General features: G+C 38.7%; 2 protein-coding genes across 3 annotated transcripts; both read right to left on the minus strand.

The window, feature by feature from the left end:
• Nucleotides 1–34146: 34146 nt before the first annotated feature.
• On the minus strand, nt 34147–89093 carry RBM46 (RNA binding motif protein 46). Of its 2 annotated transcripts, none has more exons than XM_049905721.1 (6): nt 88964–89093; nt 61908–62069; nt 60517–60984; nt 58863–59645; nt 36152–36211; nt 34147–34366 (listed from the first exon to the last, which is right to left on the minus strand). In XM_049905721.1, the coding sequence occupies exons 2-5, from the start codon at nt 62056–62058 to the stop codon at nt 36156–36158; spliced, it is 1458 nt and encodes a 485-aa protein (XP_049761678.1). In that variant the 5' UTR covers nt 62059–62069; nt 88964–89093; the 3' UTR covers nt 34147–34366; nt 36152–36155. The 2 variants fall into 2 exon arrangements, with proteins under 2 accessions (XP_049761678.1, XP_049761677.1); XM_049905720.1 differs by lacking the exon at nt 88964–89093 and adding an exon at nt 88434–88545.
• Nucleotides 89094–131223: 42130 nt separating this feature from the next.
• Nucleotides 131224–140189, minus strand: LRAT (lecithin retinol acyltransferase). Its single transcript, XM_049906074.1, has 2 exons — nt 139656–140189; nt 131224–131376 (listed from the first exon to the last, which is right to left on the minus strand). Exons 1-2 carry the CDS (start codon nt 140187–140189, stop codon nt 131224–131226), a joined length of 687 nt encoding a protein of 228 aa, XP_049762031.1.
• Nucleotides 140190–144179: the final 3990 nt, after the last annotated feature.

Raw genomic sequence — 144179 nt, forward strand, 5'->3', positions numbered from 1 at the left:
CTTCGTCATTTTTGGTAATGTTTTGTATTCTGTTTATGCCATGTATTAGGGCTGCTAGGGTTGTCCCTATTTTTTCTGCGACGATCTTTATCGTTTTAGTCTTTATGTTTAGGTCTTTGATCCACTTGGAGTTAGTTTTTGTGCATGGTGTGAGGTATGGGTCCTGTTTCATTTTTTTGCAAATGGATATCCAGTTACGCCAGCACCATTTGTTAAAAAGACTATCGTTTCCCCAATTAACTGACACTGGGCCTTTGTCAAATATCAGCTGCTCATACGTGGATGGATTTATATCTGGGTTCTCAATTCTGTTCCATTGGTCTATGTGCCTGTTGTTGTACCAGTACCAGGCTGTTTTGACTACTGTGGCTGTATAATAGCTTCTGAAATCAGGTAGAGTGAGGCCTCCCACTTTCTTCTTTTTCAGTAATGCTTGCTTATCCGAGGCTTCTTTCCCTTCCATATGAAACTGGTGATTTGTTTCTCTATCACCTTAAAAAATGACATTGGAATTTGGATCGGAAGTGCGTTATATGTATAGATGGCTTTTGGTAGAATAGACATTTTTACTATGTTAAGTCTTCCTATCCATGAGCAAGGTATGTTTTTCCACTTAAGTATACCCTTTTTAATTTCTTGTAGTAGAGCTTTGTAGTTTTCTTTGTATAGGTCTTTTACATCCTTGGTAAGATTTATTCCTAAGTATTTTATCTTCTTGGGGGCTACTGTGAATGGTATTGATTTGGTGATTTCCTCTTCGATGTTCTTTTTGTTGATGTAGAGGAATCCAAGTGATTTTTGTATGTTTATTTTATAACCTGAGACTCTGCCAAACTCTTCTATTAGTTTCAGTAGTTTTCTGGAGGATTCCTTAGGGTTTTCTGTGTATAAGATCATGTCATCTGCAAATAGAGATAATTTTAGTTCCTCCTTGCCAACCAGGATGCCTTTTATTTCTTTGTCTAGCCTAATTGCCCTGGCTAGGACTTCTAGCACGATGTTGAATAAGAGCAGTGATAAAGGGCATCCTTGTCTGGTTCCTGTTCTCAAGGGAAATGCTTTCAGCTTCTCTCCATTTAGAGTGATATTGGCTGTTCGCTTTGCATAGATGCCCTTTATTATGTTGAGGAATTTTCCTTCAATTCCTATTTTGCTAAGAGTTTTTATCATAAATGGGTGTTGGACTTTGTCAAATGCCTTTTCTGCATCAATTGATAAGATCATGTGGTTTTTGTCTTTTATTTTATTTATGTGATGGATTACATTAATGGTTTTTCTGATATTAAACCAGCCTTGCATACCTGGTATAAATCCCACTTGATCGTGGTGAATTATTTTTTTGATATGTTGTTGTATTCTATTGGCTAGAATTTTGTTGAGGATTTTTGCATCTATGTTCATGAGGGATATAGGCCTGTAATTTTCTTTTTTTGTAATGTCTTTACCTGGTTTTGGTATCAGGGAGATGGTGGCTTCATAGAATGAGTTGGGTAGTATTCCGTCCTTTTCTATGCTTTGAAATACCTTCAGTAGTAGTGGGGTTAACTCTTCTCTGAAACTTTGGTAGAACTCTGCAGTGAAGCCGTCCGGGCCAGGGCTTTTTTTGTTGCGAGTTTTTTGATTACCGTTTCAATCTCTTTTTTTGTTATGGGTCTATTTAGTTGTTCTACTTCTGATTGTGTTAGTTTATGTAGGTAGTGTTTTTCTAGGAATTCATCCATTTCTTCTAGGTTTGCAAATTTGTTAGAGTACAATTTTTCGTAATAATTTGATATGATTCTCTTAATTTCAGTTGGTTCTGTTGTGATGTGGTCCTTCTCGTTTCTTATTCGGGTTATTTGTTTCCTTTCCTGTATTTCTTTAGTCAGTCTAGCTAATGGTTTATCAATTTTGTTAATTTTTTCAAAGAACCAGCTTTTGGCTTTGTTAATTCTTTCAATTGTTTTTCTGTTCTCTAATTCATTTAGTTCAGCTCTAATTTTTATTATTTGTTTTCTTCTGGTGCCTGATGGATTCTTTTGTTGCTCACTTTGTATTTGTTCAAGTTGTAGGGACAGTTCTCTGATTTTGGCTCTTTCTTCTTTTTGTATGTGTGCATTTATCAATATAAATTGGCCTCTGAGCACTGCTTTTGCTGTGTCCCAGAGGTTTTGATAGGAAGTATTTTCATTCTCGTTGCATTCTATGAATTTCCTTATTCCCTCCTGAATGTCTTCTATAACCCAGTCTTTTTTCAGGAGGGTATTGTTCAGTTTCCAAGTATTTGATTTCTTTTCCCTAGTTCTTCTGTTATTGATTTCTAGTTTCATTGCCTTGTGGTCTGAGAAGATGCTTGGTAATATTTCGATGTTTTGGACTCTGCAAAGGTTTGTTTTATGACCTAATATGTGTTCTATTCTAGAGAATGTTCCATGTGCGCTAGAAAAAAAACTATACTTTGAAGCAGTTGGGTGGAGAGTTCTGTATAAGTCAATGAGGTCAAGTTGGTTGACTGTTGTAATTAGGACTTCCGTGTCTCTATTGAGCTTCTTACTGGATGTCCTGTCCTTCTCCGAAAGTGGTGTGTTGAAGTCTCCTACTATAACTGTGGAGGTGTTTATCTCACTTTTCAATTCTGTTAAAATTTGATTTATGTATCTTGCAGCCCTGTCATTGGGTGCATAAATATTTAATATGGTTATGTCTTCCTGATCAATTGTCCGTTTTATCATTATGTAGTGTCCTTCTTTATCCTTTGTGGTGGATTTAAGTCTAAAGTCTATTTTGTCAGAAATTAATATTGCTACTCCTCTTCTTTTTTGCTTATTGTTTGCTTGATATATCTTTTTCCATCCTTTGAGTTTTAGTTTGTTTGTGTCTCTAAGTCTAAGGTGTGTCTTTTGTAGGCAGCATATTGACGGATCGTGTTTCTTTATCCAGTCCGAAACTCTCTGCTCTCTTTATTGGTGTATTTAGTCCATTTACATTCAGCGTAATTATAGATAAATAAGTGTTTAGTGTTGTCATTTTGATGCCTTTTTATGTGTGTTGTTGACTATTTCATTTTTCCACATACTTTTTTGTGCTGAGACGTTTTTCTTAGTAAATTGTGAGATCCTCATTTTCGTAGTGTTTGACTTTATGTTTGTTGAGTCGTTACGTTTTTCTTGGCTTTTATCTTGAGTTATGGAGTTGTTATACCTTTTTGTGGTTACCTTATTATTTACCCCTATTTTTCTAAGTAAAAACCTAACTTGTACTGTTCTACATCGCCTTGTATCACTCTCCATATGGCATTTCTATGCCTCCTGTGTTTAGTCCCTCTTTTTGATTATTGTGATCTTTTACATATTGACTTCCATGATTCCCTGTTAGGAGTATTGTTTTTTTTTAATTAATCTTAATTTGTTTTTGTGATTTCCTTATTTGACTTGATATCAGGATGTTCTGTTTTGTGACCTTGTGTTGTGCTGGTATCTGATATTATTGGTTTTCTGACCAAACAATATCCTTTAGTATTTCTTGTAGCTTTGGTTTGGTTTTTGCAAATTCTCTAAACTTGTGTTTATCTGTAAATATCTTAATTTCGCCTTCATATTTCAGAGAGAGTTTTGCTGGATATATGATCCTTGGCTGGCAGTTTTTCTCCTTCAGTGCTCTGTACATGTCGTCCCATTCCCTTCTTGCCTGCATGGTTTCTGCTGAGTAGTCTGAACTTATTCTTATTGATTCTCCCTTGAAGGAAACCTTTCTTTTCTCCCTGGCTGCTTTTAAAATTTTCACTTTATCTTTGGTTTTGGCGAGTTTGATGATAATATGTCTTGGTGTTTTTCTTTTTGGATCAATCTTAAATGGGGTTCGATGAGCATCTTGGATAGATATCCTTTCGTCTTTCATGATGTCAGGGAAGTTTTCTGTCAGGAGTTCTTCAACTATTTTCTCTGTGTTTTCTGTCCTCCCTCCCTGTCCTGGGACTCCAATCACACGCAAGTTATCCTTCTGGATAGAGTCCCACATGATTCTTAGGGTTTCTTCATTTTTTTTAATTCTTTTATCTGATTTTTTTTTCAGCTATGTTGGTGTTAATTCCCTGGTCCTCCAGATGTTCCAGTCTGCATTCTAATTGCTCGAGTCTGCTCCTCTGACTTCCTATTGCGTTGTCTAATTCTGTAATTTTATTGTTAATCTTTTGGATTTCTACGTGCTGTCTCTCTATGGATTCTTGCAACTTATTAATTTTTCCACTATGTTCTTGAATAACCTTTTTGAGTTCTTCAACAGTTTTATCAGTGTGTTCCTTGGCTTTTTCTGCAGTTTGCCTCATTTCGTTTCTGATGTCTTGAAGCATTCTGTAAATTAGTTTTTTATATTCTGTATCTGATAATTCCAGGATTGTATCTTCATTTGGGAAAGATTTTGATTCTTTTGTTTGGGGGGTTGTAGAAGCTGTCATGGTCTGCTTCTTTATGTGGTTTGATATGGACTGCTGTCTCCGAGCCATCACTGGGAAACTAGTTTTTCCAGAAAATCCGCTAAAAAAAAATGCAGTCAGAGCCCTATCAGAATTGCCTTTGGATTATAATCAGCACCTTGTTCCCTGTAAGGATGAAAGTCTGAGATTTGGATCATATATGCTTGGCTGTAGCTGGTTCTGTGTTTTTAGTCCCATTAGGGGTGGATTTTTGGTCCCTGGGTTTTTTTTTTTGTTGTCGTTCCTTTTCTCAGGCCGAAAGAGTGGGTTAGGAAAAGACCAAAAGAAAAAAAAAAAAAAGGAGGAAAAGCAAAGCCGCCACGGAGCCGGAGCCGTTCTCCCTCTGGCTCAGGCAATTCCAATGTTAATGAAGCCGCCTGGGAACAGTGGGGGAGGGATCAGAGAGATAGGAGAGTAGCACCTCAGAATATAGCCAGAGTTGCTTGTCTTGCTTGGAATGACTATTATATCTGAGATTCACGCGGGGCGTGTCGCCTGTGTGTGCTGGCTGTGTGGAGATTGCCCCCGGGGGTCTGGCCCTCTGAAGCCACCCGCTGCCAGTCCAAATCCTAGCGTCAAGGTTCCCCTGCTGGGACGCTTTACTCCCGGCTCCAAACTCAGTTGCTGCATCCCGGGGACTTCTTGTCCCGCCAGCCGCGTTGCTGCGCCACCCCTGAAGACTGGATGGGCCCCCTCCAGGGGTTAGTTCAGGGGAGTGGAGCAGCTCTCCGTGCTTGTGCCGTGCCAGTGCCCAGTCAAAATCCAGGCGGCACGATTCCCCGGCTGGGATGCTGCTCTCCCAGCTCCAAGACCAGTCACTGTCTCCCGGGGACTTCTCCTACCGGCTGCGTCGCCGCACCACCTCCGCGAACCGGTCGGGCCCCCCCCAGGGTGAGTTCGGGGGTAGGGCTGGGCCCCTTGTTTGCACCGTCAGCTCTCCTGGGCTGTGCCCTAAATCGGGCGCCAAAGGTTACCTGACTGGGACGCTGGCTCCAGGCTCCGAAAACAATCGCTGCTTCCCCGTATTTGTTCGTTTTCCGTCTCTAAATCTGTGTTTGATGTTCAGGGTTCGTAGATTGTTATGTACTTGATCGATTCACTTGTTTTTCTGAGTCTTTGTTGCAAGAGGGATCCGAGGTAGTGTCTACCTAGTCCGCCATCTTGGCCCCGCCTCCTCCTTCAATTTTTTAAATAAGTCACCCCATTGCCTTCTTGCCTGCATGGCTTCTGCCGAGTAGTCCGAGCTTATTCTTATTGACTCTCCTTTGTAGGTGACTTTTTGTTTACCCCTAGCTGCTCTTAAAATTCTCTCTTTATCTTTTGTTTTGGCAAGTTTGATTATAATATATCTTGGTGACTTTCTTTTAACATCTACCTTATGTGGAGTTCGATGGGCATCTTGGATAGATATCTTCTCATCTTTCACGATATCAGAGAAGTTTTCTGCCCACAAATTTTCAACAATTCTCTCTGTATTTTCTGTTATCCCTCCCTGTTCTGGTACTCCAATCACTTGTAGGTTATTTCTCTTGATAGAGTCCCACATGGTTCTTAAGGTTTCTTCATTTTTTTAAATTCTTTTATCTGATTTTTCTTCAGATATATTACTGTCATTTGATTTATCTTCAATCTCATCAATTCTGCCTTCCACTTGCTCAATTCTGCTCTTCTGACTTTCTATTGAGTTGTCTAATGCTGTAATTTTATTGTTAATCTTCTGAATTTCTGATTGCTGTCTATGGATTTTTCCAGATTATTAAGGTTTTCATTATGTTCCTTAATAATCTTTTTAATTTCTTCAATTGCTTCATCTGTGTGTTCCTTGGCTTGTTCTGTGCAGTGCCTCATTTCCTTCCAGATGTCTTGAAGGGTTCTATTAATCTTTTTTATTCTGCATCCAGTAATTCCAGAAATGCACTCTCATCTAGAAGATCCCTTTATTCTTTGTTTTGAGAGCTTGTTGAGGTAATAGTGGTCTGTTTCTTTATGTGGCTTGATATCGACTGTTGTTTCCGAGCCATCTATAAGGTATTGTATTAGTTTATTTTATGTTTGCTTACTGTATTGTAGCTTCTTGCTTTGTTTTGTTTTGATATGCCCAAATCTGTTGCTTGAGTGACCTAGCTTGATTATTTTCGCCTTTGGAGCTCTGACGTCCTGTCGCCAGATGGCTAGAGCTGTTATCAGGTAAATCAGTCTAGGAGTCCATTCACTTTTCTTGTATGAATTCAGCTCAGGTGTCCAGGTAGCTGATCATCAAGTGTGTGGTACAAGCTCTGTCCTACAGTCTTAGAGGGGCAGGGGTGATTGGTGTAGGTACCAGTATCTGGTTGCAGCAGGGGGTCACACTCTGAACAAGGCATGGGGCTGAGAATCATCCCCCACGTGTCTCTGAGGAAAGCATTCCCTGATCCCTAGAGCATACAGGTGGGTGTGTTCTGCAGACGGACCATGGGCACCCAATGTTTTTGGTTGCAAGGACTGGGAGATACCAGTCATCCTTGGACTCGTCATGGGTGGCTGGGTGACCTGACTGGAGCTGCCAGTCCTTACGCCCCTGATGTGGACCCTGATTAATAGTCAAACAATGTCAAACATCAAACACCCAACTCTCCGCCGCACAGCTGAAATGGTTGTAGTCTGACAATAAGGGCCTATTCTCCTGAAATAGGCCCACACAGGTCCATGTAGTGGGGAAAGTTACTCAAAGTCCACAGACCATTTATGCCTGGACAGGAGCCACCTCTGTCCTGACCTCCCCCAATTAGTCGATCTGGCAAGTTATCTTTTCCCCCATTTGAAAATTTTTTCTTTTTCCAAGGCCGGGAGGATGGCTTAGGCACTCACCAAGGCCTATCTCAGGCCCAGGGAATTCAGCCACTGAAGCCGGCTTGGGGGTGGGTGGGGGGTGCATGGTAAAATATACACAAGTGCTTAGCTTTTGCCAAGAGTGCTGTTCTTCTCAGGCTCCGGAGGTGTGAGTAGGCTGTGTGGCTGGCTGCTTTTCCGTGAGGAAACCGTGGCTGAACGCTAGTACCTGCCTGCCGCCACCACTCTGGGAATTGTGCCTGAGGGCTCCCTGCGATTTAGGTCCAGTAACTTCTCTCTGCTCTTGAACCATCTCTCCCCCCCCCCCCCCCGCTTCTCAGTTCATTTTCTAAGCTTGCCTTTGATGCTCAGGGCTCCTAGCTTGTCATAAATATACTCATTTCACTTGTTTTTTCAGATCTTTGTTGTAAGAGGGCTAGCCGGAAGCATCTATCTATTCTCCCATCTTGGCTCCATCCTCCATTTCATTTTTTGATGACTTCCAATTTTCCTAAATTCATACTTTGCACATTCTACTTAATGGATGTTTGCAGCTGTTTCTTCTCATTTTGAGTTGTGCCACATCTGCAAATGAAAGCCCCAAAAGCTTTACTCTATCCATGTCATTAAGTTTGACTCTACTTTGAGGAGGCGCATCTTCCCTAGTCATATTCTGAGTATCTTCCAACCTGAGGGTCTCGTCTTACAGCACAATGTCAGACAATGTTCTGATGCTATTCATAAGATGTTCATTGGCCACTTTTCTCAGAAATAGTTTGCCAGATCCTTCTTCCAAGTCTTTCCTAGTCTTGAAGTTTCACTGAAACCTGACCACCATGGGTAACCCTGCCAGTATTTGAAATACCGGTGGCATAGCTTCCAGCATCACAGCAACTCGTAAGCTACAACAGTACGACAGACTGACAGATCAGTTAATACCTAACATGTATCAAGGCATTCAATTCTCACACAAGAACTGTGAGGTAGATATTACTAATGTTCCCATTTTACCGATAAGGGAAAAAAAAAGGTTGAGAGGTTAAGTACGTATGTTTAATTAATACATATTCAAGTATACCATCCTTAATTAGTAGATTATTTTTCTTTACAGTTACTGTCCTGATCCTATTTTGCTTTTTCATGGTCTTACATTCCCTTTACCTCATTTCTTCATCTGATTGAAATGTATTCTATTGGGATGAATTGTATGTACCAATAAGGGCAACCTTAAATCTTGTTTTAGATCTAAGTAAGGTGTAGAATAGTTAATCACTCAGTTTATATCTTTATGTGATGTAAAGTCCTTAATGACTAATTTATGTGTAATTTCCAGAACAATTTCATTTAAATGTTTTTAGTTACATAGGGTCACTATGAGTTGGAACTGACTTGATAGCACCTAACGATACAAGTTACTATAAAAATATTGTAATAATTCTTAGTTTGTTGGTTGTTAATCCAGTTAGAATGGAAGTGTCCTCCTCTTAAAAATACACAGTATAATCCAGCATACACAATAATCAGTGCATCATATTTTTCCTCTTTAAAACTATTGCAAAATAGTTTGTTAGAAATCTTCAGTGTTTATGGCGCTACTTTGCACAAATGCAACAATGTATAAAGTCACATGTTTTATAAATCTCAACTATCAATCATAAAAAAAATAATAATCAACCATGCTAAAAAATAGACTTGTTTCTGACAGCTCCATAAAACTTATATTAAACTGTTGTCATATGAATAGACAAAGTTTTGCTGGCAAAAACGTAGGAAAAAAATGTGCTACAGGTATGTGTCAGGTAGTTCATTAATAAAAATATAATTAATGCTATTTTTCTGGATTTTGTTATGATCATAGTATTTGTTCTTTTTTTAATTTGTAATTTGTTATGGTTTCTTTCCTCGTTCTAAATAAATATTCTCTTTCTTTCTTAATTTTATATTCTTTATTTCTTCTAGAGTGCCCTGAAAATTATATAAACTTTATTCGCTACCATATAACCTGGATCCTCCCCTGACTCTACTTTTTGATCATCTAGCATTATTGTTATGAAGATAAAATGAAACAGTATATTTTAAAGAACCTTGAAAAGTAAAAAGCTCTATAGTACTGAAAAGTGTTGATATTTCATTACCTTATGACTCATTTCCACTTAAAGCTTCCACATGTGGTAGAGACTTTCATAAATTGGTTTTTCATTTGCAGCTCAAAATGGAATGTGTTTTTGTGTGTGTGTGTATTATATTCAGTTATGAAGCATTACTACTGAGTTATGTGGCATCCCAGAAAAAGAATAGGAGGTAAGTTCTGTGCACTGAAAAGGTTTAGGAATTCCCGAAGATCTTCTTCAGATGCACATTTATTCCTTTGTTGAACATGTACCATAAGCCAAACAATATCTTATGTAATGAGTCAGAAACAGATCCTACCTTGTGATGGTTAAGACTGTGTGTCACCTTAGCTGGACCATGATTCTCAGTGTTTTGGCAGTTGTATAATGTTGTGATCACTTCCATGTTGAGATTTGCTACATGATCACCCCCATGATAGGATCTGTCATGAATGGTACTGGTAGAGGCAGGGCCTGTAGTGGCTCACCGCCCCCTCAGCCTTCAACTCTCTACCCTCTACCACCTAGCTCTTCCATCTCTCCTTGCCAGGACTTTTGCTTGTTCTGAATCCTGCAGCTGGCTCCTGTTCATCTGACTTCTGGTTCTTTGGACTTGAGCTAGCAACTTACCTGCAGTCTTGCCTGCTGATCCTGGGATTCACCAATCTTCACAGCCTGTAAGCAGTAGCCTTGCTCTCTGGCCTGCCAATCTTGCGTTCACCATCCCTGTGGCTACATGAATCAGGAGAAGCCTCTTTTCTGACCCACAGACTTGGGACATTACAGCCTCTACAACCTTGTGAGCCATTTCCTTGATATAAATCTCTCTCTCTATATATATATATATACATTTACACACTTTACTGGTTTGCTTCTCTAGAGAACCCAGCCTAAGACACTACCTTTAAGATAGTTTCAGTGATGGAATTAATCCTTTGGAATAAACGTGATTTTTGAAAATTTCAGAAGTCATTTGGAAGTAATGGGAAAGATGCGTTGAGTAAACTTGGATACTCATGTTTGAGGCTATAAATAAAAAATGACTAAGATGAGATTATTTTGTCTCGTATGGCCCATACAGCAGTTCTGAATGCAACTTTCAAAATATTTGTTTGTAATAATCACTTATGGATTTATTGTCATATTGTGTGTTCAGTATGATTTGGAGACTTGCTTATGCACATACTTTCAGTAAAGAGAAATCCAATGGAGTTATATTTTCACAAGTTACATTTTTTTAAAAGTCAGAAATTCACCAAGGCATATTTTGTTTAAACAACAAACCATAAAATCAATTTTTGAAATTGTGAACCCACAAACAGGCTGGTGAGAGCACTACTTTCAGTGAGGCAGAGCATCAGCTTGTATGGACAAAATCATTAATTAACACTACATAATTAAAGCTTCATTCATGTCAATGAAAAATGGTAACTGGTTTGCAATTTCAGTCCAACTGTCAGGATTTCTTCTGCTTTCTTGAAGTTAAAATTCTACTTATGAAGATGTATAAATGAAACACATGTTATTAATAAAATGTCTAATCAATGAAATTTTTTATTTACCTGTCTTACTGGAACCCAATAAAAACCCAATAGCATTACTAAATTTAAATGTAAATTGAACCTCCTTGAATATCTATTCCTTTTGCTTAGATTGACTTTAGTTTTACTTATTATGGAAGTCAGCCAAGTTTAATTCCTCCATTGCTGTTCCTGGATTGAATTCACGGGCTTCTGTCCCATCAGCTCAAAGAAGAACAAGTCTCAGTACTGTATGTTCTAAAACAATCTTTACAGGCATATATATGTATATATAAAATATTATATATACATATACACATACATACACACACATACATGTACACATATAAAATCAGGCCTCCCTTTTCTTGTGCACAAAGATACATTCTGAACAAAGAGCCTATTCCTATAACTTAGAGTATCTAGGACTAATCATTTTCCTTTATAATAGGATCCCTAGTGGTGCAGTGCTTAAAGCACTCAGCTGCTAACCAAAAGGTCAACAGGTGAACCTACCAGTGTTTCACAGGAGAAAGATGTGGCAGTCTGCTTCGATAAAGATTTACAGCCTTGGAAGCCCTATGCGGTCGTTATGAGTCGGAATCAGCTCAGTGCAGTGCATTTTGGTTTCATTGCATATTTACTAGGAAAGTTGTGTGGATACATTATTCATTATAACTAGCTATTTTTTTCAAAATTTATTTGCATTCTACATCATTCCACAAAAATTGAGAAGACTTACTAAAAAGGAATTACAATCCAATAGATGAACATAGAAATAGAAAAGCCAAGACCAGGAGGAAAAAGCAAACTTGCAGAACCTAATAACTGACCTTGCAAACTGTGTAGAATCACCACAGCAAGGACTGTACAAAGCACTAGGAGGAACCCGGGGACTTGAGTCTGTATTCAAGTCCACGTACTCTAATTAAACCAAATTCTTCAGACTGGGATTGAGTTGATTTTCAATTAAATTAATTAACATTCCTTGAGCACTTTCTAGACGTTAGGAGCTGTGCTCAGCAATGGAAGAGTCAGAACTTTGTAAGATGATGTCTACCTGCCATTTAGTGGTCAAAACAGGCATGTTCACAGCTGAGTCCATCAAAGCAGAACAAAGCAGAACGGGTTAAATAATACAACCAGATGTATAAATAGTGAACTGGGGGTAAAATCAATTCCAACTTGGAATCAGGAAGGACTTTTGAAAAAGGTAATATCTGAGCTAAGCCTTAAAGATAGAATTTTGACAGGCAGACAAGGAAGGACAGTGGCATTCCAAGCTGAGGAAACAGCCCAACCCATGTTGTTGCCCACTGTGCAGTGGAGTAACAACTCTTCCTCCATACTTTCTGTATTTATTCCCAACTCCAAGGCTCTTCCCCTGTCCGGTTCCTACCTCCCCCATAAATCCTTCATCTCTTCTAGCCTACTTCTTGAGCCATGCAACCTCTGGTTCATTATGTCTAACTTTTGTTTTGATAACTAAAAATACAGACTGTATGCTCATTTTTAACATAGGTTTCACTGGGGCCACAAAGCCACCTGACAAAGACGGCAGGGACCTTGTCTATTTTCTTTCTCTCTCTTTTTTTTTTATCCCCATCTATGATGCATTAACACATGCTTTAAATTTAAATGTTCCTTAATAAATGCCCCAGTTTTCCCACCTTTCACATCATTTTCCACGCTACAACCCCTCCTTTTTTCCCCACTGCTCTTAAATTAAAACCCATACTGCTCTACCTGGCTTATAAAGCTGTGCGTAATCTTCCCTTGCTTAGCTCTCCAGCTTTATACCTCACTGTCTCTGCCCTGGCCATAGAGTTCCTCCAATCATCTTTTATTTCAAGGCCCTTTCTCAGTCTTTCATTATCATCTTTTAGAGCATCAATCAAGCTTACCTACAGACATCAAATTTCATTGTCCTGAAAGTTCCTATTTCCTTCCTACTTTTCAAATACCTGATAAATTGCAGCGGCTAGTATATTCCCTTTCACCAGCATACCATCCTACTTCATCACTAGTGGAAGTTTTAGGAACTGGACCACCAACTGGAACCAGAAGCTATCTGTACTCTACTGTCAGAGATGGGGTTTTCATTGTCAGCCATATGGAAACTTAGCTCCAAAACTCCATCTTATCATTTGCTTTCTCTGAAAACGCTTGGTATCAACTGTTGCAGGTAGGATTTTATAGAAAGCAGACTTTGAGATGAAGTTTAGTATTGAGCATATTTATAAGGACTGCCCTTGGGATCAATACCTATGAAAGAGAAGGAAAGGAAGCAGGATTGGGCATAGGTCAATTTGTGACACAGGCCTGATATTCTCAGCCAACCCCACGGGAAGCCTCAATGCTAAAATGGCCCTCGATATTATCCTTCATTGGGTAGAAATGGTTGTGCCTTCATACTCCTGCCTTGATCAGTTATTTGATCTCGGTCCTTGCTTTATTCAGTTATTTTCTCAACTGTCACTTTCCCCCTGTATAAAATGGCTCTTTAATTTTTCCCTTATCCTTCTTTTCTTCATAACACTTACCTAATGGTATCTTCTGTTATTATTTCTCACCACAACTAAACTATAAGTTCCACAAAGGCAGTGACTTTTGTCATTTACCCTATATCTAGAACAGTCTAGAACAGTGCCAACCACATAGTATCACTCTACAAAAATATATTGAATCAAGTAATTAATAAAATCCGGTCCTCAGAGGTAAAGAACGAATCAGACACCAAAAGAAAAGCTTAGATGAGGGACCATGAGAGAGAGAGACAGTACCTTGAGTTTGAATGGGTTTCTTTATTGCTGCTTAAAATCCTGCATGAGGCCAAGCTGTATTACCTGCCCTTGGATTCTGCAAGATGCATATACTCATATCCTTTCAAGGATATGAGTAACCCCTTTTTATTTAAGATGGTTTTCATGAATTTAAGTATTTTGCAACCAAAGTGACCCTGTCAAAGACAACTGGGAAAATAGGAGGCCAGACTGTGATAACGGAGTTTAGATTTTGTTCAGTAGAATAGGGTGGCCCATGGAAGTCTTGGGCAAGGATGGGCTTTGGGAAGATTATTAGCAGCATTCACTAATCCAGCATTCATTCAACTAATACTTTCTGAGAAATTTCAATCCATTTTGCTAAATGCTGTGTATAATTGGGTCCGTGTCCTCAAGAAAATAGGCAATGAACAAATATACACTCCAATAATATATAATTACAAACTTTGCCAATGGGAGAAAGACTTCAATTAGGACCTGTGCTTGAAGGCTATAGAGCTGGGAAGAAGTAACCTTAGTTCAGGCTGTAGGGAATAGCAGAGGCAGGCAAACAGGATGGAAATAAGGCAAGATACATTTTGGAAGTAAAATGGCAAGTTTTTGTGACCAGCTTTGTGACTAATGGGAGTAAGATCATAATCTCAAACCTCAGTGACCTGAAAAACCAGGAAAATTCCATGGCAATATAGAAGTCTGGAAGAAGAGATAGGAAAAGTGATTAGTTTGGTTATGGATATTTTGAATTTCAGATACACACAGGACATCTGGGGGGAGATGATAGAAGAAAAGCTCTAAATAATAATAATAATAATAATCTATTGCCGTGGAGTCAATTCTGACTCATAGTGACCCTGAAGGACAGAGTAGAACTCCCATAGGGTTTCCAAGGAGCGGCTGGTAGATTTGAACTGCCGACCTTTTGGTTAGCAGCCTGAGCTCTTAACCACTGAGCCACCAGGGCTCCAAATAAATATTATTATTAAATAATAATAATCGAATAAAAACAAACCTTTAGTAACACACTTAGGTTTGGGGAGGAAGAAAAGGCCCTTGTCAATTCACTTAATCGCACTGTAGCTCAGCTTCACTGAACTGCTACCATTACAGGACTTGGAGGAGGGTTAAAGAAACTGGTAAGTCAGATACAAGTAAAGCTTTCTAAGAAATACCATCAAATGATGCAGCAAGGTCACAGAAAATGAGGGTCGAGCAAGAGCACCTAGATGCTGCCATTAGGTGGTTGTGGATGAACTGAAACATCAGGGAGAGATTAATTTTTCTCTTGTTGAATTCAAGGTCAAGAATATAACATTATTTACTTTGTATCCCTACTACACAGCCATGTCTTGCACATGAGAGGTACTCAATGCCTTCTGATGGATAGGATGCATGAAGGAATGGTAATCTCCGTTCTATCCCTTTGTGAACATCTCACTTATTCCATTCACCGTTACCTCTGCCCTGGTAGATTTTCCTAGCTCTGCAGATACACAAACTATAGTAGGTGGTCAGTTATGCTTGTAGAAGATGTGGGCTATCCAAGAACTGTATATGCAATAAGTAGCGTACAATGGTTAACTAAAATTTACTTAAGAATATACATATTCCTCTAAAATAATTTATATTAAAAAAATATGAGGGTGATTTCTTTGCCCCAGAAAAACAGAATAGGAATCAAACAGGCACAAGTACAACTTTAATCTTTAAAAAGCACTTATGACTGTTAGTAAGTCAGACTTGTGGGTATTACAAGCTTTAATATGTTTTTTCCTCATAAACTGGGGGCTGTTTCCCCTGCAGGAAAGCTCAGGTTATCTCACATGCAGTTACAGAAAGATCCTTCTGGAGCAGCTATTATTCTTGCAGGGGAACAGGGCTTCTGAGAGAAGGCAGTTTGGAGGAAGTGGCCACTGTGGTGAAGTCTTTTGCAATAAATTCTGGAAAGTCTAGGCAAAGAAGACATGTTTCCCATACACCTCAAACAAAAAGAAGCATGAAGCATGAAATCCACTTCTTCTGATCTGCCCTTAGAATAGCCACGGGTTCTGATTATATACACTTAGACTTACAGTGGGTAGTAGCTAAGGGATTGTTTGAGAAGGTGGACTAGCTTGTGGCTCTGTTCCCTGTAATGTTCTAATAATTAGAGGCTCATTTTATGCTCAGGGTTATTTTCCCACCTGGGAATGTACATGTTTATCCATTCAATTTTTAAAATTTTTATTTGTTCATCGGAGTTTTAATGGATCATGCAAAGTAAGGATCTGATGGTAACTTCCAAATTGTTAAGTGTTTTCCTAGATATATGACATTTCACCTGCTTTGCCCTACATAGGTTTCAATCTTACAGCTCACTTCTCCACAAAGATAAAAATTTCAGATACTCAGTGATTGATGAAAGTACCCAGCAACTTAGTAAAGATGGCTGCCCCGTTCCAAAGGCTGCAAGGGACATACTTACTTATCCCTGGTCAGGTAGGGTTTAGTGCGGGAAACAGAAACCATTCTAGATATTTCAAGCAGGGAAGGATTTAATGCAGGGAATTGGGTACTTAAAATATTTCTAGGCAGAAACAGAAATCAGGGGCCCACCAGTGGACAGTTTAGATTTCAAGATTACACCCCCTCACTTGTACTTCAGAGATCAGGAAGCCACTCTTACAAACATGTCATCCCAACTGCCTCACACCCACAAAGCTGGTGACTAGACACTAGAAATTGTCATCTGCTACTGAACACACATCTATCCAACTTTTCTAACCAACAAGCACAGCAGCAGGATGGCCTTTACGTCACCTCCAATTCCAAATCTCATGTGAGTGCATTTTATTTGCAGAATCTAAAGCAAATCCACAGCCATAGCTGAAAAGGAGTCTGGAAACTGTAGATCCTACAATAAAACCCCAAACCAAGCCCATTTCCTTCGAGTCAATTCCGACTCATAGTGCCGTATAGGAAAGAGTAGAACTGCCCCCTAGGGCTTCCTAGGCTATAATCTTCATGGAAACAGACTGCCACATCTTTCTTCCATGGAGCCTCTCATGGGTCAGAAATGCCTACCTTTCAGTTTGTAGTTGAGCACTTAACCATTGAACCACCAAGACTCCTTTAAAACAACCCTATCTGTTGGATAGTATGAACCTAGAATGATACCCGAAAAGACCTAGGCGCTGTGCTATGCACCACTTCTTAAGAACTGTGACTACTTACGGAGGCAGGATGCTTACAACTATTGAGGAACTACATGACTCCAACAATACAGGAGAAAATACAAAGAAGGGACAGGAATGATGCTAAATTCCAATATATCATACCCAGCATATCACCTAACCTTACAAGCCAGAAAAGTAACATTTCCCCCTGGATTCCTCTCTTCTTCCACTTTTACACTCAATCATTTCCCAACTCTACAGAACTGGGTTTTTTTCTTTTAAATTCATCCTCTTCCCTCTGGTGCAAGCATCACAATATAGTTCAGACTCTTATCATCTGTCACCTGTATCACTGGAATGGCTTCCTAACGGGGCTTCCTTCCTGGAGGCCACACTCATCACCGATTCACCTTCTTGACTGCCACTAATGTGACTTCGTGACATGCAAATATTATTACTTTTCCCTGTTAAAGGTTGTTATCTTATTTTCCATGAACCACAGAACGAAGCACAAGCTCACACATTGGAATGGCGCATGAGGCCCCCACGGCCTGATCTCACCTGCCCCTCTAGGCTTACGTCTGATTCCCTCTGCATTCTCACACCTCTTCAAATGCCACAATTTATGCTCCATCAGCTACAAACGTCTTACAATCCTCTATACATGTTATCCTGTCACACAATGCCATCTTTACAAATATTGTCTTTCTGCCTGGAATACCATATCCTGTTTCTCTGTTTAGGGAACTATTTTCCCCAGTTCACATATTATTCAGAATTATTTGCAAGATACCCAAGATAATCACTCTGTGCTACTTCAGTGATTGTAGTGGGGAATTTACAAGGCCAGGAGGCAGGTACGCAATGGAACTACCACAAGATAGAATGGGCACTCAGTTCAACAGTCAAAGATTCTTCAATGGATGACGACTTTGTTTGCATTCCTCTCTCCAATGCTCCCTGAATGTCGCTCTTTAATCATCACTTATTGTTGAAGTGCATTCTAAAGAGCCCTAGTGTAATGGGCATATAGTTTCCTAATCGGAGCTGAGGTTCTTTGCCTTAACATTTGTGCTACACAGAAATTTCATGTAATCCTGGTATTCACCTTATTTATTTATTGAAGACTAGATCTTGGGGAGGAAACCCTGGTGGCATAGTAGTTAGGAGCTACGGCTGCTAACCAAGCGGTCACCAGTTGGAATCCACCACCTGCTCCTTGGAGACTATATGAGGCAGTTCTACTCTGTCCTATAAGGTTGCTATGAGTTGGAATCGACTTGACAGCAACGAGTCTGGTTTTTTGGGTTTTTTTTGGTCGGATATTGGGGAAGATGCTTATGATTCTTGGCAATGTCTCTCTGGTATCAAGAAATCTAGAAGCTTTAACTTAGAAAGGAACTCTCATATTGGTTGGGCAGTACTACCTAGTCATATAAGCCCCAAGAAGGATGAAATAATATATATTATCACTGTGTATCCAACATAAATTACAATTCCAGGCATAAAAAAAAAGTAGGCATAAAATATGTGCTGAATGAGTGAATAAATAAATATAGAGGGTCTACAGATGGAGAGACCAGACCCTGGAGGACATCATTCTTCATAGAGGGTCAGTGAAAAAGAGGAAGACTCTCAACGAGACGGACCGACACAGTGACTGCAACAATGGGCTCAAGCATAATGATTGTGAGGATGGTGCAGGACCAGTAGTGTTTCATTCTGTTGTACATAGGATTGCTATGAGTCAGAACCAACTCGATGGCACCTAACAACAACACAGACTGAATAGATAAGAACCCAAGGATGAAATCGTTCATTTTAGGGTCAAAAGGTGACTTGTAGCTTGCAGCTCCTGTGTTTCCCGAGAATGACTGCTATTGTTTATTTTGCAATGTCAGTATCAAGATATGAAAGGGGATTGTGTAGAATGTTAAAAATGGAGAAAAGTTTGCCTTATATAAACATTTTTTAAGAACATTATGTGGTCTGAGACACTTTATCACCTATACCTATGACATATTAGGCAAAAGAAGAACCAGGAAAATTTCTAAGATTCTGGACTCAGACTAATCTCTGTGTTTACTACATGATCCCAGGGTTCCAGTTCTAGTAATTTCTATCCAAATGTGTTAATTTTTTGGTCACAGTATGCTGAATTCTATTTGTTTCTATGTTTATTGCCTCTTCTGTATTGTGACTTTCGTTAGGTTAGGAACCATATTTATGTGTCTTTCCAGGTTCTAGCACAAAGAATGTGTTCATTAAATGCCTACTGGATTGAATGTAAACAATTCTCTCTTTGGGTCATTAGCCCTGGTGATGATCCTCTTCTCAGCAAGCTGTGAGACCTCTAGATTACAGAAATAATAAAGCAGAAGTCTTTCATTTGATTTTAACCTGTTAGAAGCCTTTATCAGCTGAGGAGCTTGACACAACCGGGACTTTACTTAGTAAGCTTGGGTCTTGGTACAATTCTCTCCAACCTTATGTCTTGGCTAAGCAGAAGCTGGAACTGAGATGCTTATTATAGAAAGTGAAATAGTAGATATGAATCACTGGCTCCAAGGGCTGAGAAATCTTCTAGGGAGAAAAAAATACTCAAACTCTGTCCATCTCTAGAGTTCAGATGTATATAAAATGTAAGATGAGCCAAGGTTGTCCCAACAGAGGTTTCAGGAAAGATAGAGTAAAACCTGATAATTCACCATAAGAAAATAAAGAATCTGGCAATTCTTTCCTATTTGTAATTAATAATTTGGAGGAAGGCATTTTGAGATTATGAAACTGTCCTGTTATTCATCAAACTTTTACCCACTAGTTTTAGCATCACTGATGATTCTTGTCTGAATCAATTTTTGCTATTGAAGCATGAGAAATGGTGATTTTCCAACTTGTCCATTTCTTCCACATTAGTTGGCATTTTATTGTAAGGAAAAGCTTTTCCTTACCTGCCCTTCATTTATTATTTTTTAAATTTATCAGTACGGACACAAAGATGCTATTTTAGTCAATAAATTATACTCCATCTTTATATTTTATTTGATGCTGAAATTGCCCCAGAATTGGCCAAAGGAAGCCCTTGAAGCTGGCACTTGTGTCCTTTTGACACGTCTCCATCATTTCTGAGCACTTCTTAACCCTCTAAAACAAAAGATGTCTTTATCTAACCCGGAGTTGGCATCAATTATTTCTCCAAGAAGCCCTGGTTCATTTTTCATTTTTCAATGGCATTTAGAAATCAGTATCTGGTGCTAGGTATGCTTCTTGCTGGAAGGGTATCGTTGTTTCAAGGTGCTTTCAGCAGACACAGCTGGGAGCTCTCATTTTTTTTTTTTCTTAAACATCTCCACATGGTCGCTATACACCTATCTATCACACAAAAAAAGTTCATACTGATACTTCTAAATAAAATCAAGCACCACAGGATTCTTCCTAGCCTTCCACCATTCCATGTTAGTACTCTCTTCTCCAGTAGTGAGAAGTCTGGCTCCCACCACACTCAATATGTTTACTCATTTGTTCACTCCTATAAAACACAGAAAGTAGGTTCAGAGTCGCAAATCCACACCCCTGTGTAAAACAATCCTAAGAGTTCAATTCTGTTCATTTGTTTTACAGTTCTTGTCTTTACACTCAGGTTTTTTAAAGAGTCAAAGACCAGGATTCAAAAGTTACTTTACTTAATCATGGATTGAATTGTGTCCCCCCAAAATATGTGTTAACTTGGTTATGCCATAATTCCCAGTATTGTGTGATTGTCCACCATTTTGTCATCTGATGTGATTTTCCTATGTTGTAAATCCTGTCCCTACGATGTTAATGAGGTAGGAATAGAGGCAGATACGTTAACGAGGCAGGACTCAAACTACAGGATTAGGTTGTGTTTCAAACCAATCTCTTTCGAGATATAAAAGGGAGAAGTGAGCAGGGAGACATGGGGACCTCATACCACCAAGAAACAAGAGCCAGGAGAATAGCACACCCTTTGGATCCAGGGTCCCTGTGCTGAGAAGCTCCTCGACTGGGGAAGATTGATGACAAGGACCTTTCCCCAGAGCCAACAGGGGAAGAAAGCCTTCTGCTGATGCTGGCATTCTGAATTCAGACTTCTAGCCTGTGAGAGAATAAATTTCTTTTTTTGTTGAAGCCATTCACCTGTGGTATTTCTGTTGTAGCAGCACTAGATAACTAAGACACTTGGGTTTGCTCTTTTTGTTTTTCAAAGTGGCTAAATTTATTTGAAATAGGTTCATTTTTTCTATTTGTATTCTACTTTTGGGATCGCCGCCCCAAAGTGATTCCAAAATTCAAAACCACACATGAAGGATAATTCTAGGAATTTGTCGCTACCTCTTCCTCGTCCCTCCCACCCCATTCCCACCCATCTACTGCATGTAGCCAATCTCATTGGTTTCTGGTTTATCCTTTGTGTATCTTGTCTATTTCTCCTTTTGTTCTACAAAAGGTAGCATGCATATACTCTTTTACACTTGTTTTCCACTTAATACATTCCCGAAGTCACTCGTATCAGTTCATGGTATTTTCCCTTATTCTCTTTTACAGCTGCATAATACTTCATGGGGAAACCCTGGTGGCGTAGTGGTTAAGTGCTACGGCTGCTAACCAAAAGGTCGGCAGTTCAAATCCAGCAGGCTCTCCTTGGAAACTCTATGGGGCAGTTCTACTCTGTCCTATAGGGTCACTATGAGTCGGAATCGACTCAACGGCAGCGGGTTTGGTTTTTGGTTAATACTTCATGGTGTGGACAAAGCAGTTTATTTAACCAATTTCCCATGTATGAACATTTAGGTTTTTTGGAATGTTTTGCAATTACAAATTACGCTGCAATGATAACGTTGTACGTATGTAGTTGAACTTTATTTTCATTTACCATTCCTTTATTTTTTGCCTTTATGCATCACTTTTAGGTCTGTCTCCTGTATACAGAATTGAGTCTTGCTCTGTGAGTCAATTTCAGATAACCCCATTCACATTTATAATTGTCATTTTAGGACATAATTACTGTGTGTAGTTATGTTTCATTGTATTTTTTCTGTACAGAAGTTTTGTTCTTTTTTTAAAATTTAGGTTTGTATTTTTGCTCTAGTGGTCATATTTTTACCTGTATGTTTTATAAAGCTGCTAGTCCCTGATTTCTTATTTAACACTTTAGAGCCTGGTTTGTCAGTTTTTACTGGTGACCTCCGGCTGATATCTATTGACTACAAAACAAAGAGCTTATTCCACCATCCTCTTTCCCTCCCTCTCTCCTCCCATTTTTAGTTTAATTTCTATTTGTAACTACATATAACATTTATGTATTCTATTTCCACGCTTAGTCCCACTTTTCAGCCTCAGATCTACAATATATTAAATGCTCACTGTTTTAGGCTGGGTTCTCTAGAGAAGCAAAACCAGTAAAGCATACAAATATATATAGAGAGATTTATATCAAGGAAAAGGCTCATGCGGTTGTAGAGGCTGGAAAGTCCCAAGTCCGTGGGTCAGGCTTCTCTTGATGCACACAGCCACAGGGGCTGGCAAACCCAAGATCAGCAGGTCAGAGAGCAGGGCTCTTGTTCACAGACTATGAAGATCAATGAATCCCAAGATCAGCACCCAAGACCGCAGGGAAGCTGCTACCTCAAGTCCCAAGAACCGGAGATCAGATGAACAAGAGCCAGCTGCAGGATTCAGAACAAGCAAAAGCCCCAAGATCTTACCAGAATATCCACTTATATTCAATGCAGGCCACTCACCCAAGGAAACTCCCTTTCAACTGACTGGCTAATCACAACAGATCCCATCATACAGGCAATCACATAGTATCAAATCTCATCATGGAAGTGATACCATTATACGGCTATCAAATCACCAAGGATCATGGTCCAGCCAAGCTGACACACAACCTTAACCATTACACTCACCATCACTGTTTTTGCTAGTTCCCCCAAGTCATCTCATTAGAAACTCATTCCCTAGATTTCTCAAGAAGCCTCCACCACTCCCACCAGTTGCCATCAAGTCAACTCCAACACATGGTAACCCCACGTGTGTCAGAGAAGAACTGTGCTCCAAATGGTTTTCAATTTTTTTTTTTTTTTGCCATGCCTTTCTTCTGTGGCACCTCTGGGTGGACTCACACTTTTTGGTTAGCAGCCAAGCTCATTAATCTCTTTCCCCACCCACAGATTCCAGAAGGGTAATATTCCCTGTGTTCTTGCAAGGTGTTTTCCTTTTTTGCCAAATGCTTGTCTGAGGATATTTCAATTCAGAGTGTTGTGTTACTGTTTTCTCCTAGTGTTTGGTTTCTTGAAAAAACTTTCATCAGCTGAAATGTTTTGGTTGTTTTCTTTTTACAGTAGCTTTGTAAAGTACACTACTTTTGCCTATTCACTTCATGGATATGGTTGGCAGTTTTGTGTGGCTTATAAGACTCTGGGGTCAAGAAGACTTTGTTTTTTTGTGGAGCAAAGAGTACCATCTAACTAGGATGAAATCTGTTTAATAGACTTAGTCAGGGGGAGGGGCTATATACCCCTCTCTTTTGGTGGTTCTCACTTGTTTCAAAGGATCCAAAATTTCCCCTTTTGCTTTTTTTCCCTTCACCACCCATAATCCAAAGAGCACCTCACCCTTCCTTTTAACCCTCTTCTCTCCCCAAAGAAATGCCCTTCCAAGACTGTCATGTGGAGTCCATGAAATTTTAAGCCCTTTTCCTTTGATCAGTATCTACCAGGATTCTTCTCAGTAGTTTCAGAGGGTAGACTTTTTGTTAACTCACCCTTAGGTCCTCTACTCCCGTTTTCTTCCCTGTGCAGTTTTTCCAGACCTCTCAAGGCACCCATTGCTCTACCCAAAGGCTTACAGCAAAAGTTCAAAAATTAGCTTTGCTGGAACTTGGTTTTGTATTTATTTTAACTTAATTTGAAGGTTGTAATTGTTCTCCGTCTTCTTTGTTATGCTGAAGGTGTGGAATATGTCTAGTTTTATTTGCTCTTGTTGTTCTGTATAGCTTCTGGATGATGTGTAAAGAAATTTGGTTTTTGGTGGCTTCCATTATCTTTAGGGAACTAGGTTCCAAATTTTTCATTCCTCGGTAAACTGATCTTACGGACCCCTCTGTGATTCAACAGATTAAAGGATGGCAGTATAGCTGGAAGGGGCCATAAACTTGTCACTATACACCATTTCCACTTGATTGTGGCACTGCTGAGCATGCTTGACTTTATGAATTTGGTGGATCAAGTAACACCCAATTCCAATTTAGGATGGTCATTTTCTATTAAGGCCTAATCTCTATCCTAGAGTTGTTTCTCGAAAGAATTTATGTACCTAAATCCCAGGGACTGTGACTGTGATCTTCACACCAGAGACTGAACATGCTTTATACACCCATCATTAGTGACAGACGTTACAAGTACCCTGGATCCACTGCGTTAAAGGTTGTGAAGTCCACAGCTGTTCGCTGATGTGTTAACCCAGGGTCCCTACTCAAAACTCATTAACTTCTGATGACTCGGCAAATAGGTCAGTGGAGCTTTTCCTAATGTGTTTCTGTTCATTCAGACCATGGCTTACTAGAGATCTTTATTTTTTTCTGAGAATATATGTCGTTTTAATTAAAAAAAAAAAAAACTATATCATTATAACGGGGCTAGAATGACAAGTAATTTTAAAGTGTAATTCATCCCCTTAGTTTTTTGTATATCCTTCCAGAATTTTGTGTGCAAATATAAACCCATTGCCGTTGAGTCGATTCTGACTCATAGCAACCCTATAGGACAGAGTAAAACAGCCCCATAGGGCTTCCAAGGAGCATTTGGTGGATTCGAACTGATGACCTTTTGATTAGCAGCCAAACTCTTAACCACTATACCATCTGAGCTCCCTTATAAGCACGTACAAATTTATGTTCATCCCCACTTTACCTAAAAAATCATACTATACTACACTTTTCTGAACCTTTCTTTTCTTCCACTTATGTCAGAGCATCCCAATTCTTTTTATAGCTTCTTGGTATGCACAGATGAACGTATCCTCATTTGATACTTGGGTTACAATAATGCAATGAATAACCTTTTATATTTATCATTTCATAAAACAAGTACATCCCAGAAGTAGGGCTGCTGGGTCAAAAGGTTTAAGTATCATTAGTTTTGGATGACAGCTGCCAAACTGCCCTCTACATGAATTATACCAACTGAAAATCCCCCCCGTAATGTACGAGAACGCTCATTTCCTTACTCACTGATTTAATTAGGTTCAAAATGAGAAACACAAACTTCATTAGATCCCTTACCCACCTAACTAGGATAAAAATCTCTTGAACTTTTCTCACAATATTTGAAGTTTCCTCATTTAAAAAAAAAAAAAAAAAACTTGGGAGACAACTTTTCTGCACAGCCTTTCTGATCTTTCTGCTTATACGGGATTTTAGGCAAGACAGATCACAGCTCCCAAACGGTTATGTACTCCCAAGTCTCAGCCATGATCCTTGCATAAAGTTGCACACAGAATTTGATAAAGGATTGTTTTTAGAATTGTTTCCCTGCCCAATAAGCTACATGTCTTATGGCTAAGATATTTATCAACAGACTAGGGAAGCCCTCGTTTGGGGCTTAGGCCCTGTATAGCCTATGCCATAAGAATTGAAGAAGCAAAGTACTAGTAGCTATGTTCACAAGTCAAAAGAAATCTCATATGCAGTACAAATCAGGTTAACTGCTCATCCATATTTCACAAGTCAATTTAACACCACAGAAAGGTACACTCTGACATGAGTGTGCTAATTCTGTACTTCTGGCTAAAGGGAAGAGATGAAAAACAAAGAAGTACACTCTTCATATAATTATACCCAAGAAGTATCGGCTACCATTTGAACGTCTTTTGTTTGTCAGATGTTTTACCTTCAACACTATCAAGTGTTTACTGCCATTTTAGAGACAGAAATGTGTCAGAGAGATTAAAAACCATGTCCAAGTTCGAAGTGCTGTTACATGGTAGAAGTGGTACAAAAGCTTATACATTTCTCACCATATTATTATGCGTCACCAAATACACTGTGTGGTTGGTAAAGACTCTCGATTGTTTGAGATGTTTTATTCAAAGTGAAAACGTTATGTGGAAACTTGTAATTATTATGATTTGGGCCATTCCAAACATGTCTATGAAAAACTAACGCTTCTGTCTGTCTTTCTTTTGGCTTATTGTTTGAGTCATCTCTCTAATCCACAGGTATTACCAGGTAGCTGACAAAAGAAACACTCATATGTTTGCTGAACAAGTCATACACACCTGTGAGTCATAAACACAGCAATTAGATTGCAAACTCTCATGCAAATCACATACAGTTACAACAGAAAAAAAAAAAAAAGTGTTGGTTAAGTATGGTACCTACACTAATTTAAGCTAGGAACCCTAAGGTAGTGACCTGGAAAGTTAAGTATGGCATATGGTTATATGGTATCAATCTTCTTTAGAAGATGAAAACTAATGGAATTTACTCCCCATATAACTTCTGCTGGAAACTTAAGTTGGCAGGAAAAATTTATTTGCAACCATTTCAAATTCTGTATACACAAATTTTATGTTCCATACAGTTGCACAATGAGTTGATCAATATGGATTAATGTTTGGTATCTGAAAGTTGAAAGCTTTTTGTCTCTGCAATCAGTTATGTAAACCATCATTAGGAATTAGTTACAAATGTCCACTACCAAACTATGAAGCAGCCAAAATGACCTGTGATTGTAATTATTCATGAGTAAAAGAGGGAACTTCAGTGGGCTCACCAAAAAATTATTTGTATTTGCACCTGAAAAGGATTTTTGTTACTATGTTTTGCAAAACCAACAATTTTCTGTCTACAATAACCTTTTTTCTTTGGTGCCATGTAGACACCGAGCTTATGACTGTATACCAATTAGGAGAAATTATTCTCAAGAAAAGGTCACAGGGATTATGTGTGAGAGCTAAAAAATTTTTTTTCATTCTAACAAAGAAAAATAAAACAAGACCATATTGGAAGCACCATAAATTTAATGTCAAAGAATTTGAAGTATAAAAATTAAACAACGCATGATTACAACATTAAAAAAAATAACACTTCTCATTCAAACAACTTTACAATGAATATCAAAAACACAAATGAAGCATAACTATAAAAACCTTAAATAAATTAACAGCAAAATTACAATTTATTTCAATAACAAATAATTAACTAAAATATTTATAGTTAGTTTCAAGGACCACAATGGTAGACTGCTTTTCCTTTTGTGCTGCATAAAATCTGCATCTTAATCTTTTTGCCTCATCATTTCTTTCTACATAATAGTTAGCTGCTTCTGGTTAAACACTTGCTGTAATCTCCAATACAGAGAGTGATCCTTGGTAATCCCATCTAGTGTAACCACTGTGTACAAGTGTTTTAATATTCATGACATTCTAGTCAGCAAAGTTATTATGCAAAAATTAACATAAACTACTGGGTTCTAATGCCCACTCAGGAATTAGAAGTATTTTAAATCCCAAAAGTTTAAAAAGAATAGTAGTTTACTGTACCTTTATTAAGAGAAACTACTGGATAACTTTTTAAACCTTACATTTTCACAAATTCTGCAACTGTATGCTATTCTGAATTGTGGCTGATGTTTTACGCTGTTAAAATATACATTTATCCTTTTAAAACCAAATGTGTAAACCCGATTCCAAAATAAAACGGTACTTTAATTTGCATGTTTTACAAAGACATTTTCATACTAATGTTTACAACATTTTCTTCAGAAGAATGAGGCCTGATTGGAGATATATAGTCGCTGTCCAACATGGCTGCCATTAGCAAATGATATTGTTGGTGACAAGGGATAGCTTGAATAAGAATAAGGCCTTGAAGTATAAGGAAGCACGCTGGGAGTCCCAGAAGAGAGGGTAGCACTAACAGGGGAAAGACTATTTATTGAGCTGCGACGAAAATTGTAGTCTGTAAATAAATACATGAACAATTATGCTGCACATATTTATGGGTATAAATTTAATTCAAAGACACAAAGCATTAAAACTATAATCACATTTTAACATAATGTTCTAACTTTCAAAATCCTGATGATACTACGTTGCTGGCAAAGATTATCTCAGTGTACTACACACTACACTGGAAATCCTGATGGTTTTATCAGTCAGTATTACGTATCCTTCATTGACACAATGCTTCAGAGATCTTACTAGAGTGCATTCTTGGATGTTTACTTTTTTGAGAGGTTTTTTTGTTTTGTTTTAGTTTGTTTTTGTTGTTTGGATCATAGCAAAAGAGAAACTCTGATTTATCTTGCTCCACAATGAAGCTTCTTTTACATCTGGTTCTAGGGCTAAGGAATAATCCATGAAGAAAAGGTAAAAAACAGCCAATTCATACTTGCTTCTTTTTATGAAACTGTATTAGGCATCGAACCAGCAGAAACACTCACCCCTGGACTGCAGAAACATTTGGTGTTAAGTAACTGTCTGATATTTCATTATTTAAATACTACTATAAACATTTATACAACTCAACACACCAATTTAACATTAGAGTCCTACTGGTACCATAAAACAGTAAAAATCTTCATAAAATAAACTTTAAGAAACCATTATCAACTTAATAGAAAAACACTCAAAATTAAACCAAATTATTAAAAATACAGTATTTGAAATATTACTGTTCCACAATAAACATTCATCTTATATACTAATAATTTCCTGCTTCATTAATTATAATATTTCTAGACAGTATGTGTGTATATCAAAGACCAAATTTGTAAATCTTTCACTTTCCAAAAACTCAACTATGTTCTTTAGTGTAGAATAAGCCAAGGGTGTGACAATGGCTAGCAAATGATTATTTATGAAAGTTATGGCGTCATCTAGGGATGGAAGAAAAGGAATCAGGTCATCTAGTGCACAGGTAAAGTTTTTTTCTGTAAGTTTTCCTGGTACTATAAATGATGTAAAACAAATGAGTATTAACTTAATGTTGTCATGGGACTTAATGTTTAGCCAACAGGAATGAGATCAACTGCAGGAGAATAAGCTCAAGCAACATCAGAAAGGACCTAGTTAAAAAAACAAAATGGAAAAAAAATGACAATCAGTTAAATATAGGTTTAATTTCTAGAATTGTAAAAACTAACTTGAATAATTTTATAACTTTTTAATTTTTATGAATGTTACCATAATATCAATAAAAGCAGTATATACCAGGAAGACAGAAATATATTTACAGCCTCCAGTTTTAAATATTTTCAGTATTCTTAAAGAAGGTAAGAACTACTCTGATTCCAGCCGCTTTTCTAACGTTCAAAGGATGACTCCAGGTATTCACAGTTGAATTTTTTTCTTCTCTTAAAGGATGCACTTTGCCTGAGGGGTTACAGCACCGAGTATAAACAGAAGATCACTGCCCCTATGGTGATCCAGAATAACTGCTTAAAAAAACACCTCAGTTCTGATTCCCTCCCCCCAAAGATCAGTAAGCAAATATATTCAATTCCTTATTAACCACATATGTATGACACACCTAGCTTTTTCAAATGTTAACAACGTGGTCATCTCCAGCATGATTTAGAAAAGCAGGTGTTTCAATAATTACATTTCTGCAGCTACGTTTCCTCACAGGTGTGTGAAGTAGATTTCAAAAAGAAATCACTTTTGCTCTGGGTTTATATTCAAGAGCTAATGCAATGTAGACAGAGGAAATATCTCTGGGGGAAGATTTCACAAAGTAGCTAGCATGCCAGCATAGCGCTTAGGACTGAAAGTCTGCATTTCTATAGTCCTCTACTGAAAACCTTTCATTTTACAATATACTAATCAACTGCTGCATTCTCACACTGTGAAGGCGACTCAACAAAAATACAAACTTAAAGTTGATCAGCATGATTTTCCACTCTGGAAAAATCGAGAGGAAAAAAAAAAAAAGATTAGCAAACAAAAAGTTTCAGATGATTCTAAGATTTTACAAGCATTTCAAAAATAAATTTTATTAGAATGTAAAAATCTAAATATATTAAGAAAAACATCTGGGTGATTAGAAAATACAATACACACCAAACCTAATGAAATGTACACCTAACTAATAGGATAAACTTAGAAGTAGAATGTTTTTCTGGGATCTAAAATACAATTTACATATCACAGAAAATAAAAAAATCAGAAGGCCTCACTGATTTTTAGGAACTGAGTTAAAATTCCTCGCATGTACCCACTCGCCCACCCCTGCTTTTCCTTCCCAGTGAACATCCTTAGCTCTTCAATCACACTGTGTCTGCTTCAGACCGGGGTATGTACTCCCCTTTGCCCTTCTCAAGGGAATGATACAGAGCCAATTTCAGAACTTAAATTTTACACTAAATATTATTCAACTGTCTTAACACTGTTTAAACAGAGGTATAACTTACATACAGTAAAATGCATAAATCCTATGTGCTCACTTAAATGAGTTTTGATAACTGTATACATCCATGTAAAACCAACACCCAAAACCAAGGTATAAACCATATTCACCAACCCAGCAGTTCCCTTGTGCCCCTTTTTAGTCAACGGCATCCCACAGGAGGCAACCACTTTCTGATTTCTATTACCATGAGAAGGTTTGCCTATTCTTGGAATTCATATAAATGGAATCTAAATATGTATGTTTTTATGTTTAGCTGCTTTCACTCAACATAGTTTCTAACACTGATTTATGTTATCGTGTGCATCGGTAGTTCTTTTAACTGCTGAGTTGTATTCCAGTGTATGAATATACCACTATTTCTTTATCCATTCACCTGCAGATGGCTACTTGGGTTGTTTCTAATTGGTGTGTTCCATTATGAATAAAGCTGCTATGAATATTCTTGTACAAGTCTTTTTGTGGATGTATGTTTTTATTTCTTTTGAGTAAATACCCAGAAGTAGAACGGCGGTCATAGATACTGCCCAACAGTTCCCCAGTGTGCCCACTTTAAGTTTAGACCAGCAACACAGGAGCACTCCAGGTGCTCCACATCTCATCAGCACTTGGCACTGCCAGTGTTTTTAATTTTAGCCATTCCAGAGAATGTGAAATGGTATCCTATCATGGTTTTAACTGGAATTCCCTGATGACTAATGATCTATTTACAGCCCATTGGTCCAACTTTTTTAAGTGTCTGCTCAAGCCTTCGGATCTTTTTACTGGGTTGGTTTATCTTTTTAATTACTGATACTAAAAATATTTTTGACTAATCAAATTCTCTTATCAAAATCATAAAGAGGAACAGGTTGAGACTTTAGAAGTTTCTAATTTAAACTACCTGTTTCATTGATGAATGACAGAGACAAAGGTAGTTGGTTAAGTAACAGATCCATATTCCCACAGCTAATGGGAGAAAGAACAAGTTAAACATTAAGCCTTCTAATTCTTAGGAAGATGTCATTTCCATTTGGCCAAGCTCTTCCACTTCAGCAATCTTCTCAAACTAGGTTGAGTGGAAGTGTCTTAAGAGGCTGTTGTGGGCAGGAGGAGAGAAGGAAAGTGATGGTGTCCTCGGCTCCCTGGCCTTTTGCTTGCCCCCCCACCCCCACCCCGCGCCCTTTTCAACCCACACAGCTCTGCATTCCCATGTTTTATATGCTCAAGTTTTATGTAATATTTCACTTGAAAAAAAAAAGTTCCTTTGCAAAAAAAGTTTGATAATTGTTGCTGTAATGTATTATTAGAGATAACATTTTGATAAAATCCTCTACAATTTCACCTTTGTATCTTGAATGAATACAAATATTTTCATAGAATAAATTTAATCTAGATCAAGGACAGACAAGAGGCTTAACCTTATGTGTAATTCTCATCAAGCAGTAATGGCTAGCAGAAGCCTTGGGTGTAGAAAGATTCCGACAAAGAAAGCGAATAATGACGGCTGCACCCCGACGCGGGAGCAAGTGTAAAGACAGGCCACGCACACCTCACACGGAGCTGGTCCTGCCCACACAGTCACCGTAATCTGGTCTGATACCTTTGTCTGCCCAACACAAGAAACAATCTGGTAGCGAATGCCACCGATATATTTCTCAGTGATGTGTAAGCAATGGATATACTGACTTACAGAATTTCTTGTTTTCTTTTGTTACTAAATTTATTTTACACATCTTCACCAAACATCACAGATATTCTAGGTGCTGTACTGTCTTGCCTTAAATTGAGTTCGGCGGAAAATGTCTTCTCACATTAATTTTGGATATCCTTTTATTTTAGCTGGTTTCTGACTAGACACTCTTTAGAACAATCTTCCATTATAAAGCATATTTTCCTAATGATTGATTACTTCCTTCTCCTTGTTAGCTATGTGAGTTCTACCTCCACATGCAGCCCTTTTTTAAGGCACCTCTTTATAAAGTGCACAATTCAGCAGTATATTCACAGAGCTGTGCAGCCAACACCACTGTCTAATCTCAGAACATTTTCATCTCCTAAAAATAAAACACTGTACCCATTAGCAGTTATTCTCTACATACTCCCCTCCAGCCCCAGAAACCACTGATCTTTGTGTTTCCATAGATCTGCCTATTCTAAACATCTCATATAAATGGAGTCATACAATATGTAGTTTTTTGTGGCTGGTTTCTTCACTTAGTATAAAGTCTTCGAGGTTCATCCATGCTATAGTGTGCATCAGGACTATATTCATTTTTACGGCCAAACAGTATTCCACTGTATGGATATGCCATACCCTGTTCATCCATTTACCAGCTGATGGACTTTGGGGTTGTAATTAGGAATAATGCTGCTATGAACACTTGGGTACAAATTTTTGCATGGAAATATGTTATCAATTCTCTTGAGTAAATGCCTAGGAATGGAATTACTGGGTGATTTTTTTTTTATGGTAACTGTATGTTCAACTTTTTGGGGAACTGGCAAACTGTTTTCAAAGCTGCTGCACCATTTTACAACAATGTATGAGGATGAAGCAGCTGATCTTTTATCTATGAAATATATTTCCCAGACCTTAAGCATTTCTTCAGATGTCTATGGGATCTTTACAGAAATTTCTGAAAAAAAATTCCCAATTTCACCATTTTATTTCAATTTCTAAACAGTCAATAAACATAACCAAAGGTTATTTTGCAATGAAACAGTTAATTTCATCTGCAAAATAATTTTTTTAACTGTACTGTATAATCCTAGAACATAAAATATGACTGGGTTCAAATACAGAGGTAAAACACCATCTAAGTAACATTTATCATTCCATACTTTCTATCCTAGCACAGACAATCAAGACCTAAGTGTGAAGTAAAGTATTTTTAGAATTCTGGCTTAAAAAAAAAATACATAGTGATAAAAAATGATAAAGCAACTTATAACTGATATTTAAAAATCATCAAGTAGAAAATTTTAAAGGATAACATTATCATCAAATTTTTTAGGCTGCCATGAGTATGTGAATATTAATAATGGATGACTGGAGAAGAAGTTATTGCCTGTGATTGCTTCCTTATAAAGTTCTGGTTGGTTAGTTCTCTATTAATTTATTTTTACTAGAGTGATTTTTTCAGATTTATTTTGGGGGGAAAATATCATCTGTACTTGTTCTTAAACTCAAATATTTTTTTCAATTTTCCCAAACAATTCTGAAAGAATGATTTGGGTTTTATATTTTCCTGTGAAACTTTGAAGGTATACAATAACTATCGTAAACACAGATTCGTCAGTCTTTTGCATCTTTTTTTTTTTCTGAGAAACTAGAGCTGCTTCATTCTTAATTACTTATTTGCTACAATTTAAAATTTCAAAAATACGAGTTTCAAATTCCAGAGAATGCAAACTAATGTACAGCGATAGAAAGCAGATCAGAGGTTGCTTGACAAGGAGGGGAAATGGAAGAACGGATTACAAAGGGGCAAGAGACAACAACCGAGGGTAATAGGAATGCTTGCTCTCTTGACTGCAGTGACTTTCACAGATGTAGACACACATCAAAACTGATGAAACTGCATACTTTAAATCTGTGTATTTTATTGTGCTTCAGCTATACCTCAAAAAGGAGTTATAAAACAAACAAAACCCAAGTGTGTCTTTTGATCTGCTTCGGTGTTTCCCAGCCCACACTCCCGTACAATTCAAATACCTCAAAACAAGAATCCCTTACCCAAATAATCATGGGAAAATTTTTAAGACAGATGGATTTAGAAGTTTTAGAAGTTGCTACTACAATTACTCAATATGAGATGATGCATTACGATCTTCCAAGAGGAGTATACAGTACAGTTTTTCCCAACCTTATTTGACCTTAAGCTAAAAAACCAAACCCTTTCCCATCAAGTTGATTCTGACTCATAGCGACCCTACATGACAAAGCAGAACTGCCCTATAGGGTTTCCAAGGCTGTAAATCTTTACGGAAGCAGACTGCCACATCTTTCTCCTGTAGAGCGGCTGGTGGGTTCCAACAGTGGGCCTTTCGGTTAGCAGCCGAATGCTTAACCACTACGCCACCAGGACTCCTTTACTTGACCTCAGGAACAGTTATTTCACTGAGCATCTGTGAAAATCAGTTTGAGAGGAATTCCTAATCAAGATAATATGCAATGGGGAAACAAACAAAAAAACCCACAGATAAGTTTTTCAGATATTTTAAACACAGTAATTTACAAAGTCAAATGCCTTCAGAGGCCAAGACATAATAAGCAAAAAAGAACTCTGAGAGGACCAAGTGTAAACAGCAGGTGAGCAGCTATCAAGCCTAACTGCTTTCCTTTCAAACAAACCACATCTAAAGTGTCCAGTCTGCTACCTCTGTATTCAGAGGTTAATTATGTCAAACATCTTTTAATGCTAGCTTCCACAAAAAAAAAAAAATTTTTTTTTTTTTTTTCAACACGTTCTGAAAAAGCAATACAGCAGCCTGTGAGAAGGAAGGTTCTGACCTGAGCTGCGGCAATCTAGATTTCAGTATAGCTAGAACTGTAGCTCTCTTCCCTCTGTAAGTTATCTAGGCAAAAGTGAAGAGAAGATCAAAGTCTGAGAAAAGATAGCAACTCTTTTCAAGTTTCACTTCTATCAGTAAAATCAGTCCTAGTGATTAATGTTAACTGTAAAAACAATGTAGGAAAGGCAGTTCTGAGACTAGCATCATATATTTGAATTTTTATGCTAAGATTAAGATCTCTAAAAATCAGTGTAATTCTCAATTATAATAAAGCTATTTCTCTAAACATCTGAAGTATGGTTTAGACTAATTAACAATAATGCTAATATCTACTGAGTACTCATTAAGTGCTGAAGCCCAGATGGTGCAGTGGTTAGGAGCTTGGCTGGTGACCAAAAGACTGCCAGTTCGAGTCTACCAGCTCCTCCTTGGAAACGCTTACGGGGCAGTTCTACTGTCCTAGACGGTCACTGTGAGTTGGAATCGACTCGACCGCAACAGGTCTTTTGTTTGTTTTTGTTTTTTTTCTTTCATTAAGTGCTAGGCACTATTCTAAGTGTCAAAAATAACAATATAAGGTCAGAACTATTTAATCCATATAATACCTTTATTGGAAACCCTGGTGGCATAGTGGTTAAGTGCTACGGCTGCTAACCAAGAGGTCTGCAGTTCAAATCTGCCAGGCGCTCCTTGAAAACTCTATGGGGCAGTTCTACTCTGTCCTATAGGGTGGCTATAAGTCGAAATTGACTCAACAGCAGTGGGTTTAATACCTTTATAAGATAAGCACTATTATTATTCCCTTTGAAAGAAGAAGAAATTGGGGCACAGTTAAGACTCATAATTCAAGGACACAGAACTAGTCCATGGACTGTGCCCCAGGGAACCATAACACGTGACCAGGAGTTCAAGACAGTAAAAATCCACTGGAAATAAAACTACCTTAGCTTCCTACTAAAGTTTATCTGTCTCAGTACCATGGTGTAAAAACTAAACAGAAGTCCTAGAAAACATGACTTTTATTCTAAACTACATCAGTAATAACTTTGATTTAATGAAGTTATAAAAATTAAAGTGTCACTCTTAGGTAAGTTTGTGAAGTGCTGGAAATCCTGCATATAACACGTTCCCTCCAGTTATATCTACCTCACAGCACTACCAGTTTAACATCTTAGTGTTTACAAGGTACCACAGAGCATGTCAGAAGCTCTGAGACTGCTCTGAGATACGAAATACTTTTCTAAAGGACTCTATAATTAACAAAGTTATAATAATCAAAATACTTTGCAAGAGTACACTGAAAAATCTTCAGTATTTCTTACAACCACTAGAAGAATAACTTACAACTGGCTTTCTGAAAACGAAATATATCAATATTCCTAAGAAACTTTTTCTTACCTGTTTATTTCCTCCAAATTCTTCTACCCATGTCCAGGCTGAAGAGATTGTGTTCCCTGTCTGTAAGCAGTGGAGACAGAAAAGAATTGAGTCTTTAGAATGTTACCCCTATCTTGGAAGTGCGTGGAATCCTTGATAATTTTAAAAATACTTTTGACTAGTAAATAGGAAAATAAAATCAGAGAAAAAGAAACAAGCAACAAAAAGTTATCGTTTCTGAAGTTCTGCAAAGATGAACAGAGAGAATGGTACTTTTATTTGAATAAAAATTATGAATTAATACATTTTAAAAAACTGACATAATTATTAGTTGGTCTTTCCAAGAAGTACTGCCCTACTAACAAGGTAAAGAAGGGATTTTAAAAATAAATGTTGAAAAACTTCTGATACGCAGCCAAACAAATCTAAGTGGATTTTAAAAATATAAATGTTGTATAAGGTATAGCTGCTTTACATATGAAATATAATTTCCTTCCTGGGTTAAAAAGAGATAGATGTCCAAAATACTAAGTGATTAAAAGTGATTAACAGCTAAACTATCTATTTGAAGCCTAATTTAACCATATATATTACAAAGTTACACTGGCTAACCATTCATTTTAGTGGTTATCTCTCTATACACCTTAAAGGTTTTGGACAGAGATGTATATACAACCCTCTGTGCTAAGAAACTGTGCATAAAAGTATGAATGAATAAAAATGTTTGGTGGTTCACAGATGATTTACAGATTTAAAAAACTATAGATTTTTTTTTAATCTAAAAATTATAATTCAGTAGGAAAAAAATCGACAATGTCTTGATTTTTACATGGTCAACTAGGTAACAGCAAGCAATCTATGCAGTGAAAACTAGAAAAGGTCGACCACTACTAAAAACAAAAATATATGTTTGAAAGCACTGGAAAATACCAAGAGAGTCAAGAATTATGGGGCTATGATGATCTTGGACAAGACGGAAAGCCAAAGAGGTGTACACAACCTTGGGAGGTGCAATTCCCCTAGAATGGCTGGCCAATTCCCAAGAAAGCATCTGAGAATCAAGGAAAGACAACAACAGAGAGACAAATTTCTGAAGCTAGGAGATCAAAAAAAAAAAAAAAAAAAACTAGAGCTGAGGAGTTACTGATGGCACATGCTTAGAACCCAAAAGGGCAACACTCTAAGAGAAAAAATAAGCCAGAAGTAGGCCAACTTTAACAGAGACTAAATTCAACTTCAAATCTTCTCAATGCCTATTTGGATTAAAGAAATGTTGGGTTTGTCAGTACCCTTGGGCCACCTTTCTGAAGCAAACACGTATTTTCTATGAATAAAGATAATACCATGCTAGCCCTCAAATTATCTCCACAACTTTCCATACAAAAGATCTGGCATTCAACCAAAAATAACCAGAAATACAAGGATAAGACAATGTGTCCGTGGACTACCGGAAGAACGAACAAATCTGTCTTGGAAGAAGTGTAGCCAGAAAGCTCCTCAGAAGTGAAGATGGCAAGACTTCATCTACTGTACTTTGTACATCTTATCAGGAGGGATCATCCATGCAGGAGGACATCATGCTTGGTAAAGGGTCAGTGAAAGAGAGGAAGACCCTCAAGGAGACGGACACAGTGGCTGCAACAATGGGCTCAAGCACAGAAATGATTTTGAGGATGGCACAGGACCAGGTAGCATTTTGTTCTGTTGTACACAGGGTCACTATGAGTTGCCTCAATGACAACTAACAACAAGACAATGTGGTCTAAGATCAACAGAAACAACAGTCAGTAGTAACAGATCTACAAGGAATTTAGATAAAACTTTTTAGAACTTTTGTATGTTTTTAGATAATAAAATTTTTAGAAGAAAATAAAAGCAGACTGAATATACAGAAAGACAGAAAATAGAAAACAATACAAACAGGATACAGTGGAAAGGTCTAAGAACAAACAACAACAAAAAACTCAATGCCGTCTAGTCAATTCCGACTCCTAGCAACCCTATGAGTAGAACTGCTCCATAGGGTTTCCAAGGCTGAAATCTTTATGGAAGCAGACTGCCACATCTTTCTCCCACAGAGCATCTGGTGGGTTCAAACCACTGACCTCTTGGTTAGCAGCTGAGCACTTAACTACTGTGCCACGAGGGTTCCTTAAAATAACGTACATGTAATGGAGTCTCATAAAGGAAGAAGAGAGAAAATGGGACTAAAGTAGTATGTGAAAACACAATTAAGACTTAGAACTTCCTAAAATGAATGAAATACATTGATGTACAGATTTCAGAATTGGTGAAAACCCCAGGTGAAATTAAGAAGATCACACATAAGTCCCTAAGAACTTCTGAAAATCACAGATAAAGAGAAAATATTAAAAGCAACCACATTAAAAAAATATATTAAAAGGAAAAAAACACAGTTCACAGTAGAGGTAGTAACAAGTAAACTGACAGCTGACTTCTCAACAGAAACAATGGAAGCCAGAAGCCAGTGGCATCATAACATCAAGGGCTAAAGGTAAATAACTGCCAACCTAGCCGCAAAAATACCCTTTCAAAAGAAAGAGGTGAATTAAAAAGACATACAGAGAAACAAAAACTGAGACAATCTGTCACAAGCATACGCACACCAAAGGAAAATTTGTAAGTGTTCTTAGAAGAAATAAACAATCTCAGTGGAAGCTTGAAGATGTAGGAGAGAGTGAAAAGCAAAATAATAATAATAAATATGTAAATGCTAAGCATAAAAAAGAACGCAGATATAAAAATCTCAAACAAAATATCAGAAAATCAGATTTAGTAAGGTATAAAAATGATAACACATTATGATCAAATGAGGTTTATTTCAGAAATGCAAGGATAATTTAACATTCAAACATCAATGCAATGCACCACATTAAAGTAACAGAAAAAAATGGTATAATCATCTAAATTAATGTAGAGAAGCATTTGATAAAACTTATCATGCATTCATGATAAAAACTCTTAGCAAACTAGGAATAGAAGGGAATATCCTTAATGTGATAAAGGCCTTCTATAATAAAAAAAAAGCTATTACAAAACATACCTTAATGGAAAAATACTGGAAGTTTACAAGGATGCTGTGTATCATCATTTATATTCAATGCTGGGCAAGTAGTTCTAGCCAGAGCAATAAGGCAAGAAAAATATAAGGACAGAAAGGAAGAAAAAAAGCTCATTATTCATAGTTGACATGATTTTTTTTGTATGCAGAAATTTTCAAATAACCAAGAGTCGAATCATTAGAACCAACAAGTAGTTTCATCTAATATACAAAAAAATATATTTATATATAACAGGAACAATTAGAAAACAAAATTTAAAAAGAAAGCATCTTTTACAATGGCACTGAAAAACATTAAATACCTAGGAAAAAATTCAATGAAAAATAGAGGAGATAATTACATAGTAAACAACAGAATGTTTGAGAGAAATTAAAGAAAATCTAAATAAATGGAAGGATATATCATATCCATGGATCTATAAAGATCTGATACTATTAAGACCTAACACTATAAAAATGTCAACTGACCTACAAATTCAATACCAATTAAAATTCCAGTAGGTTTTTTGACAGAAATTTACCAGCTGATTTTAAAATTCATATGGAAATGTAAGGGTTAGAAGAGCCAAGATAACTGTGAAGATGACTTAGGAAAAAACAAAAAAAGTGGGAAAATATACTCTACTGAATAGTAAGACTTTTCAGAAAGCTATGCAATTAAGACAATGTGACGTTAGTGCAAGGACAAGCAGATCAATGGAACAGAAGGCACAGGTGCACACACACTTGATTTATGCTAAAGGTGTCACTGCAGAGCCTTGGGAAAAGGGCAGTCTTTTCAATGAATGGCGTTGAGTAAATAAATATCCATAGTGTGGGGGAAAAAGAATTATGACACCTACTTTCCATCTTCACCATATGTAAAATCTTTTCTAAGTTTCTTACTAAAGATAATGTAAGAAAGTATTTTCATTACCTCAGGGTAAGCAAAGGTTTCCTAAGCAGGACGCAAACACACAAAATGTAATATAAAAAATGATAAACTGAACCATAAGGTTAAAAACCTTTATTTGTTTTTTCAAAGTATACCATTAGGACAACTAAAAGGCAAGCCAAACGGGAGAAGGTATTCATGATGAACATAGCCAATGAAGGGCTTGTACCTGCTAGAGTAATAAAGAGAGAAAACCTAATTGAATAAAGGGACAAGAGACGTAAACAAGAAAGACACTTCATCAAAAAAGGATGTCTCAGTGGCTTATAATCCTATTAAAAGATACTCAATATCATTACTGATCAGTAATGGAAAAATCATAATCTCAGTGAGATACCAATATATGCTAACCCCTTGTCCACATTTTAAAAGATACCACTAGTCAAATGTTGACAGGACTATGGAACTAGAAGTCCTGTAAGATGCCCTGATGGTGCAGTGGTTAAGCACTCGGCTGCTAACCAAAAGGTCAGTGGTTTGAACCTACTGGCCGTTCCCTGGGAGAAAAGACCTGGAGAACTGCTCCCGTAAAGATTTTAGCCTAGGAAGCCCTATGGGGGCAGTTCTACTTTGTCCTATAGGGTCACTATGAGTCAGAATCAACTCAGCACACAACAACGACATATACTACTAGTAAAGTGTAGACTGGAAAATTGCTTGGCATTACCTATCAAAGTTTTATAAATATGGCCCAGCACTTTCATACCTATGAACTCAACAGAAACGCATGTCAATGAACACAAAATAAAACGTGTACAAAAATTTTCGTAGCATCATTGTTCAAACAGCTCCAGACTGAAACCATCCCAGATTTCCATCAACAATAGAAAAAGCAAATAAATGTCATTTCAATGGAATACTTGTATCAGTCAGAGCAAAGGAACTACTGTTACATGGAACAACATGGATCAATATCAACACAATGTTGAAAGAAGTCAGAAAAAAGTGTATATATAATGTATAAATTTCAAAAGACAGAATTAATTAGAAGAGTGGCTTCCTTTGAGAAGGAGGGAGAGTAATGAATGAGAAGGGGCACAAGAGAGTCTCTGAGGTGTATAATTTGACAAAAATAAAATAATTCATTATAATACATTTGTTCTCAAAACAAAACAATACATAAAAGAAAAATAACTCAGACTAATTTAAAAACTATCCGGTGTTTTTTGTTAGTGTTTAATTTTAATGAATTCAAAAAGTATAACAGGAAAAATTGCTGGAATTTATATTATCAATCATAACAATTAAATTTGTTAACACATAGAAAAGATGCTGATAATCCTAAGAGTAAAAGCAAGAGCTATCAGTAGAATCTCAATCTAATAATGCTTTAATCCAATTTAACTGCCATTTTATTGGTGTCATTCCTTGAGAAAAGTACCTATTGTAAATAAATTTATCTGATAAATTGCTTCAAAAGGGATTATCAATAATTAAGTCACAAGGAAGAACCTAGAAAAAAGAAAAAGTACATCAAAAAGTCACATATAATAGGGTAAATTAAACTTTGAAGATGAGAGACAGGGTTTTTACCTGCTTTCTGTAAAACTGAAATCATGAGATGTGCTATTTTTAGTCTTCTGTTGTTATTATTGTAGCAGAAACCCTGGTGGCGTAGTGATTAAGAGCTACAGCTGCTAACCAAAAAAGGTCGGCAGTTCAAATCCACCACGTGTTCCTTGGAAACCCTACTCATAGCAACCCTATACTCTGTCTTATAGGGTTGCCATAAGTCGAAACTGACTCGATGGCAGTATTTTTCTTTTTGGGGGGGGCGTTATTATAGGAATAAGAGCTAACATCAAGATAAATGAGGTAAAAATTCCACTATTAGTATCCTTTCACTAAATTCATTAAGATGTAACATAAATAAAAATAGTATTTCATTTGTTCTGTAAGTGTGATGAAAAGTCCTAAAAGTCACTTAAAACTAATTGTACAAACATATTCTATGCCTTAGTAGGCGACTTCAGTCTGAGGAAGAATTCCATACATACATATTTTAATGTAACTAGTATGAAAGATGAAAAACTTTTTTAGACTCAGACACGGCGTATAATATTTCTTCTTTCGAGGACAGAAAATAATTGAATGTACAGGATTCCCGTGTATTCCAAATAAGCCTGCTATAGCAGCATCCTGAATTTTTGTTTTTTTTTTCCCTGCCTCCAGGAAACTAAACTGAAAGGAAAAACACCATCTTCTTAATCTATACCTGTGCAGAGGAATGAAAAAGAAATGGAAGGCTAGTATAAACTAAGTTTATAAATTTCTATAAACTTAGTTTAGAAATTACACAAAATGATCTACTGCTGAATCAAATGCTATAAATGCCACTAAATATAACTAGGGATTATATAACTTAAGCATTACTGTAATGGTCAAAAAAATTATAAAACTGTACATATTATTATCCATTATATTCTATTGTTGATAGATGAAAATGTAAAGGTTTTCTCAGATGACTCAAAAACAACCACTACCAACCACCTTAATCTCCTATTTCACCAGTATCTAAATTTATACATAGCATATTTTTACACAAATAACGCACACCTTCTGTTTCTTTGCCAGTCGCATCCCCCTCCCCCTCCCCCCGCAGAGTATTTTCGTAAGCGACTATGCTAATTTTTTCAACATGTTGCTGTAAAAAAAATAGCACAGCACACTTACAAAAATACCCTGTTGGGGGAGGGTATGGTTGGCAAACAAACATAGAAGGCACATTTTATTTGAGTAAAAATGTGGTATTTCTTTTATTTACATATGTATGTCTATATTTACATGTATTACAATGTGTATACACGCATATATGTAAATAAAATAATAGTGCACATACCTCAGTCTGTACTTCAAAGATTTCCACTATTCTGAAACACCCCATCAGCATTTTAAGGATTATATATGTATACTTGCTATAGTGTTCATCTCATCCCATTAAATGCTATTTATAATTGTTCCTATGTCTGTAGATGACTGTACCATATCTCAGTTTTTTTCCAATCCTTTCCTCTCTAGGTCCCTTCTCTTTTGCTGAGAACACAGCCAAAATGTATTTTTCCTAAGAATCTGTACTTTTAACCTTACACCATGCAGATCACTTTTAGTTACTTGAAAAGCACTATATTCTGTGTACTAAAGGAGGATACAGTACTGATTTATATAATGCAGGGCATAACAACAACCACCACCAGAAAAGACATGCACAAAGTCCCTTGACTGTATAATCTTGATACATCAAAAAATTTATACCAGTCAATAAAAAAACAAAACAAAACCCGCTGCAGTCGAGTCGATTCCGACTATAGCGACCCTACAGGACAGAGCAGAACTGCCCCATGGAGTTTCCAAGGAGCACCTGGCAGATTTGAACTGCCGACCCTTTGGTTAGCAGCCGTAGCATGTAACCACTACGCTGCCAGAGTTTCCCAGTAAATAAAGAACAATACAAACATTGCTAAATTGTTGGTAATATTATAAAGAACAAGTCCTTTTGTGTCTAAGAAAAGCTAAATAGAAACGATAAATAAACCAGAACATATACAAAATTAAGGGGAAGGCTATTCCAAGCAGAGTGAGCAGCACTAGGAAAGGTCCGGAAGTACCAATGAGCATGGCAAGCCCAGATGATCGAAGCAGGAGGTATCTGTCTACGGTTAGGTAAGGTGGGGCCAAATAATAGCACATTCTGAATAGGAAAATGAAAAGTCTGGAGGATTTACTTACACATTTTCAAGTCACTGAAGGTTGTTAACCAAGGAAATAATGAAAAAGCATAGTTAGATATATTTGGAGTGATAAATTATATGGTTGAGCTACGTATTCGTGTATAATCAAAGAGAGCAAAATGAGACTACCAAGCAACTGGGGACCAGGAAATACATATAAATAAATTTTCCCTATATGAAATTCTGCCTAGCATCTGGACTGGGGGTGGGAGGTGGTAGGGGCATTTGCCACGTTGACACATATGCCTTTGGTTGGGAATGATTATCCTAAAATATATTTAAAAATCCCAAAGCTATAGTAAATAAGATATGTTCACAAGACCGTTCTGATTTAGGATGGTTCATTTAGGATTCTGCCAGATGTCTCAGGTCTACACTACACTGGAGTGGTTTGGTACATGGGTTTGTAGGACTGGTAAAGCTAAAACCTTCTCTGAAAAGGCAAAAGCCCATCTCACAACAATATTCCAGAAGTGCACAACCTGTTATCAAGTGTTTAGTATCAGGCAAAGGTCGGTTTCCACTGGACTCAAGTTACAACAAGTAGTAGTAAAGAGCACAAGCTTTCACCTCCTAGCCAGCTGTGGGATCATGGGCTAATTATTTAACCTACTAAAGCCTCAGTTTCTTCATCTATAAAAAACTGTAGATATTCAAATAATATTTACCTCAAAGAACTATGAAAATAATATGCTATATAAGGTATTTAGCCAATACATAAGTGCTCAAAAAATCTTTACTGTTATTACTGATAATATTTATTACCACATGATTAGAAACTCTGGTGTCTGCAACTTATTTTCTGAATAAATATTATCCTTTAACACTAATATGGCACTTAACATACAAAACGTACTGTTCTGGGCCCTTTCTAATTTTAACTCATTTAGTACCTGTGATTAATGAGATAAAAACTCAGCATTTCCATTTTACAGATGAAGGAACTAAAGCACAAAGAGGTTAAGTAACTTGCCCAAGGTCAGATATCTAGTAAACAGTGAATTCAGGAATTGTATCTCCAAATGCCATGATCTTTTATCCTATGCTGCCTATATGCTATACTAAATCTAAAGTATTTAATTTCTTTTTGCTGAACTTCTTTCTAAAATGTAATATATCATTTCCTGACCCTTTCTTTCCAGATTAGGTCAGGTCACACCCAATTACACATTCTCACAACACTCTATACTCCTTCAGAGCATTTATCAGACCTGTAACTGAATAACAGTGCCTCCCTCAATAGAATGTAAGCTCTATAAAGGCAACAATCATGTCTGACTGACTACAGTGGTCCTCAGGAATTCCTATAAAACAGCGCTCCACTAAGTATTTGTCGAACAAACAAATATATTACCAAGGATTCACAGTCGGCTAGTTGCCAGTTAAACTGAAAATGAGGAAAAGCCTAAAGGAATGAACAATAATAAACAGAAAGGATACTCATATGAGAAGAATAAACTCCCCCCCCCTCAAAAAAACCAAACCCACTGCTGTCGAGTCGATTCCGACTCACAGCAACCCTACAGGATGCAGTAGAACCGCCCCATAGAGTTTCCAAGGAGTGCCTGGCAGATCTGAACTGCCAACCTTTAGGTTAGCAGCCATAGCACTTAACCACTACGCCACCAGGGTTTCCACGAGAAGAATAAGGATGCCAAAAACAACTTCTTAAATCACAGTTTACAAAGGGCAAATTTTTCAGAGGGTTTCAAAATGGTAAACCCAAACCAAAAACCAGAGTAGAACTGCCCCACAGAGTTTCTAAGGAGCGCCTGGCATATTCGAACTGCTGACCCTTCGGTTAGCAGCTGTAGCACTTAACTACTACACCACCAGGGTTTCCAAAGGCTATTCTTTTCCAAGCAGTGTTAGGGAAGACAATTCTGAGTTACAATAGCCTAGGTGAAGTTCTCCTTCCCCTAAACATTTCTTTAACAAATATAAACAGATGCAAAATAAATGTTAAAAAAATTATTTTTTTTTAACCGAGGGACACAGAGTTTTTAGTAATTTAAAGACCTAGATGGTTTGGGTTATATAAAATCATCATCGACCACCCTCAACCTTTCCTTTATTAGACTTAATTCCACCTCCTGAAGCTTCATAGATAAATAATTAAAGTCTTTCTTCCACGTTCCAGCTCTTCAAATAGCTGAAAAAAACAGTCACATTCCCCCTAAAAAAAAAACCTATTGCGGTTGAGTTGATCCCAACTCACAGCAACCCTACAGGGCAGAGAACTGCCCACTGAGTTTCCAAGGAACAGCAGGTGGATTCGAACTGCTGACTTTTTGGTTAGCAGCCGAGCTCTTTAACCACTGTGCCACCAGGACTCCTTCCCCCTTAGTTGTTCTTATTTACAGACTAAACAGCCTCAAATACTTCAGGCGGTCAATGGCCTACTTCATAATAGTTTCCAGGCCCTCCCTAGTTGTCAAGATTCCATTACACTGTGGTGCTGAAAAGTGAACAGACACCCCGGATAACGTTTGAGCAGAATATTATTATTTGGTCTGGAAACTAAAGTTTCTACTTTGTCCTGAATTGTATTAATTTAGGAATCTCTAGTAGAACAACTCAAACTGTTTTTGACAAAATAATACAAACTTTTACTCTTGGCTGGCTGGCTGGCTTTCATTCTTTCCCAGCTTATTTAATTGTAAAGTTACCTTAGTTTACATAATTTAAAAAATAAAAATATGTATTCACATCTAGGTTTAGAAATAGAAAAATCTCAATATTTTATTAAGTTTCTTTCATGTTCTTTCCAATTTCCTGCCTCTAACACTTAAAGTAACCAACCACACTCCTAACTTTTAAGTGTTAATGATTACCTTCTTTTTCTTTACAACTTTACCATAAAGAATGTACGCATATACATCCCTAAACAATATATTGTTTAGTTTTGCTTTGCTTTATTTTCCTACTCATAATTTCTCATTGCCTCAATTCCTTCAATTTAAAATCTATATCCTTTTGTATTTTACATATTTTCATAAACCACCTCAAATCTTCCATGGAATGAGGCAGGGATGAATATGAACCACCCATCAATAACAAAAGACAGACAGAAGATGGAGAGATTAATGTTCTACCTAGATCAGCACACTGCATCAATATGAGACCATGCTACCTCTCCCCATTAAAAGGCTGGGCTGAAGGGAAGCTGACCATCTTCCATCTTTCCCTACACTGGGTGTTCACAACAGGGCTTTTGAATCTATGTAAATTCCCTGAGTCATGTACCATATATTTAAAGAGTATCCCAAGATAAAAAAAAAAAAAAAATACTATTAAATAGTATTAAATAAACAAGTCAATCATATCTGGATTATTTCATTCAATTTATTCGTGCCTCATTACATTTAAACATAAATATCTGGAAGGTGACTATAAGTTTTCTTGTCCTACATAAGCTCACAATATAGAATACCAGATAGAAAGAATTGAAAATAAAAGTTGTCTTTATTACCTGAAAGAAAATTCGGACAAAATCTTAAGGCAATGAAACAATTCCCAGTTTAAAAATTCATATTAAAGACTGCCTGACATCATCAAGCTACTACTTTCCAATGTCCGGGGGGACTGATGAAAAGCTTACCCAACCCCTTGCTTGGCAGACTGTTGTTGGTGTTGGCTGCCATCAAGTCGGCCCCGACTTGTGGCGTGCCTAACGGAACTAAATCCTTCCTGGTCCTGCACCATCCCCGTGATCAACTGCAGTTCAGACCGTTATGATCTAAGGGTTCCCCTGACTGATTTTAGGCAGTAGGTCACTACACCTTTCTTCCTAGCCTGTCTTAGTCTGGAAGCGCCACTGAAACCTGCTCAGCATCACAGCAACACACAAGTCTTCACACACAGAGGAGCAGTGGTTATGTATGAGGCGTACTGGCCTGGAACCCCAGTCTCCGGCTGAACCACATAAACCACAGTAAACAAATAAACAAGCAAATAAATAAAAGTTTAAAGATTTTTAAAAATCAAAAAAAAAAGGTGAGTTTTTTTTAATGCTGGTATATAGATCAGACGATCAGAAAAAACAGAAAAATCACAGACATCCTGCATTTCAATGATAAAACTTAAAAATCTTTACTAAGTTAATCATAGAAAATAAGAAATAAAGAAAAGGGAAAATCATAATGGCTCTCTCATCACATCTATAACTCTCCCCTCCCCCCCGAATCTAGGAGAGCACTTTGCATAGGGTTAAGGGCAGGTAGTCCTGTACGTAAGTAGAACACCTCATTGTTTTCTTTAGTTTTTACTATTATTGTCTTTTACTCTCAAGATCTTTATAAATCCAATCTTTACTTATCTTTGGGTGTTGGAAACATTACTTATAAACTTACAGATATGATGACATCAACAAATTACATGATGCAACATTATATGTAGTACATATGACTAACGGTAAGACATAAAAAAAAGCATGGTCCTAAGCAAAGTTCATCGTAACTTAAATGTGTCCTGACTTGGGGACTAACTGTAATCATATTTTTGCTTATTATATCCTCTTTTCCTCTAATTCTTAACGCAAAATACTGCTCCTGTATCATCATTATATCTCTATTTGGGATCACTAAATTTCATACCAAGAGATTATGTAATCTCTCAAGGGACCTTATAGAAAGGCAGATATAATGTACATAGGGAGACTAGTTTCCACCACCTATCTGTCAGTTTGTCAGGCTGTGGTGGTTTGAGTGTTGCTGTGATGCTGGAAGCTATGCCACCAGTATTTCAAATACCAGCAGGGTCACCCATGGTGGACAGGTTTTAACTGATTCTCCAGACTAAAACAGACTGGAAGGAAAGACCTGGCAGTCTACTTCTGAAAAAACTAGCCCATGAAAACCTTATGGGTAATATTAGAACGCTGTCCAATATAGTGCTATAAGAGATGAATCCCTCAGGTTGAAATGCACTCAAAATGTATCTGGGGAAGAACTGCTTTAAATAAAAAATATAACTTTATACAACAGAATACAATCTTAAATAGTTTTCCAAAGATTCATAATGGCTCACATACAAAAAACATAGAACCTTATAAATTCTGTGCCTTAAATAATCCAACACTTTTGTAAATCTATAACTAAGGATTTGGTCACTCTTAGGTTAAGAGTTAACAGAGCAAGGTGAGAAAAAACAAGCCATCCACATAAATGGCCCAAATGCTGCAAACTTTATGTACATTTATTTCCTCTACAATCTGGCCAATCGGTAAGCAGATTCGAACACATATTGCTGAAATAAAGTTAACAAGAAAAAATTAAGTTAATGGGCTTGCAGTCTTTCGACAATCCACACACAAAACAGGATTATAAAAAAACAAAACAAACAAGTCAAAAGAAAAAAAGGGTCTCTAGAAAACATTCTGAAAGAAAACTGTGTGTGCAAAAGAAAAAGTCAACACAGGTATCTATTCTATAAAAGAAACTGGAGTTTTATCTCATGGTTTGTATTTTTTTACTTATTCGAATTTCAAACCCTCGTATTGTGTATAAAAATTAAGTTGTACTGTTTCAACACAACAAAAGAGCGGTTTACAGTACACTCGCCAAATTATCAGTCAATACAATTACAACAGATTTGTATTTTCTAATGATTGCACACTCCTATATAAAGTTATAGACAGAATTACAGGAGGAATCATTACTATATTATCACTGTGGTATAAAGATTATATTTACTGAATCAAAGCAATACAGGAGGGCATACAGAGAGCCAAGTTAATAGTTTCCTTAAAATCTGAACTGTGTATATAAAAATCCATGTATGGGCTATCTTTATAGCTCAAATATCACTTCATATGTGGCAAATAATGGCCTGCATGCAATTAATACACCCTTAACCAAATACTGATGGTCAATCTACCATCCGCTCCTTGGAAACCCTGTGGAGCAGTTCTACTCTGTCCTATAGGGTCCCTATGAGTGGGAATCAACTCAATGGCAACGGGTTTGCTTTTTTTAACCAAATACTATTAGTTTAAAGATCAATAAAAATTTAAAAAGCAATAAAATCAAAGCAGTTACTAATACTCTGGAGATTTAAAGCTCAGTTCCAGAGACTAAGGGTTTTTTTTTTGTTGTTGCTACTGTTGTTTGTTTTGTTTTGTTTTAATCTTGTGTTCTTTTATTTGGACTCCCAGGAGGGAAGTGCACCATTCTTGGAGGTACTGCGCTACCAAGTGTGGGGCCGAGGATGTACTGGTCTAGGATGGAGGATGAATTGCTCTAGATTAGATGATATATCAAATATTAACTATTAAGAGTAGATGTTGTATCTGATCTTAACTAAAAGGCCTGAAAGCAACTGACACTAATTTTAAAGTGCCTAAAAGCACAGATGATTTCATGAATAAATTCATCACAGTACAACTATTACTTCAAAGCATCTTGTCCCCATTCACTAAATTATATTGATATTGTACAATTATTGTCTACTGCAAGAATGCTAAACAGGAAACTGAAATGAAAGTATGATATACAATGACTAAGTGCAGTTTCCCACAAAGCAGATTTTACTGATTCTAAAACCAAAACTATAGGTAAGTCATAGGAAAGCGAAAAGCAATATAAGTGAAATTATTCTTCTAAAGCCACATTAAAAAAAAACTATCTTTAGGTGACATCATGTGGCATAATTAGGAACTGCCACAGACATCTAAGAATGAAACACAAATACAAACTTTACTCTGGAATTTGATAAAACAAGGAAAAATTTTAACACCGTTATTTTTCAAAAAAATGAATTATATGACAAAATTGACCTTAAATTAATTAATAAAGCAGTCGCTAATGTATTTTTTTTTTTTTTAATGTATTAGGATAAATATTTTGGAAATGTATTAACCAATAATACTAAGAAATGATAAGATAAAATAAAGGAGCATGCATGAGTAAGTATATGTATAAAGTACATGAAATCACAATGATCATATTGGTCAGTTAATAAATATAACTAAAGAACAAACACAGGGCACCTTCCATGTATTTAATAAAACACTGAAAACCTGAAACCTGTTGCCATCAAGTTGATTCCGACTCATAGCAACCCTACAGGACAGAGAACAGCCCCACAGGGCTTCGAAGGCTATAATCTTTATGGAAGCAAAATGCCAGATCTTTTTCCTACAGAGCAGCTGCTAGGTTTGAACCACTGACGTTTCGGTTAAGAGTGGAGTACTTTAACCGCTGCACCACTAGGGGTTCTTATGTTTTTAATACACATCATTTTCCTAGAACCTCTGCTACAAAAAAAAAAAAAAAACTAGTTTCCAAACTTTTAAATAATTTCCTGGTTTTGACTGATTAATTGGCAAATTCAGGGAAGAAAACAACCAAAGGCAATTAATTACTTGTTATCATGCAAGCAAAACAGTTAACTGACTGAATCTTTCCCTTTTTTTAATCCAGTTGTTCTGCTGTTAAGTAACACAAGTTTTGAATTCTATAACCTGATGGAGAGTTAATTCTTGTGAAAGAAGCTCTTCCTTTTATACTATTTGAACTAAAATACATATCTTGGAAGACAAAAAATTTAAAGTACTGTTTTTGGTCTTTGATAAGGTTTTTTTAAATCAAATTTTAAACAAGCCCATAGAATTTAGGTAAAAGGGTCCTTTACCAAGAAAAACTCTGGTATTTTAGAGGTGAGTGTGTTAAGGTTCGAAAAGATTAAATGATTCATTTGCCATTCCAAGGTCACAGTCTGTTGGTGGCTGAGATGACAGAACTCTTGTACTTTCTCTCTAGTACTCATTACTATGGCCGATTAACGTAAGAATCAGCCAGATGAGAATTATGAACAACACAAGATGATGGTTTGAAGGGCTTTTCAGAAAAATATACCAGGTTTCAAGAGGAATAAAAATACATTTTCATTAGCTTTGGGACCTCTCAGAGGTTCAAAGACACATAGTTGAGTTAATGGAATTTTTGGCTCACCACTCGGTCATATGAAAAAACATGTAAATGTTTATGCTGATGCCTACCTATTTTAGTAAATTTTAAAGCAACTTCAGAAAATTATTTCTGTTCTTTATAACATCAGTTTAAAATAGCATCAATGAAGTCAGAGCTGTAATTAAAACTAGAAAGGAAAGAGTAACTTTCCAAATGCATTATTTTTCATCTATTTGTAATCAAAATCTCTAGTATAACCATTACATTATATTTAGCTTAAATGTCCCTTAAAGTGATTTCTTAAATTGGAAAAAACCTGAAGAAGGGTTCTGTACTTCAAAGCAATTTATTGACAAATTTTTAAAAAACAAATTTTCTTTACTTATTTTTGCATTTCTGCCCATCAATCTGGAAACAATAGCTCATGAGAGACAGGAAAAAAAAGCACCAATTATTTTTCAAATTAAAACTTTTAACAATAGAATATCTTCTCCCCTGTTGTGATTTCTATTCCATAACTTTTCAACAAGTTTTATACGTGAAAACAGGAACCAAGAACTAATTTAAACGATATTAAGGGGACAGCAAACATAGTAGCTACCATGCATTTACGTGTGTGGTTGTATAGACAAACAGAACCTAAATATCACCACACGAAGATCATAAAAAAATTAAAGATTCAAATGATGTATGCCATTACAAAGTCAAATATGAGAAGCAATACAAGTCAGTCATAAAATGAATACTGAAAAAAGTATGAAAGATAATAAACAGATGAATAATTACCCATAAAATGCTCAACACCAATCAAAATGGATTCACCCAGAAAAAATTACTTGCTCAGAGGAAAAGCAAGTACAGCCAACATAGTCCTGCTTAAAAAAAAAAAAAAAAAATACTTGCAAAGTCTTAAAGAGGAGGACTGATGAAATTTCAATTAACGAATGTCCACATCTCTTTCTCTCATTCGTCCTGAAATCTGACTGAAGCCACCACATTAAACACTATACAGAACTGTTTGCCGTTAAACCACTACCATCCTATTTTTCTAATGTCATATTGTGCCCCTTTCTGCCCAGAAGGTGTACAATTCCTAACAGGTGGGAGGTGTGCTCTTCCTTTGCACTCCCCCAAAAATCTATGCCTAGTTTGTGTATCTGCCTTCTTCACTAGACTTAAGAGCAAAAACAATTTTCTATTTATCTGTAGTTCCTGAGTGCTTAGGAAAGTACACATAACACATAAAAGGCGTTCAGAAGAGATGTGCTTTTTAATTAAGCTATGTCAGTCATGGCCAGGACAACAGTATGCAGATGAAATTAAATCAAGGGCACAACCTAATTTGTGACACAGCGGTTCCTTACCATTGTTTTAAAGGGTAACATGGTCACTGTTGTTGCTGTTAGGTGCCACTGGGTCAGTTTCTACTCATAGAGACCCTATGCGCAACAGAACAAAACACTGACCTGTCCTGCACCATCTCACAATTGTTATGCTTGAGCCCACTGTTGCAGCCACTGTGTCAATCCATCTCATTGAGGGTCTTCCTCCTTTTCACTGGCCCTCTGCTTTACGAAGCATGATATCCTTCTGCAATGACTGGCCCCTGCTAATAACATATCTAAATTATGTGAGACCAAGTCTCACCATTCTTGCTTCTAAGGAGCATCCTGGTTGTACTTCTTCCAAGACAGATTCGCTCATTCTTCTGGCATCCATGGGAAATTCAATATTCTTCACCAACACCACAGCTCAGAGGCATCAGTTCTTCCTTGGTCTTCTTTATTATTGTCCAGCTTTTGCATGCACATGAGGCTACCGAAAATATCATGGCTTGGGTAGGAGTACCTTAGTCCTTAAAGTGATATCTTTGCTTTCTAACACTTGAAAGAAGACTTTTGCAACCGATTTGCCAGATGCAATGCACAGCTTTATTTCTTGACTGCTGCTTCCATAGGCAGATTGTGAATTCAAGTAAAATGAAATCCTTTACAACTTAAAATATTTTCTGTATATTATGATGTTGCTTATTTGTCCAGTAGAGGATTCTTGCTTTCTTTATGTTGAGGTGTAATCCATACTAAATACTGTAGTCTTTGATCTTCATCAGTAAGTGCTTCAAGTCCTCTTTACTTTCAGCAAGCGTGTGAGTCATCTGCATATCGTAGGTTGTTAATGAGTCTTCCTCCAATCCAGATGCCCTGTTCTTCTTCATATAGTCCAGCTTCTCGGATTATCCCCTCAGCATGAATAAGTATGGTGAAAGGTTACAACCCTGACGCACACCTTTCTTGACTTCAAACCACGCAGTATGTCCTTCTTCTGTTCGAACGACTGCCTCTTGTTCTACGTACAGGTTCCACCTGAGCACGATTAAGTGTTCTGGAATTCCTGTTCTTTGCAATGTTAGCCACAATTTGTCATGATCCACACGGTCAAACATCTTGTCTCTGCACAGTCAATAAAACGCAGGTAAACATCTTTCTCCTATTTTCTGCTTTCAGCCAGGATCCATCTGACATCAGCAATGATATCCCTAATTCCACAGCCTCTTCTGAATCCAGCTTGAATTTCTGGCAGTTTCCTGTTGATGTACTGCTGTAAGAGTATTTGAATGATGTTTAACAAAATTTTACTTGCGTGTGATATTAATGATATTGTTTGATAATTTCCGCATCCCGTCAGATCACCTGTCTTTAGATTGGGCACAAACATGGATCTCGTCCAGTCCACTGGCCAGCACCACCAGCTCTGAATCGTTTGTTGAAATACCTCAATTGGTCATCTGTCAATTCCTGGAACCTTGTTTTTTGCCAATGCCTTCCAAGCAGCTTAGACTTTTTCCTTCAGTACCATTGGTTCTTGATCATATGCTACCTCCTGAAATGGATGAACATCGACCAATTCTTTTTGGTACAGTGATTCTGTGTATTCCTTTCATCTTTTTTTGGTGCTTGCTGCATCATTTAATATTCTCCCCACAGATTTCTTCAATATTACAACTCGAGGCTTGAATTTTAATTCAGTTCTTTCAGCTTGAGAAATGGCGATTAAAGCAAGAAAAAACTGATACTTGTGTCAGAAGGTATTATGCGAATATAGAAACAAGAAAAAAAGGCCTTGTCTGTAATTATTTAACGAGTTATTTAATAAAGGAATTATCAACACCCACTAAGGTTACCCTCCCACTTTCCATTATGTATTGTACAGAATTTTTTTTCCAAAACCCTAGCTCTCCAGGACTTTCCTTTATCTGCTTGCTTTTGCTTCTTCTATTTCTAAATGGCAAAGAATCTTCCAAGGAAAAGCAGTGGCAATATCGGAAGGTCCAGATTCAAAACAGAGGCAATGTTTTAGGAAAAGCAGGATTATTCACACTCATGGCGTGCTCCATTATTAAAGAGACACAAAATTATAAAATAGATTTATTTAAAAAGATGTGATGCATGAAACATTTAGTATAAAACATGCCTGTCTTAACCACTAAGTCTGCATTCTGCCTATCAAGCCTATTGGGTATCTTACTTACTACATGTATCTAAATATAACCAGGTAAATACAGGATTTCTTTATCCTGCTTACTGAATCATCAGTTGCCAGTAAGGTAAGAGAAATTGTTTCCTGACTTTACAGAGATGCAGAGAGCCTCCTATTTTCAATTTAAAAATAATGATGATAATAAGAGGGTACAGTTATTTTGTTTAAAATAAAGCTCACTGTAAATGGGACAACAAAACAAATAATTTAAAAGAACTTTCGGATTCTGGTAAAGAGCAGTAAGTGATCACCAAAAATAAACTCTCTAATTAAAAGACAATGGAAAAGCTCAATATCACCAGTCAGAACAAAGGCCAGGGTCTGACTGTAGAAAAGAACATCAATTGCTCATACGCAAGTTCCAGTCGAAACTAAAAAAAATTAAAGCAAGTCCAATACAGCCAAGTTATAACCTTGAGGATATCCCACCTGAATCTAGAGGCTATCTCAAGAACATATTTGAGGCATTGAACACTAATGACCTAAGACCAGACGAGTTGTGGGATGACATTAAGGACAACATAATGAAGAAAACAAAAGGTCTTTAAAAAGACAGAAAAAAAAAAGGCTAAAATGGATGTTAGAAGAGACTCTGAAACTTGCTTTTGAACAGACAGTAGTTAAAGCAAAAGGAAGAAATGATGAAGGAAAAGAGCTGAACAGAAGATTTCAAGGGACAGCTTGAGAAGACAAAGTAAAGTATTATAATGAAATGTGCAAAGCCATGGAGTAGAAAACCAAAAGGGAAGAACATGCTAGGCATTTCTCAAGCTAAAAGAACTGTAAGAAAAAATTCAAGCCTTGAATTGCAATACTGAGGGATTCTACGGGCAGAGCACTGGACGACGCTGAAAGCATCAAAAGATGATGAAAGGAATACACAGAGTCACTGAACCAAAAAGAATTGGTCAACATTCAACCATTTCAGGAGGTAGTGTATGATCAAGAACCAATGGTATTGAAGGAAGAAGTTCAAGCTGCACTAAAGGCACTGGCAAAAAACAACGTTCCAGGAATTGATGGAATACCAGTTGAGATGTTTCAACAAACGGATGCTATGCTGGAAGCATGCACTTGACAGCTACCTGGCCAACTGACTGAAAGAGATTCGCATTTGTGCCCATTCCAAAGAAAGGTGACCCAACAGAATTTGGAAATTACTGAACAGTATCATTAATAGCATACACAAGTGAAATTTTCGCAAAGATAATTCAAAACCAGCTGTAGCAGTACATCAACAGGGAACTGCCAGAATTTCAAGCCAGATTCAAAACAGCATGTGGAACGAGGGATATCATTACTAGATATCAGACCAATCTTGGCTGAAAGCAGAGAATACCAGAAAGATGTTTACCTATGTTTTATTGACTACGTAAAGGCATTTGACTGTGTGGATCATAACAAATTACAAATAACACTGCGAAGAATGGGAATTCCAGAACACTTAATTGTGATCGTGCAGAAAACCACGTCTAAATAGAATACATACTATAAATCAGACTAAGACTACATTGCAAAAATCTTAGAAGCTTATTAACTTTATAAGAGAAACGAGTGGGGATAAAAATCAAAATGTTTCGGTATTACCAATCTATACCAGATACAAGTATCCTGAGAAAACCTTCCCCAATAATTACCTATATCCCACACTCCAAAAGAATATTTTGATCCATTTTTCTCAAAGAACCCTAATGTGAATTATTTTCTATCTTCCTAATTTTATCTTAAGTTACGTAGTCTAGTCTTTTTTAAAATAAAAATGAAGGTTTCTATTTTGTGCAGCAACAGGAATCATCCTTAAGTGTTTTAACTTAGACGACCGTTCAATTTCCAAACATCTCCAAACTAGTATTTGAAGACACTACTAAAAAGTTTCTTTGATGGAGACCCTACCTTCAGCTTAAAATTCTGACCAGATAACCAAATCAGAATCTCCTAAAATATGAATAACATGGAAATGGCTGTGATGGATAAGGAAGTCTATACAATGCAGAAAAAAAGATTTGGCAATATTTTTTTCTTTTTGACTACCTTCTCTTAATAAATTTGAGAATTTCAATTTTAAATATATAAAATCTTCAGTAATGTGGTTCAGCAACCCTGTAACAAAGCAATTTTAAGCTACAAGGTTGACAATTACAATCAAGAAACAATGAAACTGTGTCCATGAACCATGGCCCCTCTACCCTGAGACCAGAAGAACTAGACGGTGCCCAGCTACTGCTACCGAATGTTCTGATCACAATCACAATAGCTGGATCCTGACTGAAAGGGAGAAAAATGTAGAACAGAACTTCAAATTCAAGACACACTGGATCTGTTAAGACTGGAAGAATCCCCAAGACTCTTGCTCTGAGATTATCTTTAAACCTTGAACTGAAACTATCCCCTAAAAGTCACCTTTTAAATAAATAAAAGGTTAGCTCAAAAAGTAAGGAATGTCACCCTTGAGTACTGTGCTTTTTTAAAAAACTGTCTATATGAGACCAAATAGTCAACAATTACTCTAAAGCATGGGTGAGATGTTGGAGGGCAGTGAGGCTACGTTACTGGGAATGAAACAACTAGAACAGAAATGAGAATGTTGACACAATGTGAAAAATATAAACGTCACTGAACAGTATGTGTAGAAATTGGTGAATCGGAAACAGTCTTGGTGTGTACATTTTCACACACAAAAAAACAATATTCAAAAAAATTATACTACTTTATTGTTGATGTTCAAGAAACCACTGCTCTGAACAACAGGATTTAGGGTATAAAGTAATCATCAATTGAAATCTATGGCTGTATTAAAAAAATCAGACGTACTGGCAGGAGATAGGGGATGAGGCTAATATGACAGTAAAAAAGTTGAGAAGTAGAAAAACACCAGACTAACATTACATCTCTTCCTTCGCAATACCAAATATTTATTTACATTACCTATATATGGCCCGAAACTAAAGCTTTTCTTAATTATATCTCTAATTGCTTCAGGGAAAACTTATCCTTTTTAAAGCATGAAATTAAAGAAGAGAATGGTCTTCATATATCTTAATGATGCTTTTTGTCTTTCATGAGTAATAATGACAAATTTCCAGATTGGTGCGCCTAAGGCTGTGTGATCCCTATCTGAAATGCTTCTGATTTTACAAACTCTCCAACCCCACATAAAAAGATCATCTTCTAGACTTTACCAAAGAGGAAGACACTCTCTTACGAACTGGTTTAAGTGGAAAATCCTGTAACTTTCTAAAAATTTTTATTTCAAAGACTAGTCATTATAAAAATAATAAATTAATGAAGCAGGGTTATAAACTCTAAAGTAAATCTAAACCAAATTTCCCCCCAGGCAAGTAATGTTTTAAAAGTTAAATGTACGAAAATTATACAGGAGGCAAGTTTCAATAAAACTGACATGAATTCATGAAGTTGATGTAAAATTTATATTAAATACTCACCACTAATGTTAAGAATTCAAATAAATTTATAAATTATCTATAGTTTTCCTAATCTTATATATTACGATATTTTATTTAAAAAGTATTTTTAAACTTACCCAAATGAAGCAACGTAAACTGGGCTGCCAGTTCTTTTGCATCTTCTAACGTAGTACAGAGTTTGTCTGGCATAAAGTAACTCTGGGATCCATTTGCAATAGCGGGAATTACTATTTTATATACTAAGAGTACTTTCCCATCTTGACTTGTTGTTGAATATAAGTAATATTCTGGTGGTGCCCAATTATTCTTATTGCAGTAATAATCCAAATGCATTACTGCAGAATTGAAATGATTGGATTTTAAAGAATACATACTAATCGGAGTAAGCTTTGTTCCAGGAAAAAATGGGTAAGTGCATCTTTCAACTTCAGGAGGGCTTGGGCTATGCTGACCATTGAGACGAGCTGGAAGAGTTGGTGGCTTGCCTAGAGTTTTTGGGTGGCTCTCTTCTTTGTTAGCAAACACAAGCAGGTTTTCGGAATTAGGGCTAATCTGACCATTAAGATGCTGTCTCCAAGTGTTTTCTTTATTTACTGGTTTTGCCAGTGTTACCTCAATACTTGCTCCGTCAATGCATTTTCCATTCATAATAGACATAGCAGCCACTGCATCTTCTCGATTGAAAAAGTGAACAAAAGCATAATCTCTAAGTTTCTTTACTCGTTCAACTGCACCAGGCTTGAATTTATTAAACTCTGCTTTAATTGTTTCCTCTGTAGTTGAGATCATTAAATTTCTTACATAGAGAACTTTAACTCTTTGCATGGTTTCCTCATCAACCTCCTTCTCTGGATCAGCCCAATCTACCTGAATGGTATGGCCCCAGAGTTGGAATGTTCCTGTAAAAAAAAAAAAAATTAATCAATTAATTAAACTTCAACTGATGAAAAAAATTCAAAAACCCATTGTCGTCAAGTCGATTCCAACTCATAGCAACCCTACAGGACCAAGTAGAACTGCCCCACAGTTTCCAAGGAGCACCTAGTGGATTTGAACTGGAGACCTTTTGGTTAGCAGACATAGCTCTTAAACACCATGCCACCAGGGTTTCCAAAACAAAGAACAGAAATTATAAATTATTGAGTAAAACCGTTTCTCCAAAAAAAAACAAGCAGACACTCAAAGGTCAATATATTTGGTTAAGCACTGGTTTTCTACTCACATAAAACCTTTTATTTCCACTACGGCAAACTTAACCAGAACTTATGGTGGAATTAATTTTAAGAGTCAACAGAACAAATACTTCAAAGATAAAACTTTTTTAGATTTGGGTACTGGCCTTTGGATTTATATCAAACAATAAATAATTCACTAGAAGGGTATGCATTCAGTAAGCCAGTAAACCAAAAGACCAAACCTGTTGCCGTCCAGTTGATTCCAACTCATAGCGACCCTATACGGCAGAGTAGAACTGCCCCATATGGTTTCCAAGGAGCACCTGGTGGATTCGAACTGCTGACCTTTTGATTAGCAGCCATAGCTCTTAACCACTATACCACTAGGGTTCCCAAATCAGTAAACCGTTATAAATAATTTATTTTATTGGAACGTCTTGTCTTTTATAACCTTTTGATTGATTTTACTTCCTTACTCAATTCTTTTACTCCTCTTTAAATAGCATTACAAGGTTCAATAATATTGATCTCTGGTCATTTTGCATGTTTATAATAAAGTTAATACGGGAAATGATCTTTAAAATAATCAGTTTACCTGGAATTAGTTTTCTCCTAGCCATAGCAGCAGCTCTGTGAGATTCATATTCAACAAATGCAAAACCACGATTTTTGGTCTTGTCAGTTGCACTTGGATAAACAATAACATCTACAACTCCTTCTGTAACTTTCTTCATTTCATCCAAAATTTCTTCTTTCTTCTTTTCCTTGGGAATAGCTCCAATAAATAATCTGCAATTATCCAAGCTTACACATACACCAATGAACTTCCCTGGTCGAATCTCATAATTATTAAGAATTCTGATGGCTAACTGGGCTTCTTCTTTTGTGGTATACATCACAAAAGCATAACCTCGATTTTCACCACTGAACTCCATCATAAGCCGAAACTCATATATCTTCCCAGCTCTTTCAAATACAGGCACTAATTCATCTTCATACATGTCACGAGGTATTTTTCCTACAAAAACTTCACAACCTCTAGGTGGAGGTGGACCTTCCCAACCTGAAAGACAAAAACAGAAAGGTAAATTCTTATATTTATATCCACTATGCAAACATTCATTCATTCTACCAATCTTCTGTGTACCATGTATTATTCTAAGTATGTGGGATACAAAACTGAACAAAATAAATCCCCTTCCCTCATGAAGCTCATATTCATTCAATAAAAGCAGACACTAAATGAGCAACAATTTAGAAAGAAATGAAGAAAAATGAAGCTGTACAAGGGGTGACATTTTCACAAGTGTGGTAGGTAAAGCTCGTCAGAGTATGTGAGGTTTAAGCAGAGGCTTGAATGAATCAGAGAATAAACTATGAAGATATCTGGGCGAAAAGCATTCAGGAAGAAGAAAAATCAAGTTCTTTATATGTGAGAGTAACATGTTGAAGTATGGAGGCCTGTATGGCTGAAGTGCAGTTAAGGGAGGAGGACAGTGGTAGGGGATGAGACCATCAAAGAAGCTAGAGGCCAGGATTTTACGTGTGATAGGAAGTTATCAGGTTCTGAGTAAAAGGGTATACTGGTTGCTGGTAGTAAGAGTATGTATTTTTTACCTACTGTTTTTTTTTTTGGATGACTACCACTCCTCTATTCCCTGCTCTTTCAAATTCCTCCCTAAATGACCTGCCCTCTATTTCAACAGCTAGAATACCATCTTCCCCTCTGCCCCAATCCTGACATAATAACTCACGAACCTAACTTCTTTCTCAACTGCTTCTTAAAGCAAGAGTGGGAAATGAAAAACTTAAGGGTAAGACATGCATAACATATAATCTACCTCTTCCCCTCACAGCAGTAAAAAAAAAAAAAAAAAAATGACTGCTGAGGTCTTAAAGCAGCTAAGAGGCGAGAGCTATTGTTTGGGACAATTGCAGGAATATATACCTAAGCTAAGTAACTACATTAAAGATCTAATTCCACACCTGGGGGAGGACCACCAAATTTTCTTTGTCCATTTTCTTGAACCATGTTGTAGCCAGTCTTTTCCATCAAAGCAAGTAATGCGGCTTCATTCTGAGTACCAGTTCGAACCTTACTGCATCCATTGGTTCCATCTATATTTTCTTCATTCATGGCTGCAGTTCCTAAGACAAAGTTTAAAAACAGCTTAATCTTATGACATGAAGCACCTAGAATCTACAAGGCATTTCTTTGGGTTGCAAGAAACCAAGAACAGTTGTGGCTGCATGTTTGGTGATTACTCTTCATTATCCCTTTCATGTTCTGCCCCCAACTCTCCTCCCTGTGATAGATGCTGGAAACTTAGTGATTAAACTGATTGATTAAACAGTACCTTTAGAAGACCTAAGCTACAAGAAGAGGAGGTAAAAGTAAAAAAGAGAAAGAAACAACTAAGACAAGAGTGAGAAAACAAAAATATGTGAAAGGGAGCTAAGAAAAAAGAAGAGGGAGTAAGAAAAAAGTATACTATCATCATTGCCAATTACATTTTTATCATATATGCCAACTGCATTTTATTGTGACTTAAACTTGCCAGATAACTATAGCCTAATGGTAATACGGCTGATGTTGTCAGCAACCGACCAGAGTTCCACCAGTTACCAGAAACTGAACAGATTCATGAGAAAACAGTTTCCAATCAGCCCCTGTTCCTATCTACTAGAATAAGCTGCTAGAAAGACCAGGAATTACAACCACTTCTGATCTGAGCACAAACAGCAGCTACTGCTATTTCCAGTGAGCAGCAGCTTAAAAATTTTCCATCAACAGGTGGGCAGGAGCTATGGTAGAAGAGCTGGGATCTCTGTTGACCTATGGACATAAAAAAGTATTTTTAATTTTTTAAAATGAGCTTATTACTTACTACATATATCCCTTAGGCTGTCTTCCTAAAGATCAATGCTGTGATTTATTGTTTCTGAATTTTATATCCCTCTCATCTGTTGTTATAATGAACAAACACAAATTAAATCCACTTTTGAGGTACAGGGAATGCACCAGGAAAGCTATTTTAGCTTTCGATAGAAATTTCCAATTGGAAATGGAAAGCAAGTCATTGTAGCACAGCATTTTAAAAAGGATGGAATTTTGAGCCACAGCACCTTAATTCAGACTTGGCTTTGCTGCTTTATCCAACCTTGAGCAACTTATCCAATTTCTTTACAACTTAGTCTCTTCATTTATAAAACGGAGGTAATGAGTTCTCACCGTGTTGCTCTTAGGATTAAATAAGACAAGGTGTGTGAAAAGCTTGTTAGAATTATATATATAAACTTAAGATGTGCCTCTCTCTAGAACTTATAAAAAGTAGCCTTTACTCAGTAAAGGTTAGTTCTTGGAAGCTCTAGAGAGAGATGCATCTGAGGCTTGTAGGCACTGACACTGACACACGCAGCATACTTTCTTCAGAAGCATCTTTCCTTTCTCCAAGGCAGAACTGTGGGTGTGATGCAGCAGATGCACATCTATCAAAGTCAGGACAAAGGCCCTAAGGGAGGGATGTGGTTGGCATTTATAAGGCACAGCAAGGCGGCCAGCATGGCCGGAGACAGGTTAAGGGTATGCAGGAGATGCAGTCAGCACGACAACAGTCATGTCACGCAGGACTCGCAGGTCAGGTAACTAAGGACTTTAGCTTTTGTTGTAAATTAAATGAAGAGCCACTGTAGATTCTGAGCATGGGAGTAATATGATCATTTATGTCAAAGGGCCATCTGGCTGTTGTGTTGAGAAGAGTCTGTAAAAGGGCAAAGGTGGAAGTAGAAAACCAATTAGAAGACTACAGCTAAAACCCAGTTGAGAAATGATGGCGGCAAGGACCAGAGGGGTTTAGGTGACAAGAAGTAGTCTAATTTGAGATATATTTTCAAGGTCCAGTCAACAGAATTCTCTGATATGGGCTATGGGATAAAAAGAAGACTAAAGTATGACATCAAAGTTTTTGGCCTGAGCAATGAGAAAAACAGTGACAAAAATGATGTGGAGAAGGCTGAGGTAGAACAAATTTTAGGGGGGTAAGATCAGAGTTCAGGTTTGAACAGGTTAAATTTGGATATCTACTAGACAGCCAACTCAAATGCCTACAACAAGCTTCTGGCAGTAAGTATTTAAAGGAGTGAAAATGTCAAGAACAAGACTATAAGAATGGTACGAACCGTGCTTAACAAGAGAGCCCATGAACCATCTAAAAAAGGAAATGAGGAAATCCAGCTTGCCTAGTGTAGTAGGTTAAATTGTGTCCCCAAAACATATGTTCAAGTCCTAATCTGGAAACAGGGTATTTCCACATGTAATCAAGCTAAGATGAGGTCACAGTGCGTTAGGGTGGGCCCTAGATCCAATGACTCAGTCTTTTTATAAGACAAAGGAAAGGGAGATTTGGACAGAGATCCAGAGGGAAGAAGGAATGTGAAGATGAAGGCAGAGATTAGTGATGCATCTAAAAGCCAAGGAATGCCAAGGACTGCTGGCAGCTGCCAGAAGCTGAGAGACGGGCGTGGTGTGGTTTCTCCCTTAGGTCCTCCGGAAGGGAAAAATGCTGCTGACACTTTTGATTTCAGACTGCTAATCTTCAGAACTGTGAGCAACTGGATCTCTGGTGTTTTAAGTCACCAAGCCTGTGGCAATTTGTTACAGTAGCCACAGGAAACAAATATACCAAATTATGCTAAATTTTCCAATTTTTCAAGAGAGGCCAGAAATCTGAAGATTATTATGTGAAATCTCTCAATTCTTAAAAACTGGAACTCAATTCAATTTTAAAAAAATAACAAAAACCGTGCAGACCATACAGAACACCTGCAGCCTTTCTATGGCTGGTTCAAACGCTGGGCTGCATGAGGGCAAGAACTCCATCTGAATACTTTCCCTAGTACCCACCATAGTGCTTGGCACACAAAAGGTACTCAATTAAGTATTCGTTGGGTGAAGAACCGAACAGAAAATACAGAAAAACAATTAACAAGACTTCATACATTGTTGGCAAATTTGCATTAAAATTGGAATTATCCAATAAGACTAAGTGCTGATTTTTCCTCAAAAACCATTCAGCCAACAAGGCAGTGGGAACAGCACAGCCACCATGGAGAACAATTTGGCAGTTCCTCAAAAAAGTTGAACACAGAACCACCACATGACCCAGCAATCCCAATCCTAGGTACATACCCAGAAGAAGTGAAAGCAGAAACACAAACAGAAACCTGTATACCAATGTTCACTGCAACACTTTTCACAATAGCCAAAAGATGGAAACAACTGAAATGCCAGTGAACAGATGAATGGATAAACAAAATGTGACATACGGAGGCGGAGCCAAGATGGCGGACTAGGCAGACGCTACCTCACATCCCTCTTACAACAAAGACACGGAAAAACAAGTGAATCGATCACATACATAACAATCTACAAACCCTGAACAACAAACACAGATTTAGAGATGGAGAACGAACTAATACGGGGAAGCAGCTATTGTTTTCAGAGCCTGGAGCCAGCGTACCAGTCAGGTACGGCACAAGCACAGAGAGCTGCTCCACCCCTCTGAACTAACGCCGGGAAGGGGACCAGCCGGTTCCGTGGGCGGCGTGGGACGCAGCCGGTAGGAGAGGTCCCCAGGAGGCAGTGACTGGTCTTGGAACGGGGAGAGCAGCGTCCCAGCCAGGGAACCATCCCACCAGGATTTGGACTGGACGCAGGTACGGCATAAACACGGAGAGCTGCTCCACCCCCCTGAACTAACCCCGGGAGGGGGCCCAGTTGGGTCGCGTGGGCGGCGTGGGACGCAGCCGGTAGGAGAAGTCCCCGGGAGACAGCGACTGGTATTGGAGCGGGGAGAACAGCGTCCCAGCCGGGACACTCGGTCACGGCACAAGCACGGGGAGCTGCTCCACCCACCTGAACTAACCCCGGGAGGCGGCCCAACTGGTTCACGGAGGCGACACGGCAACGCGGCTGGAGGGACGAGAAGTCCCCGGGAGGCAGTGACTGATTTTGGAGTCGAGAGTGCACCGTCCCAGTAGGGGAGCCTTGACGCTGGGCGTGGGGCTGGAAGCAGAGGATCTGACCTTGACTCCAGCGGGCCAGACCCCCCGGGGGCAATCTCCACACAGCCAGCACACACAGGCGACGCGCCCCGCGGGAATCTCAGATATAATAGTCATTCCAAGCAAGACAAGCAACTCTGGCTATATTCTGAGGTGCTACTCTCCTATCTCTCTGTTCCCTCCCTCACCCTCCCCAAGCGGCTTCATTAACATATGAATAGCCTGAGCCAGAGGGAGAACTCTGATAGGGATCTGACTGCATTTTTTTTTAGCAGATTTTCTGGAAAAACTAGTTTCCCAGTGATGGCTCGGAGACAACAATCCATATCAAACCACTTAAAGAAGCAGACCATGACAGCTTCTCCAAGCCCCCAAAGAATCAAAATCTTTCCCAAATGAAGATACAATCTTGGAATTATCAGATACAGAATATAAAAAACTAATTTACAGAATGCTTCAAGACATCACAAACGAAATAAGGCAAACTGCAGAAAAAGCCAAGGAACACACTGATAAAACTGTTGAAGAACTCAAAAAGATTATTCAAGAACACAGTGGAAAAATTAATAAGTTGCAAGAATCCATAGAGAGACAGCATGTAGAAATCCAAAAGATTAACAATAAAATTACAGAATTAGACAACGCACTAGGAAGTCAGAGGAGCAGACTCGAGCAATTAGAATGCAGACTGGGACATCTGGAGGACCAGGGAATCAACACCAACATAGCTGAAAAAAAATCAGATAAAAGAATTAAAAAAAATGAAGAAACCCTAAGAATCATGTGGGAGTCTATCAAGAAGGATAACCTGCGGGTGATTGGAGTCCCAGAACAGGGAGGGGGGACAGAAAACACAGAGAAAATAGTTGAAGAACTCCTGACAGAAAACTTCCCTGACATCATGAAAGACGAAAGGATATCTATCCAAGATGCTCATCGAACCCCATTTAAGATTGATCCAAAAAGAAAAACACCAAGACATATTATCATCAAACTCGCCAAAACCAAAGATAAACAGAAAATTTTAAAAGCAGCCAGGGAGAAAAGAAAGGTTTCCTTCAAGGGAGAATCAATAAGAATAAGTTCAGACTACTCAGCAGAAACCATGCAGGCAAGAAGGGAATGGGACGACATATACAGAACACTGAAGGAGAAAAACTGCCAGCCAAGGATCATATATCCAGCAAAACTCTCTCTGAAATATGAAGGCGAAATTAAGATATTTACAGATAAACACAAGTTTAGAGAATTTGCAAAAACCAAACCAAAGCTACAAGAAATACTAAAGGATATTGTTTGGTCAGAGAACCAATAATATCAGATATCAGCACAACACAAGGTCACAAAACAGAACGTCCTGATATCAAGTCAAATAGGGAAATCACAAAAACAAACAAATTAAGATTAATTAAAAAAAAAATACACATAACAGGGAATCATGGAAGTCAATAGGTAAAAGATCACAATAATCAAAAAGAGGGACTAAATACAGGAGGCATAGAACTGCCATATGGAGAGTGATACAAGGCAATATAGAACAATAAAAGTTAGGATTTACTTAGAAAAATAGGGGTAAATAATAAGGTAACCACAAAAAGGTATAACAACTCTATAACTCAAGATAAAAGCCAAGAAAAATGTAACGACTCAACTAACATAAAGTCAAACACTATGAAAATGAGGATCTCACAACTTACTAAGAAAAACGCCTCAGCACAAAAAAGTATGTGGAAAAATGAAATTGTCAACAACACACATAAAAAGGCATCAAAATGACAGCACTAAAAACTTATTTATCTATAATTACGCTGAATGTAAATGGACTAAATGCACCAATAAAGAGACAGAGAGTCACAGACTGGATAAAGAAACACGATCCATCCATATGCTGCCTACAAAAGACACACCTTAGACTTAGAGACACAAACAAACTAAAACTCAAAGGATGGAAAAAAATATATCAAGCAAACAATAAGCAAAAAAGAAGAGGAGTAGCAATATTAATTTCTGACAAAATAGACTTTAGACTTAAATCCACCACAAAGGATAAAGAAGGACACTACATAATGATAAAAGGGACAATTGATCAGGAAGACATAACCATATTAAATATTTATGCAGCCAATGACAGGGCTGCAAGATACATAAATCAAATTTTAAGAGAATTGAAAAGTGAGATAGACACCTCCACATATATAGTAGGAGACTTCAACACACCACTTTCGGAGAAGGACAGGACATCCAGTAAGAAGCTCAATAGAGACACGGAAGACCTAATTACAACAATCAACCAACTTGACCTCATTGACTTATACAGAACTCTCCACCCAACTGCTGCAAAATATACTTTTTTTTCGAGCGCACATGGAACATTCTCTAGAATAGACCACATATTAGGTCATAAAACAAACCTCTGCAGAGTCCAAAACATCGAAATATTACAAAGCATCTTCTCAGACCACAAGGCAATAAAACTAGAGATCAATAACAGAAAAACTAGGGAAAAGAAATCAAATACTTAGAAAATGAACAATACCCTCCTGAAAAAAGACTGGGTTATAGAAGACATTAAGGAGGGAATAAGGAAATTCATAGAAAGCAACGAGAATGAAAATACTTCCTATCAAAACCTCTGGGACACAGCAAAAGCAGTGCTCAGAGGCCAATTTATATCGATAAATGCACACATACAAAAAGAAGAGCCAAAATCAGAAAACTGTCCCGACAACTTGAACAAATAGAAATTGAGCAACAAAAGAATCCATCAGGCACCAGAAGAAAACAAATAATAAAAATTAGAGCTGAACTAAATGAATTAGAGAACAGAAAAACAATTGAAAGAATTAACAAAGCCAAAAGCTGGTTCTTTGAAAAAATTAACAAAATTGATAAACCATTGGCTAGACTGACTAAAGAAACACAGGAAAGGAAACAAATAACCCGAATAAGAAACGAGAAGGACCACATCACAACAGAACCAAATGAAATTAAAAGAATCATTTCAGATTATTATGAAAAATTGTACTCTAACAAATTTGCAAACCTAGAAGAAATGGATGAATTCCTGGAAAAACACTACCTACCTAAACTAACACATTCAGAAGTAGAACAACTAAATAGACCCATAACAAAAAAAGAGATTGAAACGGTAATCAAAAAACTCCCAACAAAAAAAAGCCCTGGCCCAGACGGCTTCACTGCAGAGTTCTACCAAACTTTCAGAGAAGAGTTAACACCACTACTTCTGAAGGTATTCCAAAGCATAGAAAATGACGGAATACTACCCAACTCATTCTATGAAGCCACCGTCTCCCTGATACCAAAACCAGGTAAAGACAAAACGTGACATACACATAAAATAGAATGAGTCAGGATCGGCTTGACACTTAAAAATGTGTGTATAAGGTTTTGTATCAGAAACTGACTTGAATTGTAAACTTTCGCTTAAAACACAATTAAAAAAAGAGAGAGAGAGAAAAAAAGGAATCGACTTGACAGCAACAGGTTGTTTTAAAAGAGAAATTAAGTCTTGAGGCATGCCACAATATGGATGAACCTTGAAAACATCATGCTGAGTGAAATAAGTTAGTCACAAAAGGACAAATACCATCTAATCTCACTTATATGAAATAAGCAAATAAACAGAAACTAAATATTAGTGGGTGGGAATGAGGGGAAGCTTTTGCTTACACAGCATTATGTTAATGGTGGGATAATTTGGAAAAGCACAGCAATAAAGGTTGGACAACATAAAAAATGTAATCAATGTCACTGAATTGTACATGTGAAAATTGTTAAATTGGTGTCCGTTTTGTTGTGTGTATTTTCGCCACAATAAAAAAAGAAAGAAAGAACAGAAAACCCTATGGATCATAGCTGTACTCTGACACACATGGGCTCGCCATGAGTCAGGAAAAAACTGGAACTACCTTGAGAGAAATTTGGCAATATTTACCAAAATCTAAAAAATGCACAAATACTTAGTAATTCAGTTACTAAGACTATTACCTACAAATATAGTTGTACAAACATATATATATGTACCCGCATAGTCACTGAAACATTGTATGTAAAAGCAAAAATCAAGAAAATACCTCATTATCCATAAATATGGGACTGATTTAAAAAATCATGGCAAACTACACGATGGAATGTTACACTGCTGTTAAAGAATGGCATTATAGGCAGGATCAAGATGGCTGACTAGGCAAAAGCTTCCACTGAACTCTCTTGCAACAAAGACTCGAAAAGACAACTGAATCAATTACATACATGAGAATCTACGAACGGTGACCATCAAACACAGGACTAAGGAATTGACCTCAGTGACAGGGGAGCAAGAGACTGAACTGAAGCAGTGACTAGTTCCGGAGACCAGCGCGCAGCACCCCAGCCCTGAGCCCTAGGTGCGGTGCTTTGGTGCCAATGTGGTGGGGTTGATGGTGGCTTCCTGAAACAGGGGACGCAGCTCTAACTCCCTGGGGCAACCTCAGTGGGGATCCAGCCAGCGCACACAGGCTACACACCAACCTGACTGACAGGGGAACCAGAAACCATGCATAACCAGGGACTAGTTCTGGAGCCCGGTGCACAGCACCCCAGCTCTGATCCCTTGGTGCTGGGCTTTGGCGCAAGTGCGGCGGGGCTGAGGGTGGTTTCCTGAGACAAGGCAAGCACGGGACACAGCCCTAACTCCCAGGGACAATCACCGTGGGTACCTAGCCAGCGCACACAGGCTACACACCAGCCTGAGTGACAGCGGAGCAAGAGACCACGCAGAAGCAGCACCCCAGCCCTGATCCCTTGGTATTGTGCTTTGGTGAGTGCGGTGGGGCTGATGGTGGCTCCCTGAGTCAAGGAAAGCATGGGACCACAGCCCCAGCCCCTGGGGCAATCTCCTCGGTGAGGACACAGCCAGCACACAAAGGCTACATACACACCCCTCTGGAATCTCATATAAAACAGCCCTCACCACACAAGATAAGTGATTTGTCTATTTTACCATGCTACTCTCTCCTATCTTATCTGATCCCTTCCCTCCCTGCCCCAGCCGGCTTCATTAACATTTGAATTCCCTGGGCCAGAGATAGAAGCGCCCTGCTTTTTCCTAACCCATTCTCCTGGCCTGGGAAAAGCAGCAGTTAACAATCAGGGGAAAAAGCCTTTCCTGATTTCTCTAAACTGGAAGATCAGAACAGAAGCAGCTTCAGTCCAGGCATAAAAGATCCATAGTCTTTGGCTTTCGCCCCTACATGGAACCAGGTGGCTATTATAACGCAAAGGCAATTCTGTTGGAGGTCTGACTGTAACTGTTTCAGCTGAGCAGTGGAGAGGCAGGTTTTGGAGGTCTGATACTGCACTGCCTATTAACCAGAGCCCTCACTGACCCACAGCAGGAAACTGAGGGCTGAGGCTCCATCCACACCACCTAGCCACCTGCTAAAGAGGTCTGAGGATAGTGGTGCCTACCAGTCTTTACAGGTACAAGCACTGGGTGCCTGAAGTACAGGTGCAGAGACCACCCACCAGAGCACTCTAGAGAACAGGGATGCTCCTTCCTCACTGGCACTTGGGGGAAGGCTGTTAGCACCCTGCCCTCCTCAGAGTGTGGCCACCTGCCGCTACCAGAAACCAGTGCATACAACCATCACCACTACTCCTCTAAGATAGTAGATGAGAGCCTACACCACACACTAGGTGACTGACTATCAGGACACCTGAGCTGATTCTATTCAAGAATAGTGAATGGACTCATAGGCTCATATACCTGGTAACAGCTCTAGCCATCTGTAACAGGACATAAGTGATTCAAAGGCACCAACAATCAAGTTGGCGCACTCTAGTAGCCCATTTGAGTATACTGAAACAAAACAAGAAGACTCAATAAGCAAATAAAATAAATTATTACAATAACATTTAGATGGCTCAGAGACAGCAGTCGATACCAAATCACATAAAGAAGCAGACCATGATTACTTCTACAAACCCCCAAAATGGTGAAACAACTTTCCTGGATGAAGATATATTCCTGGAAATGCCAGATGTAGAATACACAAGACTAATACACAGAATGCTTTAAGACATCAGGGATGACATTGAAAAAGAAAGAATGCAATGTACAGAAAAAGCCAAGGAACACACAGATAAAGCAGCTGAAGAAATTAAAAAGATTGTGCAAGAACGTAATGAAAAATTTAATAAGCTGTAAGAATCCATAGAGAGACAGCATTCAGAAATTCAAAAGATTAACAATAAAATTATACAATTAGACAATCCAATAGGAAGTCAGAGGAGCAGAATTGAGGAACTGGAACGCAGAATTGTGGAGATGGAGGATAAGGCAATTGGCACCAAAATATGTGAAGAAAAATCAGATAAAAGAATTTAAAAAAAATGAAGAAACCCTAAGAATCATGTGGGACTCTATCAAGAAGGGTAACTTGCATGTGCTTGGAATTCCAGAACAGGGAGGGATAAAAGAAAATACAGAGAGAACTGCTGAAGATCTGTTGGCAGAAAACTTCTCTGCCACTGTGAAAGATGAAAGGATATCTATCCAAGATGTTCATCGAACCCCATACAAGGTAGATCCCAAAAGAAAGGCAGCAAAACATACTATCATCAAAGTTGCCAAAATCAAAGATAAAGAGAAAATTTTAAAAGCAGCCAGGGATAAATGAAAACTCACCTACAAAGGAGAATCAATAAGTTCGGACTGCTCTGCAGACACCATGCAAGCAAGAAGGCAACAGGATGACACATATAGAGTGTTGAAGGAGAAAAATTGCCAGCCAAGAATCATATATCCAGCAAAACTCTCTCTCAAATATGAAGCTGAAATTAAGTCATTTACATATAAACACAAGCTTAGACAATCTGCAAAAACCAAACCGAAGCTACAAGAATTACTCAAGGAAATTCTTTGGTCAGAATATAAGTAATATCAGATATCAACACAACACAAGGATACAGAACAGAACATCCTCATATCAACTCAGATAGAGAAATCACAAAAATAAAATAAGATTCATAAAAAAAAAGCTCAACACAGGGAATAATTGATGTCATTATATAAAAGATGACAATAATCAATAAAGAGGGACTAAATTCAGGAGGCATAGATCTACCACATGGAGAGGAAATCAAGGTGATATAGGGCGACACAAGTTAGGTTTATACTTAGAAAAATTGGGGTAAATATTAAGGTAACCACAAAAAGGACTAACAATTCTACATTCCAAAATAAAAACCAAGATACACATAAGGACTCAGCAAAAATAAATTCAACTACAACGAAAAAGAGGCACACACATTTACAAAGAAATACTTCTCGGCACAAAAAGTGGAAAAATGAAACTGTCAACAACACACAAAAGAGGCATCAAAATGATAGCACTAAACTCATACCTATCTATACTTACTCTGAATGTAAATGGACTAAATGCACCAATAAAGAGACAGAGTGGCAGAACCGATAAAAAAAAAACACCATCTGTCTACATACTGCCTACAACAGACATACCTCAGACTGAGACACAAACAAACTAAAACCCAAAGGATGGAAAAAAATTTATCGAGCAAACAACAATCAAAAAAGAGCACGAGTGGCAATGTTAATTTCTGACAAAATACACTTTAAAGTTAAATCCACCACAAAGGCTAAACAAATACATGATATAATGATTAAAGAGACAATTTACAAGGAAGATATAACCATATCAAATATTTATGCACCCAATGACAGGGCCGCAAGATACATAAAAAAAAACTCTAACAGCATTGAAAAGTGAGATAGACACCTCCACACTTATACTAGGAGACTTCAACACACAACTTTCGGTGAAGGACAGGACATCCAGAAAGAAGCTCAATAAAGACATGAAAGATCTAAATGCCACAACCAACCAACCTGACCTCATAGACATATACAGAACACTCCACCCAACATCTGCAAAGTATACTTTCTTTTCTAGCGCACATGGAACATTCTCTAGAATAGACCACATATTAGGTCATAAAGCAAGCCTTAGCAGAATCCAAAACACTGAAATATTACAAAGCATCTTCTGAGACCATAAGGCCATAAAAGTAGAAATCAATAACAGAAAAACCAGGGAAAAGAAATCAAATACTTGGAAACTGAACAATACCCTGCTCAAAACAGACTGGGTTATAGGAGATACTAAGGAGAGAATAAAGAAATTCAGAGGATCCAAAGAGAATGAAAACACTTCCTATCAGAACCTTTGGGACACAGGGAAAGCAGTGCTCGGAGGTCAATTTATGTCAATAAATGCACACATACAAAAAGAAGAAAGAGCCAAAAACAAAGAACTGTCGCTACAACTTGAACAAACAGAAAGAGAGCAAGAAAAGAAACTGTCAGGCACCAGAAGAAAAAAAAATAAAAATTAGAGCAGAATTAAATGAATTACAGAACAGAAAAATGAAAGAGTTAACAAGACCGACTGCTGGTTCTTTGGAAAAATTAACAAAATTGATAAACTACTAGCCAGACTGACTAAAGAAAAACAGGAAACAAATAACCCAAATAAGAAATGACATGGGCGATACCACAACAGACCCAACTGAAATTAAAAGAATTATATCAGATTACTATGAAAAATTGTACTCTAACAAATTTGAAAACCTAGAAGAAATGGAAGAACTCCTAGAAACACCGCACCTACCTAAATTAACACAAACAGAAGTAGAACAGCTAAATAGACCCATAACAAAAACAGAGACTGAAAAGGTAATCAAAAAACTCCCAACAAAAAAAAAGCCCTGCCCGGACAGCTTCACTGCAGAGCTCTGCCAAACTTTCAGAGAAGGGGTAACACCACTACTACTAAGGTATTTCAAAGCATAGAAAAGGACAGAATACTACCTAACTCATTCTGTGAAGCCAGCATATCCCTGATACCAAAACCAGCTAAAGACACCACAAAAAAGAAAATTACAGACCTATATACCTCATCAACACAGATGCAAAAATCCTCAACAAATTTCTAGCCAAGAGATTTCAACAATATATCAAAAAAATAATTCATCATGACCAAGTGGGATTTATACTAGGTATGCAGGGATGGTTCAACAGTAGAAAAACAATTAAGGTAATCCACCATATAAATAAAACAAAAGACAAGAACAACATGATTTTATCAACTGATGCAGAAAAGGCATTTGACAAAGCCCAACACCCATTCATGATAAAAACTCTCAGCAAAACAGGAATAGAAGGAAAATTCCTCAACATAATAAACAGCATATATACAAAGCAAACAGCCAACATCATCCTAAATGAAGAGATTCTGAAAACATTCCCCTTGAGAACAGGAACCAGACAAGGATGCTCCTTATCACCACTCTCATCCAGCATAGCGCTGGAGGTCCTAGCCACGGCAGTTAGTCAAGATAAAGAAATACAGGGCATCCAGATTGGTAAGGAAGAAGTATTTCTATTTGCAGATGACACGATCTTATACACAGAAAACACTGAAGAATCCTCAAAAAAACTACTGAAACTAATTGAAGAGTTCAGCAGATTAACAGGATACAAGATAAACACACAAAAATCAGTTGCATTCCTCTACATCAACAAAAAGAACATTGAAGAGGAAATCACCAAATCAATACCATTTACCATAGCCCCCAAGAAGATATAATACTTAGGAATAAACCTTACCAGAGACATAAAAGACCCATACAAAGAAACTACAAGGCACTACTGCAAGAAACCAAAAGAGACCTACCATAAGTAGAAAAACATACCTTGCTCATGCATAGGAAGACTTAACATTGTAAAAATGTCTATTCTACCAAAAACCATCTATAGATACAATGCGATTCCCATCCAAATTCCAACGACATTTTTGAATGAGATGGAGAAACAAATCACCAACTTCATACGGAAGGGAAAGAGGCCCCATATACGTAAAGCATTACTGAAAAAGAAGAATAAAGTGGGAGGCCTCACACTACCTGATTTTAGAACCTATTATACCACCACAGTAGTCAAAACAGTCTGGTACTGGTACAACAACAGATACATAGACCAGTGGAACGGAATTGAGAATCCAGATATAAATCCATCCACATATGAGCAGCTGATTTTTGACTAAGGCCGAAAATCAGTTATATGGGGAAACAACAGCCTCTTTCACAAATGGTGCCGGCAAAACTGGATATCCATCTGCAAAAAATGAAACAAGACCCATACCTCACACCATGCACAAAAACAAACTCAAAATGGATCAAAGACCAAAACAAAGTCTAAAACGATAAAGATCACGGAAGAAAAAATAGGGACAACGTTAGGAGCCCTAATACATGGCATAAACAGAACACAAAAATGCCGAAGAGAAACCAGATAACTGGGAGCTCCTAAAAATCAAACACCTTTGCTCATCCAAAGACTTCACCAAAAGAGTAAAAAGACTACCTACAGACTGGGAAAAAGTTTTCAGCTATGACATTTCTGATCAGCACCTGATCTCTAAAATCTACATGACCCCCCAAAAAAACTACATGATTATGCTAAAATTCAACCACAAAAAGACAAATAACCCAATTAAAAAATGGGCAAAGGATATGAACGGGCACTTCACTAAAGAAGACATTCAGGCTGCTAACAGATACATGAGGAAATGGTCACGATCATTAGCCATTAGAGAAATGGAAATCCAAACTACAATGAGATTCCATCTCACTTCAACAAGGCAAGGCTGGCATTAATCAAAAAAACACGTAATAATAAATGCTGGAGTGGTTGTGGAGAGACTGGAACACTTACACGCTGGTGGGCATGTAAAATGGTACAAACACTTTGGAAATCGATTTGGTGCTTCCTTAAAAAACTAGAAATAGAACCACCACACAATCCAGCAATCCCACTCCTTGGAATATATTCTAGAGAAATAAGAGCCTTTACAGGAACAGACATATGCACACTCACGTTCACTGCAGCACTGTTTACAACAGCAAAAAGTTGGAAGCAGCCAACATGCCCATCAACGGATAAATAAACTATGGTATATTCACACAATGGAATAATACGCATTGATAAAGAACAATGTTGAATCCATGAAACATTTTGTAACATGGAGAAATCTGGAAGACATTATGCTGGGTGAAATCAGTCAATTGCAAGAGGATGAATATTGTATAAGACCCCTATTATAAGAACTGGAGAAACAGTTTAAACAGAGAAGGAAATATTCTTTGATGGTTACGAGAGGGGGGAGGGAGATAGGGAGGGAGAAGAGTACTCACCAATTAGATAGTAGATAAGTTTCATTTTAGGTGAAGGGAAAGACAATACACAATACAGGAGAGGTCAACACAAATGGACTAAACCAAAAGCAAAGAAGTTCCCTGAATAAACTGAACACTTCAGAGGCCAGCGTAGCAGAGGCGGGGGTTTGAGGACCATGGTTTCAGGGGACATCTAAGTTAACTGGCATAATAAAATCTATTAAGAAAACATACTGCATCCCATTTTGGAGAGTGGCACCTAAGGTCTTAAATGCTAACAAGCAGCTATCTAAGATGCATCAATTGGTCTCAACCCACCTGGAGCAAGGAAGCATGAAGAACACCAAAGACACAAGGTAACTATGAGCCTAAGAGACAGAAAGGATCACAGAAACTAGAAGCTACATCAGCCTGAGACCAGAAGAGCTAGATGGTTCCCGGCCACAACAGATGACTGCCCTGACAGGGAACTCAACAGAGAAATCCTGATGGGAGCAGGAGAGCAGTGGGATGCAGACCCCAAATTATCATAAAAAGACCAGACTTAATGGTCAGACTGGGACTGGAAGGACCCCAGGGGCCATGGTCCCCAGACCTTATGTTAGCCCAACACAGGAACCATTCCCAAAGCTAACTCTTCAGACAAGAATTGGACTGGAATAAGGGATGGAAAATGATACTGGTGACAAAGGAGCTTCTTGGATCAAGTGGACACATGAGACTATGTTGGCATCTCCTGTCTGGAGGGGAGATGAGAGGGCAGAGGGCCAAAAGCTACCCGAACGGACAGGAGGAGAGAGAGTGGAGGGAAGTACTGAGCTATCTCATTAGAGGGAGAGCAATTAGCAGTGCATGGCAAGGTGTATGTAAATTTTTGTATGAGAGACTGACCTGATTTGTAAACTTTCACTTAAAGCACAATAAAAATTAATTAAATAAAAAGGATTGCATTATATTTGTGTGTGTTGATATGGAAGAATATTCAAGATATATCTAAGAAGAAAAACCAAGTTGGAGAATGACACTTTTACTATGATACCAACTGTATTTCTTCAAAGGATATAAACAAAACAAAAAAAAACTGCCGTCCAGTGGATTCCGAATCATAGCGACCCCTATAGGACAGAGTAGAACCGCTCCAGAGAGTTTCCAAGGAGCACCTTGTGGATTCCAACTGCTGAACTTTTGGTTAGCAGCCACAGAACGTAACCACTACACCACCAGGGTTTCCTCAAAAGATACACAATTATATATTCACTAATGCTTATATAAAAAAACCAAAACCAAACCCATGGCCATGCAGTTGATTCCAGTTGATTCCTACTCATAGTTATCCTACAGGACACAGCAGAACTGCCCCATAGAGTTTCCAAGGAGCGGCTGGTGGATCCTAACTGCTGAACTTTTGGTTAGCAGCCAAGCTCTTAACCACTGTGCCACCAGGGCTCCTGATGCTTACACAGGCATATAAAAATTTTGTAAGAATTTACAAGAAATTTTAATAATAGTTATCAATAGTGAGTAGAAAATGGGAATCAACAAATCTTTACTTTTCACTCTTCTGGTCTGCTTAAAGTATCATGAGTATGTGCCATTTGTATTAAAAACAAAAAGCCCTTTCAGGGGGTCCCACTGTTTCTTAAAAATAAAATCCATACGCTATAAAAATTCATAAGGGTCTTTTTATAATCTGGTCCAGCCTATCTCTCCAGCTTTTTACTCTATTATGCCAACAACAATACTTACCTATTTGCAATTTCTCAAATGTGCCATGTTCTCATATACCAGCCTCTGCATAGATCGTTCTCAGTCCTTCCTCACTTTCTTTGCCTATCCAACTCCTAACAGTCTCTAAGAAAAACCATGACCTTCCGTCTCAAAACTAAATTAGGTATTACTATATACTTAGTAAGGTCCCTGGGCGGTACAAATGGTTTCTGCTCCACAATTAACCTAAAAAACCACCACATATCTGTCAGTTTATTGTATGGTGGTGGCTTGTGTGTTGATTTGATACTGGAAGCTCTGCCACCAGTATTTCAAGTACCAGCAGGGTCACTCATGGTGGACAGGTTTCAACTCAGCTTCCAAACTAAGACAGACCAGGAAGAAGGACCTGGTAGACTACTCCTGAAAAACCAGGCCAGTGAAAACCTTATGAACAGCAGTGGAACACTGTCTGATACAGTGCCAAAAGATGAGCCCCTCAGGTTGGAAGGCATTCAAAATACAACTGGGGAAGAGCTGCCTGCTCAAAGTAGAGTCAACCTTAATGATGTGGATGGAGCCAAGCTTTCCAGACTTTCATTTGCTGAAATCGCACAACTGAAAATGAGAAGAAAGAGCTGCAAACAGCCATTAATAATCAGAACACAGAATGTACGAGGTATGAATCTAGGAAAATTGGAAATCATCAAAAATGAAAGGGAATGCATAAACATCGACATCCCAGGCATTAGTAAGTTGAAATGGACTGCTATTGGCCATTTTGAATCAGACATCATATGGTCTGCTATGCTGGGAATGACAAACTGAAGAGAAGCAGCAACACGTTCATCACCAAAAAGAATATTTCAAGATTTATTCTGAAGTGCAACACTGTCAGTGATAGGGTAATATCCACATGCCTACAAGGAGGACCAGTTAATATAACTATTGTTTAAATTTATGCACCAACCATTAAGGCCAAAGGTGAAGAAACTAAAGATTTTTACCAACTTCTGCAGTCTGAAGTTGATCAAACATGCAATCAAGATGCATTGGTAATTACTGGTGATGGGAACGCTAAAGTTGGAAACAAAGAAGGAGGACTGGTAGTTGGAAAGTATGGACTTGGTGATAGAAACAATGCCAGAGAGCGCATGATAGAATTTTGCAAGACCAATGACTTCTTCATTGCAAATACCTTTTTCAACAACATAAACGATAGCTATACACATGGACCTCACCGGACGGAATACACAGGAATCAAATCGACTACATCTGTAGAAAGAGATGATGGAAAAGCTCGATGTCATCTGTCAGAACAATGCCAGGGCTAACTGTGGAAGAGACCATCAATTGGTCACATGCAAGTTCAAGTTGAAGCTGAAGAAAATTAGAATAAGTCCACGAGAGCCAAAGTATGACGCTGAGTATATGCCACCTGAATTCAGGGACCATCTCAAGAACTGATTTCATGTGCTGAACACTAATGACCAAATACCAGAAGAGTTGTGGAATGACATCAAGGACATCATACATGAAGAAAACAGAAGATCATTAAAAAGACAGCAAAGAAAGACAGACCAAAATGGATACCACAAGACTCTGAAACTTGCTCTTGAATGTATAGTAGCTAATGCGAAAGGAAGAAATGATGAAGTAAAAGGGCTGATCAGAAGACTTCAAAGGTCAGCTCAAGAAGACAAAGTATTATAATGAAACGTGCGAAGTCCTGGACATAGAAAACCAAAAGGGGAGAATACACTCTGTGTTTCTCAAGTTGAAAGAACTGAAGAAAAAATACAAGCCTTGAGTTGCAATATTGAAGGCATCTGTGGGGAAAATATTAAACGACACAGGAAGCAACAAAAGAAGATGGAAGGAATACATAGAGTCACTGTACCAAAAATAACTGGTTGACATTCAACCATTTCAGGAGGCAGCATATGATCAAGAACTGACCGTACTGAAGGAAGAGATCCAAGCTGCACTGAAGGTACTGGTGAAAAACAGGGATCCACCAACTGACAGAATACCAATTGAGATGTTTCAACAAACAGATGCAACACTGGAAGTGCTTACTCGTCCATGACAAGAAATGTGGAAGACAGCTATCTGGCCAACTGATTAGAAGAGATCCATATCTATGCCTATTCCAAAGTAAAGTGATTCAACTGCAGAAATTATCGAACAATACCATTAATATCACAAGCAAGTAAAATTTTGCTAAAGATCATTCAAAAGCGGTTGCATCAGTACATCAACATGAAACTGCTAGAAATTCAAGCTGGATTCAGAAGAGGACATGGAAAGAAGGATATCACTGATGAGGTCAGGTGGATCCTGGTTGAAAGCAGAGAATACCAGAACAAGGTTTACCTGTGTTTTATTGACTATGCAAAGGCATTTGACTGTGTGGATCCTAACAAATTATGGGTAACACTGTGAAGAACCGGAATTTCAGAACGCTTCATCACGCTCATGAGGAACCTGTACCTAGACCAAGAGGCAGTTGTTTGAACAGAACAAGGGGATACTGCATGGTTTAAAGTCAAGAAAGGTGTGTGTCAGTGTTGTATCCTTTCACCACACTTATTCAATCTATATGCTTGAACAAAGAATCCGAGAAGCTGGACTACATGAAGAACATGACATCAGGATTGGAGGATGACTCATTAACAACTTGTGTTATGCAGATGCCACAACCTTGCTTGCTGAAAGCGAAGAGGACTTGAAGCTCTTACTGATGAAGATCAAAGACCACAGCCTTCAGTATGGATTACGCCTCAACATAAAGAAAACAAAAATACTCACAACTGGACAGATAAGCCACACCATGATAAACAGAGAAAATACTTAAGTTGTAAAGGATTTCATTTTACTTAGATCCATAATCAATGCCCATGGAAGCAGCAGCCAAGAAACCAAATGATGCACTGCACTGGGCAAATCTGCTGCAAAAGACCTCTTCCAAGTGTTAAAAATCAAAGATGTCACTTCAAGAACTAAGGTGCATCTGACGCAAGCCATGGTGTTTTCACTGGCCTCATATGCATGTGAAACGTGAACAATGAGTAAGGAAGAACAAAGAGAACTGATGCCTCTGAATTATGGTGCTGGCAAAGAACACGGACTATACAATGGACTGCTAAAAGAATGAGCTAATCTGTCTCAGAAGAAGGACGGCCGGAATGCTCCTTAGAAGCAAGGATGGGAAGACTTTGTCTCACATACTCTGGACATGTTATCAGGAGAGACCAGTCCCTGGAGAAAAGCATCATGACTGGTAAAGTAGAAGGTCAGCAAAAAAAGAGCCTCAACAAGATAGACTGGCACGGCGTGCAATAATGGGCTCAAGCGTAACAATGATCGTGAGAATGGCGCAGGACCGGGCAGTGTTTCATTCTGTTTTACATACGGTCGCTATGCATCAGAACCAACTCAACATCACCCAACAACAACATTAACCTAAAGGTGGGTGGTTTGAACCTACCCACCCAGCAGCACCACAAAATAAATGCCAGGCGATCTGCTTCTGTAAAGATCACAGCCAAGATAACCCTGTGGAGTAAGTTCCACGCTGTTACACATGGGGTTGCCGTGAGTCAGAACTGATGTAAAGCAATGGGTTTGGTTTTCTGTTTGTCTGCTCTGTACTTAACTACTATCACAGAGCCCATCTCAGGGTGTTGTAACTGTCTACTTGTCAATTCCCTTCTTCCTACTTCCTACCTGACATGAGAAGGGTCATGTGTTTTTATTTATGAATCCCTAGCACCATTTACACTCCCTGGCATATGATACATGTTCAACGAATCAGACAGGAAGGGAGGGACATCTGATTTAGCTAAAGATCACCGACCTGGGTGACAGAGGACATGAGTTCTAACTCTTAGGGAAGAGACCTTTGAAAAATCACTAGACAACTCTGACCTTTACTTTCCTAACCTGTAAAATTCAATTTTACATTTATTCCTGCATTCATTTATTTAGCATATTAAAATACGCAGCATAATGATAGACACTTTATATAAATTATCTCACTGAGTCCTTACAATAACATTGTGAGGTATGTATTATTCGTTTCCATTTTAAAAATAAAGCGAGGCTAAAAAAGATAAAGTCACCGTGCTAGCAAATTGGTAGAACTGCTATTCAATCACAAATCTGCCTGCCTAAATAATGTGCTCTTAAGCCTCCTTTGGAAACCCCAGTAGCATAGTAGTCAAGTGCTATACCTACTAACTAAAAGGCCATCAGTTTGAATCCACCAGCCGCTCCTTGAAAAACCTATGAGGTAGTTCTACTCGGTCCTATAGGGTTGCTATGAGTCTGAATCGACTCGACAGCAATAGATTTGGTTTTTTTGGTAACCACTACTTCACTTTTCTACTTTACTTACCTTCATTTTAAATATTTAAAAAACTGAGATCTCCAAAAAGTGGTATGATTTGCCTGAGGTCATACAACTTATAAAGAGCAACATCCGTACCTCAATCTAGATTCTTTTCCCTACAATAGTTTTTTTTTAAGTAAGATTATATCAGCAAGTATATGATCAATTATTTATGCTATAGACATGATTTTTTAAAAGTGTATGGACTTAGAGGGAAAAATGTATGCTCAGAAATGGAATTTTCCTTAGAAAATTTAGGGAACAAAAATCTTTTAGAAAATTGCTAATAATTACAGATTACAACAACAACAAACAACCTGTTGCCGCTCAGTTGATTCCAACTCATAGCGACCTATAGGACGGTGCAGAACTGCCCCAAGTGATTTCTGCGGAACTGCTGGCGGATTCGAACTGCTACCTTTTGGTTAGCAGCCAAGCTCTCAACCACTGTGCCACCAGAGCTCCAATTACAGATTAGAGACCTTAAAAATGATCTAATTCAACGATGCATCTGATGTTTGCATACTCTTCGTAATATTTCTGCAAAGTAGTCATCCATCTTATCCCTGAATCCTTACAAAGAACTCACTAACGCAACTTAACTTTGCTTAACTCAAGAAAGTTTTTCCTCGCAATGCATTAAAATCTCTTTGCTTGTAACCTTCATATATTGATCCTGATCCTATCCTTCTAGCCAAATTAATCATACGTCTTTCATAAAACAGCATTTGAAAGATGATTCTCCTCTTTTCCAGGCTACATATTACAAGTTTCTTTACCCCAATAGTCCCTAAGCTGGCATCCCTCAGAACATTGCTCCAGGAGCTATATAACACGTAGGCCTCAAAAATGTATTCCATAGCTAAATATATCCGAGAACCACTATTTCCCCCCTGAAGAGTATCACAAAGAACATTAGCATATTTAGGGTCATGAAAAATTTCAATTAAAAGAATAAAAAACAAACTGTTCGGCTTTATCTCGGTGTTTCCCAAGCTTATTTCAGCATGGTACCCTAATTTTCCTTGGCATACCTATTAACCTTCTATAAAACCAGTTTGGAAAATTTTTCTTATATGATATAGTTCAAGTTCCTTCATCATTCTGGCATACCTATTAACCTTCTATAAAACCAGTTTGGAAAATTTTTCTTATATGATATAGTTCAAGTTCCTTCATCATTCTGTCTCTTCCTTTAAAAGCCTGGTGGCCAAAATTGAGAAGTCCACCAGTACAGAAAAAATCAAATTAGCTTCCATACTGTCAACAAAAACCCCAAATTTGCCTTATTCTACATATATAACCAGGTCTTAGAACCATACTGAATTTCATCTTATTAGTTCTTCCTATCTCCGCTCTGATCTTCTACCTACTTGTGTCCCATTGATGAAACAGTCTGACTTATCCCCCTTTTCCAAGATGTAACTTTCACCTTTCCAAACTCAATTTATTCCAAACTAAACATAAATCAGGAAACATCTTTAAACTGTGTGAGGCTGACCAATGAGTAGTATCTTCAAATAGGATTCTGCATTTTTTCTGTTATCCTTATAATGAAGTCATCAATGCCATGCTTTAGAAAGGAATGCATTCTCCTGACACCTTCACAACAAAGCATATGCAGGTATATAATGTTCAATTAGGAAAGTCTGAAAATACCTACTGAATTAGTTTAACCAGAGTACATTCCAAAAGAGCCAGAATTCAACCACCTTAGCCAGAGAACTGTAATTAAATCCAAAAACAGGTGAACGTTATATTTATCCTAAAATATTCCAAAGTCAATCTCAGAGTTACCTAAATGTCCAAGGAAGAACATGCAGTCCTATACATTATAACAAAGCTGACATGCCAAGTGAGGCTTCCAGGTTCAATTAGTCCTCTGTCACTTTCAGCGGTGGACTCACATTCCAAAGTGTTCTACAAACTTTTTTTCCTTACCCTGCTGACCCAAAGGAATTTGACTAAGAAAAGAAGAAGTCCTGGGCAACAGAATGACATAAATGTCTTAAGCAAAAAAAAAAAAAAGTTGGATGGGTCGGTTAAAAAGTTGTTGCATCATATATAAACTCTAGCTTTCACAAGTAAACCTCTCTTCCTAAAGCCTTGAATTTTTATTGTGCTCCAGCACAGCCTCAAAAGCAGGGAAAAAAGAAAAAGAAAAAAAAAGTCACTGAGCCATGAAGTAAAAGGCCAAGACGGCATAGGCAATCACAGGCTAGATATTCAAGTAGCCATTCTGACCAAACCTTAAGCTTTAAGTGCTGACTGTATCTTCTCGAATTTTAAGCATCTTATCATGGCACAGTGGTTAAGCAGTCAGTTGCTAAACAAAAGGTTGGCAGTTTGAATCCACCAGGCACTCCTTGGAAACCCCATGAAACAGTTCTTCTCTGTACTATAGAGTTGCTATGAGTCAGGAGCATCAACTCAACAGCAATGAGTTTCATTTTTTATTAAAATTTAAATTTTCAAGTTTGTACTTTAAAAACATAGAGATTATACTAATAAAAAATGTGATAAATACTATTTTAGCAAAATATAAAAGAACATTAATAATTTATATAAAGGAATTCATTTCAACTTTGTTCATACTAACTCCTAAACTGAAACTCTCACCTGTACTGTAAGAATTTATAAAATTGTGAAAATGAACATTACATAAATTTTACTATGGTTTTTAAAAACTGAATGCAATAATAAAACAATTTTTATGAAAGTCCTTACATTAAAAAAAATGGTATTAAATTCATTATGACGTTCCTTATATTAAAAAAAAAAAAAACCCAGTGCCCTCGAGTCGATTCCGACTCATAGCGACCCTATAGGACGGAGTAGAACTGTATTAGATGGTATTAAATTCACTACTTGTTATTTCAGTTGTTATTGAGTGTGGTACACTGAGATCATGGTTGCCAGGCTAATGAAGGTGTTTTAGGGGCTACTCATTTTAATGATAGGCTACCCTACAGCAACCTAGCTGGAAAACGAGAAGGACTAATCAAAAGTGTATGAATATATATATGTATACATAAAAAATTATTTCAAAATAAAAGAGTATAGATTGATCAGTTTGATTCAGTTTTAAATTATTTTATTAAAAATAACACCATATTTTTATTTCCAGAAGTTAAATATAAAGTGTAGGAAAACTTTTAGTACTAGGTGTTTCACAACTTCTAGTAATACTAAAAAAATACTACATACCAAAAAAAACACCAAACACAAACCCAATGCCGTTGTTTCTGACTCATGGCAATCCCTTGTGTTACAGAGTAGAACTGAGCTCCATAAGGTTTTCTTGGCTGTAATCTTTACAGAAGCAGACTGCCTATCCTTTCTTCCAAAGGTCCCCTTGCGTGGGTTCGAACCACCAACCTTTAGTAGTGGAGCTCTGTGCCACCCAGGAAACTTAATACTGCATAGGGTCAACTTAAATTTAGGATGACTTACAACTTGAAATATTTTTTAAAATTTTTCTTTTAACTAATAATAATTTTTAAGGACTCTGCTCTGAAAACTGAAGCATAATATGTTCCCTGAATTTAAGATAAAGACATCCATAAAGAAACAAAATTCTTGTCCAGATTAAGCACACTACTATTTCTAACATAAGGTCTTCTAAAATCTGTTATTTCAAACATGTTATCAATTTGAACATACAGATATACATTTTCTTCACTCATCTCCTTGCCTCACCAACCATCAGGTAGTAAAATAAAATGGGAAATAACGAGAATTAATAAGCAAATCTGGACAGTTTTTACACCAATTATTTGATTTCTACCCACAAACCCTCTTAATCCAACCTAAGTTTCCTAACAACAAAAATGACACCACTAAACACACAAGTCTTAATTTCCGGGCATATATTAGGTCCATTCTTGTTAATTCTTACCTCATAAAATATCCAATAATACATACGTTCATATTTTAAGTGTTGACATGTATTACTATCTTTGGCAATAATGATCAAGTCCAAAATTTCACCCTCTTAAGTGAAAACTGGAGCCCCGATCGTGCAGTGGGTCAAGAGCTCAGTTGCTAACCAAAAAGGTCAGCAGTTTGAATCCACCAGCTGCTCCCTGGAAACCCCAGGGGCAGTTCTACTCTGTCCTATAGGATAGCTGAGCCCGAATAGATTCGAGGGCAAGTTTGTTTGTTTTTTTTTTAAGTAAAAATTACCAATTAAAGCAGTGCCTTAAGCAGAAGATAAAGCATTGCTAATATACACCAACTGCAGCACTAACGATCCCTTTATGTCTATAATGGCACATAGTTACAAACTAATTTAAAAATAGAATAGTTGAAACGTGTACTCTGCAAACAATTCTATCATTAAAGCCCGTAATTCTGAAAGGCTCCAAATGGAAATCTGCCAAACTCCTTAACCATGAAATGATTCTTGAAATGAAAAGATCCTCTTTTTTGAATAAGCAAAATTCTACCAACAAGTGAACAGGCTATTTATATGTTAGTCTATTTATAGATGCCATAGACCCTGTTTCCTGATTATAATGCCACTCTTTAACACAAAGTCGAACAAAGTCCTTACAAAAAGAGAAGCCAAGACTTAAAAGAGTTCATGCTGATATTTTTTGATTTTCTTTTATATATTACCTTAGATCAAAATCATCATATAACAGAAAAGCTGCAGAGTACTTATGAAGAATGGTAAGAAAGTCAGAGCTTAAAAGAACTCCAACAAACTAAGTTCACGTATGAGAATCAAGGGGCTTCAAAAGGCTCACGGAGCTAAAGTGAACGCAAGGATTAAAAACCAGGTTTTCTGACTTGACCTTAAGTAGTCTTCCCAGCACCCCAAAGAAAGAATTTTTAAAATTAGCCATAAAAACTGTCTTGATGTTAAGAAACAAACGATGGTACCATCTGCGTGTATTACCGTCTATGGCTGCCTGTCTCGGGATAAGAGGCGTCAGTTATCCTTCCCTCGTACCTGCAGCCTTCCACTATTCAAACCCCAACCTTCAAGGGAAGACTTGGGGAAGAAACAGAGGCAGTGGAAAGTCAAAGGCAGAGGAAAGTTCAAGGCTTATCTCCAGTTAGTCAATGAAAACGACGTGATCGCTAACCTCACACAGTAGTCAGATCACCCTGGGCGTTGTCGCAAAGTCTCTAGAGGGGACGCGCGGTCACAACAACGGCCGGCCGGCCGGCCAGGAAGAAAGGCAGGCGACCCAGACCTGCGGCGGTCGACGGTGGGAGAAGAGTGTTAGGGAAAGAACATGGAGGTCAGCAGGTGGAAGCGCCGGAAGGCGGCGGGGATGAGCGGAAATAAGGCGCCGCGGGGCGGGAGGAGCCGTCGGAGGGGCTCGGACGAAACGGGGGGCTGGGGGCCGGGCTGGGGAGACCACGCGGTGCAAGGCGTGACAGCCAGGGAGCCGTCCAGTCAAAAGGGGCCAGGTGGGGCCAGAAGCCGCGGTGCTGCCTCTTGCTCTTCCACGACTCGACGGGGCTGGGAGCACTTGAGAGGGGTGAACACCGCCTCCAGCGGGGCGTGGGTCCCCACTGCGTATCTAGGCGTGTGCGTGGCTAGGAGGCAGGGTCTCCAGCCGTTACCAGAGGTTTAGCTGTGACCCCGCTGCCCCCATCCCCTCCTCACCCCTTTGGGTCTTCAAATGTTGGTCATTAATCCCTGGGACCAACGACCACAAACCGCCGCCACCGTTTCGGGGACCTGTGAGTCGGAGCGGGGGCCACCTCAAGGGGGAGGGGAGCCCACTGAGACGAGCTCGTGCAGTCCTCGCGCTTTGAACCCAGCTCCCAGCAGGCGCAGCGCAGTGTGGCGTACCTGGCTCCATGCACAGTGGGTCCTCAACCAATCAGTGACCAGATTCAGGGAGTGTGGGTGGGACCAAGAGTTAAAAGCTAGGGGAGGGGCTCCTGGGAGGGGCGGGACCTACTTGTATTGACAACCAATTTAACCAATTGAAGTAAGGAACGCGAGTTGCGCATGGAGTAATACCGAATGACGGTTCTGGGTGGAAATTTGCTTATTAAGGAAAATGAAAACAAGTGCTGTGATTTGAATTTCTGTACTGTAGTGGTTAAGAACTTATCTGCTAATCAAAAGGTCAGAAGTTTGAATCCGCCTTTTCCAGCTGCTCCTTGGAAAACCTATGGAGCAGTTCTACCCTGTCCTATAGGCTCGACTTCTGGGAATCAACTCTGCGCAATGGGTCTTACAGTAAATTTTGGTATCAGTAAATGTTCTTTTCGTTTGTCCACAAGATTTTCAAGTCTTAAACTGCTAGCTAGACCCAAAATCGCCATAAATCCTTAGCATGAACCTTTTAAAATAAGAGCTTGTGGGGTATATGGCCAGAAGGCAAATTTGCGACTAGAACTAGAAATATAAAAGTTAAACTGGTTTAAATGCCTAGGAATATCGGCTGAACTAGGAGACCTGGTAATTGGCCTGACTCAACCACAAATCATCTTGGAGAGGGATTTGGCTATGGAGTAGCTGATGAGCCAGACACTAGAACAAAACAATAATGAAAAAAGCCCAATCCCTTTGCCATGGAGTGGATTCAGACTCGTGGCAACTCATGTATTAGAGAGTAAAACGACTCCACAGATTACTGGCTGTAATCTTAATGGAAGCAGATTGCCCAGCCTTTATACAGTGGTCCCTCTAGGTGGATTTGAACTGCCGACCTCTAGATTAGTAGTCCAGTGTAAATTGCTTGTACCACCTACTTTAAACAAATTTTTAAAAAGTTGCCATCTACTCAATTTGGACTCATAGCCACCCTACAGGACAGAGTAGAACTGTCCCATAGAATTTCCAAGGAGCGGCTGGTGGATTGGAACTGCTGACATTTTGGTTAGCAGCCTTAGCTCTTAACCACTGTACTACCAGGGCTCTTGCCATCTACTAAAAAAAAAAAAAAAAGCCTGTCTAAAACCAACTTTTACTGATATGGTCATTTGACATTCTGTAGGCATTCTCTGAATTTTGCTTCCTTTCATGAGAGAGTTTATGATTAAGTAGCTGCCTAGGAAAAAATGACTTTAGGAACCAACTCTGTATCAATGGATAATGTTATACATTGTTGTTGTTAGGTACCATCAAGTCAGTTCTGACTCACAGCCACCCTATGTACAACAGAACGAAACAGTGTCCAGTCCTGCACCGTCCTCATGATCTTTGCTATGCTTGAGCCCATTGTTGCAGCCACTTCTTGATGATCTTTCCCTTTTTCGCTGACCCTCCACTTTACCAAACATGACATCCTTCTCCAGGGATTGATCCCTCTTGATAACATGTCCAAAGTATGTGAGACAAAGCCTCATCATCCTCGCTTCTAAGGAGAATTCTGGCTGTACTTCTTGCAATATACAGATTTGTTCCCTCTTTTGGCAGTCCATGGTATATTCAGTATTCTTCACCAACACCACAATTCAAAGGCATCAATTCGTCTTCAGTCTTCCTTATTCATTGTCCAGATTTTGCATGCATATGAGGCAACTGAAAATACCATGGCTTGGGTCAGGTGTACCTTAATCCTTGAAGTGACATCTTTGCTTTCTAACATTTGAAAGAGGTCTTTTGCAGTAGTTTTGCCTAATGCAACGCGTCTTTTGATTTCTTGACAGCTGCTTCCATGGGTGTTGATTGTAATTCCAATTAAAATGAAATCCTTGACAACTTCAATCTTTTCTCCATTTGTCATGATGTGGTTTATTGGTCCAGTTGTGAGAATTTTTGTTTTCTTTATGTTGAGGTGTAATTCATACTGAAGGCTGTGGTCTTTGATCTTCATCAGTATGTGCTTCAAGCCCTCTTCACTTTCAGCAAGCAAGGTTGTGTCATCTGCATAACACAGGTTGTAAATGAGTCCTCCTCCAATCCTGATGCCCTGCTCTTCTTCATATAGTCCAGCTTCTCAGATTATTTGCTCAGCATACAGAGTGAGTAAATATGGTGAGGGGATACAACCCTGACACACACCTTTCCTGACTTTAAACCTTGCAGTATCCCCTTGTTGTGTTCGAATGACTACCTCCTGATCTATGTATAGGTTCCGCATGAGCACAATTAAGTGTTCTGGAATTCCCATTCTTCATGATGATATCCGTAATTTGTTATGATCCACACAGTTGCATGCCTTTGCATAGTCAATAAAACACAGGCAAACATCTTTCTGGTATTCTGTGCTTTCAGCCAGGATCCATCTAACATTAGCAATGATACCCCTTGTTCCACGTCCTTGCTTTATTCATGTATGATGTCCTTGATGTCATTCCACAGTGCGTCTGTGAGTTTGTCATACTCTGGGGGCTTTTGTGTTGCTGTGAAGCTGGAAGTTATGCCACTGGTATTCAAATATCAGCGGGGTCACCCATAGTGGATAGGCTTCACCTGAGCTTCCAGACTATGATGGACTAGGAAGAAAGACCCAGTGGTCTACTTCTGAAGAAAATTAGCCAGTGAAATCTTATGAATACCAACGGAACATTGTCTGATACAATTCCAGAAGATGAGCCCCTCAGGATGGAAGGCACTCAAAAGATGACTGGGGAGGAGCTGCCTCCTCAAAGTAGAGTTGACCTTAAAGACATGGATGGAGTCAAGCTTTTGGGCATTCATTTGCTGATATGGCACAACTCAAAATGAGAAAAAATAGCTACAGACACCCATTAATAATTGGAATGTGGAATGTACAAAGTATGAATTGAGAATATTGAAAATCATTGGAAATGAAATGGAACATATGAACATTGATATCCTAGGCATTAGTGAGCTGAAATGGACTGGTATTGGCCGTTTTGAATCAGACAACCGTATGGTCTACTATGTGGGGAATGACAAATTGAAGAGGAATGGCATCACATTCATCATCAAAAAGAACATTTCAAGATTTAATCTGAAGTACAACACTGTCAGTGAGAGGACAATGTCCATACACCTACAAGAAAGACCAGTTAATACGACTCTTGTTTAGATTTACCCACCACCCACTAAGACGAAAAAAGAAGAAATTGAAGATTTTTACTAGCTTCTGCAGTCTGAAATTGATAGAACATGCAATCAGGATGCATTGATAATTACTGGTGATGGGAATGCAAAAGTTGGAAACAAAGAAGGAGGATTGGTAGTTGGAAAACATGGCATTGGTGATAGAAATGATGCCAGAGATCACATGACAGAATTTTGCAAGACCAATGACTTCTTCATTGCAAATACCTTTTTTCACCAACATAAGTGGTGACTTTACAAGCAGACCTCACCAGATGGAATACACAGGAATCAAATTGACTACATCTGTGGAAAGAGATGATGGAAAAGCTCAATATCATCAGTCAGAACAAGGCCAGGGCCAACCATGGAACAGGCCATCAATTGCTCACATTCAAGTTGAAGTTGAAGCTAAAGAAAATTAGAACAAGCCCACGAGAGCCAAAGTACAACCTTGAGTATATCCCACCCGGATTTAGAGACCATCTCAAGAACAGATTTAACGCATTAAACGTTATCCATACACTCACAGATATTAGAACTGGAAAGAACGTAGATCATGTAATCTCTCTTTTAGCAAAGAGGAACTTGATGCCCAGAATAATAAATTGGATTACAGAGTCACAGGTTCCCTTATTTCCAGTATTGAGGTGCTTTCTTCAACATTAACTTGTGATTTCAGTTTGTTTGATAACTCCGTATGTTGTCTAATGAATGTCTACCGATTTAAATTTTGTTAGCAAATGAAAATACATTTTGGGGTTTTTCTTTTGCAATCTTAAGGGATAGTGGAATCAACAGGCACTTTGGATCCCGACACACCTGGGCTCAAATCCCTATTTTACCATTTTGTAGTTGTGAAACCTTAAGCAAATTACTTAAACTCTCTGAGCCTCAGTTTAGAATGAGGATTGTGAGGATTAAGATTATATATAATATTAACAAATATTAAGCACTTATTACATGCCAGGTACAGTTCTAAGGGATTTTCATATTTTATTTAATTTTCACAGTAATTTTGCCAAAGTTACTAGCCCCATTTTACAGATGGGGAAAATGAGACACAGACTTTGAGTAGTTCGCCCAAGGTCACAGAGCAAGTGGCAAAGCCAAGAATTCAAATCCAGTTTGGCTTTGGAAATTTCAGGCATAACCACTATGCTATACTGTCTCAAAATGTGTCCAGAACAAGTAGATCACTTAGCATAGTACCCAGTACACAGTGAAAGCTCAACAAATACTCTGTCCTAAACTCTTGGCCTTTCAACTTCAAATGAATACTAATCTCGTTTTATATTGGCTGCATGGCACACAGAGTAAAGTAACTAGGAAGGCTAGACTGATAAAGTATACCTACTTGGCTTTTTTTTTTTTTTTTTAATGTGTCATCAGTTATCTGTCTCAAGAACTGCAAGGATGATAATTGTTACATCATATTGCTTACTATCTGCAGCTGCTCTTTTATTTCTCTAGAAAAAAGATTTTCCACATTCTTCATTTTCATATTGGTCCTTTCACAATTCTCAGGAATGGATTAAAAATACAAGTATATTTCCTTTTAAAGTCCAACTAGCTGAAATTGTGTTGTACATACTTGTCTGAAAAGTCAAAGCAACTAAATTTCTAGTAGTTGCCGTAGGATCCCAAAGAGTCAGTAGGTGGAGGTGTTACCTTGTGAGGCCTAAGATGGTAGGCTGAACGGTGGCTTTATATTTCTAGGTTGGTTTTTGTTTGCTTCCTTTTCCCCCCCCCCCAAGTATAAAGAATATCAAACAAGGAGTTCTCCATAGACATTAGAGTCAGGCCCTAGAACCTTGTTTTAGGTGAGACAGTGTTATTTAAAGGCTCTTCCCATATTTACATCGTGTGTGTTTTGGTCTAAACTTTTATTATCCAAAGTTCATTAATGGGTGTATTTTTCTAAAATGCTCTAAAAACTGTATTCTCTACATGTAAAATAAAAGAAATTCCTTTTTTCCTCTGGGCTACTAGAAAAGAGTATCTAAAACATTTTTAACAATAGATTTCTTTTTCAGAAATAGATCTCAAATTAGGGTTTATTATAAGTTTATTTGCAAGTTTATGGAAAAGGTGATCCAAATGAGTAGGAAGAGAGAAGAAGAGACGTAAAGGGGTTTGGGACTGAGAAGAAGCGTCTTAGTTACCTAGTGCTGCTATAACAGATACCAAAATGGGTAGCCTTAACACAGAGAAAATTATTTTCTCACAGTTTAGGAGACGAGAAGTATGAATTCAGGGTGCCAGCTCTCGGGGAAGGCATTCTCTCTCTGCTGGCTCTGGAGGAAGGCCCTTGACTCTTTTGAGCTTCTACTTCTGGGCGATCTTCATGTTGCTTAGCATCTCTCTTCCCCATCTCTGCTTGTTCACATGCTTGTTTAATTTCTTTTGTATTTCAAGAGATTGACTTAAAACACACTGTACACTAATATTGCCTCATTAACATAACAAGGAAAACCCCTTCCCAAAAGGGATTATAACCACACTTGTAGAGGTTATGATTTACAACACATACTTCTGAGGGACACAATTCCGTCCATAACAAGAAGCCAAGAGTTGGAAGATACTTGTTGATGAGGGATAAAATAGAAGAGGAGCTCTGAAATCATCAGAAAGAAAAATAGTACTGATTGTGGAACGTGGAGACAAAAAGTTATCAGAAAACTATTGGAAGGGATGTTCAAAATATAGTCGGCTAAAATAGTCCGGATACCATGAAAATATATGTTTTGCATATAGAATTCAAACTTTTTAGATTATTTAGAAATTATTTTCATATACCATCTACAAAATACAAAGCCCCAAAAGGGGAGAAAAGCAATGAAAAATCATTATAAATATTTAAAATTCAATGTAGCCATAATAAAAAGTGAATGGTTTCATTTAAAAGAGGGGCATGCAGTGGTCTGGTTTGTTTTCCATGTGTTGGAGCTTCCTTCATCCATACTTGGCATGATGGCACAGATCCACCAACAACATGGCTACTACTTGCATGTTTGTAGAATTAATAATCTAAGGTCTTAGCTCAGGAGCAAAGGACCCTCATTCAATCTGGTCACACTCCAGTCTAAACAACATCTCAAACCTTCTCAGAAACCTGAGTTATTTTTTAATGCTTATAATAAGTATGCTTATTCCAATTCACTGATCTTACTTTCTCACCCTGTCTCACTGTGGTTTGATACTTTCTTCTTGAGAGGTTAATTTGCACCTTTCATTACTCTGGAATGTGAATGTCAGCAACAGGGTGACTATAGGTTGCTTACCATTGTTTTTTCCAGTTTCAAGTCATCTGTACAGCCTGTCAATATACCTCCCATGATTAACTACCTCTCTTTTCAAAGCAGTGAATCAGAAATAGAGATTTTTTTTTTTTTTAGTACATGGCTTAATGGCCTATACAGGGACCAAACCCATACCCAAGTCTTTAATTAGCATAGGTGCTAACAAAAGGAAGTAGTCATAAAGCCAACCGTTGCTGATTGGTATTAGTTAGTCACATTAAGATCCAGTCATCCAATTATTTAAAAAATAAATCAACTACTTTATTAGAAATAGTATTAGGCGGTATCAGAAAAAATTTTTTTTTCTCCTCTGACACATATAGATTTAACCCATAATGTGAGAATAGGAGCTTTCTGCGAGTGAAGTCTGATTAAAAATTTAAAAACACTTTGGTTGGAGAGAGAGTGTGATGAAATCTTTCATGTCTTATATTGCTGGAGAAGGTTAGTGGTGTGCTTCTCTTGGCAACAAGTTACTGTAGAACTAGAGCTGAAAGACATCTTAGCAATCTTTAGGCTAAGGAAGACAAAATGACTTAGCCCAAATCACAAAACTGCTTAATGGCAATACTGGATCTCCCAACTCTTCTCTCTGACTTTCAGTCTGATACACTGGTCCTCCCAGGAACTTTAAAACAGTGCATTTGATTTCAACAGTGCTTCAGAAAAAAACCACAAAGCCATCATAAATATATTGAATGAAGATATTATTTTGGTTGAGGAAAATAGTCAGCTTTGGTTCGGGGACCTTGGTACAAAAGGCTGTGTAGTGAAAAGGAGTTTCTTAGGAATGAAATAGTCAATTTTCTTTGCACTCCGTGGGAGTTACCCTCACTTGGTAATTCCAGCTCTGACTGTCCAACTCTGCCATTCTTTATTGCAGAGGAAGCACAGGGAGACTCCCTCTCTGTGCTCAGGAGGAAATATTTCTTGCATTCTTTCCAAGAGAGTCTAAGTGGCCATTCAAGATACAGCAATTCATCTCTATTTGCCTGGAGCAACAGAAGAAGAAGGGAAGTCAGGTGGAAGAAATGGAGGCTAGTTGCCTCCATGAACAACTGCTCACTTTGGCATGAGACCAGAAGAACTGGATGGTGCCTGGCTACAATTACTGAATATTTTGATCAAAGACTCCATAGAAAAATCCTGGTCAAAAGGGGGAATATAAAGAACAGAATTTCAAATACTCAGGGAATCCAGATAGATTCTCTAGAGTCATGAAGGCTAAATGAATTCCTGAAACTATTGCCTGAGATAATCTTTAAACCTTAAACCAAAAATATTACCTGAAATCTTCATAAAGCCAAACAATAGTTTAGCTTAACTAGTAAAGAATGTCTGCCTTCAGCATTGTGCTCTTTTAAGATCTTTCTATATGGGACCGAATTGACAACAGCAACTGGAAAGATTAGGAAACTTAGGGAGCAGTGAGTTTATGTCAATGGGGGAAGAACAACTTAGAAAATGAGGGTGACAATGGTAAAAAAAAAAAAAGGGTGCTCAATGTCACTGAATTGTACATGTGGAAACTGTTGAATTGATGTATGTTTTGCTATGTATATTTGCAACAACAACAACAAAAAAAAATATTAAAAAGAGAGTCCATGGGACTCTAAAGAGAAAGAAAAATGCCATCATAGTCCATAAAGCAGTCTGTGTTTTAAATTTAAGCATGATAATTTAATTGTATTTGCCTTAACTTAAACGTCAAAAAAAAAATATACGTCAAGCATCCTGAAATCTCTGGCCTTTTATGTTTTGGCAGCTTTCACTTATTCCATTCCAGTTCTCTGGAGAATTCTACCAAACATTCAGAGAAGAGCTTATACCTGTACTGCTCAAACTATTTCAGAACACAGAAAAGGAAGGCATACTTCCAAATTCATTCTACAAAGCCAGCATGACCTTGATACCAAAACCAGGGAAAGCCAGCATAATCTTGGCACCAAAATCAGACAAAGACACCACAAAAAAGAAAATCACAGACCAATATCTTTCATTAATATAGATGCAAAAATTCTCAACAAAATTCTAGCCAAGAGAATTCAGCAACATAAAAAAATAATAATAATAAAATAAAAAACCACTTTATTTGGAACGGGAAAATGCCTTTGTCTCTTGAAGTAAAGCACTATTGAAGAACAAGAATAAAGTAGGAGGGCTTGCACTGCCTGACCTCAGAACCTACTATACAGCTGTGGTAGTCAAAATAGTCTGGTACTGCTACAATGACAGACATACTGACCAATGGAACAGAATTGAGAACCCAGATATAAATCCATTCACCTACCGTCACCTGGTCAAAGGCCCCAAAGTCCATCAAATGGGGGAAAAAACAGTCTTTTTAACAAGTGTTGCTGGCAAAACTGGATGTCTATCTGCAAAATAATGAAACAGGACCCATACCTTACACCGTATACAAAAAATTCAAAATGGATGAAACACCTAAGTATAAAACCAAAAACTCTAAAGAGCATAGAAGAAAAAATAAGGTCCACGCTAGAGGCCCTAATACGTGCCATTAACAGGATACAAACCATAACTAACAACACAGAAACTCCAGAAGATAAGCTAGATAACTGGGATCTTCTAAAAATTAAACACTTAGGCTCATCAAAAGACTTCACCAAAAAGTAAAAAGAGAACCTACAGACTGGTAAAAAGTTTTTGGCCATGACAAATCCTACAAAATTCTGATCTCTAAAATCTACAGGAAAGTCCAACACCTCTCAACAAAAAGACAAATATTCCAATTAAAAAATGGACAAAGGATATGAACAGACACTTCACCAAAGAAGACATTCAAGAGGCTAGCAGATACATGAGGAAATGCTTTTGATCACTAGCCATTAAAAAAGAGGGCAATGCAAATCAAAACTACAGTGAGATACCATCTCATCCCAGCATTAATGGCACAAATCAGAAAAACATAAAATAACAAATTTTGGAGAGGCTGCGAGGAGATTGGAACTCTTATGCCCTGCTGGTAGGAATGCAAAATGGTACAACCATTTTGGAAAATGATATGGTGCTTCCTTAGAAAGCTAAAAATAGAAATATCATATGATCCAGCAATTCCACTCCTAGGAATATGTCCTAGAGAAATAATAGTTTTCACATGAATAGACATATGCACACCCATGTTCAGTCCAACATTGTTCACAATAGCAAAAAGATGGAAACAACCAAGGTGCCTATCAACAGATGAATAGATAAACGAACTATGGTACATACACACAATGGAATACTAAGCAACCATAGAAAACGATGATGAATCTGCGAAGCATCTCACAAACATGGATGAATCTGGAGGGCATTATGCTGAGTGAAGTAAGTCAATCACAGAAGGACAAATACTGCATGAGAGCACTACTATAAAAACTCATAAAAAGGTTTACACACAAAAAGAAACAATCTTTGAGGTTCTGAGGCAGGAGAGAGGTGGAGAGAAAAAAAACACTAAACAGACAATAGATAAGTGGTAACTTTGGTGAAGGATAAGACAGTACACAGTACTGGGGAAGCCAGCACAACTTGTTGAAGGCAAGGTCATGGAAGCTCCATAGACACACCCAAACTGTCTGAGGGACCAAATTTCTGGACTGAGGGCTGTAGGGACCATGGTCTTGGGGAACATCTAGCTCAGTTGGTACAACATAGTTTATAAATGATCTACATTCTACTTTGTGAGTAGCATCTGGGGTTTTAAAAGCTTGTGAGTGGCCATCTAAGATACTCCACTGGTCTCACCCCAGCTGGAGCAGTGAAGAATGAAGAAAACCAAAGACACAGGGAAAGATTAGTCCAAAGGACTAATGGACTACAACTACCACAGCCTCCACCAGACTGAGCCCAGCACAGCTAGATGGTACCTGACTACCACCACTGACTACTCTGACAGGGATCACAATAGAGGGTCCTGGACAGAGCTGGGGAAATATGTGGAACAAAATTCTAACTCACACACACACACAAAAAGACTAGACTTGCTAGTCTGACAAATACCAGAGAAAGCCCGAGAGTATGGCTCCCATACACCCTTATAGCTTAGTAATGAAGTCACTCCTGATGCTCACCCTTCAGCCAAAGATTATACAGGCTTATGAAACGAGACTAAATGGGCACACCAGCCCAGGGGCAAAGATCAGAAGGCAGGAGGAGACAGGAAAGCTGGTAATGGGGAACCCAAGTTTGAGAAGGGGAGAGTGTTGACATGCCATGGAGTTGGCAACCAATGTCACAAAACAATATGTGTATTAATTGTTTAATGAGAAACTAGTTTGCTCTGTAAACCTTCATCTGAAGTACAATTAAAAAAATAATTATTTGCCAAATAAATGATTAAAAGATAAAAAATAAGGGCAGTTCATTTTCCTAACTTTCAAATTTTTAAAGCTTGAAGTGACCTAATGAAAGGGAAGTTTAATTCTTACATGATTTCACAAACCACTAACACGTAGAAAGACATATCTCTGCCACTGTGCTTCTAGAGAAAAAAATATTTATTTTCAAAATATGAGTGGAATGACTTTCATAATGTCCAGGATTCAGAGAAGTTATGGCTAAATTATTTGGAAGCTAATGGAAATATGACTTCAAAACTAACTTTTGTAGAATTTATGTTGCTCATGCTTAATTATTCCTTGACTTAAATTACAGTGAGGGTTAAATTACTGCAGATCCCCAAACCAAATTTTACAGCTAACTTCTCATGAGCCTCTAGAAGTGTACTGTACTGGCACAGTAGAGGACTACACCCTTTCACTAACCCCAGGCATCACTGGAAGGGTGGTTCCAGGGTACGAGCAACATTATGCAACAAATATTTGTCTAACACGTACTGATTTCTAAACACTTTAGTAAGCATAATGAGTTGTGCTTCGAACATTTTCTTGAGTCAGCATGATGAGGTGGAAATGAGTTTTGAAATGAGACCATTCAAATGTTGGCAGTGCACATTTGGCGCATATCATTTAGTCAGCCAAAGTCTCCATTTTCACAAATATTACATTCATAAAAAGGAGCCCTGGTGGTGCAACAGTTAAGTGCTTGGTTGCTAACCGAAAAGCTGGTGGTTTGAACCCACCCACCAGCTAGTTGGGAGAAAGACCTAGTGATCTGCCTCTGTAAAGATTACCAAACCAAACAGCCTAGAAAACCCTATGGGACAGTTCTGCTCTGTAGCACATGAGGTCTTCATGAGTCGAAATTGACTCAATGGTGCCTGACAACATCAACAACACATTTATAATAATATTGCCTACCTTGTATGGTTGTTGTCTGGATTATGTTAAGAGACTTGGCCAGTCAGGATAGGCTAGGTTATGCTGCAGTAATAATTCCTGCAAATCTCAACAACTTCAAACAGCAAAGATTTATTTCTCACTTAAGCTACGTCAGCTGTAGCCCTGCTCCCATGAAGTCAGTCCTCAGCTCTTTACCCAGACAGATGGGAATCACCAGTTGCTATATTGCAGGTTGCTATGGCACAGGGAGAAGTCAATGCTGAAGGATCTCATGTTGGCAATTACATGCTTAGTTCTAGACTAACATATGTCCTTTCTAATCACATTGCATTAGCTGAGACAGGTCACACCATCCCACCAACCAAGGGGTCTAGGTGGCATAATTTTACAGGTACCTATTTAGAATGTAGACACCCAAGTTTTTGCTGAGCAGCATTAATGACACCATAGATATTAAATATAAAGCATCTAATATAGCATCCAGGAGCCCTGATGGTGTAGTGGTTAAGAGCTCGGCTGCTAACCAAAAGGTCAGCAGTTCAAATCCATCACCCACTCCTTGGAAACGCTACTGGGCAGTTCTACTGTATCCTATAGGGTCACTATGAGTCAGAATCAACTTGATGGCAATGGGTTTGGTTTTTTTAATATAGCATCCACCTCATATTTGTCCCCTTCTCTCCAGACCATTTCCAGGTTTGTCTTCCTGTTTATAAAACGGAGATGTCTATATTTCAAAAACTTTATCCTTGAATTCCATTGTGCATGGGGTCACCGTGAGTAGGGGGCCTACTCAACGACAGCTAATAACAACAAGTCCTCAAATTTAGAAAAAAGAGGTTTTCATTTATAAAACAAGGTCTAGTTAATATTCACGGCTCCTGTGTGAAGGCCGCACTGCCCTTTCCCTCTCTCCTCCTTTCCCTGCCTGCTTTTTAAACAAACTTCTCTGTTCCCCACCTTCTACTTAAAAAGCACTTCACTAGCAGCAGCCCTTTCTCTTCGTATAATTCAGGTTTAAACTTTCTCTTCGTATAATTCAGGTTTAAAAGAGCCATCACATTTGGTTGCTATAAACCAGGCTGGTGTGGCCATTATTGTGATTTCCAAAAGGTCAATAGCTGGGTCAGGTCATTCAAATGGCAACACTGACTAAACAACCACTGTGGGGCCTTGGAAACAGGCCACTCCATGGCACTGAGCCTGAGCTGCCTACCCAGAGCCCCGCTGGCCTGGACATGTTCCACAAAGCCATGGTGGCAGGAGAGCCAAAAAACTGGTTCTTCCTGAGAGCTAAATTGTAGCCAAGAAGCTGGAGGACAGAAGAGTCCCTTTAATTAACATTAATAGGAAAAATTGGCGTCTAGGTCCAAGAAGGAAGGTAAACCTAGAAATGTTGAGCAGAGTATGGAAGAGGCAAAAGTAACAAGAACTTCTTGGTTAACACTTAATTAAGCACCCCCATGTGCCAAGCTTATGGGAGGACTTGACATACTTTCACTGTAACCTTCACAATAATCTTTTTTTTTTTAATTTTTATTGTGCTTTAAGTGAAAGTTTACAAATCAAGTCAGTCTCCCATACAAAAATTTATATATACCTTGATACACTCCTAATTGCTCTCCCCCAATGAGACAGCCTCCACTCTCTCTTTTCCTGTCCATCCCGACAGCTTCTAACCCCATCTGCCCTCTCATCTCCCCTCCAGATAGGAGATCCTAACATAGTCTCAAGTGTCTACTTGATCCGGATAGCTCATTCTTTACTGGCATATTTTTCTATCCCATTGTCCAGTCCAATACCTGTCTGAAGAGTTGGCTTTGGGAATGGTTCCTGTCCTGGGTCAACAGAAGATCTTGGGGCCATGCCCTGTGAGGACCCTCTAGACTCAGTCAGACCATTAAGTCTGGTCTTTTTATGAGAATTTGAGGTCTGCATCCCACTGCTCTCCTGCTCCCTCAGGGGTTCTCTGTTATGTTCCCTGTCAGGGCAGTCATCAGTTGTAGCTGCTCACCATCTAGTTCTTCTGGTCTCTGGCTGATGTGGTCTCTGATTTATGTGGCCCTTTCTGTCTCTTAGGCTCGTAATTACCTTGTGTCCTTGGTGTTCTTCATTCTCCTTTGGTCCAGATGGGTTGAGACCAATTGATGCATCTTAGCTGGCCACTTGCTAGCATTTAAGACCCCAGAAGCCACTCTCCAAAGTGGGATGCAGAATGATTTCTTAATAGATTGTATTATGCCAATTGACTTAGATGGCCCCTGAAACCCCACCCCTGCTACACTGGCCTTCAAAAAAAGCATTCAGTTTATTCAGGAAACTTCGTTGTTTTTGTTTTAGTCCAGTTGTACTGACCTCGCTTGTATTGTGTATTTTCTTTGCCTTCACCTAAAGTAGCTCTTATCTGCTATCTAATTAGTGAATACCCCTTGCCCTCGCTCCTCCCTCTTCTAAACCATCAAAGAATATTTTCTTCTCTGTTTAAACTATTTCTCTGGTTCTTATACTAATGGTCTTATACAATATTTGTCCTTTTGCAACTGACTAATTTCACTCAGCATAATGCTTTCCAGGTTCCTCCATGTTACGAAACTTTTCACAGATTCATCATTGTTCTTTATCCATGCATAGCATTCCATCATGTGAATATACCGGTTTTTATTTATCCATTAATCCATGGATGGGCACCTAGGTTGCTTCCATCTTTTTGCTATTGTAAATAGTGCTGCAATGAACATGGGTGTGCATATACCTGTTTCTGAAAAGGCTCTTATTTCTTTAGGATATATTCCAAGGAGTGGGATTGCTGGATCGTATGGTAGTTCTATTTCTAGTTTTTTAAGGAAGCACCAAATCGATTTCCAAAGTGGTTGTACCATTTGACATTCCCACCAGGAGTGCATAAGTGTTCCAGTCTCTCTACAACCTCTCCAACATTTATTATTTTGTGTTTTTTGGATTAATGCCAGCCTTGTTGGAGTGAGATGGAATCTCATCGTAGTTTGGATTTGCATATCTCTAATGGCTAATGGTCCCGTGCATTTCCTCATGAATCTGTTAGCTACCTTAATGTTTTCTTTGGTGAAGTGTCTGTTCATATCTTTTGCCCATTTTTTAATTGGTTATTTGTCCTTTTGTAGTTGAGTTTTTGCAATATCATGTAGATTTTAGAGATCAGGCACTGACTGGAAATGTCACAGCTAAAAACTTTTTCCCAGTCTGTAGGTAATCTTTTTACTCTTTTGGTGAAGTCTTTGAATGAGCATAGGTGTTTGATTTTCAGGAGCTCCCAGTTATCTACTTTTTCTTCTGTATCATTAGTAATGTTTTATACACTGTTTATGCCATGTGTCAGGGCTCCTAACCTTGTCCCTATTTTTTCTTCCATGATCTTTATTGTTTTAGATTTTATATTAGGTCTTTGGTCCATTTTGGGTTCATTTTTGTGCATGGTGTGAGGTATAGGTCTTGTTTTATTTTTTTGCAGATGGATATCCAGTTACGCCAGTACCATTTGTTAAAAAGACTGTCTTTTCCCCATTTAACTGCTTTGGGGCCCTTATCAAATAACAACTGCTCATATGTGGATGGATTTATGTCTGGATTCTCAATTCTCTTCCATTAGTCTATGTATCTGTTGTTGTACCAGTACCAGGCTGTTTTGACTACTGTGGCAGTATAATAGGTCTAAAATCAGGTGGGGCCTCCGACTTTGTTCTTCTTTTTCAGTAATGCTTTACTTATCCGGGGCCTCTTTCCCTTCCATATGAAGTTGGTGATTTGTTTTTCTATCTCATTAAAGAATGTCGTTGGAATTTGGATCAGAATTGCATAAAATGTATAGATCGCTTTTGGTAGAATAGACGTTTTTATAATGTTAAGTCTTCCTATCCACAAGCAAGGTATGTTCTTCCACTTACGTAAGTCTCTTTTGGTTTCTTGCGGAAGTGTACTGTAGTTTTCTTTGTATAAGTCTTTTATATCTCTGGTAAGATTTATTCCTAAGTATTTTATCTTCTTGGGGGCTACTGTAAATGCTATTGATTTGGTGATTTCTTCTTTGATGTTCTTTTTGCTGGTGAGAGGAATCTAACTGATTTTTGTATATTTATCTTGTATCCTGATGCTGTACTGAACTCTTCTGTTAGTTTCAGTAGTTTTCTTGAGGATTCCTTCGGGTTTTCTGTATATAAGTCGATGTCATCTGCAAATAGAGATACTTTTACTTCTTCCTTGCCAATCTGGATGCCCTTTATTTCTTTATCTAGCCTATTTGCTCTGACTGGGACTTCCAGCAAAATGTTGAATAATAGTGGTGATAAAGGGCATCCTTGTCTGGTTCCCAATCTCAAGGGGAATGCTTTCAGGCTTTCTCCATTTAAGATGAAGTTGGCTATTGGCTTTGCATAAATGCCCTTTATTATGTTGAGAAGTTTTTGGTCTATTCCTATTTTGCTGAGAGTTTTTATCATGAATGGGTGTTGGGCTTTGCCAAATGCCTTTTCTGCATCAATTCATAAAATCATGTGATTCTTGTCTTTTGTTTTGTTTATATGACAGATTACATTAATTGTTTTTGTAATGTTGAACCATCCCTGCATACCTGGTTTGAATCCCACTTGGTCATGGTGAATTATTTTTTTGATATGTTGTTGAATTCTATTGGCTAGAATTTTGTTGAGGATTTTTGCATCTAAGTTCATGAGGGATGTAGGTCTGTAATTTTCTTTTTTTGTGGTGTCTTTAGCTGGGTTTGGTGTCAGGGATATACTGGCTTCCTAGAATGAGTTTGAGAGTCTTCCATCCTTTTCTATGCTCTGAAATACCTTTAGCAGTAGTGCTGTTAACTCTTCTAGGGAAATTACGTAGAACTCTGCAGTGAAGCCTTCTGGGCCAGAGCTTTTTTTTTTTGTTGGCAGTTTTTTGATTGCCTTTTCAATCTCTTCTTTTGTTATGGGTCTATTTAGTTTTTCTACCTCTGTTTGTGTAGTGTGTTTCTAGGAATTCATCCATTTGTTCTAGGTTTTCAAATTTGTTAGAGTACAATTTTTCATAGTAATCTGCTATGATTCTTCTAATTTCATTTGGGTCTGTTCTAATATTGCCCATCTCATTTCTTATTCCGATTATTTCTTTCCTCACCTCTTTTTCTTCTGTCACTTTGGCCAGTGGTTTACCAATCTTGTCAGTTTTTTCAAAGAACCAGCTTTTGGTCTTGTTAATTCTTTCAACTGTTTTTCTGCTTTCTATTTCATTTAGTATTGTTTAATTTTTATTGTTTGCTTTCTTCCCCTGCCTGAGGATTTCTTTTGTTGCTCTCTTTCTATTTGTTCAATTCTTAGAGATAATTCTTTGATTTTGGCCCTTTCTTCGTTTTTATGTGTGCATTTATTGATATAAATTGACCTCTGAGCACTGATTTCGCTGTGTCCCAAAGGTTCTGATAGGAAGTGTTTTCATTCTCATTGGATTCTATGAATTTCTTTATTCCATCCTTAATGTCTTCTATAATCCAGTCTTTTTCGAGCAGGGTATTGTTCAGTTTCCAAGTGTTTGTTTTCTTTTCCCTGATTTTTCTGTTATTGATTTCTACCTTTTTGGCCTTATGGTCAGAGAAGATGCTCTGTAATATTTCAGTGTTTTGGATTCTGTTAAGGCTTGCTCTATAACCTAATATGTGGTCTATTCTAGAGAATGTTTCCTGTGCACTAGAAAAGAAAGTATACTTGGCTGGTGTTGGGTGGAGTGTTCTGTATATGTCTATGAGGTCAAGTTGGTTGACTGTGGCATTTAGATCTTTCATGTCTTTATTGAGATTCTTTCTGGATGTCCTGTCCTTCACCAAAAGTGGTGTGTTGAAGTCTCCTACTATTATTGTGGTGCTGTCTATCTCACTTTTCAATGCTGTGAGAGTATGTTTTGCGTATCTTGCAGCTCTGTCATTGGGGGCATAATTATTTAATATGGTAATATCCTCCTGGTACCTTGTCCCTTCAATCATTATATAGTGTCCTTCCTTATCCTTTATGATGGATTTAACTTGAAAGTCTATTTTGTCAGAAATTAATATTGCTACTCCTCTTCTTTTTTGATTCTTGCTTGCTTGATATATTTTTTTCCATCCTTTGAGTTTTAGTTTGTTCATGTCTCTAAGTCTAAGGTGTGTCTCATGTAGGCAGCATATAGAGGGATCATGTTTTTTAATCCATTCCGCCACTCTCTGTCTCTTTATTGGTGCATTTAGTCCATTTACATTCAGCATAACTATGCATAGGTATGAATTTTGTGCTATCATTTTGATGTCTTTTTTGTGTGTGTTGTTGACAGTTTCTTTCTCCCACTTAATTTTTTTATGCTGAATAGATTATCTTTGTATACTGTCTTTTCCTCATATTTGTTGTTGTTGGTTTTTTTTTTCTGCTGAGTCTCTATTTTTTTCTTGTATTTTATTTTGATGTGTAGGATAGTTTGTCTCCTTTGTGGTTACCTTGTTATTTATCCCTATTTTTCTAAATTTAAAGCTAACTTTTGTTTCTTTGCACTGCCTTGTCTTCCTCTCTGTATGAAAGATCCATGACTACATTTCTTATCCCCTCTTATTGTTTTAATGTTGTCTTCTTTTACATAATAACATCGCTGTTTGCCTGTTGTGTTTTTTTTATCTTGATTAATTTTTGTGATTTCCCTGCCTGGGTTGGCATCTGATTGTTCTGCCCAGTATTCTAGTCTTAGGTTGATACCTGATATTATTGATTTTCTAACCAAAGAACTCCCTTTAGTATTTCTTATGGTTTTGGTTTGGTTTTTATGAATTCCCTAAACTTCTGTTTATCTGGAAATGTCCTAATTTCACCTTCATATTTGCAAGACAGTTTTGCTGGATATATGATTCTTGGCTGGCAATTTTTTTACTTCAATTTTTTTTAATAATTTTTATTCTGCTTTAAGTGAAAGTTTACAAATCAAGTCACTCTGTCACATGTAAGCTTATACACACCTTACTACATACTCCCATTTACTCTCCCCCTAATGAGTCAGCCCGCTCCCTTCTTCCAGTCTCTCCTTTCATGACCCTTTTGCCAGTTTCTAATCCTCTCTACTCTCCCATCTCCCCTCCAGACAGGAGATGCCAATACAGTCTCTAGTGTCCACCTGATACAAGTAGCTCACTCTTCATCAGCATCTCTCTCCAGCCCACTGTCCAGTCCCTTCCATGTCTGATGAATAGTCTTCGGGAATGGTTCCTGTCCTGGGCCAACAGAAGGTTTGGGGACCATGACCGGCGGGATTCTTCTAGTCTCAGTCAGACCATTAAGTCTGGTCTTTTTATGAGAATTTGGGGTCTGCATCCCACTGTTCTCCTGCTCCCTCAGGGGTTCTCTGTTGTGCTCCGCGTCAGGGCAGTCATCAGTTGTGGCCTGGCATCATCTAGTTCTTCTGGTCTCAGGAAGATGTAAGTCTCTAGTTCATGTGGCCCTTTCTGTCTCTTGGGCTCATAGTTATCATGTGACCTTGGTATTCTTCGTTCTCCTTTGATCCAGATGGGTTGAGACAAATTGATGCATCTTAGATGGGCACTTGTTAGCATTTAAGACCCCAGACGCCACATTTCAAAGTGGGATGCAGAATGTTTTCATAATAGAGTTTATTATGCCAATTGACTTAGAAGTCCCCTTAAGCCATAGTCCCCAAACCCCCGCCCTTGCTCCACTGACCTTCGAAGCATTCAGTTTATCCCGGAAACTTCTTTGCTTTTGGTCCAGTCCAGTTGAGCTGACCTTTCCTGTATTGAGTATTGTCCTTCCCTTCACCTAAAGTAGTTCTTGTCTACTAACTAATCAGTAAACAACTCTCTCCTACCATCCCTCCCTCCCCCCTCTCGTAACCACAAAAGAATGTGTTCTTCTCAGTTTATACTATTTCTCAAGAATTTATGATAGTGGTCTTATACAGTATTTGTCCTTTTGCATCTGACTAATTTCACTCAGCATAATGCCTTCCAGGTTCCTCCATGTTATGAAATGTTTCACAGATTCATCTCTGTTCTTTATCGATGCGTAGTATTCCATTGTGTGAATGTACCATAATTTATTTAACCATTCATCTATTGATGGACACCTTGGTTGCTTCCAGCTTTTTGCTATTGTAAACAGTGCTGCAATAAACATGGGTGTGCATATATCTGTTCGTGTAAAGGCTCTTATTTCTCTAGGATATATTCCAGGGAGTGGGATTTCTGGGCTGTATGGTAGTTCTATTTCTCACTTTTTAAGAAAACGCCAGATAGATTTCCAAAGTGGTTGTACCATTTTACATTCCCACCAGCAGTGTATAAGAGTTCCAATCTCTCCGCAGCCCCTCTGACATTTATTATTTTGTGTTTTTTGGATTAATGCCAGCCTTGTTGGAGTGAGATGGAATCTCATCGTAGTTTTAATTTGCATTTCTCTAATGGCTAATGATCGAGAGCATTTTCTCATGTGTCTGTTAGCTGCCTGAATATCTTCTTTAGTGAAGTGTGTGTTCATATCCTTTGCCCACTTCTTGATTGGGTTGTTTGTATTTTTGTGGTTGAGTTATAACAGAATCATATAGATTTTAGAGATCAGGCGCTGGTCAGAGATGTCATAGCTGAAAATTTTTTCCCAGTCTGTAGGTGGTCTTTTTATTCTTCTTGTGAAGTCTTTAGGTGAGCATAGGTGTTTGATTTTTAGGAGCTCCCAGTTATCTGGTTTCTCTTCGTCATTTTTGGTAATGTTTTGTATTCTCTTTATGCCTTGTATTAGGGCTCCTAACATTGTCCCTATTTTTTCTTCCATGATCTTTATCGTTTTAGTCTTTATGTTTAGGTCTTTGATCCACTTGGTGTTAGTTTTTGTGCATGGTGTGAGGTAAGGGTCCTGTTTCATTTTTTTGCAAATGGATATCCGGTTATGCCAGCCCCATTTGTTAAAAAGACTATCTTTTCCCCAATTGACTGACACTGGGCCTTTGTCGAATATCAGCTGTTCATACGTGGATGGATTTATATCTGGGTTCTCAATTCTGTTGCATTGGTCTATGTGCATGTTGTTGTACTAGTACCAGGCTGTTTTAACTGCTGTGGCTCTATAATATGTTCTAAAATCAAGTAGAGTGAGACCTCCCACTTTCTTCTTCTTTTTCAGTAATGCTTTACTCCTCCGGGGCTTCTTTCCCTTCCATATGAAGTTGGTGATTTGTTTCTCCATCACTTTAAAAAATGTCATTGGAATTTGGATCGGAAGTGCATTGTACGTATAGATGGCTTTTGGTAGAATAGATATTTTTACTATGTTAAGTCTTCCTATCCATGAGCAAGGTATGTTTTTCCACTCATGTAGATCCTTTTTAGTTTCTGGCACCAGTACTTTGTAGTTTTCTTTGTGTAGGTTTTTACATCTTTGGTAAGATTTATTCCTAAGTATTTTATTTCCTTGGGGGCTACTGTGAATGGTATTGATTTGGTGATTTCCTCTTCGATGTTCTTTTTGTTGATGTAGAGGAATCCAAGTGATTTTTGTATGTTTATCTTATAACCTGAGACTCTGCCAAACTCTTCTATTAGTTTCAGCAGTTTTCTGGAGGATTCCTTAGGGTTTTCTGTGTATAAGATCATGTCATCTGCAAATAGAGATAATTTTACTTCTTCCTTGCCAATCCAGATGCCCTTTATTTCTTTGTCTAGCCTAATTGCTCTGGCTAGGACCTCTAGCACAATGTTGAATAAGAGCAGTGATAAAGGGCATCCTTGTCTGGTTCCTGTTCTCAAGGGAAATGCTTTCAGGCTCTCTCCATTTAGAATGATGTTGGCTGTTGGCTTTGTATAAAAAAAAAAAAATAGATGCCCTTTTTTATGTTGAGGAATTTTCCTTCAATTCCTATTTTGCTGAGAGTTTTTATCATGAATGGGTGTTGGACTTTGTCAAGTGCCTTTTCTGCATCAATTGATAAGATCATGTGGTTTTTGTCTTTTGTTTTATTTATATGGTGGATTACATTAATGGTTTTTCTAATATTAAACCAACCTTGCATACCTGGTATAAATCCCACTTGGTCGTGGTGGATTCTTTTTTTGATATGTTGTTGAATTCTATTGACTAGAATTTTGTTGAGGGTTTTTGCATCTATGTTCATGAGGGATATAGGTCTGTAATTTTCTTTTTTTGTGGTGTCTTTACCTGGTTTTGGTATCAGGGATGAGTTAAATAGTATTCCATCATTTTCTATGCTTTGAAATACCTTTAGTAGTAGTGGTGTTAACTCTTCTCTGAAAGTTTGGTAGAACTCTGCAGTGAAGCCGTCCGGGCCAGGGCTTTTTATTGTTGGGAGTTTTTTGATTACCTTATCAATCTCTTTTTTTTGTTATGAGTCTATTTAGTTGTTCTACTTCTGATTGTGTTAGTTTAGGTAGGTAGTGTTTTTCTAGGAATTCATCCATTTCTTCTAGGTTTGCAAATTTGTTAGAGTACAATTTTTCATAATGATATGACATGATTCTTTTAATTTCAGTTGGGTCTGTTGTGATATGGCCCATCTCGTCTCTTATTCAGGTTATTTGTTTCCTTTCCTGTATTTCTTTAGTCAGTCTGGCCAATTTTGGTTTATCAATTTTGTTAATTTTTTCAAAGAACCAGCTTTTGACTTTGTTAATAAGTCATCCCATTGCCTTCTTGCCTGCATGGCTTCTGCCCAGTAATCCAAGCTTATTCTTATTGACTCTCCTTTGTAGGTGACTTTTTGTTTATCCCTATCTGCTCTTAAAATTCCCTCTTTATCATTGGTTTTGGCAAGTTTGATTATAATATGTCTTGGTGACTTTCTTTTAACATCTACCTTATGTGGAGTTCGATGAGCATCTTGAATAGGTATCTTCTCCTCTTTTACAATATCAGGGAAATTTTCTGCCAACAAATCTCCAACAATTCTCTCTGTATTTTCTGTTATCCCTCCCTGATCTGGTACTCCAATCACTCGTAGGTTATTTTTCTTTGATAGAGTCCCACATGATTCTTAAGGTTTCTTCATTTTGTAAAATCCTTTTATCTGATTTTTCTTCAAATACATTGGTGCCAAGTGTTTTTAAGTGCTTTATTTTCAAGTTCACAAATTCTGCCTTCCACTTGCTCAATTCTGCTCCTCTTTCTATTGAGTTGTCTGATTCTGTAATTTTATTGTTAATCTGAATTTCCGATTGCGGTCTGTCTATGGATTTTTCCAGTTTATTAAATTTTTCATTATGTTCCTGACTAACCTTTTTAATCTCTTCAGTGGTTTTATCTGTGTGTTCCTTGGCTTGTTCTGTGTATTGCCTCATTTCCTTCCTGATGTCTTGAAAGTGTCTATATATTAATCTTTTGTATTCTGCCTCTGGTAATTCCAGGAAGGCACTTTCATCTAGAAGATCCCTTGATTCTTTGTTTTGAAAGCTTGTTGAGGCGATCACGGTCTGTTCCTTTATATCAACTTGATATTGACTGTTGTCTCTGAGCCATCTATAAGTCATTGTATTAGTTCATTTTATGTTTGCTTACTATATTGTAGCTTCTTGCTTTGGTTTGTTTTGATATGCCCAGATGGGTTGCTTGAGTGAGCCAGTTTGATTATTTCACCTTTGAAGCCCTGACCTCCTGTCCCCAGATGGCTAGAGCTGTTATCAAGTATATCAGTCTAGGTGTCCATTCACTTTTCTTGTGTGAATTCAGCTCAGGTATCCAGGTAGCTGGGCATCAAGTGTGTGGTACAGGCTCTGTCCTTCAGTCTTAGAGGGGTACGGCTGATTGGAGTGGGTACTGGTACCTGGTTGCAGCGGGGGGGGGGTCACTCTCTGAACAAGACAGGGGCTCAGAATCATCCCCCAAGTGTCTCTGAGGAAAGCATGTCCCTGTTCCCTAGAGAGTACATGTGGGTGGGTTCTGCAGATGGACCAAAGGCACCCAATGTTTTTGGTTGTAAGGACTAGGAGGTACCAGTTATCCTTGGACCCCTGTCGTGGGTGACTGGGTGAACTGAGTGGTGCCACCAGTCCTTAAGCCCCTGATGTGGGTAGGTGAGGACCCTGTTTCATAGGCAAAGTGGTATCAAACATCAAACACCCACCTCTCCACCACACAGCTGAAAGAGTTGTAGCCTGTCAACAAGGGCCTATTCTGCTGATATAGGCCCACACAGGTCCATGCAGAGGGGAAAGGTACTCAAAGTCCACGGACCATTTATGCCTGGACAGGAGCCACTTCTGTCCTGAGCTCCTCAGATTAGTGGAGCTGGCAAATTATCTTTTCCCCTAGTTGAGAATTTATTCCTTCTCCAGTGCCTGGAGGACTGCTCTAGGTGCTCAACAGGGCCTATCTCAGGCCCAGGGAAATCAACAGCCACTGAAGCCGGCTTGGGGGTGGGAGGCGTGGTAAAAGATACGCAAGTACTTAGCTTTTGCTGAGAGTGCTGTTCTTCTCTGGTTCTGAAGGTGTGAGTAGGCTGTGTGGCTAGCTGCTTCACCCTGAGGAAACTGGCCGAACGCTAGTACCAGCCCACTGCAGCCACTCCCGGGAATGGTGCCTGAGGGCTCCTGGATATTCAGGTCCAGTCTGCTTCTGAACCATCTCTTCCCCCCTTCTGTCCCTCAGTTCATTTTCTAACCATGCCTTTGATGTTCAGGGCTCCTAGCTTGTCATAAACATACTTGTTTCACTTGTTTTTTCAGATCTTTGTTGCAAGAGGGCTCACCAGAAACATCTGTCTATTCCGCCATCTTGGCCCCGCCTCCCCACAATAATTTTGAGAGGTAGTAACATCCCCATTCATACCTGAGTAAGTTAAGACTGAGATAGTTGCCGAAGGCTTTAGCTGGTGAGGACAGAAGATTGAAGCCAGACCTTTCCATTCTATCACAGAGGCTCCCCAAAAAAGACAGAATAGAATTGCGGGGGTGGAGGTGAGGAGAAAGTGAAACGATGTTGGAGAATCGCGAATTAATGTAATAATCTTATGAAAACCTGTTACCGTCGAGTTGTTTCCAACTCTCAGCAACCCTACAGGATAGAGTAGACTGCGCCATAGAGTTTCCAAGGAGTGGCTCGTGAATTTGAACTATCGACCTTTTGGTTAACAGCCAAATGCTTATCCACTGTGCCACCAGTGCTCCATGTTTATGAAACAACACAGAAAATTTAGAGGATTAAACAATACCAAAATTTCCCAACAGAATAGATTTTATTCCTATTAAATCCAGACATGAGAGAATAATTTTAATAATCTCCTAGTAAGTTAGGTGGTAGACAAACAGGAAAGCATGTGAGACAGTATAGGTTTTTTTTGAAAATGATGAGCGTAGTGTATGGAAATATGCAATGTGGCAAACCTGAAATCCCACCCGCAGTGCCAACGGTGTGCCTGCCGTGGAAGCAGGCAGGCAGCTGGGCAGAGTCACACGGAAAAGGAGTTGTTCTGTGGGAGCCAGTCAAATCCACTGCACATTGGTGTGTGCCTAAGCTTTTCCTTCTTTTTTGTATGTTAGTCATCTAGAGAACAGAAGTTTAAGAAGACAGAGAAGGGGAATAGGGTTTGGATCATAAACACAGAGCCAATTCTGAGAATGGAGATTTTAAACTATGAGATTAGACTGTGATGCTGACGAGGGACCCTGGTGGTACACTGGTTAAGTGCTTTGCTGCTAACCGAAAGGCTGGTGGTTTGAACCCACCAGCTGCTCTCTGGGAGAAAGATGTGGCAGTCCGCTTCTGTGATGATTATAGCCGTGGAAACCCTAGAAGTATTGAGCTCTAGTCTGTCCTATACCGTCACTATGAGTCAGAATTGACTCTATGGTAACAGGTTTTTTGATTATGACACTGACACATGAGGTTGCCATGAGTTGGAACTGACTCCGCTGCAACTTTTTTTTTTTTTTAAATGGTGCTAAACAGGTTTCAGTGGAGCTTCCAGATTAAGATGGACTAGGAACAGAGGTCTGGTGATCTGAGAGGCCTGTCCTTACCACAATAGACTCGACCTTGTGGCCTTTGGACAAGCGCCATCCTGAACCATTTGGCCTGCCTGTCTCCTGCTTTGCCTTCTGACACATTTTGGATCTCCTGGCTAATCTCCTCTGGCTTGGCTTCCCAACAACAGGGATTCCAGGGTTTGGTTCACAAATACTAAAGAATGGGGTGGGGTGGGGGGGTCTTAAAACTGTAGTTTAGAGTTTAGAACTTGGCTCTGGGTAAAAAGCCAAGGCAGATTTTTGCTGAATCGACATCCTTACCTATGTCACACATGCACATAATGTCCTTTGACTTGTAACCCAGGCCTGTCACTGTTTGTTATTCTGCCATTTGCAATAGGCCTGGAGGCTTTGTTCGAGAAGGATCGCATCATTCCCCCTTGGTGGAGGGCCAGAATGGTCCATTCGCTACCATGGCCTCCCAGCTTTTCAGTGTTTGCCCAGTTGGGTTCCAGTGTTGTAATTCTGAATGTGAATTCCATTGCCCAGAAATGACTCCTTCTCATATACCTAGAGGTTAAGCCCCAAGATACCAAGAAGTCAAGTCAAGGTCATCAATTTCCTTCCAAGATCATGTTACTGCTTCTAGCCAGTGGCCACTTGGCATGAGGAGGTGACACATTTATTTCTATATTCTTTTGTTGTGCTTTTTGGCTATAGAGTTTAATGTTCAATATGATGTATCAATGCCTAAGATCTTAAATTCTCACCTACAGAAATGGTGAGGAAAAATGAGGCAGTCCCTGTCTCTTAAACCTGAAAGTTAAGCTGACAGAGTTGACATCTGGTTTTAGTTTTCCTAAGGTATCCCTGCATCAGGTAGTGTTCATGTTCGGCAGCCCTCCAATGAGGGCAGTATGGAATTTATCAGCTCACACCATTGTGATCATTCTATATTACAGAGTGAACTGCTTACCAAACAGCTTCCCTTTGTGAAGCAACGGCAAGACAGATATTAAGATAAAACAAAAGCCAGCAGTAATAATAATAATAGATGTGCCCCTCTAACATCTGTTTGCTGGTAAGCACACAGATACCTTGTTTACTTCGTCGCTCACAAATAGAATTAAAAAAAAAACCCTTCTCCATGGAGTCAATTCTGACTCATAGCGACCCTATAGGACAGAGTAGAGCTTCCCCAAAGGGTTTCCAAGGAATGGCTGGTAGATTTGAACTGCCAACATTTTGGTTAGCAGCCGAGCCCTTAACCACTATGCCATTAGAGCTCCAGGATGCTATATTAGATGCTCCATAGTTAGTATCTATGGTGACATTAATGCTGCTCAGCAACAATTTTCTCAGGTCTTAAATTCCTTTTTATATATATTTTAAATAAGGTTATTTTCACCTTAAGTCCTCATCCTGGAAAATTATCTGTAGTGTCAAGATGCGCATGCATTTACCATTGTTAAATTTCCTGGCAATCACTTGTCTGTGAATTGCCAAAGGCAAAGCAGAAAGAGGTATGTGGGAGGGGACTAGGCACAGGAAAAGGGAGGGAAAGAGGGGAGTCAAGTCTTGGAGAGGAAATAATTTGTGTGTGTGTGTGTGCTGTAGGAGAAAGTTTACAGTGCAAATTAGTTACTCATTCAAAAATTTATACTCAAATTATTTTGCAATATGGGTTGCAATCTCCACAATGTGTCAGTACTCTCCCCCTTTCCCTTTCCACCCTGGGTTCTCAGTGGCTCTTCATCTAGTTTTCCTGTCCCTTCCTGCCTTCTCACCCTTGCTTTTGGTCTCCTACACTTGATTGAACTAAGAAGCATATTCTTCACCTGTGTTATTGTTTGTTTTATACCCTTGTCTAATCTTTGGCTAAAAGGTGGATTTCAGCTGTAGCTTCAGTTCTGAGTTAGCAGGGTATCCAGGAGCCATAGTCTCAGAGATTCCTCCAGTTACCATCAGACCAGTAAGTCTGATCTTTTTTTTGTGAATTTGAATTTTCTTCTGCATTTTTCTCCTGCTTTGTCAGGGATCCTCTACTGTGATCCCTGTCAGAGCAGTTGGTGCTGGTAGCCAGGCACCATCTAGCAAGAAGCACCAGGTTCTTGCTCAGCATGACTCATATTGGCCAATAAGAAGAGGCCGAGGTGGGAGAACAGGAAAGGCACCTTTATTTCATTGTACAAAGCCAAGGAGTCAGTAGGAGATGCTGCCACCAGTACTGCTCCCCAAGGTCTAGTTACTTTTAAGGGGTTTACAAGTAGGGAGTTCATGCAAGTCTGCATCAGCAACATTCGTAATCATACTACGTCGGTGCAATATGGTTTACATATAACCTCCAATCAAAAGCAGAATTTAAATGCAAAGCTGGGGGAAAGGAAACCCAGCAAAAGAAACAGGATTTTTAAGGCAATGCTGTGGAGGAGGAAGCCAAGCAAAGAAAACAGGATTTTTCATGCAACACTGTGGGGGCTTTGCCTCAAAAGTAGCAAATAACAGTTACATCAATTGACCTACATGTCCCCCAAGACCATGGTCCCCAAACTTCAGCCCCTGTAACTCGGTCCCTCAAGGTGTTTGGATGGGTCTAGGAAGCTTCTGTGAATTTGCCTTGGTCAAGTTGTGCCGACTTCCCCTATATTGTGTACTGCCTTTCCCTTTACAAAAGTTAACACCTGTGTACAGTCTAGTTAGTAATTTCTCCTCCCCACACATCCCCTCCCTTTTAACCATCAAAGATTGTTTTTTTTCTGATTGTAAACCATTTCCTGAGCTTTTTGTAATAGTGGTCTCATGACTTCTTTCACTGACCATAATGCTGTCCAGATTCATCCATGTCATGAGTTGTTTTGCAGATTCATCATCATTCTTTCTTCTTGCTTAGTATTCCATTGTGTGTACTGTATGTACCATAATTTGTTTTGCTTAACCAGTCATCTGTTGATGGGCACTTAGGTTGTTTCCATCTTTTTGCTGTTGTGAACAAAACTGCAGTGAACATAGGTATGCATATGTCTATTTGTGTCACGGCTCTTATTTCTCTAGGATATATACCTAGGAGCGGGATTACTGCATCCTATGGTATTTCTATTTCTAGCTTTTTAAGGTGGTGTCATTTTGTTTTCCATAGTGGTTTTACCATTGTATATTCCCAACAACAGTAGTGCATAAGAGTTCCAATCTCCCCAAAACCTCTCTGACATTTGTTATTTTCTGGATTTTTGATTAGTGCCAATAATGTTGAGGTGAGTTGGTATCTCATTGTAGTTTTGATTTGCATTTCTGTAATACCAAAAGATCGTGAGCATTTCCTCATATGTCTGTTAGTCACCTGAATGTCTTCTTCAGTGAATGTCTGTTCATATCCTTTGCCCATTTTTTAACTGGATCATTTGTCTCTTTATTATTGAGGAGATGAAGTATTCTGTAGATTTTAGAGATTAGAACACTGTCAGGTATGTCGTAGCCAAAATTTTTTTCCCAGCCTGTAGGTTCTGTTTTTACTGTTTTGTGAAGTCTTTTGATGAGTATTAAGTGTTTAATTTTTAGGAGCTCCCAGTTATCTAGTTTATCTTCTGGTGTTTGTACATTGTTAGTTACAGTTTATATTCTCTTTATGCCATATATTAGGGCCCCTAGTGTTGTCCCTATTTTTTATTCCAAGGTCTTTATTGTTTTAGGTTTTACACCTAGGTATTTGATCCATTTTGAGTTAGTTTTCACGACAGTGTGAGGTATGGGCCCGGTTTCATTTTTTTTTACAGATGGACATTCAGTTTTGCCAGTACCATTTGTTAAAAAGACTGTCTTGATTATGGTCCTTTGCCTAAGATCAGGTGACCGTGGGTGGATGGAATTATGTCTGGGCTCTAGATTCTATTCCATTCATCTATGTGTCTGGCTGTACTTCTTCCAAGACAGATTTGTCTGTTCTTCTGGCAGACCACAGTATATTCAATATCCTTTACCAACACCATAATTCAAGGGCGTAAATTCTTCTTCAGTCTTCCTTATTCATTGCCTAGTTTTTGCATGTATATGGGAAGATTGAAAATATCATTGCTTCAGTCAGGCACACCTTAGTCCTCAAAGTGACATCATTGCTTTTTAATACATTAAAGAGGTCTTTTGCAAACAGATACACCCATTGCAATATGTCATTTGATTTCTTGGTTGCTGATTCCACGGGCATTGATTCTGGATCCAAGTAAAATGAAATCCTAGACAACGTCAATCTTTTCTCTGTTTATCATGATGTTGCTTATTGGTCCAGTTGTGAGAATTTTTGTTTTCTTTATGTTCAGGTGCAATCCATACTGAAGGCTGTAGTCTTCAATCTTCATCAGTAATTGCTTCAGGTCCTCTTCAATTTCAGCACGCGAGGTTTTGTCATCTGCATAAGGCAGGTGGTTAGTGAAGTTTCCTCCAATCCTATTGCCATGTTCGTCTTCATATAGTCCAGCTTCTCGGATTATTTGTTCAGCACACAGATTGAATAAGTGTGGTGAGATGATAGAACCCTGATGTACACCTTTCTTGACTTTAAACCATGCAGCATCCCCTGTTCTGTTCAAATGACTACCTCTTGGTCTATGTTCAGGTTCCACATGAGTGCAATTAAGTGCTCTGGAATTCCCATTCTTTACAATGTTATCCATAATCTGTTATGATCCACACAGTCAAATGCCTTTGAATAGTCAATAAAACACAGGTAAACATCTTTCTGGTATTTTCTGCTTTCAGCCAAGATCCATCTGACATCAGCAATGATCCCTTGTTCCATGTCCTCTTCTGAATCTAGTTTGAACTTTCAGCATTTCCTTGTCAAAGTACTGCTGCAACCACTTTTGAATGATCTTCAGCAAAATTTTACTTGTGTGTGATATTAATATTGTTTGATAATTTCCACATTCTGTTGGACCACCTTTCTTTGGATTGGGCACAAACATGGTTCTCTTGCAGTTCGTTGGCCAGGTAGCTGTCTTCCAAATTTCTTAGCATAGATAAGTGAGCACCTCCAGCGCTGCATCTATTTGTTGAAATATCTCAATTACTGTTCTGTCAATTCCAGGAGCTTTGTTTTTCAAAAATTCATTCAGTGCAGCTCGGATCTCTTCCTTCAATACCATCAGTTCTTGATCATACGCTACCTCCAGAAATGGTCAGACTTTTTTTTTTTTTGTAAAGCGACTGCGTGTATTCCTTCCATCTTCTTCCGATGCTTCCAGTGTCCTTCAATATTTTCCCTGTAGAATCCTTAAATATTGCAACTTGAGGCTTGAATTTTTTCTTCAGTTCTTTCGAGCCACTCTTCGAAATCTTCTGTTCAGCTGAATTCTATTGGCTAGTATTTTGTTGAGACTTTTTGTATACACGTTCATGACATATTGGTCTGTAATTTTTTTTTTTTTTTGTGGTGTCTGCCTGGCTTCAGTGTCAGGGTTATCCTGGCTTCATAGAATGAATTTGGAAGTATTCCTTCCTTTCTATGCTCCAAATAATTTAGGTAGTGCTGGTGTGAGCTCTTCTCTGAATGTTTGGTAGAATTCTCCAGTGAAGTTGTTATTTGCTGGGAGTTTTTTAATTTTTTTTAACTACCTCTTTAATCTCTTGTTATGGGTCTGTTTAGATTTTCTATGTCAGCTTGTGTGACTTTAGGTAAGTAGTGTATTTCTAGAAATTTGTTCATTTCCTCTGGGTTCTCAAATTTGTTGAAGTGCAGTTTTTCATAGTAGTCTGTTATGATCCTTTTTATTTTAGAATAGTCTGTTGTGTTGTCCCCCTCTTATTTCTTATTTGGGTTATTTGCTTCCTCTCCTGTTTTTCTTGTGTCAGTTCGGCCAATGGTTTGTTGATTTTCTTGATCTTTTCAAAGAACCAGTTTTTGGTCTTGCTGATTCTAGTATTTTTTTCTGTTTCATTTATTTCTGCTCTAATCGTTATTATTTCCTTTCTTCTGGTGCCTATGGATTTCTTTTACTCTTCTCTTTCTAATTGTTCAAGTTGTAGGGCTAACGTTTTGATTTTGGCCCATTCTTCTTTTTAGATGCATGCGTTTATTGCTATAAATTGACCTCTGAACACAGCCTTTACTGCATGGCAAAAGTTTTGGTATGATGTGTTTTCATTCTCATTTGATTCTAGGAATTTTTTAATTTCCTCTTTGATTTCTTCTAGTACCCAGCTGTTTTTAAGCAAGGTGTTATGCAGTTTCCACGTATTTGACTTTTTCCTTGCTCTTCTTGTTATCGATTTCTACTTTAAATGTGTTTTCATCAGACAGAATGCTTTGTATTATTTCTGTGTTTTTGATTTTATTGAGGGTTGCTTTGTGGCCTAAAATGTGATCTGTTCTGGAGAATGTTCCATGTGTGTTTGAAAAGAATGTATACTTAGCTACTGTTGGGCAGAGAGTTCTGTATATGTCTATGAGGTCAATTTGGTTGATTTTTGGCTTTATATCTTCTGTATCTTTGTTGAGTTTCTTTCTACATGCCTGTCGTTTAAAGAGAATGATGTGTTGAGGTCTCCTACTACTATTATAGAACTATCCATTTCTCTCGGCAAAGCTATTAGAGTTTGTTTTATGTATTTTGAAGCCCTGTTGTTGGATGCATATTTATTAAGGTTATGTCTTCTTAGTGGATTGTCCCTTTAATCATTATATAATGTCCTTCCTTGTCTTTTAGAGTTGATTTTGCCTTAAAATCCATCTTATATCAGATTAGTATTGCCACTCCTGGCCTTTTTTGGTTGCTGTTTGTTTTCCCCTTCCTTTGATTTTGAATATACTTATGTCTTTGTGTCTAAGGTGTGTCTCTTGTAGACAGCATATTGATGGGTCATGCTTTTTTATCTGCCACTGTCTTTCTCTTTTTGGGTGCATTTAAGCTATTTACAATCAGTGTGGTTAATGATAGGTATGAGTTTATTGGTGTTACATTGTTATGTCTTGGGGTTCTTGTTTTTGTTTGTCTTTGTTTCTCTCGCTTTCCTGTGCTGAGTTCATTTTTATTGTGGATTTTGTTTCTTTATTCTAGATTTTGTGTTTACCGAGATTTTTTTTTTTTTTTAATTCTGATGAGTAGGTTTGTTAATTTTCTTTGAGGTTACCTGGAAATTTACCTTTATCTTCCAAAGTTTGAATCAATCTTTTATACTTGATATTGCCCTGATTCCCTCTCCATTTGAAAGTTCTATACCTACATCGTTTATTCCCCCTTTTACTCTTTTTGCTTTCTCATTTACACATTGATGTCTGTGTTTCCATGTTTTAAGTCTTTTAACTTTGTGTTATTATTGAGAGTTCTTTACCTAGGTTGGTATCTAGTTGATGCTGTCCTCTGTTCTAGACTCCAGTTGTTATCTGATGTTGTTGGTTCTCTAGCCAAAGGACTTCCTTTACTATTTCTTTTAAGTTTGGTTTAGTGTTATGAATTTCTTTAACTTCTGTTTATCTGGAAATGTCCTAATTTTGCCATTGTATTTAAGAGGGAGTTTTGCAGGATATATTATTCTTGGTTGGTAGTTTTCTTTCTTTCAAGGTTTTATATATGTCATTCCATTGTCTTTTTGCCCACATATTTCTGCTGAGTAATCAGAGTTTAGTCTCATTGTTTCTCCTTCGTAACTTTTTTTTTTCTCGAGCTGCTCTCAGGATTCTTTCTTTGTCTTTGGTTTTGGCAAGTGTGACTATGATATGTCTTGGTGACTTTCTTTGGGGTCTATCCTGTATGGAGTTGGTTGAGTGTCTTGGATGGTTAGCTTTTCATCTTTTGATATTTGGGAAGTTTTCTGGCAGCAAATCTTCAGCAATTTCCTCTGTGTTTTCCATTTTCTTTCCTGTTCTGGAACTCCGATAACATGCAAAATTTTTGCTCTTGATTGTGTCCCACATAATTCTTAGGTTTTTCTTCATCCCTTTCTCTGATCTTTCCTCAAACCAAGTGGCATCCATGATTTTGCCTTCAATCTCGCTGATTTTGTCTTTCATTGTTTCAGATTTGCTCCTAAAACCTTCTATTGAGTTGTCCATTTCTGAAATTTTGTTGTTTTTCTTGTGGCTTTCTAGTTGCTGTTTTTGTATCATTTCCATTTGTTTCTTTTGATATTTTGTTCTTGTTTTATTTTCCTGAATTCTTCTATGATTTTCTTTGTTTTCCATGATTTTGTCTATTTTGTCCCTGGTTTTGTCTCTTGATCCTTGATCTCTTTCCTAATCTCTTGGAGAGCCCTAAATTTTAGTCTTTTGAATTCCATATCAGATAGTTCCACTGCCTTTACTTCTGTGGGAATGTCATCTGATTATTTTTGTTACTTGCTGGAGCCATCTTGTCCTGCTTTTTTAAATATGTTTTGATATTGTCCACTGTCTCCAAGACATTAAGGTATTATATTCTGTTTTTATTGATTTTATATTCATTTGCTGCATCCTGCTTCTTCTTTTTTTTTTTTTTTTTTGACATGTCAGGACAGGGGGGCCAGGCATGCTTTGCTGCTTGCTTGTTTGTGGGCATGATAGCTCTTGCCACCTTGTCTGGGTGGCCATGGCAACAGCAGGCAGGGTGAACCTACTTTGATCTACACTGGTTTGGCAAGGTGGCTGAGGGCAGGCTGGGTGGACATTGTGTGCCTCTTGATGTTCATCCATTGTTGTAGGGGCATTCACAGCCCATTGCTAGATAGGCAGGGATGTCAGACAGGGAGTAGTATGGGCTCGCTTGTCACTGTTCAGCAGCTGGTCAAGTGGTGGGTAGGGAGGGGCAGCATGGGCCCAGTGTGGAGGTGGCCCCGAGTGCCAGGGACACTGTAGCAGAAGAAGCATGACAGGGACTGGAAGGAATGGGGGGGAGGGGTGGAATATAGGGGTTGGTGAGGAGATGAAAGAAAAAGAAGAAAAAAAAGAAAAGGGTAGCTGGTGAGTGGGGGTGGAGTAGACCTGGCGGCCAGTGGGAATGGGAGGAGGTGGCGTATGGTGTATGGGAAGTAGAAAGAAACAGAAAAATAAAAGAAAATGGCAGCATGGTGGCAGCCAGTGAGTGGGTGCAGAGCAGCTCCTGGGCAGTGGTGAGCCAGTGTTCCTGTGGCACTCTACCTGCAGCAGTGTGGCAGGGGCCAGCAGGGAGTGGGGGGGATATTGTATGGGGGTAGATGTGAGAAAGGAAAAAAGAGAAACAAAAAAAAACGGTGGTGGCTTTGGGGGCTGGCACATAGGGGCGGGACAGACTCAGTGATTGTGGGCCAGTGACTCTCTAGCCAAGGTGGCACAGCATGGCCTTGAGGGAAAGGATGGAGGTGGCTTATGTGGCAGAAGAGTGAAGGGTGGGAAAGTGTGTTTCTCTGGTTACCAGGTGCTCTGTCTCCTGTTGGGGGGCACCATGAAGTTGTCTTCCCATACTCCCTGTCTGGGGCCATTGCTGGCTATGTTCCAAAACGGGGTGCCGTGTTAGTTGGCAGGAGACCTCCACTCTGTATCTCTCCTTGTTCTCTCTTTCTTCTTCCATTCGGTGTTTAGTCCAGTTCTTTAACCCTTCATTGGATGCTTGAGGTTCCAGGATTGACATTTGTATCTGTTTTACTTAGTATTTTGGGTTTTTGTTGCAGACGGACAGCATAATGCATCTGGCTAGGGCACCATGTTAGCTTCCCCTCACAAGGACATAAGTCTTGATGTTGCTCAAGCATGTAAAATTTGCTACCTTTTTGTTTTCCACCTTGTAGAGACACTGGGTCAGGCCAGGTGTCTACATCAAAACCAAACCCATTGCTGTCCAGTAGATCTATTAGGACTTCAATCCAGTTCATTCTAGTTTGACCCTCTGCTGAGAATTTGCATTTCTACCCTCGATATACTGACTCAGAACTGACATTTGTAACAAGAACTCCAGATGATTCTTACATCAGAATCTACATTTTAACAAGATTGTCCAGACGATTCTTATGTATGAATAAGAAATTGTATGTATAAATAAGAATTTTTATGTATAAATAAGAATCATCTGGGGATCTTGCTAAAATGTAGGTTCTGATTCAATATATCTGGGATGGAAATGCAAATTCTCAGCAGGGGGTTGAACTGGTTCAAAGCCTTGGTTGATTCTGACTCATAGTGACTCTATAAGACAAATTAGAACTGCCCCATAGGGTTTCCAATGCTGTAAGTCTTTTTTTTTTTTTAAGTCTTTACCGAAGTAGACTTACCTTTCTCCCATGGAGCAGCTGTGGGTTTGAACCACAGACCTTTTGGTTAACAGCCAAACTGTTGACCACTGTGCCACCAGGGCTACTACTTGGACAAAGATTGAATTTAAAGTTCTGGTTCATCTGCCTGAGCATCTGCCTTGGAGGCAGCTGCAGGGCAATCCAGGCTTAGCAGAGGAAAACTGATAAATTTATCTAATAAATTTTGGAATTTCAGCTCATTGTTTGGCTCAATATAGATAAGGAGGTTTTTCTCATTAGAAATACTAACACGTTCTTCGAAGGATATGTGATTCAGTCAAGTACCGGATAATCCAGTCTCCAAATTTTACATGTATTGAATCACCATAGGACACAGAGATAAGAAATTATTTTGTCTAATTTTGGTTGGACATGTTACTTAGATTTGTTAAATCTTCCATTATGATTTTTTTCAGTGAGTATTTTAATAGTAGAAAGTTTGAAGTACTCATGAGATCATGCTGCTCAAAAAGCTTCCAGAAGAGTTCAAATCTGAGTCTGGTGCTGTGTCTTGATATTTCTGCTCCATCATTTCATGAAATGGAAGAAATAGTAATAGACTGCTCTCAACAGATTGTTTGAATTATAGCTCGAGTCTAGAGTCTTGCACTTTTTAAAATTTCTACTCCTTCCCAATTACCCTGACCCTATTAGAATTTGCCTTTGAACGTGTGTTCTTTTCAAAGGAGCCAGGAAAAATGGGAATGCTCATTAATCTGAGTGAACCTCTGATAGTAATCTGAAAGAAAAGTACAGTTCTGACACTATCATAAAAAGAGTGTTTTCCCTCAGAAAAGAATTATGAAAATTAACTTGGTACTTCCAATGAATGAAGTGAAAACAGAGGTGTCAGTTATTGTACTGTTTTCTGAGTCCTTGGGCTTTATCTCTTTCCTTCTTTTCCTCACCAAACACCTATGAAGTCCACACTCATTTCCCATTTACATCTTGACCACAGTCTGATTCCTCTCGTTGTTGTTGTTAGTTGCCCTTAAGTTGACTGACTCCAACCCGTGGCAACCTTATATGTGGATTTGTGTGTATGGATTTGCCTATTAAGAACATTTCATATGAATGGAATTGTACAATATGCAGTCTTTGTGTTTCATTTCTTTCACTTAGCATAATGTTTTCAAGGTTCATCCGTATTGTAGCATGAATCAGTAATTTAATATTTCATTGTTATGGATATGCCACATTTTATGTAGACAGGCATTTAAGTTGTTTCCACCTGTTGGCTATTGTGAACAGCGCTGATATGAACATGTGTATTTGCGTATTTGAGTATCTGTTTTCAATTCTTTTGGATGTATACTTAGGAATAAAATCAGTGGAGCATATGGTAAATCTGTTTAACTCTTTGAGAAATCATCAAATTCTTTTCCACGGTGGCAAAACCATTTTACATTCCCACCAGCAATGGAAGAGGGTTCCAAGTTCTCCATATCCTTGTCAACACTTACGTTCTTTTCTTTTTTTTTTTTCTTTTCTTAATTATATAACCATGCCAGTGGGGGTGGTTTCTCATCATGGTTTTGATCTGAGTTTCTTTAGAGGCTAGTGATGTTGAGCATCTTTTCATGAGCTTAATAGCCATTTGTATATCTTCTTTGGGGAACTATTCAAGTCCTTTGCCATTTTTCAATTGATTTGTTTCTTTGTTATTATTGAGTTGTGTTCTTTATGTATCCTGGATATTAGCTCTTTATCAGATAAATGATTTGAAAAATATTTCCTACAATTCTGTAGGTTGTCTTTCCACTTTCTTGACAGTATCCTGTGATGTACAAGTTTTAAATTTTCATACAGTCCAATTTATCTTTTTTTCTTTTGTTGTTCGTGCTTTTGTTGTCACATATAAGAATCTATCACCAAATCCAAATTCATTAAGATTTACCCTTATGTTTTCTTCTAAGAGTTTTATGATTTTAACTCTGATATATAGATTGTTTATCCATTTTGAGTTAATTTTTGCATATAGTATGAAGTAGAGGTCCAACTTCATTCTTTTGTGTGTGACAGACTATTTGTGTAATCACAAAGTACCTTAGCCTTTCTGTGCCTGATTTTCAACTGGGTTTTTGGGTAATTTGTAGTTTGAAATGGTCAGGCCAAGCAATCTCTGTGGTTCTTTGTAATGCTGTGAATGATTACAGCACTGGCTCTAGGGCTTGCTTCCAACCGACGCCTCATCCCCAACCCACCCCACCAGTACCTGGAGTAAAGCTGCAGGCTGCCTTGGCTAGCATAACATCCCAGTTATAAGGGCATTTACGACCATGGTTCAATTTAGCAGAATGGAGAAGGGATTTGTTGTTTGATACTACACAGGCCCCCATTTGGCATAATCAAGGTAGACTTCAATACGTAGATAACATACATTATACAGTCTAAAGACAGATTCGCATAAGGTTTTAATTTCGAATATATAAAACAATGTTCAGTAAAGGAAGCTTTAAAGGTAAAAGTCTTCAGGCTACCATGCTCAAGAAAATGTGGCCAGCTTAATGTATTTCGAATTCAAAGACAAAAGAAGGCAGTATGCAAAATTGATTTTATTCGACGTGCTCGTATACCAAATATGAAATTAGTTGAGCTGACAGATCTGGGGTTTGTATAAAACTCTCTAAATAGGTCACATTATAAAACAAAGACAGGTAATCATTTCTTATATGCTTCTCATCTATATCAAAAGACTTTTATCATTTTAATAAAGTTGATATTGCTGGAAAACATTTCTGATATTTGACAGTTAGCAATATTATGAAATAGAAAACGGAAAAATAAGAAATATATCTATATTCTGAAAAAAAAAAAACTTTTTAAAATAACAAATCCATACTTATTTGCTTGTCCTTAGAAAGAAACATCTCTAACAGAGCAAAGATCAGAAATATCCAATATACACACAAGTCATCAAGTTAGGTTATTTTGGAGGAATCAACTTTCTGGCAAGAAACAAGGGTGGATGACTTCTCTAATCCACCACTAAGAATTACTTGTGAGTCAAATATAAGGATTTGGCTAAAGTCCATTGACACTTTCTTGATGTGTTTTCTCTCCATCTTTTTTGAGGGCCTGAAGAGCATGGCTAGTCTCCCAATAGGTCCCCTTGTCCCACCTTGCCCCATGCTCCCATTCTTCCTCCATACTTTTGGGAGTTAACTTTCCTGAACCCAAATCTCCATTGCCTATTCATGAAGTCCAGACTTCTTGGTCTACACAAGCCTTGTACCACCTACCTGTTGCTTTCTTTTTCCAAAGCATTTCTCTCACCACCCTTCCTCTGTTGTAGTCTCTGAATCACTTGCACTTTCCTGAATATCCTCATGCAGTTTCATGCTCTCAGGCAACAAAGAGTACCTCATGCCTACACGCCAGGCATGTTGTGGATGGTTATCATGCATTTGCTCATGCAGTACCCACTGCCTGGAATGTTCTGCCCAAAATCTGTCCCCCTGGAAAACATATATTCATCTTTTGACTCTCACTACATGGTCCCTATAATTATGGACTTTTGTAACCCAGTTAAAACCAACCCCTTCTTTCTCTGTGCTTTCAATCAGCCCTATACAGATGTCAATCACAGAAAGTCTTGCCACTTCCATGTGTCTTCTATTATAGCCATGACCTTTGAGGAAAGGGTCCATGTCTCATTCATCTTTTTATCCCCAGCATCTGCCTAATACCTGACACTTAAATTAGCTCATCTCAGCCCCAGCTAATCCTGATTTGACCTCTGTCTAGGGGTGGCAAAAAACAAAATAAGCAACAAAAAGCTCCATCAGACACTATTTGATTACCATTATAGTTAGAATAATGGAGGCTTAAAAATACATTTCAAGATCATAAGGATGAATCTTAACCAAAGAGACCTAGAGAAATTTGTGAACTGCCTCAAGTTCTGTGACACCTTAGTGGCTCAGGGTTTCTTCCATAACCACCATCAGAAATGTATGCTTCTTTTTGTACTTGCTAAGCAACTAATCAAACTGAGTACAACAAAACAAAATCCTTCCTTTTCCTAAGAAGTTCAACAAACTCTACTGTTGCTGAACATTTGATAAATAAATCCTTTCTTCCAGGCCCTTCTTCCCTTAAGTGGTGGAACACACCAGTGGATAAGATCTCATGTGATTTCCCTGGCCCCTCGGGCAGATTTAATTCCTTCTTCAGCTGTATTCCCATAGCAGTGAATATACTCTACTATAACAAAAAAAAAATTATAGGTAGTCAAAAAATAATATTAATTCTAGATAGTGCAATGGCAACAGGCCAAGGTCTGGCTTATAATGAGCACTGAGTAAACGAATCATGAATTGAATCTCACTTTAACGATATCAAGTAAGCCAAGACTAATTATATCAATTCCAACCTTGTAAACATCCCTGGCATTTAATTAACATCTATGAACTCAGATTGAACATAAAGCAGTGGCTTTTGCTGCCTGCAATACTAAGGTCTGCAAAAAAGATGGTAATTATTTATGAAAACACTGTATTTAAAAAAAAAATTATTTAAACAATTGCTACATGGGTAATATACAATAAGTGAAAAACCACTACCACAATAGTCCTGATAGTGCTTGGTTTTATGTATAAAGACTTAAGATTATTTTAAGTGGTTGGAATAGGCCCATATTTTAAGTCCTTAAAACAATAACTAAACATTTATATAAGCTAAATAATTAACCATTAAAGTCTAATTATTAATAAACTCTAAATGAATTTGTTGTAGGTGAGTTAGTGGTGATGAAACCTCAGTCCCATGAATCTGTTTTTAAATCTGTTCGGATTGAATCACTGACTGAGCGCCCAGCCATCCTATTTTGACATTCTTGATCGTTTACAAAGCAATTTTAATACCTGAAATGCATGTCTAGCTTTTGGCTTAAGTTGTAGAATTTGGTAATTTTGCAAAAGTACTTAGATGTTTGTTTTAACTCTGCAACATCTCAACTCTGATTCTATCACAGCTTCGGGGTAATCAATTCACATATCTGGCTGTTCTAAGACATTGAAAAAAATTATTTTAAATAGTCATTTCCTTCATTCCTACTTCTCCGGATTTTATATACTGCTGTGGTATCCTTCTTTTAGGGAAATAAACTGCACTTACTTAGAAATGAGTGAAAAACCTGACTAGGAAACAAATCTGAGGATCTAAAAAAATTATACAGTACATTAATAAATGCTTTAAAAGGTACAAATCTAACAACATACATGCAAGTTATATGAAAGATTCAAGGGCATAAAAAATGGATTGAACTTGCTTTGCCATTCACTTGTACAGATGCTCTATAATAACTACACTAGTATTGTAAAAGAGCAATCCAACTTAATTTGGCTCTCATCGGTCTGTGTTTCTATAGATAGCTGCATATTTATTTGCCACACACACACACACACCAAATATCCAAATTACTTTAATCTTATATCTGTATATTTCCCAGACTGATTTAAACTAACCACAGTGTCACATTAAAGGAAAAAAAAAAATAGTGTGGTGCTACAGTAGCTATTTCTGCAGGAAAACAGAAGATTTCTATAATTTCTGGCCAGTTACTTTATCACTAAATCTTAACTTTGCCAATATTAGTTTAAAATAATGAAAAGAAAATATTCTTGGTTTATTGGGGATATGTATATTACATAAAAAAACAGACCGTGATTTTTTTTTTTTTTTGGCCCATCATCAAACATATTTTCATCTGAATAAAAAAGGTTAAGTCTTTGAGTTTAATACAATTTTTTTCAGTGGGACAGGATAAATTTACAATAAACTTAGTGATTGAATTTGATAAGCCTTCCAAACTTCAAATACAGCCTCACAGAGAAGAACAATGATTACAGGAGAGAAAAATAACAGAGAGTCTCCTGTGCCCATCATCTTAGGGGCTAGTTTTCTTTCTTGTACTCCTGAATTCTACCACAAACTGTCATGTTTCCAAGGCTTGGGAGGTGCTTTAAAACTGAACTGTCTGAGAAGATTCAGAAAGTCTTTGTTCTTGGGCTTACACAGTAAGCACTTTGATTCTTAATCACATTTTTATCCAGAACAGTGTTACAGGTCACATTTTTCTCAACAATGCTTATAGTGATTTGTGCTCTATAAATATAAACATATTTCCACACAGAATATACACACTGACATGGGGGTGTGAAGTTAGCCTGCCATCCATAAGCAGAATGGAATGAAAATTGCAGGAAGCGTAGTATATGATGCTAAGCCCAGACAGACTATGGACGCCAATCCCAAGACTGCTGAAGCAAGAACGCTTCTCTGATCACGAATAATTATCTTCACATTCTCACAAAACTGAAAAATAAAATCAAAGAATATTAGAAAAAGTGGCTAACCCTCAGAAGAAGCACATATACCAAACAGTAAACCACAGATTTCCCAGGTATAGTCTGTCTAGCAGGAGAACTAGAATGTCCCCTATGACTTATGAAAGAATTAAAGATGTTAATAGTTTCTTGATTCCACATCCCATAGTAGTCAGTTTGATAAGTTCTTTATTGCTAAAATAACACCTTAGGCAACTGGGCCAATAATGGCAGCTGCCTTTGTAAATACAGAACTTTTACCGAAAACTACAGAGAACAATGTAACCGCATAGAAATTATTCAGGATTAACAGTTAAAAACAGTATTTACCTGCTTATCAATAGCAATGACAGATTCTAAAATAAGATGAGCGAAGAGGTCTCTAATCATAAGTAAAAGGAAAAGAACTTAGCCTATTATTAGGAGCAAATTTGATTCCTCCAATTTGCCATTCTAAAATGTGGTGATTTCAACAAAAACTTTCTCGTAAATCTCAAAATCTAAAGGCACAGAAATAATTTTGTTGTTATAGCACAGTCACAGCGTTAATAAATTAAACAAATCCTTCATCAATTACATGACACATAATTGGCTCCTGGAAATAAAGATAGATTAAATATGGTCCATATTCCTAAGGGTATGGGTTACACCTCAACATAAAACAAAAATCCTCACAACTGGACCAATAAGCAACATCATGATAAACAGAGAAAAGACTGAAGTTGTCAAGGATTTCATTTTACTTGGATCCACAATCAATGCCCATGGAAGCAGCAGTCAAGAAATCAAATGATGTATTTCACTGAGCAAATTTGCTGCAAAAGACCTCTTTAAAGTGTTAAAAAACGAAGACGTCACTCTGAGAACTAAGGTGCGCCTGGTCCAGCCATAGTATTTTTAATCAGATCATTTGCATGGGAAAGCTGGACAATGAGTAAGGAAAATGGAAGAATTAATGCCTTTGAATTATGGTGTTGACAAAGAATACTGAATATACCATGGACTGCCAGAAGAACAAACAAACCTGTTTTGAAAGAAGTACTGCCAGAAAGCTCCTTAGAAGGGAGAATGGCAAGACTTTGTCTCACATACTTTGGACAGCTTATTAGGAGGGACAAGTCCCTGGAGAAGGACATCATGCTTGGTAAAGCAGAGGGTCAGTGGAAAAAAGGAAGGCCCTCAACAAGATGGCTGCAACAACGGGCTCAACTTAACGGTTGTGATGGCTCAGGACCAGGCAGTGCTTTGTTTTGTTGTACATGGGGTTGCTAGGACTTGGAACAAATTGGAGGGCGTCAAACAACAACCACCCCTAAGGAATGCATTCTTCTAATATGTAATTTTTTTTTCTTGGAAAAATACTTTTACTCGGAAGTTGATGGCCTATGTTTGAGTCCTGGTTCTTTCCCTCATTAGCTGTGTGATCTCAAGCACGTCACTTAACCTCTCCACACTACTCTCTCCTTCCCTTCCATGTGAACACCATGGTTTTTTGGGAATCAAATGGTATATTTTATGCAAAAGATGCCTATATTCTTCTGCATGCTATACAAATATAAAGTATTACAGTAATTATTATTACTGCTATGTCCACCACAATTATCCCTACCTCATCACTGTTAGTACCAGAACTCAGCAATTAACGACTTCATTTTTATATTTTTGCTAGTCATAATTTTTAAACTCCTTTTTTATAAATGACATTGTATATGCTTTTAGGGTCTCCAAGAGTGGCTTTTATGACTCATAGCGACCCTATAGGGAAGAGTAGAACTGCCACAGAGGGTTTCCAAGGAGCAGCTGGTGGATTTGAACTGCCGAACTTTTGGTTAGCCATCAAGCTCTTTAACCACTAAGCCACCAGGGCTCCACTGGAGCCAGGTTTAAAATTCTTTATTTATTGTATTGTGTTTCAGGTGAGTGTTTACAATGAAATTAGTTTTTCATTAAAAAATTTTATACACAAATTTTTTGTGACATTGGTTGAAAACTCCGCAGTGTGTCAGCACTCTCACCTTTTCCCTTTTCACCCGGAGTTCTCCTTGTCCATTCATCCAGTTTTCCTGCCTTCTCATCTTTGCTTTTGGCACGTTACCCATTTTGTCTCCTTTACTTAGTGGAACTAAGTAGCATGTTCCTCACAGGTATTATTGTTTGTTTTATTTATAAAAAAAAAAACAAAAAACCATTGCCTTTACGTTGATTGATTCATAGTGACCCTATAGGACAGAGTAGAACTGTCCCATAGAGAGAACCTAGTGGATTCAAACTGCCAACCTTTTTGTTAGCAGCTGTAGCACTTAACCACTATGCCACCAGGGTTTCCGTTTGTTTTATAGACCTGTCTAATCTTTGCTGGAAAGGTGAACTTCTGGAATGGCTTCAGTTCTGAGTTATTCATAGTCTCAGAGGTTCCTCCAGTCATTCTCAGATCAGTAACTCTGGTCTTTTTCTTTTCTTTCTTTTTTTTTGTGAACTTGCATTTTGTTCTACATTTTTCTCCCATTCTGCCCTGGACCCTCTACTGTGATCCCTGTTAGAGAAACCAGTGGTGGTAGCCAGGGACCATCTAGTTCTTCTGGGCTCAGGCTGGTAGATGCTGTGGTTCATGTAATCCATTAGTCGTTTGGACTAGTATTTTCTTTGTGTCTTTGGTTTTCTTCATTTTCCTTTGTTCCGAACATGATGGGACCAATACATGTATCTTAGGTGGCCACTTGAAAGCTTTGAAGACCCCAAATGCTGCTTACCAAAATAGGATGTAGAGCATTTTCTTTATGAAATATGTTATGCCAGTTGACCTAGATATTCCCCAGCACCATGGTCTCCAGGCCTTAGCCCCAGTAACTCAGTACCCCAAGGTGTTTGGATATGTCTAGGAAGTGTCTATGACTTTGTCTTGGTCAAGCTGTGCTGTCTTCCCCTATTTTGCATGTTTTCTTTCCCTTCACCAAAGTTCACATTTGTCTACTATCTAGTTAGTTGTTTCCCTTCCCCACACATCCCCTCCCTTGTAACCATCCAAGATTATTTTTTTTTCTGTATGTAACCTTTTCATGAGTTTTTGTAAGAGTGGTGTCATACAGTATTTCTTCTTTTTGTGATTGACTCATTTCACTCAGCATAATGCCCTCCAGATTCATCCATGTTGTGAGATGTTACCCGATTCATCGTTGTTCTTTACTGTTGCATAGCATTCCATTGCGTGCGTGTACCATAATTTGTTTTTCCATTCATCTGTTGATGGCTGCTTAGGCTGTTTCCACCTTTTTTGTTGTGAACAATGCTGCAGGGAACATGGGTGTGCGTATGCCTATTCATGTGACAACTCTTATTTCTCTAGGATATATTCCTAGTAGTGGGATTGCTAGATCGTATGGTATTTCTACTTCTAGCTTTTTAAGGAGTCATACCATTATCTATAGTGGTTGTACTATTTTACATTCCCACCAGCACTGCATAAGAGTTCTAATCTTCCCACAACCTCTCCAACATGTGCTATTTTCTGGTTTTCTGATTAGTGCCAGTAATGTTGCAGAGAGATGGTATTTCTCTACTGGCTAAAGATCGTAAGCATTTCTTCATGTGTCTGTTAGCCACCTGAATGTCTTCTTTGGTGAAGTATCTGTTCATATTCTTTGCCTATTTTTTAATTGGGTTACTTGTCTCTTTGTTGTTAAGGTGCTGAAGTACTGTATAGATTTTAGAGATTAGACTCTTGTTGGATATGTCACAGCCAAAACTTTTTTCCCATTCTGTAGGTTTTCTTTTTGGCACAGTGGTTAAGAGCCATGGTTCAAGTCCATCAGCCGCTCCTTGGAAACCCGGTAGGGCAAGTTCTACTCTGACCGATAGGGTTGCAACGAGTTGGAACTGACTTGACAGCAACAGGTTTGGTTTTTTTTGTTTGTTTGTTTGTTTAGGTTTTCTTTTTTCTCTTTTAGCAAAGTCTTTTGATGAGTATAAATGTTCTATTTTTAGGAGCTCCCAGTTAACAAGTTTATCTTCTGGTGTTTGTGCACTGTCAATTACAGTTTATATTCTCTTTACGCCATGTATTAGGGCCCTTAGTGTTGTCTCTATTTTTTCTTCCATGGTTTTTATAGTTTAAAGTTTTACATTTAGGTCTTTGATCCATTTTGGGTTAGTTTTTGTGCATGGTGTGAGGAATGGGTCCTGTTTCTTTTTTTTTTTTACGGATGGCTATCCAGTTTTGCTAGCACCACTTGTTTAAAAGTCTGTCTTTTCCGCATTTAATCAACTTTGGTCGTTTGTCAAAGATCAGCTGACCATAGGAGTATGAATTTACATCTGGGCTCTCCATTCTGTTCCATTGGTCTGTGTGTCAGTCATCGTATGACTAACAGGCTGTTTGAACTGCTGTGGCTACATAGTAGGCTCTGAGATCAGGTAGTGCAAGGCCTCCTACTTTGTTCTTTTTCTTCAGTAATGCTTTGCTTAACCAGGGCCTCTATCCATTTCATATAAAGTTGGTGATTAGTTTTTCTATCTTGTTAAAGAATGCTGTTGGTATTTGGATCAGGATTGCATTATATCTGTAGATCACTTTGGGTAGGATTGACATTTTCACAATGTTGAATCTTCCTATCCATGAGCACAGTATGTTTTTCCATTTATGTAGGTTTCTTTTGGTTTCTTGCAATGGTGTTTTGCAGTTTTCTTTGTATAGCCCTTTTATGTCCCTGGTTAGAGTTACTGCTAAGTATTTTATCTTTTTAGGGGCTATTGTATATGGTATTGATTTGGTGATTTCCTTTCCAAAGCTCTCTTTGTTGGTGTATTGGAATTCAACTGATTTTTGTATGCTGATCTTGTGCCCTGCTGCTACTCTACTAGTTTCAGTAGTTTTCTTGTGGAATGTTTGCGGTTCTCTGTGAAAAGGATCATGTTATCTGCAAATAGGGATAGTTTTACTTCTTCCTTTCCAATTTGGATGCCCTTCATTTCCTTTTTTTTTTTTTTTTTTTGCCTTATTGCTTTAGCTAGGACTTCCAGGCCTGTGTTAAATAGGTTGTTGTTGTTGTTAGGTGCCATCAAGTTGGTTCCAACTCTTAGCAACCCTATGCACAACAGAATGAAACACTGCCCGGTCCTGCACCATCCTCACAATGTTAAATAGGAGTGGTGATAAACGGCATCTCAAGGGGAATGTGTTCAGCTTCCCTCCATTGGGAATGATGTGGGCTGTTCGCTTCGTATAGTTGGGTTTTAAAATTCTTAATGGATAGAATGAGCAAGTCCAACATATTTTAACACGCTATTTTGACCCCCCGCCCCCATAGAAACCCTGGTGGCTTAGTGGTTAAGTGCTACAGCGGCTAACCAAGAGGTTGGCAGTTTCAATCTGCCAAGTGCTCCTTGGAAACTCTATCGGGCAGTTGTACTCTGTCCTATAGGGTCGCTATGAATCAGAATTGACTCGACGGCAGTGGGTTTTTTGGTTTATTTTGACCCACCCCCACCCCCCCAAAAAAAAACCATTGCCGTCAAGCCAACTCCAACTGACAGCAACCCTACAGGACAGAGTAGAACTGTCCCATCAGTTTCCAAGGCAGTAACCTTTACAGTAGCAGACTGACACATCTTTCTCCCGCAGAGCAACTGGTGAGTTTGAACCGCTGACCTCTCTGTTAGGAGCTGAGCGCTTAACCACTGCACCACCAAGGCTCGCTATCTTGACAGTAAGGTTAAACTCAAAAACAAATGCGAACCATCCTCTTAGTTATCCCGATGTTGGCCTACTGATTTATCAAACATAAAATGATTTGCCTTTTTTCACTAAACAAGACACTAAGTGGTGAGTATCAAAGTGAACGAAGTTTTCAGGACAGTAAGGAAAGAGACTGGCAAACAATGGGAGATAGATATTTTGGTAAATGAGTAACGTGACTTGATATAGTTATGCGTGTTTTCTCTTTTCTCCAATAATTTTCAATTAAGGCAAATAGGCAGTCGTTGTGGACTTTCTTCCTCCTAAGAGCAGACTTTCTCAAGAGGAACCTTGTTTCAAACGTCCTGTTCTTGTTCACTAGGCCACCATCCCAGGGGACATCTCTGATGTTGCTCAACAGTAGCAGGAATGTCCTGCGTGTCAAGCAGGTGTTAAGAAGCCTGTAGAAGCACTTTAGAAAGCAATGAATCCTCGGAAAACAAGGGCTACACGCATTCATTTTTGGTAATGAAAAGTAAAATTACCAAGGTAAAAAATATATAGAAAGAGCATAAGGATTTACAATTGTTACTATTTAAAAGGATTTATAGTTCACAAAATAATAACAGGTTGTCAACTGCAATATAAAAATCGATTTTATGGTTTGTAAACTTGTAAAAAAGAGAACTACCACAAAGAAGTAAAAGGTAAAATTTCTAGTTCATTTTCAAATTAATTACAGTGTTTTCCTGAGGGAAATTATTTTTTGAGTTTTTACAAACTCAAACATAAGTTTAAGAGACAACTTTGTAAGTAGGTAGTACTTGCATGGATGGAGAACTCAGCCACTAGACCCTGAATCAAATAATTCCTTACGTTCCTGAAGAGTATAAACCAGAACTCCTTCAGTATTAATGACCTACTTTTCTCAGGCATGTTCAAAAAACTGTTCTTAGAATTGGAAAAATTGGGATGGGGTGCCCCACCCCCACCCGGGAAATCTACTCTGTGGCCAAATTGTTTGTTAGTCCATTCAAAGTGGAGACAAAAACTCCAGTTTCACAGGAGGTGCTATGTGGCAACTGCAATTAAAACACTTCTCTACTTTTGTAAAACCTGACCAAGTTTCAAAGATGAAAAGCTATGCCAATTAGTTATTTATGCAGATGAAATATTTCGCTACCTTTAAAAAAGCACTTGTACTGTTTTTCCGTACAAATGTATAATACAGGGCTGTATGTGTTCCATAAAAGAGCAATTCCTAATTACCGGACAGACATACTGTTTTTCCTTTGAGAAATGATTTGCTTGGTTTCTAAGTAAATCTGACCTGTTTCCTTTTGTACACTCCTGGAGCCAGTGTTTGTAAATGCGGTGAGGTTCATTTTGAAACAGGCCCGAATCATTGCACAGTGCTCTAACTGTATTTTTATTTTACTTGGAAAAGTTGCCAGGCCCTTCCTAGATTGAGTCTGTTGTGGCTCTATAAAATCTATAAGGAGTTTCATATACTAGTGTGTAAAATGCATATTACTTCCATCCTCCGCCACAGAGGAGATTTATTTTCTCAAGTGAGTTAAAAAAAAAAATCAAGATGTGAAGCAATTAAAAATTGGTTACTTGGACTCAGATTCTTTTGGTTGAGGGAAAAAAAAAAATCTAAACGTGGAGACTAACACTAAAAACTCATTAAGTGATTACCCAGATTTCTATTATGAAGAGTGAACACTAATGATACTTCTTAACAACTGCAGGGAACTCTGAGAAAGCTTCCAATTAAAATGTTAACTATCTTTAAAAGTGGTTTCAAAGGAAATAATTATTTCCCTTGGATTTGTGGCTAATTTAATAATCTTAAATTCTAATACTGACTTTTCAAAGTACCCATAAAAGCTACCTTCCAACGTTTAATGGCTCTTCCTGAAAGTCAATCTCTAAGGAACCAGCAACTACCTAAACACTTTTGGAGTAACAGTCTAGATGGGGATTAAAACCAACGCAGAAAGAATTCACAGTACCTGGGAAAACCAGGGAGGGCTTAATGGCAATTTTGACAGTGTTCATAGTAAGTGAAGAGAATTCACTCCAGGCAGCTTGCAGAGGGAGAAAACTGCAAGCTTCCGTATTCTAAAAGCACAGCAATTTGTATATGCTGTTATGGCTTAAATATAAACGCTGGACATCTTCCTCTCAACTGTAATTCTTGGAAAAAGCTGCAAGCACACTTGACAGAATTCCTGTGACTGCTAATCACCTGCCCTCTGTCATGTGAACCACGTTGTGGGTGGACATCCTGTTGACTTCTGCAGCAATAACTGGGCAGCTCTCTGGAGTCACTGGGAGCGGTACTACATTGCCACACTCTTTCACCCACATCTCCAGGTGCCCTGCAAGGCACGTTGCCATTTACTGATTTTCGAATTTCCCTTGGCACCAGACCTTTGTTACTTAATCTAGAACTTTAAGAACGGTGTGGAAGGGATGGAGAGGTGGTCAGGGCGAAGATCCCTGGTTGAGGGGAAGGGGTTGGGTGAGAAGTATGGGACGGAAGGGGGCATCCCACCCAGCCCACCTCCCCAGTGAGTCACATGCGGTACCTTGTCCGCCTGGGGGCTGATCCGGGTGCCGTATCTGCAGTAGGTCACGAAGTGCTCGCAGTTGTTCCACAGTAGACTGTAGGAAGTTATGCCCAGCAGCTTCTCCGCTCTCAGCGCCACCTCCTCGTTGACCAGCGCCTCCTTCTGGAGGGACTCGTCCAGGTGATTGACCAGGATGTCGGCTCCGTAGGCGAAGTCCTCCACCGTGTCCACGCGGATGCTGGCCACCTTAACAATGACACCCAGGATGAGACGCTTGTTGGATACCACCTTCTGCGTGAGCCCCTGGTCGTCGGTCAGGGCCAACAGGATGTCGGGCATCATGTGGGCGACGCGGTTGTCACCCAAGTAGATACCGTAGTGGGTCAGGTGGGTCCGGGGCACCTCCAGCACGTCGCCGCGGAGAAAAGAGTTAACCTCGTAAAAACTGCTCTTCGCCTTGTCCTCCTCCGGACCACCCAAACTGAAGAGGTTGGAGATGAGGAGCAGCTTCTCCAGCAGAAGGGACGCCACCTCCAGCATTGGGTTCTTCATCCTGCAAGGAAGAGGAAGTCTTAGGGGGCCGCTGCCGCGCTGACCCCGGCCAGGCCGGGCACGGTGAGCTCGCCGCCGGACAGGGGCGCTGCGCTGCTGCTCACCTGCAGCCAGCTGCCCAGCGCCTCGGGGGACGGCGAGAGCCGAAGAGGGAGGGAGAGAAAGAAGGGAGAAGTTTGGTGACTGGCTTGGCCGCGCCGCGCTGGGGACCAAGGAGGAGGAGAAGAAACTGGCGGCGGCCGACAGCGTGGACAGGGGACCCGCGCTGCGAGAAGCCGGGGGAGGAGCGCACCTGGGAGCAGAACCTGAGCGCAGAACCTAAGCGCAGGGGCCACAAGCAGTGCTCTGGGGCGCCGCTTTCGCTGCGTCCTTTTATCGCCGTCGAGGGGGCGGAGCCGAATGCCGTCACAGTCACGGCGAGCGCGCTGATTGGGCGGGGGCAAGCGCCGCGCGGCGCGGGGTGCCCGACTGTGGACTTTTTGGAAAGCGACCGGCCGCCTCCGGCTCCCGGGTTCCTTTTGGCTACTCCCCGCCGCTGGCTCCAGTTTGCACTCCGCATACAAGCACTAAAGACCGTCTAGGGGAGTCGAGGCTAAAGGTGTGGCCGTGCGAAAGGTCGTGCACCTGCCTGGACAGGGAGCGCTCCTGGCACTTCTGCATCCTTTTCGAGGAAAATTCCCTAAGGCGAGGTTTCTGACTTGGACCTCCTACCTCCAAAGGGATGAAAACCTGGAAACCTCGGCTTGCTAAAGTGTTTGCGTTGACTCTGAAAAGTGCGCGCTTCGGGAGCCTGCAGATTCCCCCCCTTGGCTTCTTAGAGGGGGAGCGCCGCACGCCCCGCATGCCCCTCCGCTCTAAATGCCAAGAATCCCGCTTTCCTTCTGCGGTCGCGAGGGAGGGTTCGCGCCCGGGGGCCAGGGGCAGGAGCGCTTGTGATGGAACCCTAGGTGCCTCCGCGCTCTGAGGCACTCCTGGCCGTTGGGCGCGCGGCCACCAACGGTCAGCATGAAAAGCGGCGAAGCCCCCAACGGCCCCCTGGAAAGCAAGATTAATGTCGCTTGTCTGGCTTCAGGGTCTCATTAAACCAGCCCTGGTTTACCCAGCGAAACTTTGCCCCTTTCTTTTAAATTGCAGCCGCCCGGAGGTGGCCAAGGCAGGCAGGACCGTTGGGTAAGGCTGGAGGCCAGGGCCGCGCGCTCCAGGACTACCGCGCTGTGTCCCTTCTAAGCAGCTGCAGCGCGACCCAGGTGCATCCGTGAGTGGTCCCGGGAGCAGCCGGGTAGGGAAGCTGCTGACGCGTAGGTCCCGCCAAGCTCCACACTCTGTCTCCCGACTCCAGAGCAGCGTTCCTTGCTAATGAATTATGTAAATGCATAAATTCCGCGGACAAAGGCCACAATGGAAAGCCCCTGGGTCCGCTCCACAAAGCCTTCTAGTCAGGGGCTAATAGGTTTCATCAAAAAGCAGATTCTCCTCTCACCGTGGGAGGGAGCTCGCTGGGGATGATGGATGAACGCACATTCATTTTACCTGGAAGATGAAGGGGACCATGGAGACCAGGCGGGGCAGGCCCCGGCTCCCCATTATCCTCGGAGGCTGGCCTTTGCTCACACCCCCGGGTCTGCCATCAGCGCTCTGTCCCCGTCGCCCCGCTTGCCAGTGACTTTTGTTCATTTCACAGACGACGCCGAATCACATTATAGTCTCAGCAAAAAGAAAGAAAACTCCGTTTCCCACAAAAGTGTTGAAAAAGAAAAGTGGGGAAGGGGAGACGTGGAAATTTTTCAAAAATTGATTTCCACAGTCTACCGTCAATTTTGAGCTAGGGAGCTCTTTAGCTTGCAACAGTTTACCGGCTCAGCACGCTCCTTTACTATCGGGCTGAGTCTGGAAAGAAAAGTTTAAAAGTCTCATCCAGATCTCGGCGTGTATGCGTTAACTGCAGACCCGCAGGCTGCGGATGCGCTGGTTTTGTCCAGTTGGGGAAAGCGCAGATTCCAGAGTCTCAAATGTCACGAGCCAAATGGCAGGGGAGTTCAAAGAGGACTTGGTAATTAGCGGTTTCCGTCTCTGGTGGCCACTACCGCGGCTTGTATCTCCGACTGTCTCCACCTGGGGAACTTGGGAGGGAAATAAAAGAGAGAGCAGGGCCGTACAGCTCCGGAGAGGACTCTTTTAAAACGAAAGTATTGAAGAAATCAGCCTCAAACCCTCAATAGCCGCATCCCCACACCGTTTAGGGAGAGGCAGGCAATGCCAAGTTGATATGCTTTTGATTTTATTTTTCTTTCTCTTCCGGTGGGGTTAATTTTTGTGTTTATTTTCTTCGGAGAAAGTCACTTAAAAAAGAAAAGAGATGAGACTGGTAGAGAGGGGCAGGAACCGGCCTATAGGCTGCTCAATATGCAGGCATTCGCTGCCTTTGGAAATGAGTGGGGGTAGGAGGACACACAGCTTCTCGAAGGTTATTTGTTACTTTTGCCTTGATAACTCGCGATTTTTAAGCCAGAATTTTGTGCCATTAAATAAATGTCTTTTTTTCTCAGTGGGACTGCCCGAAAGCAACCTTCTCCGTCCTGCCCCGCCTGCCAGGGGTTTGGCTTCGGGCAACCCGAAGGGGGCAGGGAAGTCTTCAAGTTGTTTTCTGAGGTCTCCCAAAGAGCCTTAAAACGGAAAGGGATTAGCGACGATTAGGCTGCTTTTCAGCTGAGAAAATGAGCTGTCGTTGGCTGAACTCGCTCCCTTCCCCTCCGCTTTACATAAACACTAACTGTAACGTCACTTTGCAGAAGGCACTCCCCCCCACCACCCCACCACCCCCTGCCACGTTCTCGAAGTCGCGTGCGATTCTTCTTCGGATGAGCAATCCATTTTTGACTGCTCGCTAGAGGCCAACTTCGCAAAATACACGCGAATAGGCTCACATTCCCCCCTAATATTTTCCTTCCCCCATCAATTTTAGCTAAACAAAGAGGAAAGGATCGCAGTTATTAGGACAAAAGGTGCAACGGAAATCTAACATTAAAAAGCTCTCCTAAACCAGAAATGGTCATTTGGAGAAAAAAGAATCCCCCCCGGATTGCCTGACAAACGTCTAGTTTGCCACATCATCTGAAAGGCGGCTACATTCAACGTTAGGTTTGCTGTACAGGCCTGGCGGGGTGATTCTGGGGCTTTCCTGGGCAATACACAGGCTATGCTGAGCCGTCCACTGGCAGTTTGGCCACTGCTTCCTCACCTGCAGAAGGACGAACCACAGCGACAGTGTCCCCACATGCTCAGGACAAGACCCTGTTGTGTCTCAGTGCAAAGGAAGCTGAAATAAAATTAGGGCCACACTGCAGAGAAATCGGCAGAGCCCACTTACCGCTCCGTCTAACCTAAAACCCTCAGCTGCTTGGCAGGTCCCAGGAAATGACATATAGGGACAAGGGCCTACAGCTCCAAAAGGCTATGCAGATTTCCCACCTTCAGGCAGGCCTCTTGCCTCAGGAACCACTCTGTTCCTCAGAGATGTCTTTGGAATGGAGGATAAGATCACAATATTAATAGCTGACGTTTGTTTCATCTTCCTATGTCCCGGGAGGGAGACCACTTGGCCTAGTGGTTAAGAGCTTGGCAGCTGCTCCTTGGAAACCCTATGGGGCAGTTCTACTCTGTCCTGTAGGTTGCTATGATTCAGAATTGACTGGAGGGCACCTAACAACAACAATGTGCTAGGCACTGAACTAAGCATTTTCTCATTTAAATCTCAAAACAACCCTGTGAAGTATCATCTCCATTCCACACAGGAAGTGAATGAGGCTTATAACTTTGCCTAGGTCACTTGGCTAATGTGTGTGTAGATTGAGACTGAACCCCAGCATTCTTCGCCTCCTTGTCTTTAGCATCACTGAAGAAGGCCTTACCTTCCATCGGTCCATCCCCCCTCCATTTATCCAGTGAGTGCCTGCTGTATGCCAGGTGCTGTGCCCGGCCTGAGGGGTTCCA

This window comes from Elephas maximus, chromosome 13 (genome assembly GCF_024166365.1).
Source record: "Elephas maximus indicus isolate mEleMax1 chromosome 13, mEleMax1 primary haplotype, whole genome shotgun sequence".
Taxonomy (NCBI): domain Eukaryota; kingdom Metazoa; phylum Chordata; class Mammalia; order Proboscidea; family Elephantidae; genus Elephas; species Elephas maximus.

Bases quoted from the DNA above. Each gene is read 5' to 3' on its own strand.
- RBM46 (XM_049905721.1), bottom strand. From the start codon at position 62,058: ATGAATGAAGAAAATATAGATGGAACCAATGGATGCAGTAAGGTTCGA. The intron at 60,985-61,907 runs GTGTGGAATTAG...TTTGTCTTTCAG, and splicing joins ATTTGGTGGTCCTCCCCCAG to GTTGGGAAGGTCCACCTCCA. The intron at 36,212-58,862 runs GTAAGTTTAAAA...CACTGCTTACAG, and splicing joins GTTTACGTTGCTTCATTTGG to ACAGGGAACACAATCTCTTC.
- LRAT (XM_049906074.1), bottom strand. From the start codon at position 140,189: ATGAAGAACCCAATGCTGGAGGTGGCGTCCCTTCTGCTGGAGAAGCTG. The intron at 131,377-139,655 runs GTACCGCATGTG...TTTATTTTTCAG, and splicing joins TCAGCCCCCAGGCGGACAAG to TTTTGTGAGAATGTGAAGAT.